Here is a 121828-nt window from a genome sequence, read left to right on the forward strand (position 1 = left end):
TGTCTTCTTCCTGAAGACAAGCCAAACTACTGAGCTTTTCCTAAATGGCAGGATAACCCAGGATTTGGGTGGGCAAAGCACATTTCATGCTCAGGAGCAGCAACTTCAATCTATTCTTTATGCTAAGCTTGAGGTTGTTCTGGCAGTGGCACAGACAGCCAGCGTTTTCCCAAGACTTTTCCTATCCAAAGAATATCATCAGATGTTTTCTAGGTAAACAATATAAATTTTATTAGGATTTGGATTCCTGTCACTTCTGACATTTCCAGCTGCGTTTTGTAAGCAATGTGTAAGAATTGATACACTCTTAACTTCCTTGTAAAGTCAGCATTACCGCACTGTTTAAACAGTTATGTATTTCCTCGGCTTTTGTATGCCACTGCTGCTTTTTGGGTAACAGTTAGAACTCATAGCGCGTGTGCCACCTTGTGCCGGATGGTAGCATGGGCAGTCGTTCCCCCTTCAGTTGGTTGGCTTAAGGATTGCATCAAAGTGTTCCATCAAAAACTACTTATCTGCAAAAGTAAGTAAATAAATAGATAAATAAATCAGGTTTTCAGATGAATGATTTCCACAGAACAAGCAAAGAGAGGTGGAGGGGAGTGCTTTCCAAAAGAAAGAGATGAAATTAAATTATTTGGTCTGAAAACATAGCTGTTTAATTTACAGACCTTGAAATCTTCTGGGAATGCTGCCATTCTCTACTTATTTTCCATATAAGACTGACTTTCTCCTTCCAACACAAAGTTTTATTTTTCTCATGCTTCAGTAGACCACCCTCCACCCACAAATTCAGGCTCTTTTTCCTCCAAGAAAGCTGTGATTGCCATCAACACAATTCAGACATAATCCAGCCAGGAGAACACCTAATTTCTCAATCCAGCTGGGCTGCTTGGTGGGACAAGAACAGTCCCAGTCTCCTTTCTTCCCTCCAAGCAAGTTGCGTAAAAGGGAGGTGAGTCTCTGAGATGTTGCAGTGCTTCTCTCATAGAATCATAGCATTATCCAGGTTGGAAAAGACCTTCAGGACCACCAAGTCCAACCCTCAGTCTAAGTTACTGAGCCCCATCACCAAACAATGTCCTGAAGTGCCACATTGTCAAGTCTCTTATACACCTCTATGGATGAGGAGTGCACCACTGCTGTGGGCAGCCCATTCCAATGCCTGACCACCCTTTCTATGAAGAAATTCTTCTTCTTGTCTAATTAAAACCTCTGCTGGCCCAGTGTGAGACCATTTTCTTGCATCTCATCACTGAATAACTGGGAGAAGAAACCAACAGCTCCTGCTGCATTCTCCACAAGCACTGATGCAGGTGTTACTAGCTCTGGGGATTTCCATTTACTGTGATCTGCAAGTGCCATTTCTCAGTGGCAGCTCCCAAAGACTCCTGGCACCACTGCATAGGAATTTGTTTCCTGGAGCAGTCAAGTGCCCTGAGATGACCTTCTGCCCCAGCCACAAGGTTTTAGCAGCCCTTGGCAGGTATGGAGGGTCTGTAGTGATAATGAGGAACACAGCCAGTAGCTCTATGCAGTAATGGTTGGATGAAAGGAATGAACACAGCCCTGCCAAAAATGGTCTGGGGTTACTGATGGCTGGTAACTGGTTATGAGTCAGTAACGTGCCTTCACAGCCTAGAAAGCCATCTGTATCCTGAGGCACATCAGAAGTGTGGCCAGAAGGATGAGGGAGGTGATCCTGCCCCTCTGCTCTGTGCTGTGAGACCTCACCTGGAGTACTGCATCCAGATGTGGAGTCCTCATTGCAGGAGTGATGTGGACCTGTTGGAGCACATCCAGAGGAGGGCCACAAAAATGAGCCAAGGTGTGGAACACCTCCCCTATGAGGACGGACCGAGAGAGCTGGGACTGGTCTCTGGGAGAAGAGAAGGCTCTGGGGAGACCTGAGAACGGCCTCTCAGTATGTGAAGTGGGGCTGTAAGAAGGAAGGTGACAGATTTTTTAGTAGGGTCTGCTGCAATCGGACAAGACGAAATGGGCCGCGGTGCGGGGGCTCGGCTCGGGGCTGCTCCGGTGCAGGGCCCGCGGGATGCCGGGTGCCGGCCCGCCGCTGCCGGCGGCGCGGGGCGGGTGCGGGGCGGGCCAGGCGGGGCGGGGGCGGCCGCGGGTGATGTCAGGGCTGATGCTGGCGGTGCGGCGCGCGGTGCATTGTGGGCGAATCCCGCCGCCCGCCGCGGCTCCGAGGGGGAGGATGCGCCCTGGGCCGGCCCGCCCCCGCCCCGCAGCCGCAGCGCCCGGCGCCGGCGGCACCGAGCCCGGAGAGCCGCTCTGAGGACGCGAGGCATGCGCCGGCCGCGCCGGCCGCAGAAAGAGGCGGTGGGGCCAGGTGAGCCGAGCCGGGCCGGGCCGGGCCGGGCCTCGGCGGCCTTCACGGCCGTCGTGCGGGGAGGGGGCGCCCCTCCGGCGCTGAGGGAGATGCGGGGTACGGGTCGCACCGGGCCGGGCCGCTCCGGGGCTGCGCGCGGGGCGTTGTGGGAACTGTAGTCCGTCCCTCCTCCCGGTGCCGCCTGCCGACGGGGAGCGGGCCCAAGCGGAAAACTCGGCTTCCCGGCGTGCTCCGGGCGGTGGGCGGGCCCGACGAGGAATGACGGCGAAGCGCAGCCAATGAGAAGGCGGGATGGGGTGGGGCGAACCATCTGCCGAGAGGGGCGGGGGAGGGAGGGTGCAGCGTGCCGACAGCTGCAGTGCAGAGGCGGACGCGGCCATCTCCTCAGCGGGGGAGGCGGGGCGGCCCCAGGTGAGGGGCCGGGCCGGGGCGCGGGGTGGCGGCGGAAGAGGCTCCGCGGGTCCGGAGCCCGGCGGCAGAGCCCGTCTCGGGCGAGCAGGTGCCTGCGCTTAGGGCGAGGCGCGGGAGGGGCCGTCGGGGAGGGGCAGGGCGGGAGGCGGCTGCGGCGCCCGGCGGGGCCACGGGCGTCGTGCGGAGCCGTGCGGGGGGCGGAGGGGAGCCGGGCCCTGAGCCGGCTGCGGGAAGCGCGGCTCGAAACCACGGTGCTGCGCCTCGGTGATGGGCGGCCGCGCGGTGCCCGCCTTCGCGGCTGGCGGAACGCCGCACGAGCAGCACCGTTGCGCCGGGGTTTTTCGTCGGGGAGAGTTCGCATTGTGTTTGAAGTCTTTGGAGCTCGGGTGGGCGCTGAGAGTTTCTCAGAGAGATTTCAGCGCTCGGGTCTTCTGCAGCCTTTCGGCACGGAGTCTCTGTGCCCTTACTGCTTGCGGTTCCCAAGTTGGTGCCGGTGCCCGCCTGCCAGGCGGCCCTTCCCCATCCCCTGCGCGCTGAGAGCCGCCCTGCCGCCCGGCTCTGACCCGCCGGCAGCAGCGTGGCAGCACCGTGACCTTGAGCTCATCGGGCGCCCGGCAGGGCTCTGTGAGCCGTGGCCCCCGGCGGGACTGCTGCTGCTCTTGGGGTGTTGGCGGGAGCAGCCCAGTGCTGCTCCCCAGCAGCCACAACCTACCCTGTGCCACGATTTCTTCTGCGTTCCCGAATTTCTGTTGGCTTGCGAAGAAGAGGTCGTTTGACTGGTGGAAAGAAGGGTCTCCTAGTTTTATCGCAGCTTGTCAATTCCTTTATGCTTCTGGTACTGTCGATGGAAATGCTACCTTTAGCCACAAACTTCTCCGTGAATCACAAGAGAGGTTTCTCAGCATACTGTTTTTTTCATCGTGTGAGTTTAACCCCCTGTTGTGTGTGCCTCAGTGCTCCAGCTAATGGGTACTGTGCCCTCATAGGTGCCATGACTAAAGTACTGAGTACTGACTCAGTAGTATGACCACGTTTCACTCCACTAACTTCTCTTGAGACTGTTTCTCAGCACAGTGAGTGCAGGTTAGGAATTCGTAGAATTGTAAAATGAGCTAGGTTGGAAGGGACCTTAAAGATTGAGTTCCAACCCCTGTTACCCATGGATTTTTTTCTTCACGTGCATGTGATCATCCAAGTTGTAGCAAACATTTTCATGCTGTTGCACTTGAGATTAGAAACTTTTGAGATTCTCATTGGGTATATGTGTCCATTTCTGCAACTTCTGTGTTCTTTGTGCTTTTGCAGGCTTTATTATAATATTCCTTCAAGAGAGGGCTTCATCTCTGGTGAAGGAAAACACTGGAGTTACCATTTCCTTGTAGATCAGTTTTTGTAAGAATTGGTCTCAAGGATACCCACTTCTTTTTTTTTATTTTTTATCTTCTTGAAATAGTGAGAGTCAGGTCAGATCCCCATCAGTGTTCTTGGCCTTGCAGAAAGGAGTGCCTCTGGTGTAGAAAATCTAAAGACAGGCAATGAAGCTGATGAGGGATCTGGAGCACAAGTCTTATAAAGAGCATCTGAGGGAACTGAGATTGTTCAGTCCAGGAAAGAGGAGGTTCAGGGGAGACATTACTGCTCTCTACAACTGCCTGAAGGGAGGTTGTGGTGAGGTGGGGGTCGACCTCTTCCCTCATATACCTGTGATAGGATGAGAGGGAATGGCCTCAAGTTACACCATGAGGTGTTCAGGTTGGATATTAGGAAGAAAAAAAGTTCTCAGCAAGAGTGGTGAGTTATTGGAACAGGCTGCCTAGGAATGTGGTGGAGTCACCGACCGTGGAGGTGTTCAAGAACAGTGGAGATGTGGCACTGACGGACATGGTTAGCGGGCACGGGGGGATGGGTTGACAGTTGGACTGGATGATCTTAGAAATCTTTTCCAGCCTTAATGATTCTATTATTCTACTTTGACATCTCCTAGGTTCATGCTAATGAAGTGGTCCCCACCCTTGCCCATGTATTGATTTCCTTCCCCTTCCTCTTCATCCCAACCCCAATGTTAGGTGCTGAAGGGATGAAGCCAAGAGTAGCTCTACACTGTAACAAGCAAAATGAAGCCATTCTTTAATAGAAGCTTGGTACTTGATGTTTTTCTGAGCAAGAGTGATCAGACAGATCTTGAGAGAGCTGATTCCCTCTTTCCTCTCTAAGTGCTGTGATACCTTTTGTGCTGTTCTTTGCCTTCTGTTACAGAGAGATTGCCACATCACTTTATAGCCTGTTAGTCCAGTGCTCTCTGGTGAATCTTGCTCTGTGTTCACTTCTTCAGTTGTGACTTGTTGGTTTTCTGTGTTGATCTTATTTAGTGTACAGTTTCTGGATGAACTCTGCAGGAATTTCTCCCATTCCTGGGAAAGTCCTGGATTAAAATCACTTGCCAGAGCTCCCTGATGACCTTCCAATAACATTGGCTCACTTTGAAAACAATGAACAGAGCAGAAGACAGAAAATAGGATCTTGTAGAGCATTATGTCTTTACAGAGTCCCTAGGGGCTTTGTAAACTGTTCCTTCATTTTCAGCTACTTGTTGAGATCTCCTTCTTTGGACATTGAAAGGCATACCTGAGATTTGCTGGTGTGATTGTGGAAGCACATGTCAATGTTCAAGTTCTGCTTTTTTGCTGAAGAAGACAAAGAATGGGTACAAGTAGTACTTCCCTCCCTTCCTTCTTCACACACACAAAAAAAACAAAAAACAAAACAAACACCCCACTGACAACAAAAAAAAAAACCCAGGAAGTTTGTATTCCCCATAGACATGCAGAAATCCCCTGAAATATCATTTTGAGACACTGTTCAGTTGGAATGAATGTTAAGATTTTTGTCTCCCAAAGCAAATAGAAAGGCCAGCTATGAGACCTCCCCTCCCTAAGGTGGAAGAAGATTTGGGGAATCTGTTGGACGTCCATTTAGGTATTAGGAAGAAGAGGTGAGCAAGATGATGTAGTTTATGCAGTTGTGTGTCTGAATTTTGTTGAGGCTACCTCAGCTGTATGAGCATCACCAGATACAAACTGAGAGTTGGCGATACCCCTTCGCATCCCGCAGGAACAGTTCTGGGCCTTTTCCATAATGGTGGCCACAAACAGCATATGATACAGATGAGACCTAAAAAATATGGGAAATAATGTAGCAACAGCAATACCATTTGGAACTTGATGTGTCTTAAAAGCTATTTCATGTGAACTTCTCCATTTTTGGAGAAGAGCAGATACATCAATATGTTGAGCTTGATGGGGGGGGGAGGTTAACTTACCAGAGTAGCTTTTTCATCAGACCCATAATTCCTTTTGTTTTTTTCTTGGTTCCACACTGTTTTTCATGAAGTCTTCATTACTCAGGAACTGTTTACATGGGAAAGGGTCCTTTTTGTAGTTTTGAGTACGAAGATGTTGACAGTGTGATGGACTGAAGATGTAATCAGATGAGATGTGCTTGGAAAGCCTTTCGTTTTGGTGTCAAGGCATGTCATCTTTAATTTGGTGAACAATCTGAAAGAAGCAGACTGCAGATCATGGGCTGACTCCAGCCATGTACTACGGAAAGCAGAATTAGTTTTTGTGGGCACAAGTCTCCTTTTCTCCAGAGAAATGGGGCAGCTTAGCCTACAGAAAGAACTTTAGTGTCAGCTGTGACAGATGGAAGTGAATTCTTTGCTATTCGTGTGGTAGGATATGCTACAAGGCTCACCATCAGCCCAGAGGCTGTGTGCAGAAAGCTTTGATTTCATACGGCTCATATAAAGAGACTGCAAAGCAGATAAGGGGAAGCTGATCTCTAGTGAAAAGGTTTTGATTGTAGGATTATAAACCTGACTGGTCAGGCCAATGTCCCGTATTGCTCCAATCCTTTTTCTAACAGCGATCAAGAGATTATACTTAAGGAAAGGCCAAGACGACACATGATCCAGCCTTCTTTCTATGCACCTTGAATGCTGGGGTGTTGGAGAATGCCATCCTTTTAGCAGCTTCCTAGAAGTTCTTCCTTGAATTCATACACTGTAATTCTCCAGCTTATTTCTGAACCTATTTCATCTGTTTCACTCCAAAAGATCCCACTTAAATATCACATACCACTGAAAGTGCTCTTTGTTTTTGTCTTCTTCCCAGTTTTTTTCCTTTACTGTTACACAATTGGATAGTTCCCCCAGGTTGCTGTTCTTGGCCTTCATACACTGGACGAGACCATGCTTGCCAGCTTCTTACTGGTACGGTGCAGGATGGCTGCAGTGGATTAGAGCACCCAGTGTCACCCTGTGATTGTGCCCACGGCTGAACACCCAGGGAGGAGCTGGAGGCTGCAGCCAGTGGGCAGTGCCATTTTCCTGGAGGGCTCCCTCAGCTCTCAGTCATTTGCTGCTCTTGCGCTTGGTGACTGGTAGGTTACCATGCTGTCCTTTCACCTCACTAGCTCAGCTGTGTGCACAGAGCTGTCTCTGCAGCCTTTCTTTTCCTCTCTTCTGAATAGGTGATCCTGATGGCATCCTATCAGTGAGCAGGTTTCACCAGTTAGGTCGTTGCTAGTCAGCATAAAGGCCTATTGCCACAAGATGTTTTTCTCTCCTTGGCACCACTGATAGCTGGAATGTAGTCTGAAAGTATGAATGTATCTGAAATTCCTTCTTTCCTCTCCACAAACCTAAACTTAAGACATTCTTTTTATGTATTCTCGCTCAAACATGGGAGAACTGTATTGTTCTCCCTTCATACGGGCATTAGCACAGTGCTCTTTTTGATTGGATGCTCCGTTAAACTGTGTGCTTTTCTTTCATTTTATGCAGAAGAGAAAGTTGTTCATCGTGCCGTGACATACCTCAGTCAGAGAACAGAAGTTGCCTTTGCAGTGGTGTTACGTTATGAGGTTCAGAGCTTTGTGTTTTAATTACATCTCAAATTATTTAAACAGAATCTAGATGGTTTGGACTCTAAAATGTGTTAACTTAGGGATGATGCAACAAAGTTATTAAAACTAAGTGATTTCTTTAAATCTTGCTTTCCTTGGGAAAAAAAAACACTGGCTTCAGGCAGATTTGCTTGGCTACTTCTAAGCAGAGGTGGCTGAGCCCTGTGCTTTCATGGAAGGCTGAGAACTTTTGCTTTCAAGGCAGTCATGGAGAGCAGCTTGGCTGAAGCTGAAATGGATCTGAGATACCTTTCCTTCATTGTGCTGGAGTTTGCGTTTGGCTAAGCCTACATTCAACCACTTCAAGTAGCTCTAAACTACTTGCCTTCATTTATTAGGATGAATAATAGTTTTTCCTGCTGATACAAGTCATTGAACTGGCCCATGGTGGGCAGAAGTTCAAAGCTGACGGGGGTGAAGGTGCTGCTTTTCTTCATTGAAGGTAGCAAAGCAGGAACCTGAAGTTGTGGATCCAGGATCAGCGTGTTTGTAGATTATGGAGGAGGGACTGTAGGTAATGCAGTATAACCAACACAGAGCTTCCATTGATTCTCGACTTTCTTCAATAGTGCCTAAGCATCCAAAGACATGTTTTGTCTTTAGTAAAATGTGCAGTAGCTAAAGCATGCTTTTTGAAAGGTATCTGTCCAGCCTTGGTTTGAAAAGAGCAAGAGATCTGAAATCTGCCATCTCCCATGTTCCAGGTGCTGGTACTTTCCTTAAGAAAAAGAACTCCCATGAAAAACAATAATTTTCAGTCATAAAACCTCAGCTTCTAGCAGAAGATGACCAGGCAGGGAAAGCCATTCAGTTTTGCAAATTTTCTTTGTAGTAACATGCTTCTGTACTAAATTAATTTGCCTTTCAGTTGCCTTTTGGATAAGATGCACGTATTTTAATGGAGTTTAGACTTCGAGTGATCAGGGTGGCATCCTGCAGCCTTATTTTAGCTCCAGGATTTTAGTGACCAGGAGGTGTGGATGCTGACCTATTGGTGACTCTCATGTCTCTCTTCCAGTTGTAGGCAAAGCCTACAACTTTTTTTCTGTTGTGCTCTGCAGGCACAGAAATATGCATTATTCCTAAATGTCTGAACCTGAGCTTGATTATCTATGAAGTATTTTATGTGAAATGCACTTTCCTTCTGCTTTTCTTGACACTTTCACCTCTGTGTCTAGAAAGAATGAGGAGTGGTTACTCATCAAGCAAAAGTGAGGCTGATGAGACTTTGCACATTAAGCAGGAGGGAAAACAAAAAGGAAAAATGAGAAAAAACAAGAGGAAAAGGTAGTCAAATGTTTTAGCCTTTTCCCTTTCTTCTGAATATTTTTTCTCACTCTCACGATGGTGTGATGGAAATGGCAGAATGCGTTTGGGTTCTGGGCCTTCAGACTAGCTGGTTACTTAGGTCTGCAACCTATTCCAAATGTGACAGCAACTCAAAGGTAGGTCTTTTTAGTATGGTTGCTTTTCTTTTCTTTTCTTTTTTTTTTTTTTTTCCCAAGTGGATTTTATTTAACCTTGCTGTCTGTTTTTCTGGTTGTGGTAAAATTGTTGTTTATTTTTTCTTTGCTGGACTGGAAGCAGTAATTGTGGCTGTGAAGTATTATTAGAAGTGTTTCTCTGGTAGCCAGCTTATTCTGGCACATTGAACACAGAATGCATAATTACACATTTCAGATTGAGATCTGTTTGAAAAATTGTTGTGAGCTTTTGCCAGCTCAGGTATAAATTTCTCATGCCATTTCTTTAATACAATTATGAACGGGACTTCAATTATTTTTACATTAAAATAAGACTTACAACCCTATGTGTTCTGTAATAAGAAATTCTCAGGATCCGGTTAGCTGGCAAAGCATTGGCAAATTGAGGATCAAAGTATAAGTATGGATTATTGCAACAAATCTGCCCCGAGGAACAGATTTTGAAGTGTTGTTTTTCTTTTTTTTTTTTTCAAGAATGACATTCAAGAAATTCTTCTGGCAGGCACGGTGATGTGGTGTAATGTTTTGAGAGATCTGTAGCAGAATGAGAAGACACATACCCAAGTCGTAGAGCTGTTAAACTTGACAGATAAGGAAACTTATTCTCATGGTTTATGGATGAGAAATGATAATTTGCATGGGCTGGGAGAATGGAAGAGCGTGGTGACAGTTGTGGAGTAGATGGCATTGTTGGCACATGTGGAAACGTCTTACCCAAAGGCAACCAGGACAAACTTGTAATAAGAACTCTTCCATGAACTTGGTAAAACAATTCCTCCTTGGAAACTGGATCTCGCAGCAATGCAAGAGTTAAACAGATCATACTTGCATCTACAAGAATTTTCATCAACTTTTCTAGGATGTTCAGATACAGAGGGAAATTAGTGTGGGCCACAACTGCTACTGGCATTGATGGTATTGTTTCCTTCATTAATATTGTCTTTAGATCAGCTACATGGGAAACAAATTCCTCTGGAATTGTAGATTGTTCAGATAACAATGAAATCTGAGCTTCCAATGTAAAAATGAGTTTTACACCCCTGGGCACTTTTGTCTTTGAGGGGGAAAAAAAAACGCTAGGAGAACTGCTGAATATGGCTGAGAATGTACTGGGATTTCCCAGGGGTAGGAGAAAAAGTGGGTCAGCCATGAGGACATCACCTTTGGGCAATTCACCAGCTGTCTGCAAACTAAAAAAACTGTAAGGCTGCAGTTCAGAGAATGTTACTGTAGATTTGCTTAAAACAGGAGGTAGAGGAAGGTTAAACATGCTCCATTGAGTGTGCTCCAACTAAGGGAGAAATTTTTTTTTTGGTCTGAAACATGGTAGAAATGGTTGCAGGAGGGCTGCAGAGAGATGGTTGAAATAACTAACAGCTGGCATGATAAAAATGTTTCCATCAGTGTCAGGAAATCTCTTTGTATAATTACAAACGATCTCTGCTGTGATCAGCAGTGAGCTTGAAAAACAGGAAAAAATGTCCCACTTAGGCTCATTTAGTCTGGTATGATGTAACAGTGCAGCAAGTGGCACTTGCCTCACTCTAATTTTTGTTAGACTTCAGAAGGCTCTTGGCAGCACAAAGTCTTAGTGTCGTGTCTGCAAATATGTGTTTGTTTTCTTTAAAGAAAGATAGAAGCATTTGGGTTAGAAAAGACATTTATACGATCATCTAGTCCAGCCATCAGACCATCACCACCATGCTGACTAAGCCACATCCCTAAGTGCCATCTCGACACATTTCTTGCAGAATTATAAACACAATATGCAGAGCTGGAGGAGGGCATCCGAGGAGAGGCTCCTGTTGTGTACAGTGCCATGAGCAGTGATCCTTGGGCTGGAGGCTTGTTTTCCAGCGCATCAGAATCCAGATGTTAGATGTGGACACTCACAGTCTGCAGCAAGTGCTCAAAATGACCCTGAACTTCACTAGTTTTAGTTTATATACAGTTTTGACAGTTCTTGTAAAGTTTGTGGTATTTTATCCAAAGGTTACATGTAACTTCAATGGAATCCCTCAGTCTGACTTCTTTAGGATATATTCTTTTTGTACAAACTGAGGTGATCCCAGCTAGGAAAATGCTGGGTGCAGTCCCTTCTTCATCCTTCTCTGTCTTCCAGAAGTTGAGTCCATATATGAAGTACAGTGTTCTCTGCTTAGGCACTTATTGTATGCTCTTAACCTCTGAATCCGCTTGCCCCATCCCTGGAAGCATTTAAGGCCAGGCTGGATGTGGCTCGGGGCAGTCTGGTCTGCTGGTTGGCAACCCTGCTCATAGCAGCGGGGTTGAAACTAGGTGATCATTGTGGTCCTTTTCAACGTAGTCCATTCTATGAATAGCTTTTTGAGGAGTTCTTGATATTTGCAGCGACTTCATCTAAGGTATGATTTGAAGCTGAGTATTATTTTTGCTGGAATGCAAGTTTAAAATGATTGGTCTCAAGCTGTAGGCCTTTTGGTCACTCTGCATTAGGTTATATTTGGGACCATTAAACAGCTTGTTCCCAGTTTGCTGTACAGCTGAGCCAGCTGCTCAAGGTGAAATGCTCTCTGAGACAAGGCTCCAGGCAGAGACTGCCGGGCAGAGCTCTGAAGAGAGGCTTGGAGTGGTCTCATGGAGGATGGTGAGTAATAAGCTCCCCACAAAAGCCCTCTGCAGGAAGGAAGCAGAGGAATTGCCTTAGAGAGATGCTCTACTGTTCAAAATGGTTGATTAAACAAACTAATCCAGGTGCAGCTGCTGAGAACATATGCAGTCGTGAAGAAAAGACCTCCAAGAGCATCATGTCCAACTGCTGACCCACCCCCACTGTGCCCTCTAACCGTGTCCCTCAGTGCCACGTCTCACTGTTCTTGAACACTTCCAGGGACAGTGACCACCAGCCTCCGCAGCCTGTTCCAATCTCTGCGTGATGTTTAAAGGTGTTGGGTGCAGGCTGAGGTTGACCCTAGAACCACAGAATCATAGACTGGCTCTGATTGGAAGGGACCTTAAAGGGATTCCAGCCTCCAAGATGTATAACTTCTGGTAGCTCTTGCTTTTGTTCAGATATATTTGTTCTGGCTACCAGCGTACTACTCAAGCTTTGCAAATAGCAATCAATACTGGCTCTGCAGGTAGTAGATAAGCTTAAACTCCAGTTAGTGCTCATTTTAAGCAGACTGTGATATTTGTTATATTAAAAGAGGCTAAGTTGATTGTGTTGCAGGAGGGACTTCTTGGTTTCCATTTATTTAATTTTCTGCTTGGTTCAAAAATTGGAGCAATTTGGTTCAAGGAGATTGGAAGAAAGTAACAGACTAATTCTCCTTTAGATAGCTGGTTTTGGCACAGAAGTAACTGCTGTATCTGACTGCTTTGTAATGTATGCTAATTCAGTCTCTGAAAGAATGCATTAATGCCTTAATGTCCAACCTTTTGGCTTGCTTGGGACACATTGAGTGAAAAGGAATTGTCTTGGGCCACTGCTCTGAAAGTAATGCCTCCTAATTATTTCCATGGAAAATACAACCCATACAGAAACACTGTTTAATGGAGCGAATTCTTAGCTATAAAACACTTCTTTTTCTTCACAGCCACCACCATTAGTTATGCATTTGGACCAGCAATGAACAAGAGCCTGCATGCCATATTCATAACAATCTGCACCAGTGGGGGTGACCAACTGTTTCTGTTGCCACTGCTGAAATGTACCACCCACCACCTCACTGTGTGCCATCCACTGTTTGGGCTCCACAAACATTCAGGAAGCACCAGTGAATATCAGTGGCTGCCATTGTTTGGGGCTTTGCTTTCCTTAGGTCATATGCTGATACTTGTAAGTGACTGTGCAGACCGCAGTACCTTCACTTGGCTGTGTAAGCAGGTAAGCAGTAAGAGCTGTCAGGGGATGTCTGCTGTCACATTTATTACACTCTATTTAGTGCAGCCCGGGGTTAGCAGTGAGTCTGGAGCTGCCTCTTTTGATTGCAGCATTTCAGATTGTTTTTCAGTCAAATTTACATCACTCCTTTATGGTCATAAAACAGAAGCTTTTCAAAGGTGAAAAATAGTCCCAACACCTCGCAACCTTGCCTTTAGATCTTTATTTATTTATTTTTACAGAAATGACATGCTATGAGTAGCAAATCCAGAATTTCTAAGGCTGATGTCCTTGCATGCCTATGAGAGGAGCATGTCACAGAGGAGACAATAAGCCACAACTGCTAGGAGTTGAGCCTGCTCTCTGAGCAGGATTCAGTACAGCAGAGGCAGGAAGATGTGTCTGCAAGGAACAATTCAGAACCCTTTGAGCTCCTGCTGTCAGACTTACCCTAACATATGACTTGTTTCAAATTGCTGTTTCAAATTCAGCAGGAGGTATGGTGTGTTCCAGGGCTGAAGCACTGTTAGTGCAGTGCAATGTATTTTCTTCTAATCAATTCTCTTATATTGTCACATGCATTTCTATTCTAATAATAGAATGCTGGTACATAGTGCAGCTTAGTTATACAAAGATTTAAGGATACTTATTTTTGTTGTTTTAATACACGGTGTTTCATTTTTATAATTGGTATTGTGTGCTGGAAACAGATGAAGTTTGTAGAACAGTGAGAGGATGAGTGCCTGCTCTTAATCCTGCTGTTGACTGAGCCCAACTTCTGCTGCTCAGTTGCACTTGGAAACTTTGCTGCTGTTTTCTTACTTCTAAGCACTCGTAATCCTTCTTTTATATTCTCATTCTCTGCTGCATTGGTTTCATTTTGACCTAATGCTGGTAAACCTTTGTCTTAGTGGGATCTTTTAAACCAGTATTCATGGTGGGAACAGTTAAGTTATGCTTAAGTTCTACTTAAAACATTTTTTTTTTTTCTTCCTCTCATTCACATATTGGAAAGAGAGATTGAACTGACTTCCAGGTTGCACTTTACTGGGGTTGCTGCCTTTGTTTTTCAGATGTCTGGCCTTATCTCGCCTAAAAAACCTTAGTTCACATCAACTTCTTAAAATGCCGTTGGGATCTGCAGTTAAGGTGGATCCCTTGTTCAGGATGGGTGACGATGCTTTGATCAAGTGATGAGGGTTCTGGGCTACAGCAGTCTAAATAATCTACACTTGTTCTGATTGTTTTAATTTGTAGGCTTCCAGTGGTGAGGATGTGTCCTGAAATAGAGTGACATGTTGCGATTCCTCAACAGTGAGATAAAGACTCTTAAGACTGTCCCAGGACCTTTAGTAAGATGGTGAGAGACAGACCTCCAGAGCTTTGTTCTGCTGTTTAATAACCACTCCGACTCTGATGACTTTTCAACTTGGCTGTATTTTGAATGCTACTAACAAAGCATACCAAGACTGAAATGAACTAATATAGGAAAGATGTCATACAATTAGTAGAGCTTTCTTCAAGGAAGATAGCCAAGAGGATATCAGGGGTTGAGAATAAGAGCAGGGAAAGCATATAGACTGTCTTACCAGAACGCTTATACTGCCTTCAGCAGTCTGTGAACTGACGGCTTCTTAAACTAAAGGTGAAATGTTTGTATGCATCTCTTTAATGGATTTCTAATTGTTATTTATTTTAATGAATTTGTCAAGTCAGTTTATGAATCTCTGCAAGCATCTGCAGTGAAGAGTTCTTCAGCTCGCAGCTTCTGTGAAGTTCCTTTTGTGTACGTGAGTTGATTTCTTGAAGAACACAGATGTGAACCAGGGAGATGGATTTGATGTAAGGCTCTGCCTGACTGATAGGTTACAACATTGGGCACTGCACTGAAATAATTCTCATGCAGACTTTCCTCCTAATTTTACTACTGTTGCCTGCCACAGTCACGGTTTTCTGTTGGTCTATGTGTTCATGTCAGTTCAATAATTGCTGCTATGTTACATCAGTTTTCTTGCAAGCTGCCTTAAAATTAAAGAGACCATTTAACCACGTGTGCTATTCACTGGAGCTGTCTAGATGCCAAACAGAACAAACATACAGCAGAGCAGTGTGTCAGAATGGATTTTTTTTTATTTTTTTTATTTTTTTTTAAGGACCAAGACTAAATTTATAGAACACTACAGATTCTCCAGTATGGGCTGGAAGAGACAGCAGTATGCAAGAGCTGATTTCACACTTCTGGATGCTGAAGTTGGCCAAGAAACAGTTCTGTTATTGTCGCTGTTTCTTTCTCACACCTGCTTTCATTCTGCTTCATATGCTATTTGTAGGAAGCCAGTTTCACAGTGTTTTAGGCTTCCTCAGCACTCTTCCTTCCCTTCTTGGGATATGGATACAATTGTTTCCTGGAAAGAAGTACATTTCCTATAGGAAGAAGACAATCTGAAAGTTTTTTATCTTCCCAGTTACTGTCTTCCAAGTTATGTGCCTTTGCATTCTGCAATCTCTGTATCTTAAATCTGAACATGACAAAGATGTTTCAGAGTTCACATACCTTGTTACCACTGGAATCAGAAACATCCATACGGGAGTTTAAGAGAGCTATTATCCTTCCATCTCTGCTCCAGGACCCCTTGACACCACTTATTTAACTTACAGAGGCGGTGCTCTGTGCTGTATGTTGGGTAGAGCCCACTGGCCATCTTTCACAACCTCACTTCTGTAGCTACAACAGCAAATTCAGGCCTAGCAGGGGGCTGGCAACAGGCTTAGATACTGGACAAGCAATATTTACACTGTATTTAATTGTTTTTTTGGGTGGAATTAAAGTACTGCATAACACATATGCACTTACCTTTGCATAGAAAACATAACTTCCGCCCTTTCTCTGGGATGCTTCTGGAGATCTTGATCAACGTGTGTTGTATTTTTCTCATGGCTGTAGGCAGTGCTTCAATGTTATTCTGATAAACTCTCAGTCAATATGCCTGCAGTGTTAATGCTGCCTCAGGATCAGATTTTTGTTGTGTTATTGCCATTTTGTGCTTCTTCTCCCATCTAAAACAGTTTGAAATTTGTCTCAAGCTATAATTAAATTGTCTTTTTGTTTGGCTGCACCACTGTGGCTGTACCAAAGCATATCAATAAACTTTGTTATGTAATTCTTTATCACCAAATGGCTGCTATTCATGGTAGTGCCTCAGGAGGATTTTATTCTATTTCAAAGCCACTAAAGCTTTCTGGGATTCCTTGAATGACAAACATACTGTTGGATTTTTTTTTTGTGCACTTAGTATAACATTGATAAAGAAAAATGGTATGTTCAGTACTACAGCAAGCAGTTCTGTCTTGCCTAGCAATGGATACCATCTCTCTTTTTAAAATTATTCTTTCACATTACTTTCTACCACTGCTTACTAGACCAAAAGCTTCTCATGCGCATGTGGCATCAGTGCATACATCATGCCCCATGTTTTTAGGTATATTGCTTCCAACAAGTGAAAAATAATGTATAACTGGGTAAAACTCCCAAATTCCTTTCTGTCTATCTTCGTTGCTACTGCCAACCCCCCCATTGTGGTGCTCCAGCTGACTCTGTACTGTCTACGTGCCAGAGCTGCACTGTGCTGTGCTTGCCCTCATTAAGGGATGCTGAGAGACTTTCATGTACCTGCATCTCTGTACACCTATGTTAATGCATTTTTGTATTCTTGTAACACTAAGGGTTAGGACAGCCTGTAATTAAATGTCTTTTATTTAAGTAATAGAGAACAGCCAGCCCCAGGAAGGATTTTGGGGAGATTCTCTGTCCTGTACAGCCTGCAGTGAGGTATTGTGCTCCTGCCTCCCAGCACATGCAGAGCTCACAGGGATCGTGGGTTGGATCACTTCAACTGTTCTGGCTTGGGAATGGCATTAGAATTGCTCGTTAGGAGTAAGAAGAAAAAATGTTCTGCTGCCAAACACAGTGTGTATTTTTTTCAATGGAGACTTTTCCAGTTTCTTACTGCCCTCAATAGCTGAAGGCTGAAAGAGCTGCTGCCCCATACAGATACAGGACTCTATGGGAATTCAAAGTGTTTCACAGCATCTTTTCTTCTGAAATTTCTTTATAATTCAGTTTCCTTCCTATTTCTCTTTTACCATTTTGATTGCACTCGTATCAGATGTTGGATTGCATGAACACTTCACAAAAGCCCTCTTACTGCATTATATTCTGCTGCTTGGTTCTTCCACAATTATATTCTATTTCTAGAACAGCATCTTCTTTTGAGGTGTTGCGTATATTTTCATGTTTGATCATCCTCTGTGTCTTGAACTTTGTGACATACTTCTGTCTGCCTCTTCCTTGTGCACACTGGTCACTTCCTGTCCTTCCTTCTTGGTCCTTTTATTGCTGGGGAATTTTCTGTACTTGAGCTCATAGTTTAATGGGGACTTTCTTTTTTTTCTTTTGGCCTGAAGTAGTGTGGTAGTCTTTCATTCTCGTTCGGTATTTATGATGTCGAACTTATTTAACTCGGCAGTCAGAGTGCTGCAGTAGCTCTCATTTTTAGGAAGGGAAATATGGAGTATCTTTAGGGAAGAAAGGTAGAACAGCAAAGAAAGCTTCATAAAAGATCCGTGCAGCCTGGCCTACTTCTAAAGCAAGCAAAGAATCTTAGAGGAAAAGGCAAAATGCATTAGGAAGATCTTCTATTTGTCCTGTTTCAAATTAATTTTCTTCTAGGGCAGAGGAGCTAATGTGTATCTGGAAATCAATTTTATAGAAGAATTGTAATAAAAAAATGAAACAAAATTAATTTTGGTGTAGGCTATCTGGAGATCCTGTAAAAGCAGGGAAAAGAGGCATGAGGTAGAATGTAAACACTATAGCAATAAGATATTTTTCTGTATCTTTGATAATTTTTAGCAGTGCATATGCTGTGAGGAGGACTAATTTATAGATGGCTGAAGCCTTTTCTAACCATCCCCATCTTCTTTGCTTGGCTGTTCATCACAGTGTTTTAATCCTGGCTCTCTAAAGGCCCTTCAACCCTATTCAGATGCTTTTAGGCTTATTGAATGCAATTCCTGGCAAACCCCTCTGATTTGTGTTGAATGTCATCCAATGAAAACCATAAAAACTGCCCGTGTTGCAGCTGCTCTCTTAAAACAAGACCTTTTTGCCGGGTAACTGTAACAGCTCTTGCAGCATTTGGCATTAGATTCTTCTTGACTTTTTGGCTGTCGGGCACAAGAGCACTGGACTCCTGCATGGTATAGCTGGTATCTGTCACCTTTTTAGTTTGTGCTGCTGACCTGAAGCATGGTTGCGTCTGCCAAAGGTATGCATGGATTGAGCTCAGGTATCTGTGAGGTGAGTTAGCCTTCTTACCTAGGAGTCTGGTTCTGAATTAGTTGTAAGCAAAACCTGTGAAAATGTAGCATGTACTTCTGCCATAACCTGTATTAATTCTACCATTCCTTACCTCCACCCCTTTTTTCCTCAGATAAATGGCTCATTCAAATTGGGAGCTACTAAAATACTCTCTGGCTGGCAAATGCAGTGCCTAGCAGCAGTCATCAAGGACGAACCAAACATGAGTGGAGGAGGGGAGCAGGTCGACATCCTTCCGGCCAATTATGTGGTCAAAGATCGCTGGAAAGTGGTGAGTAGCTCTGCCTTTGTGCTTCCTTTGGTGGCCCCAGAAGACCACCTCCTGCTGTAGTAGTATAGAAACTTGCTTGGTTAGTCCTGGGCTCCAACAAGCAACCGTGGAATGGTATGGTTTAATGTTTTAGTGAGATACTGAAAGAAGATAGTCAATATTGCTCTGGTGTTTAGAATGTCTGGTATTTTTAGAAGACTAAAGCTGCCAGAGGTTTTTAGTTAGGATTGAACTGTTGCAGCTGTCTGAGTCATCTTTTAATAAGAAATTTGGATTTCGAGTTATTCTGGCAAAGAATACTAGAAAAGTGCCTATAAATAAATTACATTACAAAAAGATAATTCAGAAGCAAATGCTTGAGGTTATAATGTAATCTACTTCAAAAGTCAGAAATTCCATAATTAGCTTGTTGGTAAACTTTGATGTTAATTTATTCTAGCACTTTTAAAATTACTTCCTCACATATTAAGAGTTCTAGGTCTTTGTAAGTCAGCTGTCTTCTCTAGTGTGCAAGCTGAATGGAGTAGCCATTCAGTAGCCATTTCATCTTGTGTGTACGTTGTGTGGCTGCAGATCTTAATATCCATGGCATGACTGCCATTTAAACTCACCTTTTTGTGTTCCTTACTGCTGTTGTATCTGTGTTCAGGAATGTTTTACTGAGTGATGTAAGAGGATGTACTTCCTTTTACACATAAGGCTTTCTATTGCTGTAGTGAGGTCCCTAGGAGTGAATGGGGGGAAGTAGCATTATATCATCACCTCAGACAAAGAAAGGAGAATATAACGTTATTAAATGTTAATTAAAATCACATCTGTGCTATTGTGTCCATTTCTGACTTGAATTACTGACAGTGTTTGAATCATTAAACTCACTGCACAAAACTCTCTAGTTTGACCTGCAGATGATTTGTAGTAGTAGCACTGAGGAGTTTCTCTGTGCTGACCAGATGTGGCACAGCTGCCTCCTGAGTTTTGCAGTGAGTTGTGAATAGCAGAGGGCTAAAGAAACTCTGAACTCGGCTTCAGTTCCATGTTGAGGATAGGTTATTTTCAACAGCCCACTGCAGACAAGATATCATCCTTTGTTAGTGTTACATCCTGCCTGTCTCTCTTTGTTGCTCTGAAGAAGTTACACTTTGCTTTGTTCCTGTTACTACCTCTCTTCATCCTAGCATTTTGCTTCTGGTTTCTCCACAGCCTTCACCTTCCTGTCTGCCTTATCCCCTAACAGCCTATTTATTTTTAAGCAATTCAAACTGCTCCTCAATCTCCATGCTTCCAGAGAGCAGATGGAGGATCTCAATTTTCTTTGCAATTAGATATCAAAATAGAGACATCCCCCACCCCTTCCCAAAGCTTTCCGGTACAAATACAGGGAAGCCTTGCTGTGCTCTTGCAGCTTTTGGCTGGAGCACGTACATTTGTTTTGGAATGCTGATGCATGTGCAGGCCAACTGACGTATAGGATCTGAAACTTGTTCTGTGCTTATGGACTTCTCAGGAAATGCTGTTTGCAGCTTTTAGCCAACGGTCCCTGCACAAACTGAGATTTCATCAGACCTTACAATTCGATCCGTTGGTACATGTTCTTTGCAAAGCTGACATTAGATGCAGTTCTGATGCTAGCTGTTGCTTTGAGTATATTGATGCAGATACTCTTGCCCTTTCCTCTGGACACTAGCTAGTTTGGGCTTGTGCCATTGCTACAGTTCATCAAGCCTCAAGGTTCTATTTCTTGGCTGGGAGTGCTAAAATGTCTTCCGCAAATTATTATATTTTTGTGTGTGTGTGTGTTTGTTTTTCTTTCACAGTCCAAGCCAAGTAACTTTGTTCATGGATGCTGCAGGACTCTTTAGAAGCCTAAAATATATCCAGTTATGCTCCTAGAGAAACATTTCAAGCTGATTTTAGATTTGTGTTGACACTAAGCACGGGATTCAATGGCTTTATTATTATTGTGTGAGCCTGGGGACAGCTAGAAACTCTACCAACTGTTCTACCTCAGAAAATACAGAAACATGCAGGTGTACTGCCAGCAACAACTAACTCTAAGTGGAGTAACTGCCCTTCATGTTTTGTAGTGTTAGCTCACACTGTTCTTAAATAGTGCAATGGGATCATTACTCTGCTTGAAGTCTCTGAGAAATTGCATCATTTGCTTAAGGCCAGAAATAGCACTGAGAAATTCTGATTCACCCATGATATTTTGCTTTGTGTTAACTCAGTTGTGTTGTGAGCCCTCACTGCATGGTCATTGCTGGTCCCCTCAAGAGTATATGCCCATTAGGCAGGTCTTTTGTGCTGTCCCCTTGGGGTGCCAGGTGTCAGTGTGTGATCAGACAGAACAGGGAGCTGCATGGGACTCAGAGTAGTCTGGCAGAAATATACCTCTGTTGGCCCAAGGGGTTGGGTACCATAGGAGCAAGTTATAGATAAAAAGGGGGGGTGCTCCTTAAGTGCGTGTAGTTTATTGGTAGCTTTTTTTTTCTTTTTTTTTTTTTTTTTGTCATAGGCATTTCTGAATTTAACACATAGCATGCAACCTGGACAGGCAGAGCTTTGCTGTGAGTAGTGGATCCTACTCAAGCAGGTGTGTGGCATATTTATGTGGCACTGGGGCTGAGATGCCAGAAGGCTTTTTGTGTAGTTTGTTCTCCCATTGTGACTATCTCTGGCTGGGCATCTGCTTGAACCTTGTACTTCTTAGCGCAGGCATACTTCCAGTATCGAGCCAAGTTCTTATTTTAGATCAGTTTAATGTATTCCTTGAATTCCTTTCGTCCTCTCTTCCTATATGCTTGGTGACAACTTTTGACAAATGAAGATGTTAGTTCTCTGCAGTTAGCTTGGCAGTAGTTCATTTTCCTGTTGCTCCAAGTGAGTAAAACTTGGCTTTCTGACAATGATGTGTTGTTATTTTAGGAGGAAGGAATGGACAGGGAGTACTTGTGCCTTTCATCAAAACTTAGGGACTTGAAGAAGTAGTCTTTTGAGTCATCATTCTTTACCTGCAGATGTTTTAACTAGATGAAATTTGGATGTTACTAGAACCATGCAACTCTTGCTGAGGCCCCGCAGGATGACTTGATCCACATGTGCTCTTTCTAATGTGTGCTGCTACACTCAAGGATGGGAACTAAAACATGGCCTGTATATGCTTCAAACTAGGTCTGGGTGTCTAGATGGCTTCTCAGTTTGTGCATGTTCTATCTGAGTTAGTTACCCCTTGAGATCAGTGCAACTCCTAGGTGAGTAGACGCTGAGAGTTTGGTGAATATCAATCTATTCTTTCTTACCTCTTGTTAAGCCAGATGAAGCCTGCTTGACATTTCTGGATGAGCTGGCCTGTTGAGATGGGCTGTAAGAGTTGCAGACTTGACTACAGAAGTTCTCCTAACAGTTGCAGTAGTTACTGTTTGCCCTTGGCAGCATTTGAAGCATATGGGTGACAGTCTTGTCCCTGGCTGAGTTCGCTGGCCTTCAGTTTGGTCCTTCGCTCTGCCTTAAGAGCTCGTGTTCTGCTTCCTGACCTTGCCACTGACACTGGGACCGAACATCTCTTTTCCTGGGAAGATCTTATCCGTATATAATATCCTTGGAAGGCAGACTTTGATTAGAAGAGTGATGTCTTATTCACTTGCTAAATAAAAGATCAAATTTGTAATTAAAGGCTATTTTTGGTTGCTGGGAGGGGATGGGGGGATGGGGAGTTGGGGTGGAGTTGGAGGATTGCCTTGTTATTCTGACCTGTCCCTCTGAAACAGTGCGGTTTTCCATTTTCCCAGTGGGCCTGTACTTTTTTCCTGCCAGAGTACTTTTTCTGCTTAGTAGGAAGGCTTTCTTTTTTTTTTTTTCTTTTTTTTTTCTTTTTTTTCCTTTTTTTTTTCTTGTTTTTTCTTTTTTTTTTCCCCCTAGGTTCTGAAGGATTTTGTTGCAAGTATCTTTTCTGGATAAATCCAAAATGTTAAGGATATATAAAGGAGACTTCGAAGAGAGTTGTTTGTGTTTTGTATAACTGCTGATATGTCCAGAGGGGTTTAGGTATTGGCTTGCCCCATTGGGATGTAGAAGTTTTGTGTTGGTTGTCCTGAGGGAAAGCCCAGTCTGGGAACCCCCTCATCAGAGCTTGCTACACCAAGGAGTCCAGTAGAATAGCTTTTTGGTAACAGCTTACCAAAGGGCTTGATGTGTCATGAAGACTAGAAAATGGAAGAAGTGCTGCAATGTTCTATGTGGTGGTGTGGTCACTGGAGGCATACTGAAAGGACTGTAAGCATGTCTGAAATGCAGCTGACTTAGCTTTAGCTGTCTATATATGAGTGTCATGGGAGTGTCAAAATAGATACCTGTATTTGATCAGATGAATTGTTCACTCAAGTCCTCAAACATGGATACATAGCTTCCATATGGGCTCTTGCATTTCAGAAGAAATAATCCTGCTACTGACCTCAGCCTAAAGAGTAGATGGTCTGATGAAAGGTAGAAGAAGAATGAGATGAAACTATTCCCTGGGAAGTAAGGCATGGGCTGGGTGATTCGTGATTACCTATTATGTGATTTCATTAGACGTTCCCTTCTCTTTCTTGACTTTGCATTTAACAGTTTCCCTATTTATTTTCTTGGATGCTATATGGCCATCTCTCATTTGTGTCCAGCAGAAAGCTGTATAGAATTCACCTTCGGACAGTGAACTTACATTGAGTATCCAAGCAACAAGCAGGTGCCTATATGGAAGCTCCTGACCTCAGCTAAGGCCTTCAGTTGCAGTATAACAACTTGCTCACTAACAGAGAAAAGGAAATGGCTGCTGATTGCCTCTGGATGTTGCTGAAAGACCAAGGAGGTTGGCAGTACTGGTAATGATGAGCAGGACCATCTGGTGTGCTGGGAAAAGTACGCTAGAGGATAATTTCCATAAGAGAGTGACTAGAATGTATGTATAAAATCAGTTTTCTGATTCAGAAGAAACTCTGTCTTAATCTTATGTCATCTTGCATTTGTTGCTCTATAGACTTACATGCATCTTTTAATTCAGTTGTTTTCCCATGTGAGCAGTCTTAATACCTGAACCTTTCTTCCTGAATCTGCTTTTCTGATACATACTTTCTTTTATTTCTTCTGAGGTAGCAGTCCTAGGTTGTCTAGTTTGTCCATCCTTAGTTTTCCAGCTCGTAGTTATTCTCTTAGTCTTGAAGTGAACCACTTCTACCTCTTTAATAGCCTCTAACAGCAAAGTGCTCAGTAATGTGTATTGTACACAAGACCTTCCTACAGATTCTTACAGTGTTGCTATCCTAACTGTATAACTGTGCTGTTCCAATCACACTGTAGTGTGTAGCTTTGCTTTTTGACAACTTTGTTGGACATGGGAATTGTCCACACTGAGGCCAGTGAATGGAAAAGGATCTTTGTGCACTGGCACAGGAGTATTTCTTCTAAGATCAATTTATTGAATTTGCAACCATTTGCAAGACATTTGGGTAGCCTATGTCTCTTGTTCAATCCTGCTGTGTTATATTTATTACCGATGACTTTTGTTTATGATGATGTGCATTTTCCCACTGAGACTTCTTCCATCTTCCTTCAAGGTCCTCCCAGGTCCAAATAAACTCTTTGCTACCTTCAGCTTTTGCTATCCCTTTCTTCATCTTCTTTGTCATTAATATGCCAAGGAACAGAAGATCCCATGTACTGAATACTGAGATATTAGCTGGTGTGTTACTGTGCTGAATGTAGCATTGTTTTAATTGAAAGATTTTTAATAGCCAGCTCACTTTGTATGAATTTCCAAGTAGAAGTAGAGCTGCACTATAATAATTTATGAATATGTGCTGACCTAGTTATTGGGATGTTTATTGTTTGAATATGCCTGTGTAGCTCAGCAGAATGTTGTGAGGAAAAATAACAAGAGAAAAGAGAAGAAGAATGGCTCTGGATAGCTTCTCTCAAAAGGTTATTCAGAAATAACTTCAGAGACAATACTTGGGGTGTTAATCCTGAAAGTACTAAAATCTCTTGTGCCAGCTACCATGCAGAAGTGTTTTTCTTGACCTGGGGGGCAGGAAAGCAAATATTTTTGGTCACCTTATGAAGAAAAAGCCTGCCCTTGAGAGTCTGGAACTTCTGTTTATCAAACGGAACAGATGCACAGTACAGGCTATGTGATGCAGAAAACATTCAAAAACGTCATTTAAACTTCATCAAACACTGTGTAAGATACATGTTTGAGAGTCTGGCTGATTTAAGCTGCCTTTTCTCTTCAAATGTTAGAGTTGCTTTTGGAAATGAGCAGTCCTCAGGGCTTCCAGAGCAGCTGCGAACACAGTGCATGCGGAATGCTGAAGTAAAGGGCTGCAGTTAGGTTCAGTGAATAAGTGCTAAGTGGATCAAAGGAGCTCTGGTCTAGCTGTGCTGTAAACCTGAAGTTGTTCCTGTGCAACATAGCATGCTTTAAACATTTAAGAGAAACAGAATTAAAAAAAAAAAAAAAGTAAAGGAATTGTCCTGGCAAAGACATTGACATTTTCAACACTTGAGGAGTCTGTCTTACATACATATGTATATCTATATGTACATATGCTTTGAAGTCTCTGCAGAAGGAAAATCAAGGAATCACTTTCCAGGAAAAGCTCAGCTTGTGCTCTGAGTGGATGACTGCTCTAGAACAAGCAAATAACTTACATAAAGTAGGTGCAGATCAGATATGCTGAAATCTGGGCATCTTTAGCTTTCAGTTTGTTTTAGCTTCCAGGTAAGGAGATGGCAGTATTGTGATGCAGTGCCTAATTTTGCTTAGAGGCACAAAGAGCTTCATTTGATGCAGTTTAAAAAATAATAACTAGAGATTGAGAATCAGAATGGAGAAGTACCTGTGGCTTGTGCAAAACTGCTTTGAGTTAGCGCAGTTGTCAGTTCTCAGAAACATGACACTGAAGTAGCCTCACTAACAGAGCAGGTCAAACATTTGAAAACTTCCAGTGGAATTTAGTTCTGTATTTAAAATCTTGTGAATGAGGTTCAAACTTCATTTTATTTATTACTTGCAAACATTAATTCCAGCCACTGTAGTTGTGTTTTACTGCAGAGATCTGTGTGCAGGAGATGAATGATGGTTTTTATCTTTCACACTCTACATAATCATTCTGCTATCTCCTTAAAGGGTCTTTCCTTTGATTTTTGGCATGAACATTATTGGCAGGATAGGCGTTATCATTTGCTTTTGTATGTATCACGTGTCATCACTTGCAGAGCTTGTTTTTTGTTGTGCAGCAAAGAATTTATACATAGCACAGTCAAGTGGGCAGCTGGACTTCTGCCTAACTGTGCGCTGAAGGGATTCAGGCACAGCACAGAATGGGAGCTGAATTTGTTCCTGCCCGTGCATTAAAGAAGCTAGTGCCTGGCTCCATGAGAGACAATTTGTTGCCATCTCTTTTGTGCATTGTACCAAATCTCCATGTACTTTTCTAGTTGAAGAAGATCGGTGGTGGAGGCTTTGGGGAGATTTATGAGGCAATGGATCTGCTTACCCGGGAGAACGTGGCCTTGAAGGTGGAGTCAGCTCAGCAGCCCAAGCAAGTTCTCAAGATGGAAGTGGCTGTGCTGAAGAAGCTGCAAGGTAAGGCAAGAAAGCTCTCTGAACTCAAAAGTAGAGGTCACTGTGCATGTTAACTATTATAATCCAAACTTGCAGATGTTTTTCTTAAGTTTCTCTTCATCTACCTTATATGGGAACCATTAGGTCATGGCTTGAACCAATGATTGAGCATGTGGTGAGGGAGTTTGGCCAGCCCTGGGAGCACAGGTGTGAGCAATTCACCTGTGTGACCAGAAGGAGTGAACCCTGGGTTCACCTCATGCTAACCTCTTTTAAAGGCTGGCAGCCAAAAAGGAAGCATCTCTACTTAGAGATCGCCTCCTTTGGGAGTTTTCTAGTGAGCACTTATTCTCAGAAAGAGGTAAGCTATTCCTCCTTTACTACCAGACTGTGACCAATGCCTTTCTTGGGTAACCTGAAAACTAGTCAGTGGTAGCTATATCCTCTGCCTTATACGATACAAACCTGCAATGTTATGTTAAAAAATTCAACTCGGAAAATTACTGCATTCTGCAAAGCATCCTATTCAAATGGGTTCCAACTATAGGAGCTGTTTTTGTTCACTAAGTTAAAATAATAATGGGGAGACTAAAATTGAGTTATTGATACACTAGTCTGTTTTGTTTAGTGGTACTGATTAGATAATACTGATTAGATAATACTGATTTAAGCAAATGATGTCTGACTAAGAAATAAGGCTAGATGGCTGCTCCTAAAGGACTGGAACAGTGGTTGTGTCTAAAACACTGTGAGCGTGAAGGAGTCTGCGTGTAAAGTGGTTCAATAGTAGATAAGTGCAACAAGTGCAGCAGTTGCTCGTGATTTTGAGGATAAAGAGAGGGCTCTTCTGCTAGAAATTGACAGCTGGAGGAGGATGGAAACAATTTCCAAATCTGCCCTTGAGGAGCTGAGAACTCCTGTTTGCAGAAGTGCAGTTGTACTTATTCCTTGGTGAAGGCAAAGACAGCTACTGGCAGATACGGTTTCTATGAAAGGATGTTTTCTCTGGCAGGATTTGCACTTGAGCCGGAGAAATGTCTTCTCATAAGACAGTGAGCTGTGTACTTATCACTAAGTCTCATGCTTCAGAGGTATTGTGGCCCTATGACAGTGCTTATACCTTTGCCCCTGTACAAAATCTCCAGAGTTGATTGGATTAGAGGGTGAAATTTTTACAGGTCTTATCAAATATGGGTTAATGTCTGTGTCATACTGACTCTGTAGTGACTTGCATTAGTTTTGCATAGTTGAGCTTTTATAGGATGAGGACTGATAGAAGCCTTTTTGGAATAAGCTGTGTTATAATGGATACTTCTGTGCTTGGGAAAGTGAATGAAAGTAAAGAAGAAATCAACCCAGATCATTAAGAGATTATTGCTGGTGATATGTGGAAGCTCTGGATATGCAGAGGCTCTTAGAGAGCAGCAGAGCAGGTGTCTGAGTTCTGAAAGCAATGTAATGAGAACCTGCAAAGCAGAGATTTAGATTTTTGCATTTGGTTGTATGCTTGGAACTGCTCTGAAGTGAGTGAGTGGTGTGACCGTGTAGAACGGCTTGCTATTGGAATAATGAGAGAGGATGCTATTATGCTGGCTAATGTCAATGCATACTATATCCAGAGCAGGGAATGCTTGAAAAGCATGACCTGAAAATACCAAATCAGAGCTAACATCATAAAATGTTCAGGGAATTGACTCGCACATTTACTTTTCCATCAGCATTTGTTGTTGAAAATAGCAAGTGCTTGAAAAGCAGCCAGAAAATTGTATGCAGCATGATCTTGGTAATTTAGGGGTGGGAACAGAAAACTAGGAAAGTTCACTGGCAAAGCAATTAGCAAGTATTAAGGAACAAAAAAACCAGAAGCAGCACAACGGGCTATGCATCAGCTATCCGGCATTTAAGAATGACAAATTACTTCAGCCATGTTTGTACAAATCAAACTGCTCTGTGAAGGATATAGCTTTTTTTGGTTCGAGGTTAATCCCCAAATGCTTTACTGAAATAAATTATAAAGTTAAAATAAGAAATAAGGTTGAGAGATTTGGGAATCGTGCATTGTGTATGTTTTCATAGCGAGCTGTTAAGGAGAGGTGTGAAGTCTTTCAGAAAAAGGAGACACTGACTTCAGGCAAACAATTGGTGGAAGAGAGTAAGATGGTGATTCTACTGCAGATGTTTGTCAGTTTGTGTTTTTCCAGATGAAAAGCAATGGGAAAGCCCAGTTGAGTCATTCTGTTCTGATCTTAATTGATTCAATTTTTTTAGCTGCATAAGACTTTTTCTTTATTTGTTTAGATACAACGTCTTTGCCAAAGATAAAATCCGTTCTGGCTTTTGTTATTACTTGCAAGGATTCTGGATCACCCTTGCTTTCCCAGTCTTCGTACTGTCTGGGAGGTACCAGCAACAGTACCCTTTTAGGCTTTGGATGAAACATGATTAAAAAACTATCTGAATCCTCACTGCAGGGCGGTATTCCAGCAGTCATAGCTAATTGCAGAATCAGTGGCCACAAAACTAAAACACTGGACTTCTTGTTACTCGGATTGGCAGTGTGTTTACACTCTGTCTGCTGTAGGTAAAGTTCTTTGCTGTTAATCTGCACCCGGTCTGAGCGCAGGAGTCACTTGTTGTTTCTGTTGGGCTTAATTATCTCTGGCTGGTCTATCTCTTCCATGGTTGAAGGAGTAAGCAGGACTAAGCTTATCCATAGGATCAAAAAACTTCTCTTGAAGAAGGCTGTCATGCAGTTCTGAACTAGTGAGTGTTATGGAGAGTCAGGAGCCACATCAGCAATGGAAGATTTTTGCAGTAATAGACTTTTATGGTGTAAAGCAATAAGAAAATAATATTTAGTTTCTAAGTGTAGAGATAATAAAGTAATAGTTTAAAAAAAAAATGCAAAAAGATCTTATTTTTCTTAAGACAGTTAATAGGGAATTATCTTGTTAGTGGTGAAAATCTTGCCTGTAACAAATTGAGCTGTTTCAGGAACTGTTTGGCACGTCTGCAAAGGGAATTTCTGCACAAATGCAGCTTCTCCATCAGCAGAGTACTATTTTAGTGCCAAGCCCTTCTTTTATTACTTTAATCACTGTTGTTAAATTATTTTCAAGTGAGATAATTATATACAATTGTACCACTTGCAAATGGCTTTAACCTCAGTTAGGCTTTTGTCTACTTTGCAATCAAGTATTTTGAAACCAAGTCTGAACTGTATTGTCAAAGTACTTCTCGCAGATAGAGCTTGCATCCAGTATAGATCCAGTTGATCTAGATACATCTCAAAGTGTTTGGCTGTGTAGGTAAGGCTTTAGATCATATGTGTTCGAGAGGAATAGAAATAAGATCTGTGTGGCTAAGTGAACTCAAAGTTGCTTGTCCAGAGAGCAAGGGCTTCTGCAGGATTGTCTGTGTCTACATTAGTGAGCAGTATAACATGAGCAGATCAGCAAGTTATAGTAGTTGCTGAGAGCTTATGCATCTTCGCTGTGTATGACTTCAGGATTTTTACACATAAATAGCATGTGGTTTGGGAACTTTGCTTTGGGCTAACTTTAACCAGTCCCTTGGTATGAAAAGTTCTTTTCATCCCCCCCATAAAGAGACAATTTGGTGCTATCTGAGGTGCCAGTTGTTGATGTGGACTCTGTTTTCTTCACAATTTGGGAACTACTTGGTATGCATCTGGGATGGAGCTTCTAGATACTTTTGTTCAAAAATAAATTTACATCACACTCTTTGAACTGATGCAGTTGCAATGATTTGAGGCCTTGTGGGAGTTTGCTTTAAAAAGCCCTTACTGCTGCAAACCAGGATTCTGAGACTCTTGTTCTTTGGAATTATGAAGGAGGAAAAAATGGGATTGCTTTGTTACTTAGCACTTAGAAGTGACAGAACTCCTCCTTCCAGAAGAGAAGTTTTTCCATATCTTCCATACTTTTTAACCCTTTGGGATGTAGGTGAAGGGTCGTGAAGGAGATCAGAGGGCTGGAGCACCTCTGCTATGAAGAAAGGCTGTGGGAGCTGAGCTTGTTCAGCCTGGAAAGGAGAAGGCTTTGGGAAGACCTCATTGCAGCCTTTCAGTACTTTAAAGGAGCTTATAAGCAGGAGGGAGGTGGTTTTTGCGTGTTTTTCATGGCCTGATAGTGTTAGGACGAGAGTGAATGTTTGTTTTTTATTTAATGTTTTTTTTAATTTTTTTTTTTTTTTTTTTTTTAAGTGGGATCTGTTAGGGAAGAATTACTTATTCAGAGAATAGTGAGACCCTGGCACTGCTCTCCACTGCTGTGAGTGCCCCATCCTTGGAGGTGCTCCAGGCCGGGTTGGATGGGGCCCTGGGCAGCCTGAGTGAGTGGCAGGCAGCCCTGTCTATGGCTGGGGGCTGGGGGCTGGGGCAGGGAGGGCTTTAAGGTCCCTTCCAACCCACACCATTCTTTGATAGACAGAAACTGGTTTGCTCTCTCTATGATATTTTTCCCCCATTGGATCTTTGTTGTGGAGCAACATTAAACTAGTAAAGGGGCATCTTTGAAATACTGACCTGACTCTTTGGAGTTAATCAGAATGTAATGGCTGTGTTAAAAGAGATGTAGCACAGTTTTTGAGGTTCCAGGCCCAGGCTATCTCACTGTCAGACTGGCTTTCCTAAGCACTATTTCTGTTCACTCACCACAGGACTTTTTTTTCCTAGTGTGAGAGCTATGTATGCTTGCCTTTGACCTCCCTTGTCAGCCAGATATTTCTAAGCTCTGCTCAGTGTGACATGTTCTTTGTAAAACCCTTCTTCTCAGTGTAACCAATCTCATTGCGTAGGACTCTGATTAATTTTATTCTGCAGTGCAGAGATCTTCTGCATATTGAATAGCTGTGCAGAATGCAGCCTGGTCACAGGCATTGTAATTTTTGAGTGCTTGATTTTTATTACAGAAGACAGTGAAGCAATTTTGTGTTGCTTGTTCCCAATTTACTGCCAGGGATTGGACAGGTAAGAATTCAGTAATAATAATAATAATAATAATAATAATAATAAAAAAGGAACAAAAAGGATCTCACTTTTTTTTTTGTGTGTTGGCCAGTCCTAATCCCTTCTTTTTCTATGTGTGATTTGCTCTTGTTAAAACAGTGTCTTTACTCCCTGCAATTCAGTTTGTTACTTTCATAGTCACTTTTCATGTTTCTAGAGCATTTTGCTAGCTGATGTACCCATGCTATCTGTAAAGGCAGGAAAGCAAGGTAAGTACCCTTGGAAGCTGTTAACCTAACCTAGGGAGGCAGATTCATATACCTGAAGTATCTCTAACCTCTCTGGCAAGCACATTTTGCCAAGTGAGGAAGTCCTATGGGTGTTTGAACTGGCATTTGGATCTCATGTTTCTCTTGGCATCACAGGAGTGGGGAGTGCTATAGACAGGATCGCCTCCCTCTAGACCAGGTTGCTCACAGCCCCATCCAGCCTGGCCTTGAATGCCTCCAAAGAGGGGCATCCACAGCCTCTGGGCATCCAGTGCCGGTGTCTTACCACCCTCACAGTAAAGGATTTCTTCCTAGCATCTAGTCTAAATCTACCCTCTTCCAGTTTAAAGCTATTTCTTCTTGTTCTGTTGCTACCTGCCCTTATAAAAGTCCTTCCCCAGCTTTCCTGTAGACTTCTTCGGGTACTGGAAGGCCACTATAAGATATCCCCATAGCCTTCCTTCTCCAGACAGAAGAGCCCCAGCTCTCAGCCTGTCCTCATAGCGGAGGTGTTCCAGCCCTTTGATCATCTTCCAGTCCCTCCTCTGGACCCACTCCAACAACTCCATGTCCTTCTTGTTTTGGGGCCCCAGAACTGGACACAGTACTCCAGGTGGGGTCTCACAAGAGCAGAGTAGAGGGACAGAATCACCTCCCTCAACCTGCAGTTGAAAATACGGGGAATAGCGTGACTGTTACTACACCAAACAAACAAACAAACAAAAAAAACAACCTTCAAATTGCAACTGTAATGTTGTATATTTTTACTTTTTTTCTTAATATTTTTTTTTATCAGTTTAATTGCTGTCTTGAAAATACACTAGGAATATTTAAATATTTAAATTAGTAGATTCAAATACTGGTTTCTAGTATCCTGAAACTCATATTTTTCCATGCATATGCTCAAAAAAGATGATCATTTAGTTTAAGTGCTGTGTAATGAATGTTTATCATGAAACTGAAAAGTTTCAATATTAACCTTTCTTATTTTGAGTATCTACAATGTGATATATGTATATATATCCTATGGTGGAAGGGCTTTCCTCTTGTCATTATTTTTATACATTAAGACATGGTTATTGAGTATCATTTTTGAGTTCCTTCAGAACAGGGATGGCGAAGGCCATTTCAGTGTCTGAAATATTTGTATTTCTTACCCCGCAGTGTATAAGTGTATGTGTATGTTCACTTTAATTTAAAAGCAATAGCAGGGAAAAAACCAAACATTTCTTTATGGATGAACATTAAAGCACTTCATTAACTAAATGCTTAGAGGAAATGAATGCATGTTTTTATCTGGCAGATAGTGCAGTAAAATGAGTGCAAGGATACTTGTACTAAATGGAGCTTATACTTTTTTTTGTCTTTTCTGAGTGAAAGTGTGCTTTGCTGTTCTCTGTGCTATGATCTTCATGCTTGTGGAGGGCATGTGTGAGGGAAGAAGGCTGTTTCCTTTTGCCTTAAAGGAAAATATAACAGCTCCATCATCTTGATTGCTCAGTAGGGTTTTAACATGATTGGCTTTGTGTGCTGCATAATTTTGATCAACTGTAGGACTGATCTGCAGGAATCCCGAAGTCATAGCTGACTCTCATCTTCCATCTGCTACTTCAGCATGGCATGGACTCCTCTGAGAGAGCAAACAGTTGTATCCTAGTGTCTTCTCCAGCTGGAAAATGAGTAAAGGCATCCGAAACCCAAAGGGGTTTATGCTGTAAGCATTTATCCCATCTATGTGACCAGCTGGCTGTATATATGCTGCCTCTAAATGTGGCCTGCTTTCTCTACACTCTTATGTTCCTTTTGTTTCATGCAGGAATTGGCACAGAAATGTATAGATATGCATATAGTTCTCAGTGATACACAATTACAAATGCCAATATGTATTCTGTAGAATTTTGTGATCCAGAAAATAATGATATTATGAAGCAAACAGATTTGTAAGAAAGAGATGCTCAGGAATATAGCTGAAATTTGAAGCAGCTTTAGGGAATTAGCAGAGATGTATCTTAAGTCACAGTCAAATGTATCAAACAGTAGCATTCTGTTCTCTGAAATAACTGATTTGAGTGGCTAAGTTCTCACTGTTAGAGGATTGTTTTTTAATGTCCTCATCTGTAGTTTTAGAGCAATAAAAAGTACCTAGTGCACTTGCTGGGAGTGCTACACAATCATTTAAAACAATAAAAACAAGTTAAAATTGTAGCCATTTACTCTTTTTACCACACAGTAGCTCTCATTGCCAGCAAAATAGTCATTGTTTTGGTTCTTACTTCAGTATCCATCTTACTGTGCTCTAAAAGGCAAACCAAAGCAAAGTATGACTTGCAGTGTGTAAATGTACTGAATTTTGCTAGTCTGGGCTGGGGAGTCAGTGCTGTGGTGGTGGGGAGCCTGTGCTGGGAGTGCTCATCATTGTATTGTGCGTCTTCCTTAATTCTGTTTATTAGTAGTCAGCTTTTAAAAGAATATATGTACATCATTACATATACATTGCCTGAACCTAGCGTGATTCAACAAGGCCAGGTGCATTGTCCTGCACTTGGGTCAGTGCAATCCCAAATATGAAGAACTCATCAAGAGCAGTCCTGCAGAAAAGATCTTATGGTTCTGGTGGATGAAAAGCTGGGCATGAGCCAGCAATGTGTGCTTGCAGCCCAAAAAGCCAACAGTAATGTGGGCTGCATTAAAAGAGGGATGGCAGCAGGGAGAGGGAGGGAATTGTCCCCCTCTGCTCTGCTCTCATGAAGCCCCATCTGGAGTACTGCATCCAGGTCCGAGCCCCTCAGCACAAGGAAGAAGTGGAGCTGTCGGATCCAGAGAAGGGCCACAAAGATGCTTGGAGGGCTGGAGCATCTCTTCTGTGAAGACAAGATGAGGAAGTTGGACTTGGTCAGCCTGGAGAAGAGAAGTGGAGACATCATTGCATCCTTCCAGTATTTGAAGGGAGCTTTATAAGAAAGAGGGGGACTGACTTTTTACATGGTCTTTCTTCTGACAGGACAAGAGGCAATGGCTTTTAAATAGAAGAGGGGAGATCTAGATTAGATGTGAGGAGAATTTTTTTTTTTTTTTATATTCAGAGGGTGGTGAGGCCCTGCCTGGAGAAGTTGTGGGTGCCCCATCCCTGGAGGTGATCCAGATTGGGTTGGATGGGGCCGTGGGCAGCCTGAGCTGGTAGGGGGCAGCCCTGCTCATGACATAGGGTTGGAACTAGATGACTTTTATATCTCTTCTAACCCAAGCCATTATATGATCATACTTCCCTTCTGCTAATACGGAAAGCATGTCGTCTCAAATCCATTATGGGACATGATCTGAAACCACAACTTCCACTCTGTTGGGAATACACTGTTTTTTGAATATGGGTCCTGTCTGGTGTCACTTGATTAAAAAGTAAATGCTGCAGCAGCACTTCTGTGCCACAGGGAATGAACTTCAGAGGTCTAACTAGTATTGTGTGGTGGCTGGTTTGTTTTGATTTTGCCTGAGTAGAGAGATTTGTAATTTAACTGTATGCCAGAACATGACATGTATTTCTTCTCTTTTTTTATTATAAAATTGCCTTTAACAACTTCTATGTTTTAATAGTTTTTCACATGCATTTTTCTTTTTCAAGAGTTTCTGACAAATAAAATTAGGGTTTGTTTATGTGTTGAAGTAGTATTAGTTTAGCTGTTCCATGGAAAACAATCTAATAGGGCAAGTATAGTAACAGTTGTGTATAAGTCAGTATTTACTGAGTGAAGTTGGTGTAACAAGCTTAAGCACTGTCAGTGAACCTGTGAAACACACAGTTGCATGTGCTACTTATGTCTTAGTTCAAAGGCTGTGGTGTTACATGCGTATGGTGTTGGTATGAACTGCAGTTAGGCACACTCTCAGCTGTGCCCTGCAGCATCAGTTTGAGGATTCAGTGATCCGTGGCACTGGTTTCCACTTGTCACAGTTTACCTGCACAGTGTCAGTACTTTCTTGAGATATGGGACTGGGAAGTAGAAACAAAATTAATCTGTTCTGCAGAACTCCCTGCCCGATGCCACTTCAGGTTACCATACTTGTTAGAAACCATTTGCCTAAAATTGATCATGTGGTTATTGTCTCATGTTCTACTCTGTATGCTTGTTTCTTTGCAGGGAAGGATCATGTTTGCAGATTTATCGGCTGTGGAAGAAATGAAAAATTTAATTATGTGGTCATGCAACTTCAGGTGAGTTCTGTGCTTCTTCTCTATTTCTTCTGTCCCACAGAGGTGGCATCACAGGGAAGGATTTACAGTGAGAGGATAAAGCCAAGCACTGGTAGAAAGCGCATGGAGCAGGAGATGGTGTGAAAGGGTGTCTTGCTGTGATATCCCTTGAGAGATCTCCAGTTGTCAAGATGCGCTGAGATATTTCATAAGTCCACTTCTCTGTCTAATATGGCTTTGTGTCTATTTTCTGAGGAAAGCACCCAATTCAGAATGTTTACTGGAGCTACCTGCAGAATCTTGCAACAGTAGCAGCTGTTTGAAATATATCCTGCTGAGCTGTGATAGAAAATTCAAACTATGTTTTGTACTGGAGCTCAAGTGTGATCTCATACCAGTAGCTCAATCTTCCCATTGAAAGAATGATCTCTCTCCCATTTCTACCAACATCAGCAGTAGCTTGGCTTGTGCTGTGGAAGTATTTTCTCCTGTTTGAGCAATATTCATACTGAGTCAACCTGTGTGGTAAATATTATCACCATGCTGCTAGACACCCAGTTACTTCTTTTGGAGGTAGCCAGCTACAGTTTACATAGGTCTGTCTAAAGAAACTGTGATAAAAGCAGGAGCTGAAGGGATTCTTCCAGGGCTTGTACAGGAAAATTTACTAAATAAACATACACATCTTCATAGCCAAAATATGGTGGTACTGTCACAAAGGCAGCTTTCTTTTTCAGCGTACAGTCACAGGAGAAAGAGGGGAATGAGTGGGAAGATATATCTGAATCAAAAACACGTGAGAAAGGTCTTTCAAAGGAGAGAGATTGTCCCTCGTTCAAAGGGAATGCTTTCAAACTAAAGCTCCCTTTTTTTTTTTCTTTTTTTCTTTTTTTTTGACACAGTTGCCTTGGAAACTATCCGATTTCAGCACCTGACATAAGATTTGGCAGGGAACTTGTCCTAACTCTCTTGTAGTTTGTATGTCCAGGGTTTTGCTATACAAAGCACTGTATGGTTATACATTGAAGCCCACCTGTCACTTGAAGAGCTTTCAGACCCTGCTGTGTTTCTTTATGTATTATTTGGGTGATGGCACATGCTGAAATGAGAAAGGTGAATTAGTAACAAAAAGTAAGTTGCTGCATAACCTGGAAGGTTATTTTTACTTAGTGTCTAAGAAACTTGACAGAGAAAAGAAAGACCTGATGTCGGTTCAGAAACTCAGACCTTTCAGGATAATGACAAATCTGTGCTGCTTCTAATGAACTACTACAGAAATTATACAAAAAAAAAAAAAAGGCTAGGCTACTACTTTAGTGATTTCTTTTTTTGTCATTCACACTAAGGAGCAAACATGGACCAGTTGCTTGGCTGTATATATTTTAGTTGGTCTTTGTCAAGAGTGACTGGTCGTGGGACTGGACACTTGGAAGCAAGATGGATTAAACCAATTTGAAAGACTGAATCTTAAGATGAAGAGCCAGTTGCAGTTGACTCCTTCATATCTCTTGAGCTTATTTACTTGGGAATTGCAGATGGGTGGATGAATAGATGTCATTCCACTGGTTTGGAGAAGAATCTACTTTCTCATCAATGTTTGTTGTCTTATGTTCTGTTGTGGATTTTGTTAGAATACATCTGGACTTACAGTGTAAGCATGTCTTTACAGAAATGGAATCAACTGGCTCTATACTACAGTGGTATTGACTGTGTCCTTATGACTTATTCTTGATACGTGCTTTCCAAAATAGCAGATGTTTATTCCCAGTGGCTTTGAGCTGTTGATACCTGTATTAGGTCTGTGGATTACAGGGGTATTCTGTCACAGAAGATACTCATTTTAAAACCTTCTTTCTTTTTGTAAACCAGAAGTATAAGCAAAACTGATATGACAGGCATCAAAGTACCTGTTATTCTGGTGTTTAGACTGTCCTATTTTTTTTTCTAAATTGTCTTTATTTTCATGCTGTGCTGGTAGATTTTTTTTTTTTTTTTCCCCAGAAGTTTAATTAATTGAAGGTTCAGATGAAAATCATATAATTTTCAAGTATTTTTTTAGTCAGTGGATCCCTCCCTGGTTTGAAGCACAATTATTTTGATAGACAGCGCTTCCCACTGCGGCATTGCCACAACAATGCTGACTTGAACTTGAGCCAGCCAGTTAGTGCTGGGGAATTTGTGATGAAACCACTTCTCCAAGTTGTTACGGATAGCTTCATGGCCTGTTTATCGTACTTGTATTACTTTCATCTTTATCTGACTCAGAAAAAAAGTCCAAGATTGTTCTTAATTCAACTTCCGTGTAGCCTGCTCTTAACAGTAAGGGATTCTGGGCTTATACAGTCTGAGGCAGTGCTGTCCCTGCCCTGTACTTCTGAAATAACGGATCAGCTGACTTCCCAGATACTGATTTGGTATCTTCTTGTCAGCAAATATATCACTTAAGTTAAAATGAAGTACTTGAAGACCACATTGAGGAAAATAAAGGAGGCATGAGGTGAACATTTGTCTGGTTAGCATTTCTGCTTTTGGGGGATGCATGTTAGACCTTGCAGCTGTGCGATGCTATGTTTTATTGTGATAGTTTAAACATTAAATGTTGTATTGATTGTTTCAGGGTCGAAATCTTGCAGATCTCAGAAGAAGTCAGCCTCGAGGGACCTTTACACTGAGCACAACGCTACGATTAGGCAAACAGATTCTGGAGTCAATAGAAGCCATTCATTCTGTGGGATTCCTGCATCGTGACATCAAACCTGTACGTTATTTTGAAAATTTGTCTTCTGCTGATAAGTCTGTCTGTTATGCTTGAGTCAATAAAGGCAGCCTAATGGACTGAACGTGGTCGTATTTCAGTGGAGGCAATTAGATCTCCTTCCACACTAACACTGTCTAACATGCAGACTATTTTCCATAAGTACAAAATGACAATTATATTATTCTTTTAAGTGCATAGCAAACTAGTTTTTTATTGGCAAAGGCCAATCCATGGTGGATTAGTAGCTGTTGATCTTACTTTTTCCAGTCAGGATCATCCAAAGAAGCAATCCAATGTTGAACAGTCGTCTTGGAGTCCAACCAATTACTACTACAAAAGAATTTCAGAAAGGATATTTTGTACTATGACCCGTAACTCAAACAAATGCAATTTCATTGACTAAGTAATCCTTGTAATCTTTGGAAGTGCAGCTGTAGTGTTGGTCATCCAGGTGCCTAGGTGAGGCACAATAATTCCAAGCCAGTCTTTTTCTTTGATCTCATAAACACTTGAGCAGAACACTTTTTGATATATCACCTGTGTGACAATCTTTCTTGTTCAGTTTGCTGCTTTGAAAACTGGTTTTGGCTGATCTGATTCATCTGAAGTTAGCTGACTAGTTGCTAGTGACTGGCCAGAAGTACTTTAGCAGCTCTCGACTGTGGTTAAGAACATAACTTTATGATGAGAGTAACTGCTCGACTTTCCTATTGTAAATTTGTTTACTAAGAGCCAAACCTAGTGTTTCTCAGATGTCTGAATATTCAGATGAATTTAAATATGTGATAAAGTGGATTGGGAGTTTTGTAGTTGGAGCAGGAGAATGCACACTAGTACCTGAGCTATGAAGACAAGTTAAGCATTTCTCTACAATAGCTCTAGCCTGTTATGCAAATGATGGAGCTCTCACTGCAGAACTATAGGTGCTAAATCTAGCTCTTTTCTCACAGCAGCTGTAATTTTGCTAAGCTAATGAGATTTTTAGTTATTTTGAGATTCCATAGTCGCTTAGCTGCAAAGTGAACTTACTAAATGGCAGTGGTTCTCCAGTCATATTTAAGATGTATCATGAGATGTATTTTAAAATTCCTCTCTTCTGGTTCCATCTAAAGTGTCTGGGGCTATGTGACAAAATTTTGTCAACAAATGGCTACTCTTAGCCATGTTGCTGTTACCAAACTGATTTTGTTTTTAAACTTTCTTTTTGTCTAGTCCAATTTTGCCATGGGCCGGTTACCTTCAACGTACAGGAAATGCTACATGTTAGACTTCGGCCTGGCCCGTCAGTATACCAATACCACTGGTGAAGTCAGGCCAGTAAGTACATTTCAAGCAATTTTTTCCATTTCTGCTATTGTTTAGGCAGGGAAAAACTTTTGTTGGTCTGTTGGTTTTGTTGTTAGTATACTTCAATGTTATACATATTGGAACATATTGGACTTCATTTCCTACAAGGTGAGAAGCAACATGCAACTTCAAATGAGTTAGCAGTTGAAGAAGGGGTATTTGCTATTGTCTCACAAGATGCATGGCTTTTTATTATTTATTTATTTTCCTTCAGGTTAAGTGTGTATTCCACAGGCTAAGAATAGTTACTGACCAAGCAAAGAGGGTGAGCCCAATGACGGCCATGTAACTTCTGTAGCATCAGAGGTCTGGCCTGCTTTAGGTCTCTAGGGATGTGATGTGGGGAACAAGGTTGGTGGATTCATAAAGCTTTTTACTGAGGGGAAAAAAAGGGCTGGTGTGATCTCTGAGGCTGAGCTTCCTATAGACTGTGATGCTGATGGCACACTTGTCTGGCTCTGGTTTTGTGTCTGTTGCCCTTTGACCAGATTTCTGAGCAGCAATATTTCAGCATGCTTGACTGAAGAGGAGGTAACAGCAGAGAACATAACTTGCACTACTTAGTGTGCGTGTTACCTTTGATCCTTTTAAAAGCACTGTAATATCTGTGCTCACTCACAAGTGTGCAGTAAGCTTCAGATGCTCTAGTTACCCCCAACAAGTAGCAATCAGCATTCCTAGACTTATTTTGAAACACAGTGCAAGCTTGGAAAGTTCAGACAATCGCCCTGTTTATCATCATAGGCTGATGCCTTTTGGTCTCCTTGTCTTTTCCATGTATATTAGTTGTTCTGGAAACTGTTAACAATGTGAGAGTTAAATTTGGAGACTCTGTAATGCAGGATGGCTGGGGACTGTGAAGAAAGGAAAGACAGAGATCGTACCCAGAGTGGTGGTCAGTGGCTCAGTGTCTGGATGGATATCAGTAGCTAGTGGCATCCATTAGGGGTCAGTACTGGAACTTGTGCATTTCTATCAATGATACTGACAGTGGGATTGAATGCACACTAAGCAAGTTTTCAGATGGTACCATGCTGCATGGTGTAGCTGATGAGACCAAGAGATGGGATGCCATTCAGAGAGACCTTGACAGGTTCCAGAAGTGGGCTGCTGGTGAACTTCATGAGGTTCAACAAATTCAGATGCAAGGTCTTGCTGTCAGTGCAAACTAGGGAATGACTTAGGATTGCTGATGTAAGCTGGATGTGAGCCAGCAAGGCACGCTTGCAGCTCACGAAGCCAACTATATCCTGGGCTGCTTCAAAAGAAATATGGTCAGCAGGTCAGGGGAGGTGATCCTGTCCCTCTGCTGTGTGCTGCTGACACCTCACCTGGAATACTGTGTCCAGATGTGGAGTCATCAGTACAGGAGAGACATGAACCTGCTGGAGCATGTCCAGAAGAGGGGCACAGAAATGATCCAAGGGATGGAACACATCTCCTTTGAGGACAGGCTGAGAGAGCTGGGGCTGTTCAGCCTGGAGAGGAGAAGGCCTCAGGGAGACCTGAGCAGCCTTTCAGTATCTAAATGGGGGCTATAAGGAGAAAGGGAACAGACTCTTAAGCAGGGGCTGCTGTGATAGGACAAGGAGAAATTATTTCAAACTAGAAGAGGGGAGATTTAGATTGCACATAAAGAAGTTTTTGTTTCTTTTTTTGTTTTGTTTTTTACAATAAAGATGGTTGAGGCACTGGTGCAGGTTGCCCAGAGAGGTGGTGGGTGCCCCATCCCTGGAGGCCTTCGAGATCTTTATTAATTGTTGGTTTTTTTTCCTGCTCAGGTAGTTTTCATGCTGTTCCCCAAAGTTTTAAGAATTATCTTTTTTTTTTTTTTTTTTTTTGATAGTACCTTAAAAATTGTTTGCTGTTTTTACATCCTCTGAAATTCATAACATCAGTCTTCTTGCTTGTCAGAAAGACTGACAGAAAGACTCTGAATGTCTTGCTAGTAATATAAATGATGGACTTGGCTGTTAGGACACTGTGGTTTTGATTTTGTTGTTGTGTTTCGGTTTAGTTTTTTGTTTTTATATCTTTGGCCTTACTATTTTTGGTCAGTTTCCTATTTTAAAAACACACTTGACTTTGAGGAAGGGAAAAGCCAGCAATTCCAAGGAGCAAAATCCACTGGAAAGTTGTATTGGCACTGTTTTGTTTTGTTGTTTGTTTGTTTTTTTTTAATTTTGTATGTGCAATTTACTGCTCGCCAAACACTATGACTTTTTTTTTTTTAGTATCAAAAGGCAAGGAGCCCCACAGTAGGCAGATAAGATAGGCTGTTGCTAAAAATGTCTGGTTCTGATTTTTGGGAGATTAGTTGAAATTTTGAGGTAGGATCATTTGTGTTCTCCATAATCTTCAGTGAGTGTTAGTTCCTCCATCCTCTAGCTTTTTAGACCCTCTGATGCCTTATGTGGAATACTAATTTTAGCACAGTCTCTACTCATTGCATGGATTTGCTTTTATCGGAACAGTCTCAAACCTCTATCAGTTGTCTCTTGTCAGATCTTGCAAAATCTACAGTACAAAGTCTGCAAGAACTTGCATTATATTATAGACAACAAAAGGTTGGAGCCAGGAGGTGTGTAAGGAAGCATCAGCAACATTTTTTTTTCCCTGTTAGCAATTAGAGGAATTCAGTTGTTCTCAGCAGCCACATTGCTTAATATTTCTCTAAGGGTTGTAGAAGTCATTGCTTGATGGTTACTGCTTTGGACAGGTAGAGCAGATGTGCATCAGCCATTTGTTATCCACTGTGTGCTGAGAACTTCTTAGGGCCTGTCTGGAGGCTGTTTCTTTGGCTGCCATCAGCATTTCTGGCATCTGTATCACAGTCATCAGCCTGGTTAGCAGGAGGGACTCTGGCTATTATGATAAGCAGGACAGACTGCCAGTCGAAAAAATAAAATCTTCTGGAGGGTTTTGTTTTTCAAATTCTTGTGAGGATGGAAGAATGAAGGATAAGAGGGACAGCTGACAAATCTGCTTGAGAAGATCCTGACTTCTTTTCTATTCCAGCCCTAACAGCCATTCTCTCCTGTATGAAAGGTGACAAATGCTGATTAAAATCTAAACATTTAAAAACATCTAAACATCTAATTTGAAAAATTGAGATTAAAAAAAAAAAAAGCAAAAACATTGCTGCCTTCTGTAGTGACAATATTCCTACAAAACCTCTACACCCCATTTTTGCCTACTAGAAAAGGAAAATTGGGAAATATAAGTAACTAAGGACAGTGTCATCTTGGGCCAGTCAGAACTTAATCCAGACTGCTGATACATGAAGTACTTTTTTCTTCCCTTAATATTTAAAGTAATGCTGTTACCTCATTCAAGACCACTGCCCTTTCTTTTCAAACTCATACTCTTTAGCCTCCCCCAGTACCTACTTTTTCCACAGGATCTGTAGATTTGTTACCAGCTTGAAGGTTCCTAACCAGGTGGGATGGAACGGTTTGAATTGGGCAGAACCTGTTTGTTTCTCAGTTGTGAAAGGCTTGGAAGTCTGCTTTAAAAGAGATGGTTTATGGAAGGAATCTGTTACGTCAGCACCAGCTAATAACTGCTTTCAGATACAGAGGATACTCTTTGGAGAAACAAATCCAGTTTTTTCTTTGTGATTTTTTTTTTTTTTTTTCTTCACTCTCCCATAAAAATGTGCATTTTGGGATGAATCCCAAGAGTGTCCGTAACAAATTTGACATTACAGGATACTGAGACCTTTTATATGAGTCTAACCATTGTTTCCTCTAAACACAGCCTTCTGCCATGGTTGAGACAGACACAAGAGCAGCCTTATTTACTGCAGTGCCCCATTTGTACAACTGACCTTTGCCATGAGGCAGTGAACTGTAAGCACTTAGTGCTGATGCACAGCTTAGGACATCCAAGCTAAGCAGCTAGAGAGTGGATTGAAAGGTTGCTTTTTTCCTTATGCTTCTGCCAAAAGTGTACAAGGAAAAAAAATCTTGCCTTCATTTTTATAGCAGAATGTATCTGATATAGAGAAATAGGACTGAGTATTAACCTGGAGAGTTATAAAAATGAATGCTGTTATGCAGATGATGTGATGACCAGCATATGCTTGTATAGTGGAGGTGTGCAGAGTCACGAGGGACTTCTGTGCTAATGTAGGTCAGTTTATGGACAGTAACTTCTTGATCATTACTGGTCATTGTACAGATCTGTTTGGTTTGTCCCTAAGTGCTGTGTGGACAGTATTTTAGTTTTCCTCTATCTGTGACACCCTGCCTTCAGAAACACATAACCTGTGGTGCCACAGACATTAATTGAAAGCAGTGGAGGTTTTAGCAACTTGATCTTCATTATTTATTTGAAAATACAGGAGAGGAGATGCTGTGTTGTTTTTCTCTAGGAGCCTCTCTCCTGTTTGCAGGATCTGACATTGGGTTGCTATGCTCAGCAAGCAGATTTTTTTTAGCTTAGTCAGCTGCAGCCCATTGATTAGATCTCTTTCTCCTCATGGCTCAGACTGCACTGCAGCAGTTTGCAGTGCCTTGCCGAAAATACCATGTGTGTGAGGGTGGCTCTGTGATTCAGTGGGCAGAGAGAAGAGATGGTAGGCAGGACAATGCGGAGCCTGTTTATATGAGCATGATGAAGGCTGCAGAAATGTGTCCACTAATTAAGAATATTTCCAAATATCTATGCAGTGTTAAAAATGAACTTCACTGCAGTGAACAAGGTTTTAGAAGATGAGATTATGGCACTTTTTTTCTAATGAGTAGTTTCTAGAAAATCAGTTATTTTAAAACACAAAAGAGATTAACTCCTACATCCTAACCCCAAATATTCCAACATAAAAGCCCAGTAAATTTCATACTTAATTTTTCTTGAAACATGTAAGATGTAATGTTAGTGGTAAGATTAGCATTTTTGCAGTAGAATAAAACAGATTTCTGGAACTGTAGTACTCAAGAGCACTGCATTAGCCTAGGAAGAGAGAAAATTTCTCTTCATTTTTGTATTGTAAAAAAGATAATTGCAGAAAAGACTAACCAGCACTGTCACATTAATTCATATAGGGATGGAAGGAAGGAGAAGAGTGGACCTATGTCTAAAAATATTGCACATTTAATGTATTATGAACATTAGAGCTAAAGAACATTTCAGATAATTATGTAAAGGTTCTTGTTACTCTTGTTGTTGGAGTACCAAAGTTAGAGTTCAGAAGGGAGATTGTGTTGTTTTAAATCATTATAACTAAAGAAAATCAGTGTGGTTTAAATGTATCGGAAGCAGACTAGCTGATAGATTTCCAGGTGGATTAGCATGCAGATACTCTTGTACCTTGTCCATTGTAACTGGCTGTTTCTTTGCTTTCTTCACCTGGAAGCCCTGGTGTAGGAAGTATAACTTCAGATCACCTGTATCAGGATGCTGATGATTTTTTTTCCTCATGTAGCAGCTCTCTAGTTAGAACTCTTGTGGTACAGGGCTGGGGGGAAGGAAATACAACTCAGGCTCAAATCTCATATATGCCTGAAGGGAGCTATGATCCCATTTTCTATTTCCCAGTGCCTGTACTGCTAAGCTGCCAGGGAGCTGTGGTACCTTTGAATGTGTCATTTCTTCTCATTGGTGCTGTCCCACCTGAAGTTCTGAACATTCTTTCCACTGGTCTACAGAAAGAGGAATGGGAAGCTATTACTGTGTTCAGTGTCAGGGAACAGGGGCAAGTAAATGCTGAGTTGGGTTTACAAGTCAAGTCTTTTCTACATCAGGTAAGTGCGTTTGCTGCCAGGTAGAAGAGTGCCTGTCAAACACTCTCTGTGATAAAATATTAGTCTGTGCAAAATGGATCCTTTCCAACATAGATGTTGTTAGTCCTGCATATTAAGCGCCCTGTAGCTTAGGGGTACGAGGGGTGTGCTCTGCAAGGAGGGAGGTTTTCATGTTGGTCTGGAGGTAGGGGAGGGGGTTGAACTCTGTTCTCCTGCATAAGAAACGAGTGTAGCAATTAAATGCTTCGAGGCTAAAGTTGTCCTGTTCAAGAATCGAGTGATAAATAAATAAGATTACAGCTGAAGTAAGCTTTTGATTAAAAAAATGAATAAAAGTTGGTCACTCTTACCCCACTTTCTAATGTGAGGAAAGGCATTGTCATCCTCATCTCCTGCACAAATTCTAGTGTAGGAATTTTATATGCTTAGCCCATTGACACATTATTTGAAAAGACAAAGTGATCGCTTTGCTTTTTTTTTATGTTAAAATCCACTGAAACTTTCAAGTTTACCAAGAATAAAGAATGAAAGAATGTTGTCTTTCTAACTCAACTCTTCGTGTATTTTGGTTTGGAAATAATACTACAAGAAACTCTGTTGGGTTGTTGGCTTTTGATTAATTGCTTTCTGTTGGAATATGCAACTCTCAGCCAAGGTTTTTCTTCACTTTACTGAGTTGTGTTTTAATATACTGTTAGCTCTTGCCTCTGATCAGAGTGGTCCTTGCATTTTTATACTATGCAAATCAGACCTTAAGATAAAGTGTTTGCTCACATGGCCTAAAAGCAATACTGACATTCATTCTGCCCTCTCACAAACCACTGTTCTGCTTCTCATCACAGCCAGCAGACATCTAGCATTCTAGATGGGGTGCTGTAGCAAGCCTGGGGAAGGGGAAGTTGCCTCAAGTTGACAGCTTTGAAACCTGTAATGTTGGCAAAGCAGTGATAGTAAGAACATTGGTGAGGGAAGGAAAAAAAAGTAAGGTGGTGGTTGTAGAAATAACTAGAAAGTTTGGGTGGAAACTCATAAATAATCAGGCAAGGGGATGTTTCTTCATTTATAGAAAATTAGACACTAATATTAGAACTTGCACTGGGTGAAAAGGATAGGAGATGCATTAAGAGCAAATGTCCATGCTGGCTACTATGTCAGTTGGATTGTAGGAGGAGTGGAGGTTTAGGTTGTCAGATAATTTTAGGAAGGAAAATCGCAGTAAGACCATATGACTGGCCTGTGGTTAGGCTGTATGCATCTCTGCTCTTGAATTTGTATTTTATACTTATGATCAGGAATAATAAGGAAGAAGTCCCTCTCTAGAGGGACCCCTCTCACCACTTACAGAGCTCTCTTAAACCACACTCTGTGTCTAACTGGAACCACATACGCCATGGAGGCAGCAGTCATGAAAGGATACTGGGGGATGACAACAGCTAAACAGGATGCCCAGGTTTCTGAATGGATGCAATATTTAATTGTTTTTTAATTTGTTTTTTCCTCATTTTGTTGTTTTTTTTATCATGTTTTTCTTTGGGTTTCTCTCTGTTTTACAGTTCTTTTGAGCTCTTCTTTTGAGGCTGTGTTTGATGCGTTGGCTTCCCATCCGCTGCTCGTAACCATCTCTGCTATGAGTTGTGAGTGAGCCATCATCATGCTTCTGGGTTTTCATTTTGTTTTGCTCTTTTGTTGTATATGGAAGTCTGAATTACACCTGGTTTTATTTTTTTCCCCTCATGATATGTTTGCTTTTCAGCAGGATCATGACAGTTATCTAAATGTGCTGCAGAGACCTAGAGCACTTGGGGTTTTGCTTAAGGGGTTGGCAGATGGGTGGTGCCAGAGACCGTGGTTTCACCACTCTTGTGGTTTCAGAGGCGAAGGGAGGGGAGTTCTCTCATCTGACACTTGACTCCAGATTTTTCTGTTTATTTATTTCTAACTCCCTGTTGGGACGAACTATGCTGCTGTCATTAATGATTCTACAGTGTACTACTGTTTAAATTATTATCTCAAAATGTATGCAAAAGATACAGAATTTGACTCCACAGTAGATGTGGAGGTTCAAATCCTCGTGTCTCCTTTTAGGCCTAACCGATGGAAGCAGAAAATCCCTTGTACTCACCAGGATGCTGGCTTTTTGTTTATATAAGGTTTCCTCTTTTTCTTTTTACTCCAACTTTTCCAACAAGTTATTTTAATCCAAGATACATCTCCAAGTGCTTCCTGTGAGCTGTGACACTTCCTTCCTCCCCTTAGCCTCTTCTCTTTGGTCTGCGCTAGCTTTCCTTTCATTTTCTGACTGCTGGAAATCCCTTTCCTATTTCCATGACTGATTAACTGATCCTAGATGACAGCAGTCCTGCCAGAGGCAAAGGTGGTGGGTCTCATGAGATGTTTGCACAGGTTGGGGAGGAATCAGTAGTCATGTTCTATTAGAATACCAGAGGAGTAAGAAACAGCAGGAGGAAAATACTGGCATCCAAATGTAAGTTATTAGGAATGGAGATGGAGATCAGGGCCTTCAAAGTTAGCAATCTAGAGAACAATGAGATGAGAGAAGAAGTTTTAATGTGTAGGAAGAAAGGTAGTGTAAGAAGCAAAGATTCTGGTTCATGATGAAATAGGGAACGTTCCTGAATTAAAGGGAGCATATACGAGAAATGTAAATTTAATTTGAATCATAAGGGAGACAGTATTGGCCCTTATAATACAGGTGATCAGAAGTGTTTAAAATGCAGAATGAGGAAATGTTCATGGGTGCAAAGCAGGACACAATTTGGGAAAATGTACCCACTTTGTACATAGGTTACTCTGAAAGTAATGTCTCCTATTTATTTCCATGGAAACTACAACAGATACAAAGGAAAATATAACGCAAACTTTCAGCTACAAAACTTTTTTTTTTTCACCATGGTCACCACCTACGTACCTTTGCAAGTGAACAAGTGCCTGCAATTCATGCTCATAAAAATCTGCACCAACGGAGGTGACCCACTGTTTCACAACTGTTATGACAATCTCATTGGTAGGAAAATGTTGTCCATGCAGTTAATCTTTAATTAACCAGAACAGATGGGAGTCAGAAGGCACCAAATCCTGTGGTAGGATAGTCCAGCCAAGATGTTCTCCATTGTCTTCAGATTGGCATGGGGCCTGACATTATTGTGCTGCAAGAGAAAGGTTGTCTTCTTTTCTGGCCTGACCCTGGAAGTTCAAGCCTTCAGCTTAATCAGCATCACAACTTGATAGTTTGTCAAGGTTCCAGGAAACTCAGGAGGATCGTCACTTTCTATCACAAAAGACACTGCACATGACCTTAGCTGCTGGGTCTGTGTCTTGAACTTTTTCTTCGATGGGGAGTTTACATGTTGCCACTCTGTGGACTGCTGTTTTGACTCTGGTTCATAGTGGTGACACCATGTGTCACCACGCTAATGATATGATTCAAAAAACTGTCCCTTTCAGCCTCATTGTTTCAGTAAGTTCTGACAGACATATACACAGTGTTGTTTCTGTTCCTGTGTGAGTATTCATCGTGCCCACCTGGTGCAAACTCTATGATATTCCTATGTTGCCACCATCATTTCTAGTGCGTTGAAGCTGATATTCAGTTCCATATGCAGTTCCCTGTTGTAATCCATCAATTCACATGAATGAACTGATCAAGACCTTCTTCGTTTTGTTGTGTGACAGCTGGGCATGGTCATCCAAAAAGTGGTTTATTTTTCAAATCACTGTTGTCATTGCTTAAACGCACCACTCACCACCTGACTGTGCTTACATCCACTGTTTGGTCTCTTTAAATGTTAAGCAAGCATCAATTGAATGTGGGTGCCATTTTTTCCACATGGGGGGATTCAGTTCCGCCCCTTTGCTTCATACGCACTTCCATGTCAGACACAATCTGTCCCATGGCAACAAAATGAAGTGGGATATTGGTGGGAACATTCAACCTCTACTGCCATACCAGCAACATTTGCCTCTGGTGTCATGGGACAATGTAATAAAATAGGAGCCATTACTTTTAGAGCAGCCCTCATACATGATGCAGTCAGTTGTCTGTGTTGTAGTACATTGCCAATATATTGAAAGGAACACAGTGTAATTTTTTTCCTTGTGGAACTAGTCTAATATATTATCCCAAGCTAAAACTCATTTTAAACCTAACTTCTGAGACAATGCAATGTACTTCATATCTCTGTCATCTCCCTGACAGCTCTGTGTAATGAATTACTTTTGTGTACAATCTGAATTCAGGGGACATGCTTTATCATGAATAATGTTTTTCATAGTAATACTGATGTGGAAAAAAAATTTTAAAAATCATCAGCTTGTTAGCTTTTTATTTTCCTATTATTTGGGGGATTTTTATCAGTTATGCTATACACGATTCCATAGTCTGTCAGAACTTGTAGAATTTCAGTTCTGTGTCTGGTGTGGACAGCTCTGGACAGCAAGGATGCTTTATCCAGGCCATTCTTCACTGCTGGGCAATGCGGTGGTGAGATGTATTATTTTTTTTTAAACAGGAAGAAGTGAGGTATGTAAAGAGATCAGAAGAATTAATATTGATGAATTCAGAAGATAAGTCAGCAGTTGAGTAGGCAGGAGCACTTACTGTTTGGATGGAAAATAAGCTATCTCCTGCTTTCCCCAGTCATGGAAACATTTGATTGCAGTGTTTAGTGACGCAGTTGAAAGACAAAACTAATTGTCTCGTGACTGGTAGGGTTAAATGTGGAGGGAAAGCCTTTAGGAGGAAAAAGCTGTTAACATACGTAACATTTATCTATTTTGCTTAAAGTTCTGAACGCCCTGTCAAAACAATTGCGAAGTCTTGCAGTGATCTCCTGCAGGCAGCAAATCAGAGTGGACTGGGGAGAGAGCTTATTGGATTCAGCTGCAGATCTGGCTTGTGAACTATTTCATAGTGGTTACTGGGCAGAAGCTTGGTTAAATTATGGGTGAACATTTGTTTCCATGCTGAAAGAAAAGGAGAACAAACCTGCAAACTGCCTAGGATCTGGTTTTGGAATAGATATAATTAAAGACAGTACTCTGTTACCAACAGTAAGTATTGATCTAAGAAATATTTTCAGGGATATTGCCAGCCATACTGAAATCAGCACGTGATACTTGGCTCCATGCATATAGATCTACATTTGATATCTGAGGACATCTAAGTAGGGATAGAACATAAAAGGCAATCTCCCCTGTGCTACAGAGATTGAACAATATTTGTTCTGAAAGCATTACAGTCTGTACACTGGAATTGTTCATAATATACTGTTATTTTATGGCTCGTGAAAAATTTCCACTCACAATGGCAAAGAGGAATGAATGTCCTCTTGAGGACAGCTGTCCTGTAGAGATCAACTATGGTAAAGAGTGATTCCAACATATTGTTCAGTGGCAAGCATTCTGCTTTTCAGAAACCTCTATTGGTGAATTCGGTGTATACTGAAAAGTATTTTGCAATAATTTGTCAGTAGGCATCCTAAATGTATGCTCTGGGAGGAAACAGATATATGGTCATGAAAATAATATCTTGAATATTACCAATGCTAAATAAGTAGTTTATAGCTCAAGCTGTTGAACTGCAAGATTATATGCTGTGTTAAGTGTGTGGCACACGTGTATGGGTTCTGCTTGTGAAATGTGACTTTTTGTTGGGAGTCACTGTAACTGCAGAGCTGCATTATGCATGCTGTTCAGGTGCATGTTAGCAGCATGGTGCTGATGATCTTGTTTAAAACATGCTCCAATTTTTACTCTTTGTGAGAGTATTGGAGTGTAGAGCTTCCCTCTGTCCAGAAGGAAGTAACTGAGTAGTATTCACTTAAACAGACATAAGTGTCCTAAATAAAAGTACAGTTTTAGGCTTCACTCTGAAAGCATAGGCACAGGTGAAAAACAAACAGAAATCAACTGACCTAAATGGGACAGCTCATCTGAACAGAGTGGTTATTGGTGTGCTCAGATTTCTGCAAGAATAGCATCTCATTTTAGCATCATTTTCAACGCTTAGTGCTTTGCCTAGGCTTAGCTTTAAGGTGCCTGAACCTGGTTTTGCCACGTGAATTTGGAAAGCTCTGCTGCTAACTCTGGTCCTTCTAGCTGAGCTGAAAGAATTTGCCAGATGTCATTATTTAAATGCAGTTTTTTCAGAATAAAGGAAGTCACACTGTGAAAGGTAATGTCCTTGTAGAGACAGCATTGGAAAGAGTTGGGGGTGTTGCTCAGCCCCTCCAGCTCCGAATAAAAGTCAGAGGAGGGCTGCCTTTTTCCCAGAGCACCTTTATCAAGCCTTCACCTCCCAGAGGACATGAAAATCAAGAAATCAGAGCAAGAAAGACTAAATGTACTGGGGAGAAACTGGTGAGGAGTTTAAAAAAAAAAAATCATTTTGACAAACAGTGTCAACAAAGTTGTGCACACGTCAGGGGATTCTTGTTCTTGTCCTGAGCAGGCTGCCCTCAAACTTTGCTTTGCTGTTGTTATTCTGACTCAGTTTTGCACTAGCATTTCTGTACTAGCTTTTTCCTTCTCCTGGGGTTTAAAAGGGAAGTTACGATCCCGGAAAATATTCTTATCTCTTTCTAGACTACTGCTGTTCTAACCTATCCCTGTTATAACTTTTCCTTCTGTTTATATATAAATAAGCTTTTATGGAAATGCAGAATTTGAGAATGCTACACAGTTGGCCGCTAGAGCAGATGAGAGCTTTGTATCCCTGGGGTCTGCAAGATGAATATATAAGTTCTCAGCAGTTAGCTGCATGTAGGATTTAGTAATCTGCCCTTTCTGAAATGTTTCTGTTGTCTCCCTTCAGCCTCGCAATGTTGCTGGTTTTCGAGGAACGGTCCGTTACGCTTCAGTGAATGCACATAAAAACCGAGTGAGTATTTCTGGGTTATAAAGGGTTAAACAAGTTTATTTCTCCCCAGGAACTTGTTCTCAGGAGCAGAGGCTTGAAAGCTGTGAGTTCTGCTTTGTAGCCTATGTAAGTAAATCATCTGAATTCCATTAGGATGTCAAGGCTGTTTTCTGTAAAATCAAAACTATGATTCAGTTATTGAATCCTCTCAAGTTGGTAAACTTCATAATTTTCATTATTGCATCATTGGACACTGATTAAGAGGAAAAAACTCCCACTAATGCAGTTATCATTACAGCCTGCTCACTAATTTCCAGCACAGCTTGAGTGTGAGACAACGAGTGCCAGGTCCTCACATCCATTTTCCCCTTGGAATTTTGGATTTTAGCAGCATGCCCTCAGGTGAAAAGTTACTTAGTGGAACTCAAGCTTACTTTTTTTTTTTTTTCTTGAAGATAGCCATTATTTCCAGAGGATCTGGCATGTTTCATTCTGAACACTTCCAGAAGTCTCATCCAGCATTTTTCTCAAAACACTCTTGTCCTATGTCAGTAATGCTTCCTTTGTAGACAGTGAACTGTAAGTCCTCTGGTCCTGATGCAAAGTGCTTGCCAGATGAGAATTATCAGCCCTCCTGTCTAATCTCCAGGTTTCCAGCATCCTAACTGCCGTTGCCTTTTGAGACAGTGTGTTTGTAAATGTAAATTGGTATTGAATACATTAATATTCAGTGTTGATAGTTATAATCATTGCAGTATTCTATACATGGCGGAAGTCATCTTGGAGTTTTTGCTTGCAGTCTCGATTTAACAGACTGAATTGATGGCTCAGCCATTTGCAGACCTATAATAAATAGGTCTAGCAGGATACCTGTTACCTAAAGAAAGAATGCTTTTATTCACCTCATCCTCTGCCCTTGTCATGAGCACCATATTCCCATACTTCTTCCCATAGTGATCCTGGCACTTGAACTTTCATCTGAAAGAGTATTTGCTATACACAGCATATATACATACATATGTGTGTATGTGTTTTACATATACATGTACCAGCACACAGGTATATATATAAAAGCATAGAAGTTGGAGAAAAAAAAAACAACCACCTGCTTTAGTTTTCTGCTTGCAAAGGGGTCCTACAAGTGCCTGAGCTGGTGCAAACTAAGATATATTGTCTTTGTGGTATATAATCTTTCCTGATTCTCATTTTTCTAGTATGTGCTGGAAAGTATTTGTGATACAGGGCCATACAGAAAGCAAAGCTCCCCATAACTAGGAAATAATTAAAGATGAAGCTTTTTCCAAATAGTTTTCTCTGGGCTTCTGGGGGACGTAGTTCTTCAGATTCCTTTCTATTCTATTCTACTCCTATTCTATTCTACTCCTATTCTATTCCTACTTACAAAGTACTTCTGTAATTAGCGTGGCCCAGAGCTCACTCTTCTTAGAGACTCTTTGTAGCTACCTGTAGATTCCTTAAGTTTGAAAATGAGGAGGAGGAATCTGCTACCTGCTGAACTTTCAGAAAAGCTTTAAGAAAAACAGTTGTTTTTTTTCTGAGAACAGGACTTAAAAATTCAAAATACATTACTTCTGAAACACCATCTTTCTGTAGGGAACAAAGGTCTGAGTTGTGTTAATTCAGGTTGGTGTTAATTATGCTTTCTTCTGTCCCTTAGCAGTTGTCTGAATGTGGCTCTATTAAAAATAAATATGTAGGATATCTCATTAAAAATGAGACATATGAGGAAGATTCAGGTTGTTTTATGAAAGGAGGTTACAGGCTATAAGACGTCATTCTTTGCCAGAGGTGGAAAGTGTGATACAGAGTGGGCAGCTGAATGCCATAATGAAGTCCTTCTGTTTTCTGATGGATAGTGATAAAACTGAAGTATAATTTTTGGAATTTTCAGCTGTAGCTGGCATCAGTTGAAGTTATATTTAGACACAAAAATTGCTGCTTAATGCATGCTATTCTGAGAAGTCATAGTCTGGATATTGTATGTTGAGTGCCAAAAACAAATTCATATGCTTTATGTTTCAATTTCCCATTTGCTAGGCCAGGAGGAGGATGGTATGGGGAGAATCTGGAAATTATTGTGGTGCTTGACTATGTGAGTTTAAAAAAAAAGCCCTCAAGTAAATGCTGTCTTGTGAAAAGAGTTGGAATGGTGCTTTACTTAAAAACAATGATAAAGAAGACTTTCTCTACGCTGTTTTTTTTTTTTTTTTCTTTATCTAGTTTGTTCTATATCCTGTTAATAAATATTCTGTATGCTAAGTGAAGGAGAGTCCTATGGAAAACTGTTCCCCAGTGTATTCAAAAGTTAAACAAATGAAGTTATTCAGGTAACTGTGTTGACATTGCCCAGTTTAGTAAATGCTTCATTTTGCATCATAAATATTTAATCTGGCTTCTTTAATCCTGTAATGGGAAGTATGACTTCTTTCCCTGCTTTTTAAAATGAGGTAGCTCATCTGGAGAGCACATCTGGACCACTGAGCAGCATGGAACTTTGCTCCTCAGTCTTCGTCTCTCTTTTCTCCAGGAGATGGGTAGGCATGATGATCTGTGGTCCCTCTTCTACATGTTGGTGGAGTTTGCAGTCGGTCAGCTTCCATGGAGAAAGATCAAAGATAAGGTAAGAAACTTAGCATCTATGCTTGAGACAGGGTGCTACCTTTTTGTTAAAATCACTCTTATTATTCCTGTTTTTCATCAGATCTTGCTGCTGGATGCTAACCTGATTTTGTGTTCTGTCACACACCAGTGTGGAGTTTGCCTTATTTGGGATGCACGTTGTTAATCATATTGGATCAAGCTATTTTGATCTTGCAAAGCAAATAACAAAAGTGAAAAGGCTGAATATGAGCTGTTCTTTTTACAAAAAAAGAAGAGCCTTTAGAAAGAAGTAAGGATGACACTGGCATGGAATGCAAGCAAAATGAGAATTGCAACTGGAAAATTGAGTAACTGTTCATGTTACAGTGAAAATAATTCATGCTTGAGAACCAAGTCCCTGGGAAGAAATATGTTACCTGTGCAGAAGATTCTGCTAAAGGGACTGCTTCTGAAGAGTGTTTCTGACTTAGGGTTCTCCTTTGGCCTTTTCCTGCAGTGATCTACCTTGCTGTGCTAGGGACATCAAAACAGAAGTGTCTAGCCAAAATGCTTCTTCTATGAATCAGCTGTGTTCTGGGAGTGACAAGACTGAATAGTGTTTCAGGAATTATTAGACAGAGGAAGTATGAATGTGATGCAATGATTCGTGGCTCTGAGATATTTTATGTTTTCCAGGAGCAAGTTGGCATGATAAAAGAAAAGTATGAACATCGAATGCTGTTAAAACATATGCCTTCAGAGTTCCACCTTTTTCTGGATCATATTGCAAGCTTAGACTACTTCACCAAGCCAGACTATCAGGTAGGAGCCTGTCTTTGCTACCACACTAATGCATGACACAAGGGATCGGTATTTGCTTTTTCTAATTTTTCCACATACATGTTTTATATCTGACTGATGAACACCTTTCCTAGAACCAGGAGGACAGGATTCTTGCATTCTGTACCATTCTTCAGCATCTCAAAAGTTTCTTCTCCTTCTTGCCCGCTCAGCCCAAAATAATCCCTTTACTCCAGAACAGAAAGCTTTTCCTAAACCAGCAGTTTGCATTAAAACACAAACGTTGTGAGATACTCCAAGCATGGCAAAATTTTAGTGCAGCTTGCCAAACTCTGCAAAGAGCCTGTGCCACCAGCTGAATGGTGCACACCGACCCTTTTAGTTTCTTGCAGATCCATGTGGGCCTTAACTCTAAGGATCTTTCTTTAATATTCATCTTAACGTTTTTTTCTCTTGTGCAGTGTTTGCTATTAGCTTGTATGTGATCAATTACAGTAGCTAACTAACGCAATGTAACTGAAGCAGCTTGACTCTGTTTCCCTTTTTTATCACAATGCTTTGCTTTCCACATTAAAGCCAAAGCGATGAAAACAATATTTTATTAGCAAACTTGTGCAGTCTTATGTGAGTGACTGCTCCTGTTGACAGTGCCTGAGATGAGTGGGAAGATGTGTTTTTGTATGTTAGCTATGTACTTGTTCAGCATAGCAATCACAACTCTTTTCTTTTAGGTTTATTTGGGAATAAAAAACAGACACCTTCTGGATAGTACAGTGGAAGTGTAACATTCGCAACTGAGGTGGGGAGCTGGAAAGCAGTGATGGTTGACTGAGAAGAGGCTGAGGAAGCTGGATTTCTTTAGATCTTTAGAAAGAAGAGATCTAATTGCTATTTTCCACTATTGTCGAAGGCTGCAGGGAGAAGAGAGGTAGAGAAGGCAGACTTTTCTCAGAGGCATGCAGTGAGAGGCAGCAAGCGCAAGTTACATCTAGGGATATTGGGGTTAGTTCTAGGGGAAAAATCAGAATGAGGGTTGTTATGTATGGATCAGATACCTAGACAATCTCCATCCTTAGAGATTTCCAAAAGTCAACTGAACCAAGACCCTGAGGCACCAGATCTGACTTTGTAATTAGCCCTGGTTTGAGCAGATGGCTGGATTAGTGATCTTCAAAGCTCCTTTTGAATCTCTATCCTCCTATCGTTCTATTCCAGTGTAAAATAATTGTACTGCACTGAAAAGCCATCCTTGAGATGGAAGTGAAAGGGGATTTTTCCAGACAATTTTAGTGCACTCCAAATCATGAACAGCTTTTTCTCAGCTGGGGATTTGTCTTGAAGCTGTGAATTGCCTCTTTGCCCTCAGCTCCTTGCAGGCGCAGGTCTAGGAGGAAGCCTACACAAAGAACTCTCCACAAAAATCTGGCACCTGCAGCTCAGCACTGAACAATGATTCTTCTAGCTTGACTGGAGGCATAATCCAGCCAGCAAATTCTCCAAACATCTCAGCTCCAGAGATGTCCTTTACGTTCTTTTATCTGGTTTTATTACTGAGAAAAATTTAAAGTGTATCAGATGGCATCTGAGTTTGATACCAGGAGCAGGCTTAGGAACTGAGTTTAGGAAGTTTAGGAACTGAGGCAAAGATGTCTATTCAGATGTGAAGTTGTGGTTTATTTACAATGTGGAATGATCAGAAATAAGGAAACAGAATAAAATATGTATGAATATAATTTAAAGTTACTGTTTCTCTCCTTAACTTTTGAATATATTTCAATTTAAGATATACATACTAATCACCAGGTAAGGATCAGGATTCTGAAGGCTGTCGTATAGCTGGACAGGTTTAGTTTTGTAGTTGTTCAGTTCTGGTCAGTCTACAAGTTAGTCTCTGAGAGAAATTTCTGTGAAAGTCCAGTTGCTTTGATTGGAGATGATGTTTTTCTGGCTTTGTAGCATGTCTCTAATAGTACTGGGTGTTGGAAGATAATAAAAGAATGAACACTGAGTGATGTGTTTTTCAGAAAACTCTCCAAGCTTGAAAATCAGGGACCTTTGAGGCTTAAGAGTCACCCCGTCCAAATATATCTGTTTCTTGTAGTCCTCAATGAATCTGTGTTTCATCAACTCGTCCTGTCTCATCCTGAACCCTTTAGCATTCACCATGTTGTGTGACAGAAAGGATCCACAGCTTAAGTGCTTACTGCATGAAGGACTACTTCCTTCTGCGTGTTCTAAACTTGCCACCTGCTATTTGCAAGTGCCTTTTTTAAGAGACTTTACATCGTGGACAGAACTGTGAGCACTGGATCCCTGCCTCCTCTCCCCTAGTCTTGTAGACTTCCAGCTTTGCAATTCAAAACTATTTAGTTGCACAGAAGGAAACCTTTCCACACCTTTGATCCTTCTCCAAACCCTTCCTAATTGTACTTTTTTTGAGGTGGGAAATTGCCAGCATTGCATGTTCAAGATGTTCATAGCCCACACAGTGATAAACTGAGTTATGATGTTCTATTCCATTCCTAAGCCTTTCTTACATTCTGTCTGTTTGATCCAGTGTTGATGCAGTTTTGATGTCTCCCATCTCCTGTACCAAGTAAAACTTTTGCAGTAGCATGAAGTTCTGGTAGAATCCTTCCTCTCACTTCCATCATTTTGAAGTGGGGAATGATGCATAAACTCTGCGTGTGAGCCTCCAATTACTAGATCATACTGATCATACTGTCTGCTTCCTTCTCCTTCACTGTCTGAAAGCTGATGTATTGTCTCTTTGTCTTCTCCTGATGTATGTCTTCTGGCTTTACAGAATGCTGCTTTTGGCTTTATTAAGAGGCCAAGCCAAACATGGATGTAAGAAGAGCCATATTGGGTCAGTCCCTCTTTTCTTGATCCTCTGCAACTGAAGAGAAATGCATGGGGCTTGACTGCTACTGTGTGCTCCTTGCTCTCAGTTATCCACTCCATGAAGTCTACAGTCTTTATCTTCAGCTTAGCTGCTCTCAGCATCTGGAATTGTCTATGTAGGCAAATGCCAGCAGGAAGGAGAGGGTGATAAAATACACCTGTAGCCCTCACCACCATCCTGCAGCACACATGAAAGGAAAAGCAACTGCATCTGCTATTTTGGGTGATTTTTATTATCATCCCAGGAATGATGTTTTAGGAGTAGAAGGCTATGCGGATACTTCATATCAGTGATCCTTGCCTTTTTTTTCCCTATACCATCCCTTCTCCATATTGTTGGGTTTTTATTGGGTTAGGAAAAAAAAAAGAGAAACTTATACTACTTACCTCACAGCTGTACTTCTCTCCCTCCAACTACCCCTTAACCTAACTTGTGGCTTTTTGTCTGCATGAATTCTTCCAGTTCTTTAATTTTTCTCCCTATTCCTTTGTCCTTATGTGATTTTTTTTTTTCTCTGTGTGTTAGCCAACGTTTGTCTCCCTTTGCCTTAACCACACTTCTGTCTTTCCCCTCCAAGCTCTGAGTGCTGTCTGCACCTCCAGACCGTGCACTTAGGCAACTGCTCCCACACAAAGATCGAAATCCTCTTTTTATGCACACAGCATTACTAAACAGTTCTTACCTCTTCCTATTTCAGCACCTAGCCAGGCAACCTTTCTCACCTTGAAGGGAAATGTTGTCATCTGAGTTTTTCTGGGGAAGTTCTGCCCTCCTTTAGCTGGGCCTGGCTGAAGATGGAGCCTCAGGATAGAGAGCTCTGTCATCTGAGGTAGGCAGAGAGCATCAGAGTGCCCTCTTCCACTGTCCATGTTTCTCATATAGCCTGGCAGAGTGCTAGATCCAACTGAGAAAATGGACTCTACCTCCAAGGACAGCATCTGCAGGGGCCGTCAGGTAGGAAACAACTTCTGTAGTCATTGAGAGGACCAGTCTCAAATGGAGACTGCTGCTCTCTCCTTCTGTCCTTCCATTATACACAGTCTGTTGTGTCTGTATGATAAATACAGATTGCAGGCTGAGATATATACATCTGTTCAAAAGGGAAATATTTATCTAAACACTGGAGAAAGGTATAATTAAATTTGCAATTGCCTCAATAAGAACATCCAAGATGGGGTGAAAGTCTGATAACAAAGGTGGAGGTAGTCAGGAAAAGCAGCTTTCTTTGTTGACTTCTCTCTGATCTTACTTTGAAACTGGATCTGATTTCAAGGTTAGCAATGCTTTGAATAGGGATTGGACTGTCTGAAATCCCTTGCAAATCAAATCTGTTGAATTTCAGCCTTCTGTATATGTAGCATCTGCTGCTTGAGGCTCTCGCTGCGCCCCTTATCTGAAATCCAGCATAACTGAGGGATCACTTGTCATCTTCCTTCTGGTTAGCAGAAAGAAAATCAGTGTGGGAGGCAGAGTTACCCTAGGTGTAGTAATTCTTTGCATGACTTCTGAAAGCAATGGTTAGAAGTGAATTGGAAAAGGACCGACACAGATCATAAAGTCAAATTGCTTTGGATAACTTCAGAGCTATCCAAAAGTTAACGTACTAGTAAGAGCATATCCATAAGCCTCTTGATCACTGTCTGGGGCATCAACCATTGAGGCTGATACGGTGTCTGACCACTCTCATGATGGTCATGAAATGTTTCCTGTTGCCCAGTCTGATTCGTCCTGGTGCAGCTCTGTGCTGTTCCTGTTCTGTCATTGGTTCCCAGGAGCAGAGCCTGGCATCTCCCTCTGCTTCCCCTTCTCAGGGAGCTGCAGGGAGCAGTGAGGCCACCTCTTTGCCTCCTCTTCCACAGACTGGGCAACCCGAATGTCCTCAGCCTCTCTTCATAGGGTATGCCTTCCCATTCTGTTAGCAGCTTTCTTGCCCTCCACTGAGCTCTTTCAAGGACCTTAACATCCTTTTCATATTGTGGAGCCCAGAACTGCACACAGTATTTAAAGTGGAGCCCAACCAATCCTAAATAGTGGGAGAATCACCTCTGTTGAGGATGGTGTTGAAACTGTGCTGTGCCCTCCGCTTTCCTGCTTATAAAGCTTTGAACTTTCTTCAGGAATAGAAAAGGTTTAGAGAAAGCTGAGAGTGATCAGCATGACCATGGAATAGCTTTAGAACAATGACAGCTAAGGAAACCAGTATTGGGAAAAAAAACATCAACAAAACCATTGGGAGTACAGTAGATGCCTGTAAAATCCCAAATAGCCTGCAAAGTTATTTGCAACTTTTAGCAGAAGAGGCTATAGCAGAAAGTAACAAAAATTGTTTTGGCTCAGTTGGGGCCTTGAAGATGTGAGGAAATGATAAGAATTAACTCCTGCTTTTGAAAGTGATTTCTTACTTCAGACTGCTTCAGTATCAAATCAGTAGAAGGTGAGAAAAGTGGTACCAGTTTTTAATCGGCTTCAAAAAATGCCTGTCCCTGGCACTGACATGTACATCACAAATAGTCAGGAATGTAATGAAGACCCCAGGGTTAGAGGACAAATGAGCGAGAGTAATCTAATGCTAGTTAGTATGGCTTTTATAAGGGCAGTCTGTCTGCTAACGTGTAGAGGTCTTGGAAGGAGTTTTTGAGCCTGTGGGCAAAGGCTCTATAAATCATGTTTTAATAGTAATTTATTAAATTTAAAAATTACTATTTTTAAAAGACTTCGGGCAGACCTTGCTAGGTTTCTAGTCAAACTAAGCTCACTGGGAATAGCAGGGAAGCTTCTCAGATGAATAAGTAGATAGTTAACACATGAGAAGTGAAAAGCTATTTAAAGGAGGGTACTGGTGTAATTAACAGAGCCCTGGGTTTGAACCAGGTTCTTCCAAATGGTCAGAAAATCATTTGGAAAAGAGAGTAAATACCGAAGTGATGAGTGTCACTTATGCGTACCAGTAAGTTGAGCTAAATAACAAAGAAAAACTGTTGACTTGATAGAAATGAGTGGGTAAGAAAATAGCAGATGAAATTCAATGTAGGTAAATGTCTCATATTGTGTATGTAGAAAAGGAATGTGAATCTAAACTCTGTGACGGGCTTCATCTTGGCATTAGAATAGCTTGTTCTGGGAGAGCTTATATTCAGTGCTCAGTAACACTCAGAAAGCAAACAAAACCATAAGGATAATTTCAAGTTCTATTAGAAGATAAAGATGTGAATCTGTGTGATGCATATTTCTTAAGTACTGTTTATACTTCCATACCTGAATCATAACAAGGATAAATTTAAATCAGGGAAAGTGTAGGGGAAGGGGGGCAACAAGGAAGCTACAGATATATCGACTTCTAGATACAGAAAGATTAAGTAGACTAGGACAGCACATTCTGCAAATGAGAGGACTGACATGTATATGGCATCTTTAAAATCAAAAGTAGAACTGCAAAAAATTGTTTTCTGCTTTTTCTAACATGAAAATGAGAAATTGCCATAAGAAGTTAGCAGATGGCAAATTTAAATGAGCAAAACAAAAAGTTCACGTCATTGGTGAATTCTTTGCCATAAGATATGTTTAGTTCAGAAGCTTATGTATTCAATAAGTAATGGGGCAGATTCATGAGAAGATGTCCAAGGTTACTAAATACCAGGAATGCATTTACTAAACAGCAAGAATGACTTTATTTGCTCAAACATTCAGTTTTGAGCTAGTTCCATGTCAATAGTAGCAGCACAAGTCCCGTTTCTATCAAAGGTGAAAGGAAGTATCATGAGATGAGACTAACAGAAATGCAATCCTATCATATTTAACTGTCACAACATTAAAATCCTTTTCAGAGCAAAGGAGCTCCTACATCTGCCATGTCACATCCAGTCTGTCTCTAGAGAGAAGAGATGTGTTACCTTTCCCTTGGTCTGACAGCTCTGAGAATTCTCTTTCTCAAAATGCGGTGCCACTGCAGGAGTGCACAGTGATCGTTTGCTTCTGGGCCACAAAGGAAAAAGATGACTTAACTGAAAGTTGCAGATAGGATTTTTTTTTTTTGCAGTGAGCCAAAGGTAGTAGGAAATGGCAAATTCTCATTGCCTTCATGCAGAATGTTTTCTGATCATGCTGCTAAAAACAACTGGAATTGAAATGTGAAGAAATAGGTATTTAATCTATGGTAATGTTTATTCGTGTCCTAGCGTTGACATCATATTTCCCTGGGTAATGCATTGCTGCACAGAACACTTTGCCTGTAGCTTCATTTTTCTCCTGAAGAAATCGGTTCTCAGAAGTAAACAAGCATAAACCTTGTGAGCATGTGCATGTGTACCTGCAGTCTTTTAAAGAAAATAATTTAGTCACTTTCACAGTTCGTTTGTTTTCTACAGCCCAGTGTGGCTGTCACCACTGTGCATAAGCATATCACTGAGCTCCTGCCTAAGCTGTATTTCAGCCAGACATTACAGCAAGTCTGCATTCTGGAACTGGAGCTTTGCTGTTGTGTCCATGTCTTCTGGTGGGCCTTGAACTCTGTGTAACATAAGTACCATTTTTCCTATGTCTAGTCTACAGGAACACCGAGCTGAAATTAAGGCTTTATATTTAGAGTAACCAATCAACAAGGTTTAGCCAGATCAGTGTCAAAATTACATGTGCCACTGTGGTAGATTTAAAGAAATTTCAGTTACCAAGCCAAAAACAGCCTAGGAAACGGCTAGTGTGATTTTTTGACATATGCTTTTCATTTCGTGGTACCTTCTACAGGCAAGATGGAGACTCAAGATGCACTTGATCCTCATCATCATAGTTCGTTATCTTTTTTTGTATGAAAGCTTCTCTCAGCCAACTTATTCTTAGAATAAATTGTTTTTGTAAATTTATTCCAGCTAATCATGTCCGTGTTTGAGAACAGTATGAAAGAAAGAGGCATCACTGAAAATGAAGCTTTTGACTGGGAGAAGGCTGGTACAGATATCTTGTTGTCCACTAGCACTTCTACTCCACCACAGCAAAACACCAGGCAAACAGCAGCCATGTTTGGGTGAGTACTGCAGTCATGCCAGCCAGACCATGGGCGTGCTCACTAACAAGTTAATTACTGAAAGATTCAAAGGCTGTTGTGATCCTGGAAGGTAGGAACTACGTGACATGTTTTGACTTCAGGCATATTAGTAGAAAACACATTTTCTACTTTGGGTGAGTCTGTCAGTTTAAGTTACATTAAGGAATGCCTTTGACTGGGATTAATGGAACCTGTATGCCATATTGTATGACACACATGCAGCTGGAGCTTCTCTAACAGTGCTTACAGAAAGGCAGTTGCCCTGCTATGGAATGGGTTTCTGGTGTAGAGCTGAACTCATCAGTGTCCATACTGCCTGTGCCTACTTCGTGGTTCCCCAACCCTCACAGGGTTTTTCATTTGCTGGTGCAGCAGTATATGAAACTTGTTTCTCAGAGTTGTAAGTCAGTCCAGATGGTGAGCTGTGGTCTGTTCTGGTGCTTTTGAAGGAGTAAGAATCCATAATAATATTACTGAGGATAGAAACTATAACGTCTATCAAGCCTCACCATCTCATGGAAAGATGGGTGGTTTTTAAGCTAAATACTGTGTAATGTGCACTCCTGAACTTCTGAAGAAGTTTGCAGCCTGGGAATTGAATGTCCCCAAATGCTTTCACACATCCGTTCCATCTTTGTGACTGTATACTAGGTGGAATGTTCTCATCTGTTTCATGTAATAATATCTGGGTGTTTTTTTTTTCAACCAGAAATACATTAAAAACTGCTAAGGAATTTCTTTGGAGCAGTGTGATAAACCACGTTCTTTAATTACTATTATAATACCTTTCTTGTTTTTTCCGTAGGGTGGTTAATGTCACTCCAGTACCAGGAGATTTGCTTCGTGAGAACACTGAGGATGTCCTTCAGGGTGAACATCTGAGTGATCAAGAGAATGCTCCTCCCATCCTGTCGGGCCGGCCAGCAGAAGGTCTTGGCCAGACACCAAACACTGCTTTCAATGAGGCTGAAGTTTGGGAAGAGACAGATGTGAATCGCAACAAACTCAGGATCAGCATCAGCAAAGTAAAGAGCATATGTTTATTTCTTGTGGCTTCTGATCTCAGGGCAATGAATTTGCAGACTGCTATAAGCAACTTGGATCCACTGCCGTAACATCCTACGTGGTACAGAACAAACAGCACCAGGAATTTCTCTGTGGAAATGGGGAATAGCAGTTTTTTCAGAGTGAAAGCCATTGGGATTAATTTGGATCTTTATGCAAAATACGTTGTGAACCCAATAATGCTAGAGTGAATCATTCATGTAACCGCTACATTGTGATGTAGCATCTTGGTACTTCAAGCAGTGGTGTTCTAGTCCTTGAGTAGCTGATACAGTATCAGAAATGTCCCAGTTTTGGAAATTATAAGCCAAAATTTTACTGCATCCCAATCTCTAGAGCAAATAAATTCGATCTGAGGTGCCTTATTTTCGTGGATCTTAATTCATCACTGGTTGAGTTTGTCTTCCAGTTGTTTAACTGTCCTTTCTAAGGGGTAGCACAGTCTATGAATGGCATATTGGTTCGTGGTTGTTAAGAGAAAGTAGACTCATTACTTAATATTTTTGTATTTTTGCCCTCCAAGGTCGTATTAGGCTTTGTAGCCTACATTACATCTACATTGCAGTTGGTTTTCCTTATAATCCTTAAGCTATTTTTTCAATTCTTTCTTGTAGAAGTGACTGGATGATGAATTCATTGTAAATGTTATTTGAGGGTTTACCAGTTCATTTATTTATTAGATCAGTTTACATATTGTAAGTAAACTAGTGTTTGTTGTGTTGATCTCAATTCTGATTTCAAAATCAGAATATCACATGGAATGACACCAAATACAAACAAAATCTGTCACCAGAGAAACCTGCATTGGCAGGCAAACTGTCAGGTAGCAGACAGATATTGGTAGACTAGCATTAATTACATGGTAAAGCTACCAGCCTGCTGGGTCTGACCAGAATTTACTTCAGTCTATACACAGACACAAAGTTAGTCCTTTCTTCAGTTCTTCCCACGGATATCTATGCTATCCTGAATCTTATCAGGAAAGATTATTTTAAGACCAGAAGGCCTCTCACCTAACTTACTTAATGTTCTCCAGTGTGTCCAGTTTGGATCAACATGTTATCAGTATGAAACATTACCTGAAGAGTTCCTCAATACTGAGAATTATAAATTAAGTTCAAATCACTTCTTCATCTGTCTCTGGTAAGTTGTGTGTGTGTATTTGCAGAAGTTCTCATCTGAAGGCACATGGAATAAGAAAAGCTTGATAGAGCAAGGCCTTTCTTTTTCCACAAGTTACAAAAACAAAAAAAAATTATTTTACAGAAATCCTGATAATTCCTGTTTATTCTTTTGTTTCGTAGAGCCACCAGGTGCCTTCATGTTCTTCAGTCAGACCAAGATGCATGCAGGGGAGTCCTAACTGTCCTTTCCTCATGCTAGTTGTATGTTACGTCTAGCTACTCAGTGCTATCATTCACAAGGCTGTCATAACAGCAGCTAGAGGCAGGAGAGATTTTTACAAGATCCACAGCATGACCAGGTGACTCTCCTGCTAAGGGCTGTGCTATTTCTTATCGGTTTACTGGCAGAGCAATTCAGAGGAGTCAGCATGGCAATGAGTGCTTCAGTTCTGACAAGCTTAGTGGATACACAGCAGTCAGTAAAACACAGCTGAGGACATTACGCTTTCCAAAGCAGAAGTCTGGCCTTTCTGTCAGCAAGGGTTATCTTTAGTCTGACTCTTGCCTGTCCTTTCTCTCTGCTAGGGCTGTTCTCTTTGCTTTGATTGTTCTCTGATAAGGAGTCAGTTTTCATTGAAGTCACAACCACCACAAGGAGAAATAAAAGAAGCTGCAGATTTGATCTGTAGGGCTGGAGCTTCACCTCTCCTTGCAGTCTCAGACATACTGTGTGTCTTTCAGAATAACATAGGCAGCTGGTTGGTAAAACACCTTTCTATTTCCAGCTTCAACATCTTTGTTTTCCAGTTTTGTGGAACTAGAATTAGCTCTCACTGTCCCTGTCCGGCTCTTTGTTTTTAGGCAATGAATAAATCTTGCTATCTTTTGTTCTTCCCAGTACTTTCCCAGGATGTACTAAGGAGAATCATTTTTCTATGTTCACATGGTTCAAATCTTGTTCTGTCCCATTTTTCTCATTTCTCTGCTAAGGGTAGTTTCCTTGCTCATTGTCACAGAGAAAGGTTCTTCTTTCACTGTTGGATCAAGGTTCTCATTCTTTGTTGTTTGTTTTTTTTTTTTCTTTCTGTCTTTCTGTCTTTCTGTCTTTCTGTCTTTCTTTCCCTCTTGCACTGTCTTCCAGTTCTCTGCTCTTGGATCTTGCAAAGTTGCTTGTTTTCCCACAAGTACAACATCAGTATTTTGTTCCCCCCCCAAAGATATTTGTCACCATCCTTGAAATTGACCTAGTCATATCACGTCCATCCAAAGTAGAAGTATATACATTCAATATAATGCATGATGTAAGCAAAAATGTAGATTTCGTACACGTTTGCTTTGGCTCTTGGACACCATAGATAAACAAAATTTATGTTTGCAGTAGTTTAGTCCATGATAATTTCAGAGTAATTGAAAGGCAAAGGCCATCTTGTAGAGGTGTTTAAATATTTGAATTGATTTGAAATCCATTCCTTGTTTTAATATTGGATAATTGCCGGGGCGTGTGGGCCCTTGTATTACCTCATAGATTGTTTCTGTAGCTGAAACTGTGCCCTGGAAGAATGCACAGACAACAGTGAAGGATGGGAAATCAAAGTCTGTGATTGGTTTTCAACATTCTCCGTGTTTATTTCCTGCAGACTCAGTGCATGGTGGAAGAAGACCAGAGAAATGGGGTCTGTCCCAGCTCCCCTGTCCGAGTGCCTCCAGAGTCCCCTACCGCACAAGCGCGCTCCCTACGATATCGCCGTGTGAACAGCCCTGAGTCAGAACGCCTCTCTACAGCTGATGGCAAAGCAGATCTACATGAAAGAAGGTTTGCTTACCCTCTGTAACCTCCTGCTACTTGTAGCAGTGCCTCGATTGACTGTTGAGGCCAACCTGATCTTTAGATAAATGGGCACTGAAAGGAGGAGTCAGTGCCTGTGGGCTTTGTGACCTTTGTGATGGGATGTTCTTGTCTGTTAATAAGGCCTGTTAGTGGGAAGGGTTCCTGGGTGGGAATAATTCCACAGGTAAAGAGTGGGACATTTGTTGGAGAAAAAGCGAAGTATTAGATCAGAGATGAAGTTAATAGTCCTGAAGCTTTTTGCTGACCCTAGATGGGAGGGATGAATGGATCTAGTTAGGATACATACGGAGATGCGTGTATTTTAAGAGCTAGCTGACAGATTCTCATCTGGTGAGTTTCATTATTTCATTTGCCAGACTTGTGGTGGAAGCCCCATCCCTGGAGAATCCAAAGTCAGGCTGGATGGGGCTCTGAGCACCTGATGGAGCTGTAGGTGTCCCTGTTCATTGCAGGGGAGCTGGACTAGATGGCCTTCAAGGATCCCTTCCAACTCAAATGATTCTATGAGGATAATTTTTCAATAATAATAGTCATCATCCTCATCATTTTCAGCATATAATGTTGCATTTGTTTGCTTTTGCAAGGTATGCATTGCATCCAGAACACAGAGCATGATTTTGATGCTTATAGGAGTACTTATCTCAGATCCACAGTAAAGAAATGTCCAAGAAGAATAATAAATATACAGAATACAGAATAATAAAAATAATTAAAATAAGGAGTTTAAAGTATTGTGTGCTGAGAAATGCAAGTTATGAGATAAAGACCTCTGATGCTAATAACGCTCTTCATACTCTTCATTAATCCCTCTTCCTCTTACAATTGAAAGTCAGGACATGGACTGTGGTTACAGATCTTACTGACAAAATGACCCCTATAAAACTGTTAGGGAAGAGACAAGCCGCCTTCTTTGTCAGAGGAAATCTAGCAGAGTTCAGCTAGGAAGGAGAGTCACAGGGAGGCACAGGCTGGAAATGAGGAAGGACCTGAAAGAACTAGAGAGAGGGTGAGCCTCTAATATTACCTCCAGTTTGTTAGGTACTGGTTTATTCTGCATGGATGGAGGAAACTGTAATACTTGTCTGTATTTCGGAAATGACTGTGTGTGTTACTATTAATAATTTGGAGATTGAAAAGCAAAACTTGGTTCTGGTTAACTTCTTTCTTTTCTTGTCCTCTTTAAAATAAGAAGGGAAAAAAAAAACATTGATAGTGGTGAGCAGCACTACTCTTGTACATTCACTGAAAGGTTAACTCCTTCCTTCCTCTATTTCTCCTGTTCTTCCCTATCTTTTCAGCATCATGCTGTCTTAATGTAGGAAAGGCATCCCTTTCTGCTGTCCTCTTTCCTCAGCCCATATTTTTAAAACAAAAATCTTTTTGTCATCTTCCAAGTAGCTTCCCTCAGCATGGTACAAGTATTGCCCCTTTCTGCCACAGAGTCTTTTATTTATTCTTCTCCCTCCTTTTCACAGTAGAGACATGACTCACAGCACTTCCTCTGGATTCCTGGAGTAAATTCTTCCACTCTAGGAGTCTCTCTTCTGCTGGGGAAAGGAGAGAGACATTGATTAAATCCCATCAGCTTCTTTTTTTTTTTTTTTTTTTAATAAGAGCTCATTAATATGCAATTTTTGACGCACATGCAGTGTGAGAGGGCTACTGTTCAGTCTTACCTTTCTAAGTCTTCCCTGTTCACAGTAATATACTTTGTTTTAAGTATTTAACAAAAGCACCCTTACTTCTTTCAGGTCCATCAGGAGGTGCTGAGGTCTTTGTTTTCACATACTTCATTCTCTATATCAGCCCTTGATTGACCACCTTCCCTGATTCCTCTTTATTCATCAAAAATTGCTCATTTTGACTTGTAATTCCTTCTGTCTCATCTCTGACCTTCATTGTGCCAAAGACACCCAGCTCTGCTTAGTAACCCTCACCCTGTGGTCAGTCATCTTTGTGTTTTCCCTTGAAGATTTTTCCCCAGAAGAGCAAACAAGGCTTCTGTATGGTCCTTGTTGAAATCGCTTTGTAAAAAAACACTGCAAGTGTCTTTTTCTGGGCATCAGACATTGTGACTGTGCAACAAACTGCCAGCCTCTGCAGTAGTCAGAACTGAATAGGGAGGGAAAGGAAGCAGCAGGTGCACGCCAAATGAGAAGCATGGACCATAACACTGTGGAACAGAAAGACAGAAGTGCCTATGGCTTTTCCAGCTGAGATGATGCCAAGGCTGTCGGGGCACAGGGAGCTTCCAGGGCTTGTTTGAAAGGTATTTCTGCATGGCTGCATAAGTTGATGCTATTTAGATTGTGAGTCACTGAACATTATACTGCCCTTTGTCAATGCATATGTGACATGTTTCCTTCCTGCTCCTCCAAATTATTTTGAGGTCACCTATGCCTTGTAACATTTCAGTGAGATTTTCCTGCTGTCTTCAAAGAGCTCACATAGCCACCACAGAGACCTCAGTGGCCACCTTAGAGAGCACAGTGCAACTGAAGGGGTATAGGAGCCCAGCAATGACATTAAGTCAGACAGTAGATTTAAGTTGTTTTGTTTTGTTTTGTTTTTCACAAACCAGTAGGAATTCCCAATGGGGATGGAGTATTTTGGTGTTGTGGAAGAAAACTGGTTGGAATCTTGTCAGCTATAAGGAAGAGAGTTGATGAAATTGGTGGCTATCATACAGAATTACTTTAGGAGGAGTGTCTCTCTGCTACTGTAGGTTCTAAATAAATGTTTTTGTCTAAGCCCATCTTTCTAAAGTACGCTAAGAAAGGAGTGAGAGCTATAGAGTTTTTTTCTCAGCTCATATGCTATCTAACTTTAACCACAAACATGATGTATTTTTAATGGCTTCATGTTCTGTTTTCAGATCACGAATGGATTTGCCTGGCTCTCCATCACGGCTTGTGTGCTCCTCCCAGCCAGCTCAGATGCTGTCCATTGACACTGGCCAGGCTGACCGGCAGGCAAGCGGTCGGATGGATGTATCTGCTTCAGTGGAACATGAAGCCCTCAGCAATGCTTTCCGCTCAGTGCCGCTTGCGGAGGAGGAGGACTTTGATAGCAAGGAGTGGGTTATCATTGATAAGGAGACGGAGCTGAAGGACTTTCATCCAGGTGCTGAGCCAAGCACCTCTGGTACCACAGATGAGGAGCCTGAGGAGCTAAGACCTATTGAAGACGGTGAGGAGAGAAGGCGCTTGGGCGCAGACGCTGCAGTCAGGCCGAAGACTCATGATGGGCGAAGTCGGGGTATGCAGCCTGTGACTGAGGAGGACAGTTCCCACAGACATGAAGGACCTTCTCAAACAGTATCTGACAGTAAACATGAACAGCAGACAGGAAGTCCAGCCCACTCCCCCCTACACTCAGCACCAGCTATCCGACAAAGGAGACGAGAATCTGAACCTACTGGTCCTCACAGACAGGTAAGATCCTTACTCTGGTCTGTATCTCATTGCCTAGCATAGCAAAATCATCGTCTTGGGAAGCCTCAGCTTTGCTGGAGAAATCTGAGGTTCCAGACATGGATGCTCTTGTGAAACTTTCTGACAGTACTTGCAAATGTTGTGAGCACCTTCGAGGTGCTCCCTGTAGCTGGTAGTGTTGTCCACTTCTAAGGGCACATTGTTGTCAAGATGTTTTAGCAATTTTGGCACAGATGCAAGAGGTGAGCAAATTTCTGGTTGTGGGTATCTTTAATAAGTCCTCTTATTTTTATCTCTCAGTGATTTGTTAATAACTGCTTAGTTGTGTGGAGGTGTTACTAGCACATCTCCTCACAGTTTCTCAACAGCAGCAACAGCAGCAGCAGCAATACGTTACAAGATAATGCTGCCTAATGTAATCATACATCATGAATAAGCCTGCAGCAATGCATAGCGTAAAGTAACTCCCTAAAATTAAACTTTCTTTTGAATACCTAAAAAAATCTCAGAGTAACCAGCACGTATCCACCTCAATCTTACTTCAGTGATCAGTATTGTTATCAGGCTTTTAACTCACAGAAATGTCATTAGCTACTGTGTTTTTTTTCCAAACAGTTGTAGAGGGCTTCATTCATTTGTGGCTTTTTTTTTTCCCTATGGTCCTCTGAAGACATGAAGAAGTTCAGTTTTTAGTAAGAAGTAATATCTTTTATTAGATTACCTGGAGAAACATGATATACTGTTAGCTCAGATTACCTATGTCATATCTAGTCTTCATTTCTCAGACATTCAGAGGAAGGCTGTAGAGTATTAATAGCAAAAAAAAAAAAAAAAGCAACCAATAAAATTGCTCTCCTGTGAGCTGAAATTTGTATGCTAGTGAAGATCTATCATGCACATGCAATCCATAAGTGAAGGAAACAAAAGGCGAGTCTTGGACTATGTGCAGAAGTACGCTCTCGTGGTAGGTGCCTTTGCATTGTCTTGTTTGCCTCTGGAAGATGGTAGCTCCATTTTCCATTCCTTCTTGGCCTTGGTCTCTAAGAAAGTGTTCACAGGATTGGATCCTTCTGCACAGGCCCTGCCCAGATTCTGTTCTTCTCTGGATCCCAGAAGTAATTAGAAAAAAAAAGAAAAAAAGGCATAGGTATTCACTGTAAAAAGCCAATATTTGGAATGACCTAGATGTCTGGAGATTGCATAGGCTGGACCAGCAGGTTGAAAGAGCTTCTGTGTGAATTTGTTCTGTACCCTTATTAAACTGATCAGTGTAAGATGCTCATAATGCAGTGAGTGTGGCACAAACCAGCTGGTAAGAACCAGCAGGGATGCTTCACTGGCATATTTTACATAGCTAAAAAAGGCTGGAGCAAGGATAGTAAGTGCTGCGTGAAATGACTGGGGGAGTTGGGTATGATGCAGCATGAAGGCTGCTTAGCATAGCATAATGATGCTTTAAAAAAGATCACCTTAGCAGGCAAAAAAAGAAAATTCACTTCCTTTCATTAAATAAAGATAATGTGGTTGTGGGTGGTCACTTAACATATCAGACACCCTTGGTTCTCCAGCAGTCTGTGCCTTTCTTTGTTCTTCAGTTCTGAAATACTCCCTGGTTACTACTGAGCCTGGCTTTTTATGTAGTTGGTCCAACGCTGGACTTGTTTGAGTGCCTGGCGTTTACTTACGCTTCCTTTGATGTGTGGATCCTTCAGTTGCCTCTACATACACAGCTTCAAAATTACTCAAATTTTTCAATTTCGTTACAAAACCAACTGCTAATGCTCTAAGGAAAAATAACTTGGTGCATGGAGGAAAGAAAGAGCCTCTTCTTTGGTACTGCAAAGCTGAAGACACAAATGTTGAGAGCTGTAAACAGTTGCCCAAGGGCTTTGTTTATGAAAATGCTGAGGGCCTCGCTGTCAGTGTTTCCCGCAGCTCAGACTTGGGCTTCTTCTAGGCTTGTATGAAACTGTGCTTTGATAATGTATTCCTGATTTAATGCTTTCTTCTGTTCCTCCCGTATATACCATTACTGGCAAAAAGACAATAACCTCTTGATTATCACAGAATCATAGGACACTTGAAGTTGGACCATCCAGTCCCATCTGCTGCTCTAGGACGAGTCAACTAGAGCAGGTTGCTCAGGGCTGTGTCCAGTCCAGAATATCTGTGGATGGAGGCATCACAGCCTCTCTGGGCAATATGTTCCAGTGTTAAGTCCTCCATACTGGTAAAAAAACAAACAAAAAAGAACAAGCCTCTTTTTCTTAAACTGAATTTTCTGTATTTCGTTTTCTGTCTATTTCCTCTTGTTCTTTCACTGGAAATCACTGAGAAGAGTCTGGCTGCATCTTCTTTCTCTTGTCAGCTGTTTACATACATTGATAAGGTCCTCCCTGAGCCTCATCTTCTTCAGCCTCAGCTCTCTCAATTTTTTTTGCTCCAGTGAGAGTGCTCCAGCCCCTTCGTCATTCACTGGACTATCTTTAATAGCTCTATGTGTCTCTCATATGGGAAGCTTAGAATTGGACCCAGTGCTCTAGGTGTGGCCCCACCAGCACTGAGAAGAGGGCAATGGTCATCACCCTCCACCTGAACGGAACATTCCTAATGCAGGTTAGGAGGCAGTTAGCCTTTTCTGCAGCAAGAGCACATTGATGGCTTGTGTTCAATTTGGTGTCCATCATCATCCCCAGGTATTTCTCTACCAAACCGCTATCAACTGAGGGTGCGATCTGTCCAATCATTTTGGTCACTAATGAAGTGATCCTAATATCATCCCCTGGGCTGCGTCACCAGTGACTGGAAGTTCAGGCAGTTTTCAGTCCAGCTCAGTATCCATTTATCTCGCCTATATTTCATCATTTTGTCTGTGAGGATGTTTTGGAGACGATGTGAAAAATCTTGCTGAAGTTGAGATAAGCAACCTTTCCCTTTTTCTCCTCACCCAGTGAGCCGGTGATCTCATCACAGAAATTTATCAGATTTGTGAGGAAGGATTCAGCCTTCATATACCTGTGCTGATGTATCCCAGTTACCTTTTTCTTAATTTATGTGGAAATAGCTTCCTGGAAGATTTGCTCCATGACCTTTCCAAGCTGACTAGAGTGTTGTTTCCCAAGTTGTCCTCATCTACAGCTCACATGTTTGTTCAAATGTTTGAATCTGTTGTAAGAAATACTTCAAGTGTGAGGGAAGGTGGTGTCCTTAAGAAACTGTGGTGTGTGAGGGAGCATGATATGAATGAATGGTGCTGTGGGCAAAATGAAGTATAGAAAAGGCTTTTAATAGCCTGGGAGAATTTCTGGCTGAGGAGGTATGTAAGAGATGTGTGGATGTGGCATTAAGGGACATGGTGTAATGGTGGGACAACCACCAAATAGTGTTTGACAACCAAGATGATTCTGTAATTCTCTGTTCTCATGTATTAGATATCTTCTATTTTCAAATGATAATGAGACAGCCACAACAGAGCATAGACTCAAGGGAAGTGCTGATACAGAAGCAGAACAGGATTGTCATGAAACCATATCCAGTTCAATCTTTGTGCCACAAAGATACAACAAGCGTACAACATGCTACTTAACAGAGCATTTAGGTTTATTAATATACGAATTTTAATAACTATGTAACAGATCTTTGCTTATGTCTGCACGATAAAATGCAACTGTAGAAATAGCTAAAAATTCTGGTGCAAGATTTCTGTTATTTTTTATAAATGTTTTTGTCCACTCTTAGCAATATCATTTAAAAATTTGTCAAGTTCTTAAATATGCTGACTAAATTCACTGATACTTGATAAAGATGGCAAGTTACTTCTGCCTTCTGCATTGGGAAGAAATACAAACATTCATGCATTTAAAAGTTTTAGCCATTGCTTCTGTCTGTAAGTCTGCACACATGAGTATTTCTTTACTCTGAATCTCGTTTGCTGCTTGAGCAACTGGTGTTCTAGAAAATGTTTTGAGACTTCTTTACCTAAAACATTCCTGCCTAGGTGATGTTCTATCTAAGAAGTACAAAAGTGTGAAGCAACACTGGGAGATTCAATTAACTTTTCCTTACCTATTCTTGGATATATTCTGCAAAGTTCACAGGGTACCTTGCTTACACTGTGTCTTGCAGTCCCATCTTCTGGAGCCAGGAGTTTATCCTTTAGTTAAGATCTCAAAGTAAGAGCCACTGATATATTTCCTCACAAGCTTAGCCATGTTGTTAGAATTATTCTTTGTTAGGTCCCTTTTCTTTTGCAGCCAACCTCCCACAGCCAGGAGAATACCACATATGGACTTTCTTAAAGTTGTCTGTATCTTGACCCTAAGAAATCAGTGGTTGTGAAACTTAGAAACTCTTCTCAATCATATCCCACCCTTGGCATCTTTGCTGAGAGATCTCACAAGTGTGCTCAACATGAAGACCTATGTTGGCTAAAACATGAGTAAGACAGGAAGCAATTAGAACACATTGGGCTGCCTGGGCTAGCTTCACCTGGGAGTTGTCTGTTGTCACTGACTTTATTCTGTAAAAATCTCTGTCAAAACCCTCACTGAGCCAAGAAAATTCTCTATTCTGGTATTGAGTCCAATGCCCTCACGCTCTTGAACCTCATCATCACCTTGTTTGAGGGATGCAGTAGTTGTGATATTGCCTGGTGTCCATGGAAGCAGCCTGTCCTTGCTGGTGACCCCTGTGTGCTGCTGCTCTCCTTCATTGATCTGAGGTCGTGGCAGTTATTCTTCAGAAAAAGGCACAGAGACATGGGAGATGGCTGTCTCACAAAATAGGGATCATGTGTTGGTCATGAATCATGTGTTGTAGTGTCCTGGTTTGCCCCTGGATCTGTTACCTGAAGTTTCATTTGATTTGCACTGGGGACTGAAAGCCGAGCAGGACGTTTTCTGGATTACATTTTGAGCTCTTTGACCACAGACCCTGGAGCAGTGATGAGGGAAATCCTTAGCACTCCCAGAGTACAGGAGGCAGCAGAAGGAGATGACAGAAACTACCACTTCGCTGGCTCTGAGACAAAGAGCTAGGTTGAAAGAGCCAAGCAATGAGCTGAAGCTGAACAGCAGCAGGTTGTCAGATTCACAGCACTGAGCAGAGGAGGTAGGCCAAGGGAAGAAAGCAGCAAGGAAATGAGGTATGAATAGGTGCTGTGTATCTTGCTTTGCTTTCCTTTTCATTCAACAGCAATATCTGTGGGCTACCCTGTGGGACCGTTTCTCAGTAGTGAGCAATGGGCATTTGCAGAAAATTGCTAATTATGTTTAATGTATTACTCTAAGTCTGTTGAGCTCTGTCAACACAAGAGATGTCACACTGCTCCTGTCCAAACAGAACAGGATAGGGTTGATGGAGGGTGGTCCAACCTGACTGCTGCCAGGGGCAAAGAAATGAAGAGAGGCAGCACCTTCAGCTTTGACTGTGTAAATCAAGCGTTAGGACATCCATTGATGTAAGTGGCATGTTTGTAACCTCAGCTTCTGCCAGGAGGCAGCAATATCTGAGTGTGCTAGAAATTTACCCCTTTGTGGCCTGGGCCTTGGTTCTGTGCTGCAAAGGAAGTCCATCGAGATAGTTAGATCCTTTTTTTAGCTTTTAGAAGGCTTCACCATGTTGGTATGATACATACAGTGAAAATCATACTATATGCTTAGCATAGAGCAGATAATAATTATAAGAATTCCGTGTACATATTTGTGCAGCTTACAAACAGTATACCCAGGACTGAATTTATATGCCATCTGCAAAGAAGAGATGATTGTCTTTTTCCGAAATTAGAGTTGTTGTCTAGAATTTGTCTCAGATACTGAGTGACGGCATTATACATTATTATTATCTGAGAGTCTGATCTGCGCAGTGACATGCAATACATTTAGGACTGTGAATAATTGCTTTTCGCATTTAATGCCCACCACAAGCTAAGTAGTTTTCATATTCTTATGAAGATAAGGTATCAGCCTCAAAACGCTGCAAAGATATTGAAGGTGATAGAAAAGATATGAGACTGGATGAAGTTCAGTTCTTCTTCTCATATAATTTGCAAGGGCAATATCTCTAGTCAGCTGAGGAGAATAGTGTTGGCTTATGAAAATAAAATATTGCCTTTTCACATTTCCTGGTTGTACTTTGAAACCTGCAGAGATTTCTTGAAAATAAATGAAGTACGAGGAAGGGAATGAATTTGAAAGGAATCGTGTAATTCCAGGAAAAATTGTTTGTTTTGGAAATGTAGGTTTGGACACCCCTGTGAAAGCACTGGTTTTGTTGCACAGGTAGAAAGGAGAGAAAGAGCTTTTTCAGGGTGAAGTCTGAAATCACTCCCATACTGCCTCTCTCTCCTGTTCGGTGCTTAGAGGGAAGGTAGGGACTGCGATCTCATCGTGATGCACAGATGCTGCCCTCTGTGAGTATACCTTTCTTCCTTCCCTGGCCATCCGTGGATCACAGAAGCAGAAAAGGGACCTAAGAGTACATCTCCTCTTCCTCTCCTGTGGCTCTATGTTTTCAGTTTCTTACTGAATGATAATTACACACTGCCTTGCCTTTCCAGCTGCTGCCTCTGCTTAACAAAACTGGAAGCATTAATGCTCCCCCTGCAGGTACTGAGTAGAAGGCAGGAATGTCAGCATGAGGAAAGGGAACTCTACTAACAGCCTTCAGAGCGGCCTTTGCAAATCCCTGGAGTGAGTTTTAATAAGATGCACTGAAGGAGTCCTTGAGAATCTCTCACTATTAAATACCTATAATTATTTGAGCACTGAGTGTTTCACCTTTTCTTTCATACACATGGTTTCCAAGCGTGTTCAGAGTTTTGCCTGTTGTCTATATGCAGGATGTATGACTAGTCTAATGACCTATCAGATAGGTGATGCCAGAGTGGTGAGGCGTGTGGCCTGAAGAGACATTTCCAGTAGCCAGAGGAGGGGACAGATACAGCAAGGCTGACACTGCTGGTGTCATCACTCGCGGTCGCATGTGGCTGGGGAGAGCATGCCAGGCCCCCATAATTGCAGACTCCCGTGGTGCCCATGGGATCCCTAGGAATTTGTAGGCACAGAGCAGTAAGTTAGCCCAATTTAGAGCAAAAGCATTTTTCGTCCGCCAGCGAAGATATCTGCAGCATGCGCATCACAAACCAGGGGCGAGTCAAGTCTTTGCCTGACACCTTTTCCTCCACTCTTCTTGGTCTTTTTCAGTTGGAGGAGGACAGGCCTTCTCAGCACTCCCTCCCGAGGTACAGCCCCCTGAGAAGACTGGCGTCCTCCGTTTTCTCCTCCTCAACCCTGGAGACAGAACACTACCCTCACGTTGGTGGCACTTTCATACAGCGCAGCCGTTCAGCGGAGAGCAGCCCCGTGCGCATGCCCCACCGCAGGCACATGCCCCCCACGGCAGGAAACCACAGACTCATGCCTTCCGTCCTCCGCATTTCCAGGTCCCAGCTCCAGCAGGTGTGGGCCCGCTTCACACACAAAACATAGCCCGTTCAGGGAAGCAGCAGCCTCCATAATGCAATAATAGATCCCACCTGCCCACAATGTGTCACCACTTAATGCAATATTGAATCCCAGACAACACTGGCCTAAGGTACTGTAACTTCCAAAGCCCCCGCAACCAGACCCCACAGAGACTGAAAACATCCGCCTTTCTAAACCTCCCAGCAACCTGGGCAAGGGGCTGCAGCACGGCTGAAGATGCGAACGCGCATGGTGAACGTGTGATGTGTTAAAGAAGTGGATGCCAGGGCTCATCTCAGAGACTCACTTGTGTGTCCTGCAGCGGGGTAGGAAGTGCAGGGCTGCCTCACTGAACACGCGCAATCAAGCCACAAACATTGTCCAATTATGACTGGAGCGAAGAGACCGTGGAGGTATCAGCAAGCGTTGCCTTCCTCATCTGCTCAAGCATCTTTGTTGGTATCTTACACCGGGCCACATCTGTAGGCAGTTTTACTCCATCTAGGCGTAGGTAGACTCCCACTGGAAGCTCACCTGAGGCAGGACCTCGGGATTTGTCCCTCTTGTGGAGTTATGATAATGTATCTCTTCGTTGCTTTGCCTTTGGAAATCCCCATGCTTTTCTTGTGATTTTGTTTCCATACAGACACTGCATTTTTCTGTCTCTCTGACTTTGCCTCTGTTATGTGTCAGCGGATCTGTGTGTCTGCTCTCCACTCCTAAGCTGCTCCAAATCCAGCTGCCTTCCCCCAAAGGCATTGACTGTCAAGAGCTGGATGGCAGGGCTATTCTTACTGATCCAGCTGTATATTATGCTATTTCTAAATTTCAGAAACTTTAGGCACCTGCAGCTTTTCAGTGGCAGAGCAGCCTTGCTCCTTGGCCATGCTTGGAAATGCCTATGGTAATAGATCTCACTTTAGAAACCAACTGGCCTCAGCATTGGTACACAGAGCCCCTGTAGCCGTTGCCTAAACTTGAATCTCAAAGGCAAAGGAAGATCAAAATTGTTCTAAGTCTTTATTTCCCAAGTTTTTTGCGGGGATATTGTGTCCTCAGTACAGTTGCAGTGTGTAGGCTGTATGAAGACCTTCTGTAATGAAGTGAATGTTGTAACTGTTTGCCATTGAGCCGAGCGTTTGGTCTGGTATCCTGGGAGAAGAGGCAGTATGGATGTGAATATTAAGGAGGGGGATTGTTGGTGGTGCTCAGGACTTTAGGAAAAATGTGAGTCCAAAAGAAAATGCTCTGCAGAAAATACGTAAGCCCAGGATGCAGACAAGAAGACACTGGGAAATCTCAACTGTGAAAATGGTGTGAGATAGATAGGGCTGTTGAAAGAAAGCTGATGATTTGTAACACAAAGGTATAAGCATGTAGGTAGGATGTTTCCAGCTGAGTTACAATGAACAGTTCCTTCCAAATACCATTTTCCATGGGCATATCTGCCCTGCCTGAGGTTCCTTTAACAGCAGATTCATCCCTCTATTAGCCAGTTTGACAGTGTAACCTCAGACAGGGTGGAATGGTACTTTCTGAGCTCCTAGGACCTGGTCCCATGGCTCAGTGTGGCTCAGGACCTGCTTAAGGCAAGCTGGGCATTCAGTGCCTCCTGCCTGCCTGTACAGCATCCCCGTGCTGGGGGATGGAGATGGTGGAAGCAACGCTCTCTGCTTGTTGGCATAACCAATCTCTTCCCACAGTCATTTGTGAGTCAGTGACAATAATTTATTTTGATTTGCACCATGAATGTGAGTGAGCAGGATGCTTTACTGCCCCGCCAAATTTGTTATCTGCAATTTGCCAATCGGTTTTATTATTAAAAAAAAAAAAAAAAAAGGCACTGGCCATTCCCAGAAATGCTTACACTGGATTATGCTGTAGCCTAATCCTATTTGGCTGTTCTTTTCTTGCAAAGCACAGAAACAACAGAGGGCAAGGCTTCGCTTTTCTCAAAGTGACATGAGAGGTGATGATTTCCTGAACCAGACTCTTCTCTGATTTTATTTTTTTCCATGTTCAGTAAAGATGACTTTACTAGAACAGCAGGTTTCAGAGAAAACAGAGCTTATGAAAGAACAGCTCAGTAGCTCTTAATAATTTTTAGTTTATAGTTTCCAAAAAGCTGATGTTCACTCTTAAGGTCCAATTATAGGAACAAAACTAGAAACTGAACACATTTTACTTTTACTGGTGAAAAGGGGGAGCAAACAATAGCTGGGATTTCATGAACTCGGACCTACCAGTTTCAGTCAAAATAATGGTTAGCCATTGAATAGCTCTGTACCTAAAATTTAGCAGGCATTAATCTATCTAATGTTACTTATCATGGCTGTAGAACTGTTAAGCTCCCAAATTTGATTGAAAAAGATAGGTGATTTATACAAACTTCAATAAAATTTTTCTACTTAAAATTATGAATAAATTTTAAGCCGATGAACCAAAAGAAATATGTTTCTATACTGGTATCTCTTACTAGCAAGGATGTTTCTCATTAGCACTTCTGAGGTTCTGACCTTAGTTCAGCACCTCCGTGCCTTCAAGTGGCTATCAAGGGGAAAAAACAAAATCACTGGACGGAAGGTTTGCAGTGGCAGGAAAATGGATGGCTTGGTAATTCAGTACTGGCAGGCCAGCTCTGCAGTAGGATCAGGACTGCCTCATAAGTTGCTTGCATTCAGACTCATTATTGCATCCAGCCAGGGTTGTGCTTCAGAGTGTGAAGAATATGGGTCATGTGCACAGAGCAGGGGAAGCTGTGCCTTCGGAGGTGCTGTCTCCCAAAATGATGAGGGATTTGGCTGGAATAATTAGCTGCATGTGAGTTCTCAGTATGCTGTTGTGGGGGTGGTGGCGGCGGCGAAGCACTTCTTTGGTGATTCAGCAGGAAAAGGCAGATGTGAGCAGAGGAGAGATCAGTGGCAGACATGGAACCCAAGTCTTGTATGGAATATTTTTTTAATAAGATTTTTGAAACCTGAGAAGGGAGAAGTAATACAAGAGTTACTTGGTTCTGTAAAACCTGCCTGGTAGAATGAGTTTGAAGACATGCAGTCTGCCATTAAAGACTAAACTAGAACATGGTGTGGTCACTGTCAGGAGTACCTATCTGAAGAGAGCAAGATGGGTTTTTAAGCTGCCAGGCAAAGGTATGGATGGACCTGGTTGAAAATGAAGTAAGAAAAGTCGAAATAGAAGTAAGATGCTCATTTGAAAATAAAGTCCATTGGTGACAAATCACTGGTGCATATTATTAAAAGACAAACCAAATTCCCCCTGTTCAAATTCTCTAAGATGGGCTGTTTATGTCTAAACCAATCCTGTACAACCATCACTGGGGCGTTATGGTAGAATCGTTGGACGAGTTGCTGCGGCCTGGGTGTTATGGAAAGCTTTATTTCATGCTCAGTGCTCCATATGGCTTTTAAAATTTAATTCTAAATAAATTAATTGGTGCTAATGAGTGAGATCCTGATGTTATAGTAGTATGAAAAGAATATTTAAAATAATCCATTTGCTTATTTTTTTAACATCTTCATCTAATGCTGTAATAATTACTGTGGAATCCACATATTATCGAGGAACAGTTGGCAAATTAAAGAAATGTGAAAATAGCTCTGATTTTATATTTATGGAACTGTAATAAATTAATACTGGAATACTAAAGAACGTTACAGTGCGATTCTAAAAACCCTCTTCAGATTACATTTCTATCGCATTTTGTTTGTTGTATTACATTTATAATGATTGCAATTATAAATGTAAATATATCCAAAAATCAGTTGCCAAAAGGAAAACAACACAAAACCAACAAGTGGATAGTGCAGTGGAAGTGGCAAGCAACCATTTTCCGTTAAGTCTGCGCTTTTGTGGTCAAGTTAAGGGAAGAGAGGTGCCAGTTCTCTAAGAGGTACCCTCCTACCCCCACTCCATCCCTTTCAGACCTTTCCCCCATCTGGCTGCATGAACCTACACGGTGAGAAGGAAAGGTTTGGGGTTAGTTTTGGGTGGGTTTTTTTTAGCTAAGTTCATTGCTGTTCTGACTCCCTGTCCATTTGAGCAGCTTGTAGCAGTGGCAAGCCAAGGGCAGCAGAGATGAATGTGATTATGGGACTACGGGCTGAAAAGTTTGTTACCATAGTTATTTTCCTTTTCCTTTTGTTCATGCCCAAAAATAGGGTTTCCTTCCTGAAAGAAATGTTCTTGGTTTTGCTTCCACTTGTATGTAGTACTTGTTCTCCTCAGAATCCAAAATGAGGATTAAAGTGAGCATTTGCCACTTGCTTGCCATACAGGAGTTCACTAGCATCAGGACAGGTTGCTAGGATCTCCTGCTCCACTTCAGTGAGCAAATGCACATCAGTCTCGTATACTTGCAAAAGCCATCATTTTATGTCTTGGTCCTTTCACTTTCTATGCAGAATGGGAGATGTTTCCAATTTTTCACTCTCTTCCCAGCCTGCTTCCCACAGGAAGGAGCTAATGAGAAGCGATCCTTGTGCAAATACTGTGAATGCTTGCGTTAAGCTCGGAGGAATTGGCAGTGAACTCCTGGGTGGTACCTGCAACAGTCTCATTCCTTCCTTGGTTGGTCCCTGAGTTGTTGAGTCACTTCTCTGCGTTTCTCCTGGCACAGCAAACGTGCAGCTGAAGAGCTGCTGGGAGAAAGCGTGCTGTGTCCTGCAGCTCACAGCCAGGCAGAGCAGGCAGAAGGCTGGGGACTAATGTGTTTGGGAGATTTATCTTTGGTGGCACTTATGTGACGAGGGATTGAATGAATGCCAATGGTTGAGCTTAAAATGGCAAAAAAGCAAGCTTTCTGTAATGCTGCAGGATTGCTTCGCCAGCAGTTATGGCAGTCATTGGAGTGAAGAGCTTTGATTCCTGACTTGGAACAAATGTAGTTCTGCCACCACAAATTCATATCCAATGGAAAATGTTTTGGTGGAAGCATCTTGGTTGAAAATAAACCATACTAACAAAGGTGCATTTTTGCTGCTGTGTCTGCATTTAGGAGTATCCTTTTCATATACCCACATTGACTTTGCCATTCCCATGCTTTCTTGCCAGTGCTGAGGAGCAAGTGAAAGATTTGCATTGCATCACCTCTTTCACAGCGTGAGGTCCCTTCTATTACAGTGATGATAGAATGCATGGTAGAAAAGTCCTGTAAGACAGCCATATGGGTGATGTAATCCCATCCCTATGCTACCTCTTGTGATCAAAAGTATCTCTTTTTTGCTCTTCCACTGCTTCTCTTTGAGGTGGATCTGAACCTAGTGGTGAAGGCTGCTGCAAGATTGTTGCTCTGCAAGGGACGAACTGGCCCCAAAGTTGTCTTTGTTGGGCTCTGTGTCCCTGCAGTCCCTGGGGCCTCCCAGCTAGGACTGCTCCTTTCCTTTCCGCATCACAGGTGTAGACTCCAAGGGAAGATCTTTCCTTCAGTCCTTTTCCTTTACTTGGTGTGCTGACTCCTTTTCTTGTCCATTGCTGCTGCTGGCCTGCCAACAAATTAGGCTTCTGTTCAATGGTGAATCTGGATGCAGGAAAAGTAGCATTCAGTGGTAGCCCTGAGCTGCCAGCGGACTTCATGCATAGCGACAGGCAGAGCCTCTTCATCTTTACTAAGAGAAACTCTCTTAGATTCAGCTGCCTCTTTGTTTTCCATTGCTTATCCTATTTATTCTTCACATGGCAAAGCTGTTTTTTACCTTCCAGTGTCAAGTGCATGTCACGCTATACATGCTTATCAGCTCCCTTCATTGCCATTCCCAGTATTTTATCCCTCATTCTTTCATTAGATCTCTGGGTCTCTCCACTATTTTCTATCTTTACTCTTCACAAGAGCTGGAAAGCAGGAATTTTTCTTGCCTGCAGTTTCCTACTGATTTCATGCTGGACTATGCTTTAATACATCAGTCAGCCTCTTGTATTCCTTCTCTCTGATTTCCTTGGAGGAAAGAGTGAAAAATGGCACATTTTGGCAGTTGGAGCTGTTGCAGCTTTACCTGGAGGAACACCCATCGTGTTAGTAGAAGGCAGCCTGATTTCAGAGATAGTAATGATAGATACCTTTCATTTGCAGGATGGAATTTCACAAGTTTCAAATTTTGAAATTCTTAGGATTTAGCAAACACCCCCAAATCATTATGTATGTGAGCAGCTAAATTTAGAAAGCTCTTTCCCTGAACAGCTGCCATCTGAGATTGCAAACCATATAAACAGATGATGAAGAACCAATTTTATTGTTGTTACTTTCTATGTTTTATTTAAATATGTGCCAGGTGTGTGAGAAAATGTCTCAATTCCAATTGCAAATTCATTGTAGGGCAAACTCTTGCAACTGGATGTTTTCTGAGCTGGCAAAAAAGGCTGCTCCCATTCTCTGCCCTGAAACTGGGGCAGCAATCCAAACAGAAGTAGAAGTAAATAGGATATTTCAAACAGCCACGACGGGGAGAATGTAGGTGCAACAGAGCTGACGTGGTTCATCAGTTCTAGATGTGAACTCGCTGGTGTTTCCCCTCAATGCTTGTCTCATCTGGAAGTACCACAGAGTGGTAGATTTTTTCTGTGAGAACCAGTATTCCTCAGTTTGGTACACATAGTGACATTTCTTCCCTTACCTGGACTGTGCCACTGGCATTAGGCATCTAAGTATCTTGTTGCTGCAGACAAGCTCCAGGTTGATTCTGTGATCCTGTTTGGCATCTCACTCTCACTGATAGCTTCTGTAGCAGCCAGACTGAGGGCTAGATGACAAGGCTTCCATGAGCCAGTCATCAACCTTCTTTCTTTTCTGAGGTGAAAACCCTTTGTTTTAGGTGTATTTTTTGCATACAGCACTCCTGGAAGGAGGCATACTGTTTCAAACGGATTGTCAAAAGCTCTCAGCAGCTTCCCCAACCTGTTTGAGTGGCTCTTCAGGAGTTGGATGGCATTGCATTTCCAAAGAGGACTCCAAAGCCAACTAGCATACTCTTTCTGTTATAGCTTCTCTGGGTTTTGAGCAGTTTGAAATGAAAAATGAAACAAATGCTATTTGGGAAATTTCTCTGCCCTGTGCTTCAAGCCTTTCTTCCAAAGAGTTTGCTTTGGAGTGTTGAACTACCTCATTTGTCTTTTGTTTCATAACATTGCCAGGCCTTGGTATCACTTTGTCACTAACTACACTGCCCAAAGTGCACAGCTTCTTATTCTATGTTTACTTACTTATTTATTTTGCAGTAGATGCATTCTACAATCAGATATAAAGCCAGGACAAACACCTCACTTTAGCTGCAATACTCATACCTTCCTATGGCCTCTTAACCCAAAAGATGCCAAGTGCTTTATTACTGCTGTAAGTCACTTCTCCGCTGCTTGACATGCTGGAGGAAGCGTGCAGGACATAAAGCCTTTATTGAACATGTCAGGATGAAGTCAGACATGAGGGTTTGATTTCACAGGGAGAATTTCAGGAGACAGAATATTATTTCACAATCTGGAAATTGTCAGGACAGTGGGACCCTGCATATAATCAATACAATTGAGGCATTTCTTTGATTGATTGCACATCACCAGAAACTTCACTTGTTCTCTAGAGTTAAAATGCACTATTTCAGTCTGGTACTGTGATTCTAATTAAATAAAAATAATAAAATATAACCATTGGTAGTTTGGGTTTGTATTGCCAGATAGCTCAACAATAGAATGTGAGTCAGAAGATCAGAAAGCATGGAAAGATACTGGTCTTTTTCTTGTTTTCTAATGTCCTTCCTCCTCACACCTCCATCAGATAATCTTGCATCATATTTCAGTGTGGGATTCAAGTGCTTGGTAGTGGCACAAGATTGTTTTTGAAAACATGAGGAGATTTTATATTGCTCACTTGGAGGGGTTGGTGAAAGATAGACACCAAGCTGTCCAGCGGGTCTAGCATCTCATCCTTTAGGTTAGAGAACCTCCTTTGTGTCCAGTCACAGCTACATAATGCTGCATCAATAGCCTAATTTATTTTTATTATAAATAAACTGCTGGATTAGATGGATGAGACATTTTTATTAGTGGGTGGCAGTGGAGATATAGTCGCACCACTCTCAGAACTTTACCTGGAGCTGAGGTCGTTTTGATGCTCTCACATTAAATAAAAAAGGGTTCTTTTATGCAAATGTCTTCAAGGCAGAGCCTGATATTTGTATTTTCTCTTTTTCCTTTGATGACAAATGGGAAAGGACTGCTGGGAGATAGCTATCATGCATTTGTCTAGCTCTGCTCTGAAGTGGTGGATGAACTACAGGGGACTAGCTGAAGAAAATAAAATTGGGTTTCCTAGCAGACAAGGTCTGAAGCCTTCAAAATCAGAATGATCTGCAAACCCCTCAACTCCTGTTGCAGTTTATAGTAAATAAATTGCCCTATTTCTCAGCTTGAGAATATGGGCCGTCTTTCTTCTTGACCGGTTTCCATTGTAGTTGCCAGCCCTCCCCAAAGGGATTGGAAGAGATGAGTTTGTGGAGAGGCTGACCAAAGCAAGCCGGATGTGCTTCCTGATTTCACTCCTGTCCCCAGAGTGGTGTTGGGATGCTTTTTGCTGGAGCTTCCACTTCTGATTGTATGTATGTTCTGTGTGTGTTCATGACCCGCCCGTGGAGTGCGAATGGCCATGCGTGGTCATGCCTTACTGCAGCGTTTCTGTGCTGGTAACGGATCACTTTGCACACAACCAAGTGCTTAAAAGACTGCTGCAAAGAAAGAATCTCAGTCAGTTAAAGGAAGTGTCTTCATGGTGTCTGGTTCAAATGGCGCAACTGGTCTCCTTTGCATGTTGCAGATGTGAGCAAATGCTTTCAGCAACATGGCTCAGCCCAGTTTTGTTCATTCAGTGTCTTGTGGCGTTCGTATCCCTCTCTTCACCATTAGATGGTGGCAACGTTCGGGTGATAAGAACGGTGCTGCCACTTGGGTCATAACGTATTAGTATGCAAACACTCATTTTGGGTAGTGTTAAAACATGAAATAAAATATGTGAAGGCTGATCACTGCAGCACTACCTTCTGTTCCATTGCATTTCTATACCATGCGTTTTGTGTTCGGGTCACTGTAACATACAGATCACAACTGCTGTTTCATGAGACATCACAAAGAATCATTTATGGGAAATGTTTCTAAGTATTATTTGATGTATTGCAACTCATTTGTATTATGCATACAGCGGAGGAAATAATATTACAATGAATGTACATTTTTAATAAGCTGCTAACCGTGTAACCTGGGGACTGGAAACGATCCCCATTTTACATTCACTTGCATGTCTTTCAGTGTTGAAAAAGAAAATTGCTTTATGTTTGGAGGTCTTATTTTTTTCATATGCAAGAAGTGTTTCAGGTTGGTTACCTCATCTAGTGCACTTGCCTCATAAGAATCCCCAGGGCTTCCTCCAACTCCAAGTTTCTCAGTTTGATTATGAGTGCAATTAATCAATCTGGCAATGTGAAACACAGTAATGGCAACTTTCCTCTGAGCTACAAGTCAAATGAGGAGTATTTCTGTGGAACTTTTTGCCCCTCAGCTGAAAAGAGCCAGACCAGGTTCTTTTTCAGCACTGCCGACTTACGGTTATTTTTATGACTAAGAAAGATGTTTAGCTCTCAGAATTTCCTTCTTCTTCTTTCTTGCTGCTATTAAGTTGCCTTTATAATTAGGGACTAGAAAAATGTTTGGATTAGCATTTCCTTCCACTTTGCTCGCCATTTCCCGAGTCTCTTCTGAGTGATACAAATGAGGTGGTCCACGTGTCTGCTCAGACAGAGAGCTCTGCACCGACCCTTGCTGGAGGCACTGGTGGGTACAAGCTAAGTGGCAGGTGTGCAACCTTTATAGAGCTATTGCTTCCATCCACAATGCTAGGAAGACTGACACAAACCTAACAACATCTGAAAGCACAAACAGGGAGGAGCAGAGCACTTACCAGCATAGGACTGCACTGTCCTATTCACTTTGTTAAAATAAAAAAAATGGCTGCGGAGCATTTGATGGTAAGACGCTGGAAAGAATATCTCTCTGACGATTATGGTGCTGACTCTTGGAACACAGACATCCTGCAAGCAAGCATGGCAGCTCTAAGACCCCTGCTATTTTTACCTCATGTGTTGCTGGTTGGAAGAAAAAGCTGCTTCAGAAACTCAGATTCTAGTTTTTCCACTCATTATCGTATATTCCATCAGGTCTCTCAGTCCCAAACAAGTTTAGACTGTATTGGCAGAGGATAATGTCACTTCCAGGATATGCTACGTTCCTGATAGTATCCAAATCAAAGCTGTTAAGGGGAAGATTGGACTATAGCTGTTGCTGTCTGTGTGCCATTTGCATCTCTCAGGACTAAGGCCTCTTCCCATTCCCAACGGAACAGTTGACGTCATGTTGGGAATTTGATTTCTGCTTCTTGGACTTCTCAGCTCGCATGAAGAATCTCAGGGACCAGCATATCCTTCCTTTGCATTACCTTGTGTCACCTGTTAGACTTCTGTTGCTGCTAAGCAGGAGAGAATCCAAACCACATTTAACCGTTGATTTTCAGTTAGGAGGTGAATGTGGGTTTCTGTAGTCATTTCTCTTGAGAGTAGGCAAAATCCGTAGGTAACCTGTTGTATTTCCTGGTTTGTTTGAGAAACTTCATCTGCTGGGACTTGAGTTTGCTCGAAACAGTGGATCTCAGGAAAGTCCTCTTTGTGCTGGACTCCAGCATCAGGAGCCCTGCAGAAAGGGCTTCCTCGAGCTGCCAGAAGCCCTCACCAACTGCTAGGGAGAAGGTGTGAAGAAGCTGTGGAAGCTCATCTCAGGGGGAGGGCAGCAGGGAGATGGAGAGGAAGCAACTGCTGTAGCTTTAAAGGTGGTACTGAGTAGAGATCAAGTGAAGGATGTAGTTGACTAAAGGGATCCAAAGCTTGTTTTCCCTGAGTCTTTTTATTCGTTCTGTATTTAATTCCTTTAGAGCCTAATGTCAACCCCTTTTTGTACTGCAATAACTCTGTAATATATGCTTGCACTAATTCTTCTGGCACACCAAGCATGCAAGACCAATTTAAAGCTTTTTTCAGAAGAAAAGCACTGTATTATTGTGTATATAGACATACTGAGAGAGAATTTGAATTCTGTCTCCTGTATAAAAGCATGCATTGATTACCTGTATGTAGACCATGCTGTAAATGCTGCAGAGTACTGTAAAATCCTACACTTGAAACTACAACAAACAGGCAATGACATCAAAAAAACAAACAAAACAGAAAGCTGTGCAATGGATTTTGTGCCTTTTTTAAATCCATGTATGTTAATCCAGACAATCGGAAAAAAAGAGCTTGTACACTACCAAAACCTTATTAAAGAATCAAAGGCAGCACCTTGGTGATGGCTGGGTTTTTTGTTTGCTTTCTTGCTTTGTTTTTCTACTCCCTGTGCTTTCCAGCTATGGGAGGGTGTCCTCTACTCATCCTTGGGTAGGTACATGGGAGCACAGGGCTGGGAGTAGAGGAGCTCTGGTAGAACTTACGGTCATTTGCTAATGTGATCACCGAAAACTTGCAGTGAGGTTGGATCTGGGAAGAAAAACAAGGTCTCGTGACTGCTGAGGATGGTTTTCATGAACTTTGGGAAGGCCACATTGTGAATTGCATTTATATAAGTTTAGGCCAGAACCAATTTCACTGTTTTACATCCGGTCATATCACAGAATAGGTTGCATCTGGCCCCGTTTTGTTGTGTTTAGAGCTCTGGCCTGATGTTAACCAGCATCTGCACTGGCAAGGCTTAAGCGTGTACAATTTGACATCTACAAAACCAGCAGAAAGAGTTTTTTACATGGCTCTCAGCTTTAACACTGGGCATTTCTCTCCAGCTATGCATATGCATATGCACTGTGCAGTATGCAGTATGAGTAAGCCTCTCTACTCCTGATCTTCCACTATCTTCCCACACATTCTTCCCATTGGTACAACAGAGCAGAGAAGTTCTTCTCCAGCCTCTGAGGGACAGTGCTAGAGAAAGTGAGCGTGCTGTAGTACAAAAGACACGTGGTATGTAACAGAGAACACTTTGAGGGCTTCAGAGTAGGAGCAGCATGTTCAACAGCATGGCCATTGGTAGATAGCTGCTGATCACATCAATTCAACAGTGAAGACAATCTCAGACTGATGCTTTAGGACTGTCTTCCTTCTTAACAGCTTCAAATGATGATAGTAGTTAAGGTAAGAAAATATGTGTTAAACTAATATTTGACCCAAGGCTCATTTCAGCAAAATTTCTTTTACTTACGCTTGTGCATAACTTTTGTCTTTCATTTTTGGCATATTTACACTCTTTGGATTTGCTCCACAATGGGCTTGCAGTGACAAAATAACCACAGTCTCAGGCTTCTTTGAGGAATGAGTTCTGCCAGTCTTGGGGTAGGGTGTTGTTAGCCATAGGTTGAACAGCCCAAGTCTCCCAGAGGTAGGTAGAAGCCAAACAATCACTGTTGCATCATGGCAATATCTGGGCAGGGAAATAGAAATACACAGAGAAACTGAAATGGCAGAAAGACAGTCCACGTGCTAAATACCACAATGAATTTCTCCAGGCAGAGGTGGAGGTTATTATCTGCAGCATGACTCACCAATAGCAAAAGATAATCAGAGCAGAAGAGAGAACTGTAATTTATATTATAGCAATGTCACTGTTATACCTTACGGATTAGCAGTGAAACAAATACATGTATATACTATATGTATATATATGCCTAAAACAATCATCTCAAAAAAAACTAACCCTGCTGTCTTGCAATAGAAAGAACAGTTGAAGCAAGAAGCATTGCATAAAACAGTACACCAACTGTGTGCACACTAGATATGCTAATATTCCTGCAGAGCTGCTGAGATAATAGGTACAAGCAAAGGATGAGATGAATCTCGAAAGCTCTTAGGATGACTGAGATTGAAAAAGTGGCAGTAGAGTACAGGATATCTCACTGGTAAGAAATGATAGCCAGAAGGGGACAGAGGTGTGTGATGAGCCACAGAGATCACTGGGCCACCAGACAAGATGACAATAACTCCCAAGAGAGGACATTTGAAGTTTTACATATGCAAAGAGATACCAGTGACCCTGTAACTGTACCATCAACCAGAGCAGGGTGAGATAGAGCAGTGAGTAACCTGTGCAAGGCAAGACGTTGAGCAGGGCTGCTATGTTAAGAGCCAGTCCCAAGGCTGGGGAAGTATGCCTGCTTGATCAGGACTTCAGGAATGAGGAGATTTCTACTATGTATGTATTTCTTGGGAAGACCAAATCCAGCCAGCAGGACTGTTTTCCAGAAGGTTTTTCAGCGAAAAAGAGGGAGGAAGCCAAGTGGGTAATTTCCTTTGAAAAAGGTAGTAGGTCCATCTTAACAATCGAAGCTTTGCATCTGTCAGCCTGATACATGAAGTAGCACTCCACAGTGAAAGCCCAAGCCTGGTTGTTACAAGGCCATCCTCAGGGCCAGACTCCTGCTTTAGGAAGAGATGAGAATAAACTTTGGACGCCAAAGGCATTGTTGGAGCCAGCCTGTGTTTTAATTTATAAGAAAGAAATATGAAGATAGTAGCAGGCAGACTTTGTCAATAGGAAATGAGAAATGAGGACCAAACAAGTTTCACTGGGACCAAACAACCAAAACACAATTGAACCCAGCAGTACTGAAGAATGAGTGCCATCTTCATCTCTGGAAAACAACCTACCACCATGTGTAATTGCTCAGAGCTACCCACGATTCTATTTGAAATGTCCCTGTTGCATGTGAGCATAAGGATCTTATATCTTTCACACACCTTTGCCCATAGCTGAATGTGCTAGCCGCTGGCAGCTGTGTATCCCACATAGTTAAATGGGTGCTTGCTCAGTTGTGTAGCCTAAACATCTTCTGATTCTCTCAAATGCCACTTGAAAAAGCAGATGTTTGCAGCCTTCCTGTTTGTGGTTAGGACTTTCCAAATGTAATGCGTTGTGTTATTGTCTGCTTGAGTTCATGGAGTGGCTTCAGTTTCCCAGCCCTCTTACCTGAATGGTGACACATGTATCTTATAAAAAATCCATTCTGCGGAGTGTTACTCCTGTGGTTTTCACTTACAACCAATTGCTGATAGAACTAAACTTTGATAGGCATTTCTTATTTATTTTGCCTCTTCTTGCCTGTTCAGCCAAGTGTGTGTGTGTGTGTGTGTGTGTATGTGTGTGTGTGAAGCACTGCTTTTCTGCTGGCTTTATTTTCAGTCATTTCACAGACTGCTTCTTGTAGCCTTATGGGCAGCCTCACCTCAACAGACTGCAGCTTGAGAAATGCTGTCTCAACCAACAGTTCCGTCCTCCCCGTGCTTTTAATGATTGGATACACCAGAGTCTAATAGCGATACTGTACATATCAGCATTCATGACTTACTTGCTGATCATTCCAGTGGAAGCAGAAGACTGTAGAAAACAGAATTAGAAGTTGCTGGAAATACAATCAAAGCAGAAGAAAGTGGTGAATAATACAGCAAGGGAGCACTGAAGAGCTATAAAGGTTTTTGCTGTGGGACAAAGTTGGATGGTGCTCTGAAGTGATAAGGAAATTGTCTACCTCAGAAGGGGCCTGTAAGTGCTCTGTGGCTTGGGCATAAAAGAGAGTTGCTGAATGGTTCTAGTGAGGAAGGTATGAATATATAAATATGCAGGTACTGACATAAATAGGTAATACTGAAGAAGACTAGGAGACATGAAAAAAATCCTCAAGAACTGCTTGCTAAAGGGGATTATTTCAAATACAGGTTAATAAATGCTAACAAAGAAACTCCTTCACCAAAATTTTTGCCTTTGTTGATATGTGTCTGTATGATTCTCCCTTTTCTAAGGTTGGTACTAATCTAATGGTTGATTCTAGTGTGTATTTTCGAATCACGATGGTTTAGATTCTTTCCACTGATGTTTCCCACTGCTGTTGATGCCAATGACTTTTGTGTCAGCACCATGTCTGAATACTAACCTTCTCCTTTTGTCTCATTTGTCTTCTGGCAGGCATATACACTGAAGTCGTTTGAAATGAATGGTCTGCCCAAGGCGGTGCCTTTAAGTTTGCCTTATCAAGACTTCCGAAAAGACATGTTAGAGTACTGGGAAAAGGCTAAATTATCCCAGCGGATAAAGAGAGTTGATTTCTCAAATGTTGTCTTGACTGCTCCGTGCAAACCCCTGGAACCTTACCTGGAAATGAATGGCAAAGAGGAGGAGGAAGAAGACGAGGAAGAAGATGAAGATGAGGAAGAAGTTGAAGAGGACGTGGAGGAGGAAGGGGATGAAATTGACATGCACAGTGGTTCCAGCAGTGATTTGAGTCAAAAAAGCACAGAGCGCAGCCAGGAGTGCGCACCATCCACTCTCCTGGCTGATGACCAGAAGGGATCCAAGGGTCGAGCTTCCATGGCTGATGGGGACTTGGAACTGGAGGAAGGCTCAAAAACACTGGTGCTGTTTTCACCGGGTGATCTGAAAAAATCTCCAGTGACCACAGACTTGCCTCCAGAAGTTGATCTGGGGACTCTTGCTGCACTGACACCTCAGAGCGAACGGCCGCAGCCAATGGGTAGCCAACTAGATGTGTCTGAGCCAGGGACCCTGTCCTCAGTCCTTAAATCTGAACCAAAGCCTCCCGTGGCAGTGGCTACAGCTTCCTCCCCATTTACCAAAGTTGAGCGCACATTTGTTCATATAGCAGAAAAGACCCACCTAAATGTCATGTCTTCCAGCGGCCAGCTGATGAGGCATGAGGAATACTGCCCTCCGGGACAGTTTGAAGAGGTCATTGAAGAGGAGCTGGAAGACAATCTGGTGTTGGTAGAGAATGGAAGCATCCATTCGGGATTAGAAGGGGCAGAGACAGAGAGCTGTGCACTTTCTGCTAATCCCATTGAAACCACCTCAGAAACAGTGGGGGAGCAGCTGTCAGTCCCCAATGTAGCAAAGCCTCCTGAGGATAAGGCAGAGTCCTCTGACATTGTGGCACTCTCGCTGGATTTGGAAGAGTCTGCCAAGGTGGTCACAAGAGAGCCTGACCTTGAGAAGCCAGCATCGGTAGCAGAACACCTGAAGCCAGCAGAGACCCTCCCTGATGCTCCACAGCAGGGCCTCAGGAGACCTCTGGGCTCCAGGTATAGAAGTCGGATCCCCATTTTATTCTCTGAGGAGGACACTGGCTCAGATCTTTCAACTTCACTCTCAGCCAAAGAGAGGCTTTATAAGAGAGCAAAGCAACCTGATCTGGCTCGTTTAGTGATGGAGAAGAGACAAAACTGCCTCTTTAGGCTGGCTTCGGGGGCATCCTCCTCAGCATCCTCCAGTGACGAGAGGCGGCGAGCCTCAGAAACCCTGTCAGCCACTGGTTCTGAGGAGGACACCCATGACTCTGATGACTCCATCCCAAGAAAGGCAGGGAAGAAAGCTGCCCTCCTGGGGAGAGAAGAGAAGCTCATAAGCACAAAGAGCAGAATTCCTCGGCCCATCACACCTGTGAAAACACCGCTAGAGACAATGAAGTCCGAGAGCTCCACAGCCGCTGTGATGGCAGTGCTATCCCCGCAGGATGCAGCTGTTGCCTACAGGTAAGCCCAGAACGCTGAGCAATGCAAAATGTTGGACCTGTTAAGGAATCGCAGTGGGAGCTGTGCTCACCTCGCACTCCTTTACTCTTGACTTGAATGTGTGGTCCATTCCCCTTTCTTATATTCACTTCAGATCACTTGTGTATAAAATTCCCACCTCTTTTGTGCTCTTTGGCTCAGTCTGGTCAAAAGGCCAACTCCTTTTTCATGTGCCCTGGCATTGAGACCTTCTTCCCTTCCATGAACTCTTTCATTTGGTCTGATGCCGCTAATTGCAGATCCCTGGGCTCTCAACTCAGCAGCATATTCACCAAGTCCTTGACTCTAAAGGGCCTAGCAATTGCAATTAGGCCTGCAAGGGCTGAGGCATCACAAGTTGTGACGGCATCAGCAGAAGAATTGGAGAGAGGGATGTGCATACATACAGGCAATGTCAGTGATCTGGAGGAGTTTGAGCCACTTCCACACAGTCTAAATTCCTTACTTATTCCTGTGCTTTTTCAGATTCAGGTGAAGGGCTGTGATCCCTGTGAGCTGGTTTATCTTCCAGCAAAGTTATTCAGAGCCTAAGTGATGCTCTCATAATTGGACTGTGTTGCCTACCTTAAAAGAGGTTGCTGCATTCACACTGCATGTTAAGAAGATTCCAAAGGAGTGCGCCCTGCTAAACCATGCCTGAATGTTGTCCCAGAGGGTACTGGTGAATCAGGGAACACACTTACTGTTTAACAGCATTGTTATGGGATGATGCTGAGGCCACTACCCCGGCTTATTCAAAGCATCACTCCTGTCACCGTGATGCTGGAGATTCCTTGTAATTGTCCCAGCAGCCAAAGCTGCCAGGAGCTCAGAGTCCCCTGCAGTAATTCCTCTTCATCCACCCTCTTTTCTTTCCCTGTAGGCTCCAGGCGCAGAGACCAGCTGGAAATGTCCCAAACGACTACCGAACAATACAGATACAAAGCCGGCTTCCTCCTTCACCAAGTTCCACATCTCTTTCTCCACGGAGCAGCACGCAGAGGTCCAGCTACGCATCCCCTCGGAGCCCTGTCCTTCCTTCCAAAACCCCCAGTGCTTCCCCAAGAAGCCAGTTGCTGCCTCGGAGGGGAAGCCCTTCTCCGTGCAGGCAGCATAAGCCAGGGACTGCTCTCCAGCGAGTTCCACCTTCCCCCCGACCTCAGCCCCAGGCTCAGGCCCTGGGGCCAACAGGAGACTCCCTGCCCTCTCCTGGCACGGCCAAAAAACGGCAAAGAGGAAAAACCCAGACTCAGAGTCCAGCAACCAAAGGAAAGCAGGTGTCCCTGGAAAGTAAGGCAGCTGCCAGATAATGATCTTCTGCCAACCCAACAGACTGGGTAACTTCTGCATATAGTATACACTTGAGATGCTGCAGCACAGCCTTCCATGCCGGAACCACGAGTGTATAGCAGTAGCTGTACTTCAATGCTTCACTCACTCTCACCCCACACAGTTGCGATCAGCTCCCACAGGCCTGAGAGCCTCTGAGCCACAGAGCCCTCTTTGAGGGAAACATCCAGTCCGCAGCTCACGCTTGCTAATGCACAGCGACCCTGGCAGCCTGCCTAGTGCCTGACCCCCCTACTCCCCAGGCAATCCCCTCTCTCTGTTGGCAATACCTGTCGCCAGTAGTGACCCTGGCTTTGGAAAGAGGAGTGGAAGTGATGAGAGCCTGCTGGGGAGGAAGGCTCCTGTCCTGCAGGCAGCCCTTGCTCTCTCTTTGCTGGGAAACCACCAGCCCTGGCTGCCAACAGCCGAGTGTTGGCTCCTCTCCTGCAACTTGTGTTAGTGAGGGCTTGTCACCAGCCCAGCTCAGAGTGATGGGTGTGTTGTCATGTGCTGAGAGAAGGGCAGGAGAGGGCTGGAGGAGCTATGCTCTCCTTTTTCCACAAGGGCCTCTGCAGGCAGGAGTGGGGCACAGGCAGCCCTTGTAGATGCTCCTGCCTGTTCCAGGGTGTCCTGCAGAGCTGTTTCAGCAGCTGCTTGTGGGGCAGGTATTGAGTTGAAAGTAGGGATGTATGGGCAGCTTGCTGGGAAATCCAGAGCACTAGCATGTGATGTGGAAGGGAGCACTCTGTCTCAGATACTGAACTGTGACCTGTGGAGACCACATCATCTGACATGGGTGATTCCTCTCAGCCTGAGTGTGGTTGGTGCCACGGTTCTGTAGGCCACCCAAACACAGCTCCATCCTGAAGATGTGAATAGTCACTGGATGCCTTCAGCTCGGGTGCCTCTTGCACCTAAATTCCTTGTGCTTTATTGTCATGCTCTTGGTGTTTGTGAATTTTGGCACTGTTGTTGAAGGTTCCCTTACACAGCAGGGCGGGAAGTAATTATCCTGTAGTATACTCTAAAGCTGCTGCTTTGCAAGGAGAGCTTTGCTGGTACGCCGTGGGTATCCTGTGCATTTCTCATCGGGATATTGGGTTTATGTCCTCGTGCTCAGCTCTTCCACACATTGCCTAACAACCAACAATGTGAACACAAAAGCAAGGGCTGTGCTCTTAAATAATATTACCAAAACGTAAGCGTAGCTCTCACTTAGCACGCCAACTTTTTTGCTCCCTGACTAATTAGGGTGGTTTGAAAATTCAAGCCAGGAGGACTGATAACTGCCAGAGCCTGATAAGAGCTTGAAATGGTCACAAATTCTTCCCTGCATTGCATAGGGGGAAACAATGTAGACCCAAATCCTTGGGGCTTCATGCCACTGTCACACCTAAAAGAAGTTTTGCATAAGGCAGAACAAAACAATGGCTGCTCTGCCCACCAACTCCTGCAGCTGCAACTAGCAGCTTCAGAAAAGATTTGCAGACAAAAAAGCTTGATGGAAGAATTCTATGGTAGTAACTGACTCATTTGAATGTATTTACAGTCACATTCATGGTCATCCAGTCCAAGGAATCCCAAGGTTCTGTTTCAGAGTGGTTCTACAGGAACATGCATGGATCATGAGAGCTGTGACAGAGTGGCAGGGAGAACAGCCTGGGACATCAGAATAGGGAAATGTCTGGAAACAAGTGATGGGAATTACCTCTCTACACAACAGTTCCAATGTTGACAATGCTAGGAACTTATTTCAAGTTCCTAGCATATAGTTCAAAATGATTGGTGTTTTCTTTAAAAGTCATTCACCCTTGTAGAGTAAGAAGCAGAGCTTCTCATCCGAGAACAAATCCCAGCTCTCATATTTGCAGAGATGCGCTGGGAATTCCACGCTCAGGCTGTGGTTTGAGGGACTGAGATGACTTAGCCGATAATGGCAGGGGTCCCTCCAAGTTGCAGTCCCCTCCCTTACCCTAGGGCAACTGTTCAGTGAGGTGGCTGGAGATAGGGATCCAGTGTGACAACAAGTGCTCTGGTTTGCTGGGTTAGTTTTCATCTGTTCATCCATCAGGTTCAGCATTTGGTCACACAAATGTGTCTGCCAAAAGTGGAGGAAAGAGTAGATAGTGAATTCTGCCACTTCTTCTTTGGGCACGATGACTTCATGTGAGTTTGGAGTCTGGTCCAACTGCAGCCTAAATATGTCCTGAGAGTTTTGAAACTAGAAAACAAAATAAACCCAAATACCCAGATTATTTCTGGAAATATAAATGGTAATGGCACTCCTATTAATTTGTCAGCAGACTATTCATTTTAGAGTGCTTAGATAATAAGATTTTGACAGTGTAGCCATTACCAGATACTCTATCAAGGTCTGACATGCACATGCCGAAAAGGCATCAAAGGAGCAGGAAAGGAGTGCTACAGGGCTATTGACAGGATTAGCAAACCCATTTTGTCATGGGAGGCCAGTGAAGCACAATTACTGTATTTGTTCAAGAGAAAGTTTAGATTAGAATTGTCCATGGCCCAGCTGTACCATGTCAAGAAGGAAGTTGAAAGAAGAATGCCAGTGAATGATTTCCAGCATGGGAGACAGCAGCCTCTCTCCATGTTGTGTGATAGAGCTGGGCTGATGCTGCAGCTGGATCTGTAGTACTGTCATGCACTGTCTATCCTGAGTCATCAGATCCAGTGGCATTGAGAGCTGTCTGGCTGCAGCAGGGTTGAAAGCCAGAGCAGGAGCTGCTGGCTGCTGCCAGTGATGGGCTCCCAAGGTTGTTCCTGCATGGTCTGGCTGTCCCCATGTGTCCCACAGGCTTGGAGCTCCAGACTTGTTCCCTTTCCCAGTGGCAAGTGATGCTGTGATGTTACAGGTAAAATGCTTCACGTTGCCTCTTACAGTCTTTCACTATATTATTTTTTACTGAGATTATTTTTTACAGGAGCTCAGTGCTGGGTTTTTTCAGTCAAGTGATTAAAATAATTTGCTCATTTGCTGAATTTGGCAGTGCAAAGAGTCAGGCTTCATGCAAGCACTGCTCAGCAGCCACTAAATGTCAGTACGTTATCAACATTATTCTCAACCAAATCCAAAACACACCACCACACCAGCCACTACAAAGGGAGCTAACTGTACCCCAGCCGAAACCAGGACACTTGTTTCCTGTTCCAGGTGATGGCAGGGACACTCAGGAAAGCCTCTGCCGTGCAAAAGCTGCTCTGGGTCTGTTCACTCTGATTTTCAAAGTTGCGCCCTTCAGAGGTGAGCATGACCCCAGGGACTGCTGCCACTTGGGGCTGCTTGGTTCTCTGGAGAGGAGGATTTTCTGGTGAGCAGGTGGACTGGCAATATTTCCTGTGAAAAGAGTCCTACAAAAGGGGCTGGGAACTGTGGGTCTCTCATCCTGTTCTCTGCCCCACAAACCAGGAGGGCACCTGCCGTAGTCGGGTCGAATGCAGCAGATCATGTTTGAGGGGTTGTTCTGTTAGGGCAGATGGCTGATACAAGATGATGTGGCAAGGGGTGGATCTGAAGGACAGTTCTCAGCACCGAGCTAGTATGACAGTGGATTGTATGAGCAAAAAGAGCACTGGGGCAGCCAAGATAGTTCATGGGATGGCACAGACATGTGGCTGGAGACACTAAGCGGCTTTGGTTGGCAGCACAGACACTGGCTTGTCTTGGTGCAAAAGGTGTTTCAGTTACAGACATTTCTGTATGTCGTGCTTGGGGTTTGCAAGAGGCAGGACACTTGGCTTGTCCTTTCTAAGTAGAGAGTATTACTATATATATATATATATATAAAATTATAAGAATATAATATAAGTAGCGCCCATTATATATTGTGGCTAAAGGTTGAAAAGGATCCTGCAGCCTTCGGAGAGGCACTGTGTGTCCCCGCTGTGTGCAGGGCTGTCCCTGTGCTGTGGGTGCAGATGGAGGAGCAGGGTACCACCACTGAAGCACATGGGAACTGTGAGGCTCTGCTCACCAGGGGCCAACACACAGTGGTGTGGATGGCCATCCGAACTGTCATAACCATCTTTGTGTGGCGTTGATCTGGGTCTGGAGACTGAGTGGTGGCCCTTCACTAACACAAGCGTGGTTTACCTGGGGTAACAATGTCTTTGGTGTTACTCCTTTCCAACACAGAGCTATTTTCTCAGTGTAAATCTCTGTAATAAGATGGCTCCACATCTGCTTACTGAGCCTGAGCAACTCCAGCAGTAGCTCGATGGCCCCCTAGCACACTTCTTTCTTCCCTGTACAGTTTACTGTCTCATGGCATGATCCCACCTCTATCCCACGTGCAAAGACTTGGATGTCCACCCGAGGCCTTGCTCCACGCATCCACAAACTGCAGTCAAATGAATCTTGCAAACACAATAAAAGTCCCTTTGTGGATCTGATGAGTTTGGTTTCCAACGAGCTTCTTCTGGCTTAACTGAAGTGTGCCCATGCTTGATCTCCTGCATTCACAAAGCATGTGGAAATCACCTGGGCACCTGTGATCACATCTGTTTCCCAGCAGTTGCACACAAGGGGAGAGCTTGGGTTCCTGCTCAGGTCCTTCTCTCTTCTGTGTGCTGTGTCACCAACAGCAGGGTGGGTGCCCACGTGCTGCCTGCTTCCTGGCTCCAGGGTCCTCTGCAGAACCCCGAACGGCTTTTTGCTCTCCCTCAGCCTCTTGCTGACCACTAAAGGGCTGGGACTGCACTAGCAGGAAAGCAGAACCAGCTGACATTCAGATAAGTTGGCAGCGTCTCTATGAGCTTTGGGTCTTGCATCTTTGTGAGGCTAGAAAATAGCCCTGGTTGCAGGCTGCATTGATCCATGGTCCCAGGCACAGCCAGGACTCTACGAAATGGCAGCAATTTGCACAGTACAGCTCTCCCATCCTCTCATTTGTAACTTCCCTTCTCTAGTAAACCTGGTCTGCAGTCACTCTTTGACCCCTGCAGATCAGTCCCTCCCCGTCTGGGTATTCATAGCCCTCCTGGATGTCTGGACAACTCAAGGAATACCTGGCCCCTTTGCAGGCTGCTGCTCTGGGATATGAGGAGCATTTGCCCTTCTATTTCTGGAGCTGCAAACGTCTGCAGAGCAGGTTTAAGGCAGACATTGATGCCTTATGTGCTAAAAGGAAGAAGGGAGCTACCACAGCAGATCCACTGGGTTCCTGGCAGGGACCGAGGTGTGAGCACATCCTCCCTTTAGCTCCTGAACCAGAATGAGCAGAAGGGCTGAGATTTCAGCTTGCCTCACCTCTGCCCCAGCTGCAAGGAGGAGGCAGGAGCTGGTGGCACTCAGGGACATGGCTGCCAAGGCAGAGGCTCCCAGACTGGCATCTGCAGGTGGTGTGAAGAGCTCTGCAGGACATGGGGTTAGGCAAGGAGTCCGCATTTTAAACCAGCCCATGCATGAGAACCGGTGTCAGGGACACTGCTGTCCTGTGCAACCTGGGCTGCTGCTTCTCCAGACAGGAATTGGAGCTGAAAACGCAGATAATTTTGTAAATCTCCTTTTAACACATTAGCATGGGACTCTACACTCAGACATCACAGCTGGCGCACTGGCGTTGATTTCCTTCACCTCCAACACAGTCCGACGAAGCCTTTTGGCCCGGAGACAGGACTCTTGCTCCTTGGTACTGTCTGGGAACGTGACTGGGTCCCAAGGCTGAATCTCTCTACATATCTCCTTCGCATTCTTTAGGAAAGCAGCTCGAGAATGTTTACACACTGCAAACAGAATGTACAACTCCGACCAGGAACCACAATCCGGTTCAACTGCATGGCAAATTTCTTGGCCATCGAATCTGGCATGCATCACAGAGGCCCCGTCTGTGTACAGATCCACCTGGCATTGCTCATACCTTCAGATCACGTCTTAAAAAGAATATACGATGATGCCATTTCTTGTTCATACCAGACACAGTTGTCATTAGATTTGTTATTAACGGGGGGATTCTTGATCATGCCATTAAAAGCCTGTCTACCTTTTCACTGGTGTCTTCTCCCATTTATTGGTGTTGCAGAGAGAAGCAGAAAAATCTCACCTGAATTTTTGCTCCCCCTCAGCTCAGGCTGCCCAGGACCCCATCCAGCCTGGCCTGGAGCACCTCCAGGGATGGGGCACCACAACTTCTCTGGGCAGCTGTGCCGGGACCTCATTGCCCTCTGAGTAAAGAATGTCCTCCTCACAACTGACCTACACTTCCCCTCTTTGTGACTGTGACTAGTGCTGAAATACCTCACTGAAACATGTGAGTACATGGTAAAATTTCCCAGCTGGTGTAACATACTGAGTGTTTGCTTGGAGGCTTCAGATGACAACAAAACTACAGGATAAGAATGTAATTTGTAGCAGTCACTGTGACTTTATGGAACTTGACTTTGTTAGGCAAATGTGGTAGCACTTTCTTTTATATATCACCTGTCTAATCTTACATATCATTTGACTAAATATCTCCAACAGCCTCTTTTCCCTCTGATTCTTTACACTGAGCTGCACCTCTCACAGATAGGAGCTACCAGTCCCAGAAGGGCCCCAGCACACAGCTGGGATAAAGCAGCCCCTCATAACCCAATTAAGGAGCAGTGAGGAGCAGGAGCTTGGCCTCCTTTGAATAGGCTGAGTTTTCTGACAGGAGAACACCTGCAGCTCTTCTCAGCTTTAAAGAACTGTGAAAAATCAGTGAGAGTACAGAAAAGAAGAAAAGTGCTCCCTTGGAAAGATGATCTTATGATGACAGGTTTTAATCTTTCTCCCATAGCCCAGAAAGCACAGTTAGTTGGCTGTGGTGCCGAATCTAAATCCACAGAAAGAAGCACTGGGCTCTACAAAGCCCATGTCAGGAACAGGCAGATGAAATCTGAGCAGTCTCCAGAGAAATGCTGAAGTGATTGTCATCTGCATGGTTCTGGCTGATGGAGGAAGAGGTAGGAGGCAGCAGTTAGGCTGGTAGGAGGTTTAAAGAGCAGCATTCCAACAGCCACATTCCCTGATGTACTCTGAAGGCCACAGGCAGGACAGATGGATGGGCAGCCCAACACAGGGTGCAAAGTTGTGAAGACTGTCTGAGAAGACTAGGTGTGAAGAAGTTGAAATGAATGACTGAGAAGGCTTTGAGGTAAGGACCAGCTGGGAATGGCCTAGGAAGAGAGGGGAAGGCTGAGCAGAGATGTGGAGTTATTGGGATGCAGTGAGCCATGTGGGCAGGGAAACTCCCCAGACTGGGTGTCAGACCTCGCTTTGCTTGCTCTGTCATCTCGTACAAATCACTCTTGGCAGCCACTCAGCCTAGCTCCTGCTTCAGTGGAAGAAAGTGTGTGACTATGTACTTTCACACCCACACCTTTACTGTCTGCACAGGGTTTCCAAAAATAACTTTCTAACCAGCACTAAATCCTGCCCTAAGCTCCCTCAACAGCATTACATGACTGTTTGAGGTAAAATCCTGCTGTTAATTTCAGTTGCAATATATTAGGGACACTAAAGTGTCTTCACTGCCCTGCACAGCCTCACCTGCCACCCATTCCTCCTGTGCCCAGGAGCCCACTAAAGACCTGAGTCCTCTGTCTCCAGCCCCTTCTGCTCCAGACTGGGCTCTCTGGTTGGTCCCATGTCCCAGCTCATCCCCTGGCTGTGTCTGGGGTTGCTGATGGACCTGGCTCCCAGTTCAGCTCCTCTGGCTGTTCTGAGAGCCTATGGGACCACACTCTGTTGGCCGTTGAAGAATATTTCCTCTCCACCTGTAGCTGGCCTTCTGAAACAGAGAAGAAAGATTGCTGAAGAAAATGGAATGGATGTGAAGCTTCTGTTTTCATACGTGAGCAGTCAGCGTGATCTCGCTGCTACCAGGCAGGTCCAAGCCACATGAGACAGGTCCAGGGTCTAGAGCCAAGTCGTAGGGCAGAGTCACAGCAGTTGTACGTGCCGTGTTCACTAACTACATGTAGTGACCCGCTACGAGAACATGTTTGGGTTAGAGAAATACAGCAGTCAAGTAATATGTTCTTAGCAATTGTGGTGTGAAGAGGAGAGCTCCAGGGGTTGCAGAGCAATAGACTGTAACCTCATTCTGATGGGGAGGCTGGATTTGCTCTGCAGTTTAAATACGCAACAGCATATCAATGAGAATCCCTGTTCCTTGCTCTTAGAAAACCAGTGGTGAAGAAAAACGATTTGCCCTTTAGTTCAACTTGAGCTTAAACAGTAACCCTGGAGCGATGGTGCTGTCGGGTGACCCTGTTCCACTCCCACCTAATTTCCCTGCTCCCACCCAAAGATGAGCACTGATACACTCGGTAGTGCAGACTGGGGCAGCATGTTAGTTAAACATGGATGACCAGGAATGCTGCTGAGACAAGCAAAGATCTCCTGAGGCCACACACAGCATGCCATCCTTTGTCTTATAAGCCTGAACCTGAGCATTCAGCCACAACCAGAGAGGTCCTAAGAAGAACTGCTTCAGCCCTTCTTACCTCTACCTGCTGCTCTGCAGCCCTTTGTTCTCTGGCCCACTACAGCCTCAGGGCAGGTGCCTGCCTGCATCAGCACCCCTGAACACTCAAGACCACAGGATTGCTGTAGGAGGGAGGATCATCCAGCAATCCTCCAGCTGGGTCTCTACTGGACAGGGAAAAGGGTGGGCAGCTCCTGACTGACCTGAAGTACCTAGAGCTGCTAGACTTCTTTGTCCCTGTCATGGAGTAGGAATTGTCCTTTGAACCACGCTGTTGTGTGACCCAAGCTGCACCAGCTCTGTTGCTGCATCAAGGCTTTTGCCCAGCAGCTGTGCAATATGCAACTCATAAAGTTATATGTGGTACATACTCTTTGTCAACTTTGACCTTTGTTGACATGTTTCTCCAACTAACTTTCAGCTTCTCATGTGCATGGTTTGTTCTTGTTCTGTAGTGACTCTGGCTGAATAAAGAGCCCATGGTCCTGGCTAAGAGCACACATAGAAATGCAAATTAAAGACCCATCTCTTCCAGGAGTTCTTTCTGGTGGCGGTGGGAGAGCCGTGGTATGAAGCCCCAGTGGCAGCAGTACCTCTGACCCTGCTGAGGGCTGTAGGTCCCTCACTGGGTTGTTGTATTGATCCCCAACCAATTGGTCTCTGTTCAGAGACACATTTCTCATTTCTTCTGGGTGCCCTGTCCTCTGCATACCCCTTACTCCCAGGTCATGACTTGAGACAAGCCATACTAAGAACACAACTGATGCACAGCAATCATGCTTTGGTGCTCACAGGCATCCTCCATGCTGGGGGGCACCACTGCACTCCTGGGGGTACGTTTTCTGTCCAGTTGTGCAGGCTGGTGATCAGCTCACACAACACAGAGCGTGTTGCTGTGCCTGAGAAAGCAGAGTGTGATGTCCCCGCACCAGAAACGACGGTGCTCTTCCCACAGCTTTTCCCAATGTGGCTCTCCTCCCTCAAAAACCACCACAGGAGGAAAGGACTTAAAAAAAAAAAAAAAGAAAAAAAAAAAAAGGTGCTTTGTACTGGATCTGCTTGAAATAGATGTGTATGCACACGGAATGACTTGGAATGATTTCTTTGGCTCTACCCCAAATTGAGAGTTTCACTGTGACTTTTGAAAGCCTTGCTGTGAGATCTCAAAGTCCAAGGAAGTGGCTGTATGAAAAGCCATGGGAAGCTGAGCTCCAAGGACAGAGACAACTTCTCAAGCTCATGTTGCTGCTCCTTGGTACATAGCTGCTCTGAATGAGCAAACTCTGTAGAAAAGATGAAATTTGAAGATCTCTTACTGGAAACTGGTGGCTTTGGCAGATTTCAGATTTTGATTTTGTTAATCCTCTGCCTCCCAAGAATCAACCTTCCCATGCATTTCCTATTGCACAACTTTCTTGCTGCTACTCCCTCTCACCATTGTGCAATTCCGCATCAGGAAGAATTTGTGAACCTCACCACGGAGGAAATTCTGCTCATCAGCATCCCCCGGGAGCCAGATGGCACCTTCAGGTCCTGTGAGATGTTCTCACAGCCTCAGTTTCACCTACTTCTCAATTCCTCTCTGCAACCAGACAACGACTCCATCACCCAGGACTGCCAGTACGGGTGGGTCTACGACCACTCACAGTTCACCTCCACCATCTCCACTGAGGTAACCCCTGGCCTGTGATTTAGCTGAAAATGAAATTAGCTCAGTGTTTTGAGGAGATGAAGAGGTGTTCACAGGGTGCACAGAATCGAAGGGGAATCTTTGCATTTTAACCAGTGGAAAGTACTTGCTTAGAGAAGATGGCTTGGGATGGGGAAGTTCTCTTGAGCTCAGAGGTAGATACCAACATTTCTCATAATGAGCACCTCCAGGTGATTGAGAGACTGGGGGTGTGGGGAGGAGAGACTACTATGGGATTTTCTTTGCTTGGGCCATGTGGCATTGGCACAGGATCACAGCCTGTAAGGATGTCGTCTGACTGTGGCTTTCTTGATTTTCCAAGCACTTTGTTACTTCCCTTGTCTGCCTCTCCTCTCTGGTCTCCTGCTCCCTTGCTTCTCCCCAAGATCAAGCAGCCTTTCTCAATTTCCCTGCTTGTTCTATTCCTGCCCTTCAATATATCTTTGGTGTTTTACATTTGTTGACTATGTGACTTGATGGGAAGCAGACCTCAGCAAAGCTGTTGACTCACAGTGACTTTATCCTTCTAGAAGACAATTCTCAGATTTAGGAGTCCATCAGTCCAGTTGTCACCAGAGTGCCCACGAAATGTGCTCTTGGAGGGCTCCTGGTGAGGTGCAGCACTCTGGTCAGCCACAACCTTGAGCCTGCCCAAGGTCCCTGCCCATCAAACATTAACCACCAACCTTCTGAAATGCTTCGTTAGGGCTAACAGTGATACCTCTGGGTGTTAAAGCTTTACCTGCAAGCTGTAGCTTTTCCTCTTGGAAAGGCAGCCCAAAGCACAGTAGGTCTTAGGGAAGGGAACACTTTGGTCAGACAAAAGGGAAATGGTTGGTTCAGAAACAACATCAGCTGGCCATGCTTTCACTGAGACAAGTCTTATCCTAGAGCCAATACCTCCTCCCCACCGCTCAACCTCTAGTTTTGGCAAGCATAGAGATGGATGTTGGGAGTGCACCAGGTCTGCACCTGATTTCCACACTGTAAAGCACTCTTGGAGAAAAAGGCAGAATAAATGCTCTGCTTCAGAGGCACTCAGGACTCAGAGCCTTATGACAGTGCACTCAGGGTGCCGTGGCTTCAGGCTGTGTTCATGAGACCATGGACTTTCTGTGGAGTCTTTCTGTCTTGCAGCCAAAAAGGTTGTTCAAGGTCTGGCTGGCCTTGTCAGAGAGGCTGCAAGGCTGGGTTGATGATTAAGTTAAGTTTTGTCAAGTTACACACATATGAAAAATTAACTCTGCAGCTTGGTCAGAGCATTCTCTAATGATCAGCAACATTTGCACCTCCAAGGAAGAAAAATGATGCTAATTAACTCAATTAAGAAGAGTGCCTAGACCACTCTCTCCATAGAAATAAGTAAGTTATAAGCATCAGGAGTGAGTCTGACTCCCCTCTGTCTTCCTTTCTCCCTGCACAGACTACTTGGAGGAAATTGGTCAGGGCAACAGTAACTGGATATCAAGATGTCATTCTATAATGAACACTGTAGCACAAAGAATCAGAGAATTGTTTAGGTTGCAAAAAGAACCTGAAGATCACTAAGCCCAAACATCACCCTGACCTACCCAGTCCCAACACTAAATCATGTCCCTCAGTGCCACATCCACATGTCTGTTGATTAACCCCATCACTGCCCTGGGCAGTCCATTCCACTGCCTGACCACCCTCTCTGAGAAGAAATTTTTCCTGATATCCCAACTAAACTGCATCTGGTTCAACTTGGGAAGGGGTTTGAAGGGGGACAGAGGCTGAACTGGGCACTCAGTGTCACTTTGGCCTTGTGTTTCAGTGGGACCTCGTGTGTGAGCAGCGTGGACTGAACCAGGCGACCGCGACCTTCTTCTTCGTTGGCGTCACGATGGGGGCTGTGGTCTTTGGATACCTTTCGGACAGGTTTGACCCTCTCAGGCTGTCCAACAAGGCTGAAGTTTCCTGGCAAGGCCTTCACACACATGTGACTTGCAAAAGCAATGAGAGGGGCAGAAAAAGGAGAAAACACAGTCGTAAAGGGAGAACTCAGTCTTCGATATCCAAACTGGATTAAAGTCATACTGAGAAGCAATGCAAGGGCTAAATGCTGAGTTAGAGTTGTGGATTGCTTCATGGGGCACTCAGTTAGGAGCCCACATGAGAAGCTGCTCTGGCCATGGTGAGGATAAGGTGCATTGCAACAATGACAGTAGCACTGGGGTCAGAATTGCTGCATCCACTGTCTGCAAGATATTTCAGGAAAGGTAACTGCTTGAAAAGGAGAAAGATGATTAAAACAAAGCTGAAACAAGCAGCTGAGAGTTAAATCCTGACAAACTATCTGGAAATTATCTAAGGATACACAAGTGAGGGGCTCAAAGCAAATACATGTCAAGTCCAAAAAAGGTCTCAAGACAGAAAAACTGTCATTACTAGAGAAGCAGGTTAAAGCAGGGAGGCACTCCTCAAGGAAGAGCTAAGACCTTGGCGTGATAAGGAAAATAGGAGCAAATCTTTTCTCCCTGGTTAGAATGTAAGGGGGAATGTAAAGGGGAAAAAAAGTCTGAGTAACAACCTAGAATGGGCATCAATTAAGAAATCAAATATTTTTGCAAATAGCAGAACCTACCACCGAATATGCAGAGCAAGCATGCAATCAGGATGTGCTGTTCTCTCTACACTATTCAATATTTAATGGCTGTGTTTCCTGTGCAGGAAACTATTTGATTCCCTCCTGATTTCCTTTCTCTGGGACCAAAGGAACATTAGGGCGAGGCAGGCTGCAAAATCACTTCACAGCAGAAGGGAAACTAGGTGCACCATACAAAGTGGCCATCACTTCTGTATCTTTTCTTCTATCTGTTTCAAATCAGTTTTTATACAGGTCCCCAAGAAAGACCTTGGGAACTGCCAGCCAGGCAGCCTGGCATCTAGCTCTTACGAGTGAATTGGTAGAAACAGTTCTGAAGGGCTGAGCCAGTGGCCATAGGACTTCTATTTCTCTTTTGCATAAGATTCATACCGTACAAACAGATTGGATTTCTTTGAAGATGTTCACAGGTGTGTGAACAGAGGAGATATCATCTATAAGAGGTTTCCTTTCAAAAGGCTTCAAAAGAAACTGAGCAAGACAGGATGTTCCTGCTTGGCTAAATAATTGATCAAAAGCAGGGAAGGAACAGGGAGGCGTAAGCATTGAGTTGTTACAGTGAAGGGACATCTCTGGGGACCTGTTAATTGGATGTGTGCTCTTCAGCATATTCATAAAGGAATGGAGTGGGGAGGGGGTGCTGAGTGACCGGGCTGGTAGAGACAAAATCTGAGTGTGAAGAACTACAGAAGGATGATACAGAGCTCTGTGACTGGGTGTAAGCATTAAAAGACACGATTTCAGGGTAGGTTAATGTAAAACAAAGAAAGAAATGCATCCAGCTTCACATGTAAAATAGAGCTGTCCATAGTGGCACAGGAATAAGACCGAGAAGTTACAATAAAAAGCTCCTGGAAAGTATCTTATAGTCTTAGTATCACCAAGACTGGAAAAGACCTCCTGGATCATCCAGTCCAACCATACACCTACCACCAATATTTCCTCACTAAACCATGTTCCTCAGTACAACATTTAAATGTTTCTTGAACGCCGCCAGGGACAATGACTCTGCCACCTCCCCTGGCAGCCTGTGCCAGTGCCTCACCACTTTTATGGAGAAGAAATTGTTCCTAATATCCAACTTGAACCTCCCTTGGCACAACTTGAGGCCCTCTAGTCCTATCTTCTCAGTGATGAGTAGCAGCTGGGGAAGCAAACACATAATTCAGAATTGTTAGGAAAGGAAACATAAAACTAAAGTGAACATAACCATGCAGAAACATATATATATGTGATGGCCCCACATCTTGAATACCGTGTGCAGTTTTGTTTTCTCTTCAATCTCTTCCCCACCTATACCTACTCTAACCTCCCCAAGGTTATAGCAAAAGGGAAGAAAATGTGACGACAGAAAAGACTAAGTTAAGGATTGACTGCTGAGTAGACAAACCAGGACCTTCAGTTTGCTAAAGAGGAAGATGAAGAGGGTTTGGCAGCCAGCCATGCCTTCGTCAGCAGCCTGACTGCATTGCCATTCTGGGCCATGCTGTAAACCACAGCGAGCGGATCAAGCAGCTTGTGTTGGGTGCCTACAAAACTCCAGATATGGCAATAGGTCTTCCATCTTCTTGGGGTGCTCAGAACTTTATAGTGCATGTTCAGTCCCATTTCTATCATTCCACCTCTCTGCTCTTCATGGTTTCCTCATCTGCAAGATGACATTTCTTTGGCTTCATTCTCATCTCAGCCTCCTCCAGCTGTACCCATCTGAAGTGGAAAGCCAGAAATGCTTAGGGGATTTTTCAGCTCAAGAAGTGACCATTTACTCCTGCCATCTGGCTATTAATGTATTGTTTACCCATGCAAAGGCTTCCTCTCCTCTCCTGTAACAGCTTAGTTTCTATAAGAACCTCTGGTTGGAGGGTGGTTACGGCTGCTTTGAGAAATCCAAGCATTCTAAATCAATCAGAACTTTCTCATTACATTTGACTTCTCCTGCAGTGAACTTCAACAGATAATGAACATTTTCTTTACAAAAGTCATGCTGATACCTGCAGCATTTGCTTATCTGTGTCAACGAATTCTAGTCTTTAACATTATCTTTACCCACTTAATCAGTATCAATACTAGATCTGTTAAACCTCAGATTCATGCCCTCACATCTCTCCTCAGAACACTGTAAAAGCAGCCTTTCTCTTCTCTAATAGAGAAGAGGTCCAACTCCCCTGTGCAAATTGTAAATCACGTACTGCACCTCTAGTGCTTCAGGCTGAGAGACATCTGGTCCTGCCATTTTGCTACAGCTCAGGTTCGTTCTAATCCAAGCTTCCACAGACTGCTCTTGAGAACACTTCTGCTGACAAATCTTACCCCACAAGACCCTCCAACCCTTTACTGAGAACATATCTATGCCAAAGAGCAGAAATCTGGAAAAAAAAACAAAATTCTGTTATTACCTGTTCTTGTTCAGATTCTCCTTTTGTACCTTTGTTATTGTATCTCATTGGCTGCATCACGCTCTGGCAGACTCCCAGATTGGGATATTTATGAAAATTGCTTTTTTATTCATTTTTATCCTTGCACAGTTTGCTCTTTTTATTATATTTTCCACATATAAACATTCAGAGGTTGGGCTTTTCCATTTCTCTCTCTCTTTGAAGGCAGTTTTAACCGCATTACTTCTGGCAGCCTCCTTGTAGCAGTTCGATCCTGTCAGCTTCTCTCTGGTTCCGTTAGCAGGTGGTGTGCATTTGCTGCGAGAGTCTACTAATGGGTCCATAAATAGCAGCCTTGTGCTCTGCAGGGAATTTTATATTTTGATATGTTCCTTACTGTATTTTTGAACCATATCTTAATTTCAAAAATTTATTTTTGTTAGCACTTACAATTTTGGAAATGGGATCCAGCACTGGTGAGTTACTGGATGCTTGCTGCACTGACCCAGGTGCATCTGTATAAATTTTACAGTAGATCCAGAAAACTGCCTAGGCTATCACAAAGAGTTGATTCTTCTCCAGCAGACGTGTTAACTAGCTGCTGCATGAAGTTACCTGTGACTGTTCTTAAGAATGTTATGGTGTTACTATGTCCCAGCACATCATTTCACCCCCTGGTGTAAAGGTCCTTGCCACCATCCCTATCAGGTGGCCACTGGGAGAATGCCAGAATCAGTCCCTACAGACTGAATGTGACCTGTTGACAGATTTAATTACTAGGCCAGTTTCAAACCATCACATGCGGGGCTGATATTTGCTGGAAGGTCCTCTCTGCTTTTGGATTTGTCAAAATTTTCATTGAAATCCCAACCTTATGCTCCATGTTGAATTTTACATTTCCACAGTTTGTGTAGAAACACATATGCACATTGTTGGCGTGAGAGTGAATGCCTAAGCACATCTACATGTATCTGAATTCCTATATTTCTCTACACTCTCCCCACAGGACTCTGCACAGGGTCAGGTCATACAACTTCCAAAATCCTTGAGGAGCAACCTCAGCATGCATGTTCAAGCTGACATCACTTATTATCATAGTGGCATTGAATGGGGAGCCCAGTATATCATTCTTTTTTATCATTGCTTCTCTTTCCATTGGAGAGACTCATGCCCAGTGATCATGAGGCTTCCTGACCCTTTTAATGGGATCACATCGCTGCAGCACTGGCAATATCCAGCAAATCCCTCCACTCTGGGGTACCACATAATCTTTGCAGTGCAGACTATGTATCAACCTCCTTAAGTCTCTGCTTTGCCTCATTTCAAACCCTATTCCTGGGACACATTTTCAGCCTGTAAATAACCCTCTCTGTGCTTTGATAGGTTCGGCCGGAAATCTATCCTCATGCTGTCACTTGTGATCTCTGTCATATTTGGGATGCTGAGTGCCTGCTCCGTCTCCTACAGCATGCTGGCTGTCACAAGAACCCTCACCGGGGTGGCCCTCAGTGGTGTGTCCCTGATCATCTTGCCTCTGGGTAAGTATGGTGAGGCTGTGGGTGTACAGGGTGCCTACTTCTTCAAAAGAGCAGTTGGGCAGTGGCACAGGCTGCCAGGGAGGTGGTGGAGTCACCATCCCTGGAGGTGTTCAAGAACCACAGAGACGTGGCACTGATGGATGTGATCAGTGGGCATGGTGGGGATGAACAGTGACAGTTGGACATGATGATCTTAGAGGTCTTTTCCAACCTTTATGATTCTATGATTCTGGCCAGTAGTTCCTGTTAATCACCATTCTTAATGCTTTAAAATCTATAGATGAAGTATCCGTCCTTTTCCTCTGATACTGGGTTCTCGTGTTTCACATGCAATTAAAGAAATTCACTGGTTGAGCAGGAGCAGGACGTTGGGTCATTCATAGCATGCTTCTTCCTCTCCAGTCTTAACTTTGCAGCAATTGTTTCCATCATATTCCTTATCTATATTCTTAGAAAGGCTGGAAAGGGAAAGAACATGAAAATAAAATCTCTCAAAGTGAGGCAAACTTGAAGCTAAGAAATTTAAGTAATGACATAATTAAAACAAGCTCCAAACTTCAAGCTACCCAACAGAGCATCAGATGATTTCATAGGTATGTTTAGGATGCCCTGGGCAAGAATCACAATACCTTAGAGAACATTACATGTGCAGCAGAAGTTTCCAGAATTTCTGCAGATACACCCAAAAACAAGCTAAAAATGCTTCAGGAAAGGACAAATACACACAAAGTATTACATGTCCCAAGGCCTATGATGGCACAGTCTGATTGTAAAGGTGATGCCTACAAAACAAAGAAGAGATTGGGAAGGACATTTCTCATTGCTAGATGCTATAGCATGATGTCAAGATCTCTGGAGGAAAATTGACTTAGTTCTCAAATAGAAGCAAGGGAATCTCCCTTTGTTCTGGATTTACATGTGCATTAATATCTATTCCACTAAGGCCAGTTCAGCTTAATTTATGTATACCATATTAATGTTATATTTCTTGAATTTGGAATGATGCATAGGCAGAGAAATTGGAAAGGCAAGATACAACTGCAGAGTTAGATTAAAGATTAGTTTGATGAAGATGACCATTGGATGCTATTGAACAAGATAAAAACATATAATCTAGGGTGTTTCTGGCACCATTGTTGGTATATGTCCAGAATTTCTTCCTTTAAAGCTTCATTTTAGATGTTTTCAGCTTTGTCAGGAGTTGTGGATGAACATTTAAAAAGGGCAAATGTCAGTGGAACTCTCCTGGAGGAAAAGACCAGGGATGTTGCCTCACTTTGCCCTTCTCACAAAGACCTGCAGACCCTCTCCTGGAGAAGCCCTGTGTGACCCAGCTGAACGCTGCCTCCCTCTTACAGGGATGGAGTGGGTGGACACAGAGCACCGCACCTTCTCTGGGGTCCTGACCAGCATCTCCTGGAGCGTAGGAAACATGCTGCTGGGCTTGACAGCATACCTGGTGAGGGAATGGCACTGGCTCTTGGTTGCCGTGACGGGACCTTGTCTTCTGAGCATCGTCTGCCTGTGGTGAGTGCAGCAACCTGTGGCCTGCTGCTGCTGAAACAGGAGCAGGATGCCATTTGTCTTTCTGCCCCATGTATACGGCCAATATTCTAGTATTCATCCTGGAATTGGATCTGGCAACCCTGAAAACCTTCAGAAATGGTGGCCTGGCCTTCCTCAACCTCAGGGTCATTGTTTCGTTCATCTTGGACATCAGTGTGGATCCGGACCCACATTGCAAAAATCTCCCAGGGTAATGGGGAGCTATAGCTGGAAGCCACACAAAATAATCTGACTGATATACACGCAGACCCTAAAATTACATGCATAACTGATAAGCAGAAAAGGTATAAAAATGCAAATGTGACTTTCAGCTGCCTAGAAAGGCATCTACGGGTGATGGTTTACTTGCTTACTATGTCTGTCCATCAGCACGAAGCAGCAGATGAAATAGCTGCACCAACCAAATAGCTACCAACAAAATCTCAAATCATATCTGTGAAAAATGGGATGCATACTGATGCTGTTGTTAAACAATGGCTCAGAAGTAGACGTATCCTTTCAACAGTGATGAATGGTTTCTGGCAGAAAGTAACATCTGATATTTTGCTGATCAGATTCAAGACAATTAAATTTTATGTTCTGCTGACTTTCTGGTTTGAGGTTTTGCTCTTTTTGTAGGACACCTAGTTGTAGAGATTGAATCCTGGGAAATGTTGAAATTCATAGATATATTTGGATCCACCCTTTGAAAAATAGCTATATTTCTTTCCAGTTTGTTAATGCCTTTTATGGTAATGAGTTCTCAAAAAAATTACGCTGTCTGATCAAAATTCAAGCAACCAAGAGGTCAGTGATTGTTGGATAATTAAGTCCCTGAAGAACAGAATAAAACTTAATTTAACACATTCATTATATATTGTTGACACAATACCTGTACTCAGCTGAGACATTAACAGCCAAAAGACATAACATGACTCTGGAGATGGTGGCAAGGAGTGCAAAATGCCACCTTTAATTCTTTATATTTGCCAAAGTATTAACAACTTCTGGGAGGGAGTTGAAAACTTTCCATAGTCCAGTTCTGCAAATGATTTTGCTCTACAGACCCTTTTCAGCTCCAGATTGAATAGATTGAATAGTTCATTGATTTTACAGCAACCTGACTTAGGGCACACAAATCACTAACAGCTTATAAGGAACTCAGTGGGAGAAACTCAGTGAGAGACCTCAGTGAAAGATTTTGACAAACTCATGAGCTCAGTTGATCTTTTACTCAAATATTCCTTCAAGCTTCTAACTGTACTTCAGTTGGGCTATGTTGGAATTTTTGCATATAGTTGGAATGGATCTGACTGTGAAGCATTTCCAGTGTCTCCTGGACACTGACCACAATGCAGCCCCAAAGGGGCCAGCAGGGCTGCACTGTGGCCTGGGGAGATCCAAGGCTGATAGTGCCATGTAGCTCACATGAATTGCAACCAGATGAAAGATCACAGAGAGGAACAAGGAGTTACAGATGCCAGTTTATGACGAGTGGTGGATCTTTTACTGGGACAGATAGAAAAATAAGAGTCACGGGACCCCCACTCAAGGTACATCTGCTAAGTAAACCTCTCCAAGTTGCTAATTAGCTTTGCAGCATTACAGCATCCCTTGTCACTCACTGACTAGCATGGCTTCTTCGCTGGAGGCCGCAGCCACAATGATTTAGACTCCAGTGGATTATCTTTTGCAGAAGGCTTTGACTGTTGTGAACAACAAATAATTTAGCAATTAACAAAGGAAGTAAGAGGTATAATCTCAGTGGGCCCACCAAATCCTTTCTACATAGTAATTTTTAATATTCTAAAATATCAGCATTTAAAGAATCTCAAAAATCATGAATATAAATCTAAATAAATCTATACATCTGAATAAATCTAAATCTAGTGTCTAAATATAAACATTCTGGGGCCAATTTTATTTGTTAAGAGCTTGAAACTTCAACCAGCTCAGAAAATTCAAGCTTTGATCAAAAATCACATTATAAAAATTTTGGCTAGACATATTTCATTTAAGAGACGAGTTCTTAAAGGGTAGAATAGCATGTATGTGTAAAGAGGGTGTCCTACTTGTCTTAATCTCATGCACCACAGTTGTTATTCTCAGTAGAGGGTGAAGTCTGATAGAGAAGATCCCCTCTCTTTGGTCAGGACCATGTATGTGGGGTGGAAAACATGGGGTGCCAAAAGGAATGCTGTCTTCTCTCCTCGCACCAGGTGGGTCCCAGAGTCTGCCCGGTGGCTCATAGCCAACGGCAAAGTGAAACAAGCTCACAAGCATCTGCTTAGATGTGCAAGAATGAATGGAAGGAAAGACTTCACTGTCTCACCGGAGGTGAGAAACTGAAGATCCGGACACATTCTTCCTCCCACATTTTCTCTTTCTCTCTGTTTTGCTTCTACTTTATATCTGAAGTGATGCTTAGTCTGCAGTGAGATCTGTGGGGCACTATGGTCCACAGGATGCCTTAGGCCATTTTGTTTTAGAAAGCATTTACATTCACTGCTAAGGAGACACTCAGCTCATGTAAGACCAGAAACCAACTTCAGTAGGTGGGGAGTCTTTCCATTCATCACTGTCATGGCAAGATGCCTCACTGCACTGGACACTGGACACTGGACTGAGTATGTAGTGAAAGAAGTATAGCTTGAAAAATAAGGAACTGGCACTGGCCAATGCTGACTTTGCTAGGACTCTTTCTGCAACGTGGGATATGTGAGTAAGAGAGGAAAAGGGGCCATGGATGAAAAAAGAGCTCTAAAATGTTAGATAATCTATTAAATGATGTAGGAAGACAAGCTTCTGATAACGAATGCCCAGCAAATTGTTCTGCAATAAGAATATATGGGAAACTGAATGGTTGATAAAATTAGGAAAGGCAACAGACCCCAGTCTGTCTAGGATTTCATGTCTGGATGCTAAATGTACAGCAGCTGAGCTTTTTCCTTCTCGCATCTCCCAGGCTCTTAGAGGAATGACTACAGAGAAAAAGCCAAGAGAGAGTTTCTCCTACATCAGCTTGTTCAGGACACCAGTCCTGCGGAAGATCTCTCTGTGTTCTGGCACAGTGTGGTAAGCAGTGTTACTTTGCACAAGGGATTCATCTGCAATGCCCAGCTGATTTTCCCCTATTTCAATCTCCATACGTTCCTTGCAGGTTTGGTGTTGCCTTCTCTTATTATGGCATGAGTATGAACCTAACTGGCTTTGGGCTGAGCATGTATCTCTCCCAGTTTGTCTTTGGCATCATTGAGATTCCAGCCAAGATCCTCATGTACGTGCTGGTGAATCGAATTGGACGGCGGCACAGCCAGGCGTGGTCACTCATCCTGACTGGACTATGCATAGGAGCCAATATCATCATTCCTAAACGTGAGATGCTCTTCTGCTATATGCTAAAGGGGAGGTATCCATTCTGTGCTGTGCTAGAGAAGGAGAAACATAGATCTTGCCCTATATAGAGACATCTTCCACCTGCAAGGGCATAGTGGGACAAGGCTGCTGATGTGGGTCAGCCCTACTATCTGGAGGCAGCAAATCTTCTCTAGTCACTGTGAAGCACTATAAGGCTAGTGATAACAAGAGGAAGTGCCCATTCTTATTATAGATATTTTCCAATGGGAAATACTGAGACTTAGCCTTCCATCCGTTCAACTTCCACTCAAAATAGCAGACACCAAATTTTCAAACTGATTCAGACTGATTCAGATCTTGGATGCAGCAGCTACAGGGCTCTGAAGCTTCCAGTTCTGTCTCTCAGAGCCTTCTGGCACCTGTAACCACAAGAAACTTCTTCACATTTTTCTTTGACTATTGTTATAAATGTCTTTTCTTTCCTCCCAGCTTTCACTGCTCTACGCTCTGTGATAGCCATTATGGGCAAAGGTTGCTCAGAAGCTGCGTTCACCACTGTCTACCTGTACACCTCTGAGCTCTACCCCACCGTCCTGAGGTAAGAGACAGTGTTGCCTGAGGGCACCGCCAGATCCTTAGTGGAATGTCACCATCTGGTCTTGGCCACTGACACAGCAGGAGGTGCCGTTGGCTAGACTGCAGGACTGATCCCTTGCCTCTAAAAGTAGCAGGTTCTGAGGATTACATCCACCCACAAGAAATGGGCAGAAAGCTATTATTTGCTGATCTGCGATATGGGGGTAGGGGAATGTGTTGAATGGTGAGGAGTATTCTGTGGGACGCAGACTGCCACACAAGATTGACAGCCCTCTGGACATCAGATGATATTAAAGCAAGGATTAAGTAGCCTTTTAGGAGAAAAAAGAGTTCATTTATCTAGTATATCAAATATCTAGTTAATAATGATGTAAAATCACAGACAGGTCCTGGGATCCCTGTTTTACACATGAAATGCCATTCACCCCCTGAAAATTATTAAGTGGAATAAATCCCAGGTCCTGTTTTTGGCCACATCTCCAGACTTTCCTAACTATAGAAGGACCAAAGGTGCTCACAGGAATCTCTAGTGCTCACAGGAATCTCCAGTGCTTGGCATCTGCCTAGAACTACCTGGGAGAGCAGGGACTTAAATTAATCTCAGCAGATAAGAGGACATACTAGAGGGATGTGTAAAAAATGCACTCAGTTTTAGACTTTCAAAGAGAAAACATCTTTAGAGCAGATATTTAGGAACTATTGTCATTATATGAAGACATGGAGAAAAATAAAAAAAATTTTTAAAAAGGTAAAAAAAGTCTGGTAGAGGAAAAATCTAGGGGTGAGAAATCCCAAGATTTTCTCAGCTAGAGATGAGAAATCTCTAGATTCCCCCAAAAATAGGAGAGGGAAGAGGGATTCCATTTTTTATTTTTTTATTTTTTGCAAGGTCTGATATGAAAGAAGTACCCATGTCTTTCTTGAGACTACCACGGTCTCCTACCTTTTCAGGCAGAATGGAATGGGATACACCTCCTTCACGGCACGCCTCGGTGGGTCTTTGGCCCCACTTGTGTTCCTGCTGGATGGTGTGTGGAGGTCTCTGCCTGAAGTGACGTACAGTGGTGTAGCAGTGTTCTGTGGCTCAGTGGCCTTCTTGCTCCCAGAGACACTCAATGTGCGCCTGCCTGAAGGCATTGAGGACATTGAGAAGACACAGTGAGTAAGCTCCATCCTGTTCTGCACAAAGAGTCTGCCAAAAGAGGCAGGGAAATGTCCCGTCTGCCATCTGTAATTCCATATCCATGCGCAGCAGCAGATCAAGTGACACTCCAGCAGGGATTGGGACTGCTAGGCCCTTTGCTCTTCTATCCACCAGCCTAAAAAGCATCTGGGGGTGTCAGCTGGCTGCTGGCTGAACATGAGCCAGCAGTGTGCCCAGGTGGCCAAGAAGGCGAACAGTATCCTGGCTTGTATCAGTAGGAGCTGAGTGGTAAGATGTGACACTGAGGGACACAGTTAACGGGAATGATGGAGGTGGGATGGTGGTTGAACATGATGATCTTAGAGGTCTTTTCCAACCTTGATTCTATGACTCCATGATAGATTCTTTCCTTCCAGAGTGAAAGGACCACTACAAAGCAGTGCTCCTGAGGGCTTGCCATTACAGTCTCTTCTGAAGTGAAGGACTCCATGGAACAGCCATAGACACTGTGAAGGACTGCAAAACTGAGCCGTTATCTGGCCTGCCATTGGATTCTCCTCCTGGTCTCTCTCTGCAGGGAAGTGGGGCTGAGGACATATGTGGAAGGAGGTGGATCATAAAACCAGCTGGAGGGAACCAACCCTGCTCTGTAGAGTGGTCAGGATAAAAAGTGCTCAGGTCTAACAGGATCTGGAAATAAAAGGACTCTAAGTTTGGCTCTTCCAATCTTGGTGGACCAGCAGCACCTTTCAGATCACTGCACAACCTTCCAGAAACTATAGCCCATTTGTTGACAAACCACAAGAAATGTAAAAGAGCAATAAAAACCACTAAGCGTGAATTGTACAAAAACGAATCTTCTTAAATAAATCTAGCTGGATGGGTGAACCATAAATTGTAGCTACAAATACTTCTTGAATGTGGAAGTGGTCTGGAGATTTTCCACACTGAGACTCACAGCTTGCGAAAAGTAAATGCAGTGATTTCACTGAGAATGGGATAACTGTAAGCATTTGCCCCAAATACAAAAAGATATGTATTTTTTGCAGATAGTAGATATCTAGTGCATGTAGTTAAAGGCACTCACGAATGTAATGTTGACAAATTCAGTACTGGACTTCATTCTGCTTACTGGTCTAGCACATCACTCTGAGATTTTGGGAATGCCTTGGCATCTTGCACTTCTGCAGATCACAGAGATGAGGCGCCAGCTATCAATAAACCTGGAATCCTGGCGAAGAGTAATACTCTAAACTAGGAGAAAGCGTGGCCTCAGCATCTGAGTCCCAGACACTCCGCGTTTTAAGGTAAGCCATGCCCAGGTCCATCAGCGCGCACAAAGACGGCTCTGGAAGCAGATGAGGCAGCCCATCAGATCCTAGGTCCAAGAGCGCCTCCTGGTAGAAATACGCTGCATAGCAAAATTTCGGTTGCCACATTTCTGCTTTCAGGTAACAAAAGGAAAGCGAGCTCCTCGGAATCAGCCCGAGACCGAGACGGGAAAAAGAGCGGTTCTCTGTGAGGAGCTGCAGCCGCCACGAGGCCTCCCTCGGCTCCTCTGCTCTGCGCTGAGCAAACCCAGCGGCTTCAGCCGCTTTTTTGGGGCCTTTTCAGGACACAGCAAACAGGCGATGGAGAGACACCAGGGTGCTTTTACGGCGAGGGGACGTGCAATTTGACAGAAGCGTGTTTTCTGGTAGACTTCGGACTATCTGAAGGAAAATGCTCTCGATTTGCTGGAAAGGAGTTGTGATTTC

General features: G+C 42.9%; 2 protein-coding genes across 9 annotated transcripts; both read left to right on the top strand.

Annotated features, from left to right (window-relative positions):
- Positions 1–2219: 2219 nt before the first annotated feature.
- On the top strand, positions 2220–102737 carry TTBK1 (tau tubulin kinase 1). 7 transcript variants are annotated; one of them, XM_085219053.1, is made up of 17 exons: positions 2749–2849; positions 14333–14435; positions 18568–18726; positions 26200–26347; positions 35701–35774; positions 38371–38511; positions 39724–39828; positions 52435–52500; positions 55028–55120; positions 55777–55902; positions 63649–63803; positions 64630–64849; positions 67651–67826; positions 70738–71296; positions 78499–78753; positions 93802–95381; positions 96283–102737. In XM_085219053.1, the coding sequence occupies exons 2-17, from the start codon at positions 14433–14435 to the stop codon at positions 96707–96709; spliced, it is 4287 nt and encodes a 1428-aa protein (XP_085075179.1). In that variant the 5' UTR covers positions 2749–2849; positions 14333–14432; the 3' UTR covers positions 96710–102737. The 7 variants fall into 7 exon arrangements, with proteins under 7 accessions (XP_085075177.1, XP_085075176.1, XP_085075174.1 ...); XM_085219048.1 differs by lacking the exon at positions 78499–78753 and having other exon boundaries at positions 2681–2761; XM_085219047.1 differs by lacking the exon at positions 78499–78753.
- A 3401-nt stretch (positions 102738–106138) lies between these two features.
- On the top strand, positions 106139–120611 carry SLC22A7 (solute carrier family 22 member 7). Of its 2 annotated transcripts, none has more exons than XM_003203777.5 (10): positions 106139–106871; positions 108685–108788; positions 113274–113428; positions 114787–114955; positions 117193–117310; positions 117939–118048; positions 118134–118348; positions 118820–118928; positions 119879–120085; positions 120488–120611. In XM_003203777.5, the coding sequence occupies exons 1-10, from the start codon at positions 106494–106496 to the stop codon at positions 120549–120551; spliced, it is 1629 nt and encodes a 542-aa protein (XP_003203825.1). In that variant the 5' UTR covers positions 106139–106493; the 3' UTR covers positions 120552–120611. The 2 variants fall into 2 exon arrangements, with proteins under 2 accessions (XP_003203825.1, XP_085075188.1); XM_085219062.1 differs by having other exon boundaries at positions 120473–120551.
- Positions 120612–121828: the final 1217 nt, after the last annotated feature.

This window comes from Meleagris gallopavo, chromosome 2 (assembly GCF_905368555.1).
Source record: "Meleagris gallopavo chromosome 2, MGAL_WU_HG_1.1, whole genome shotgun sequence".
In the NCBI taxonomy this organism is placed as follows: domain Eukaryota; kingdom Metazoa; phylum Chordata; class Aves; order Galliformes; family Phasianidae; genus Meleagris; species Meleagris gallopavo.

What these genes read in the sequence shown, in the direction of transcription:
- TTBK1 (XM_085219053.1), top strand. An exon ending in CAAACAGCAGCCATGTTTGG is followed by an intron (nt 63,804 to 64,629) that starts GTGAGTACTGCA and finishes TTTTTTCCGTAG; the next exon opens with GGTGGTTAATGTCACTCCAG. An exon ending in GCAGATCTACATGAAAGAAG is followed by an intron (nt 67,827 to 70,737) that starts GTTTGCTTACCC and finishes TTCTGTTTTCAG; the next exon opens with ATCACGAATGGATTTGCCTG.
- SLC22A7 (XM_085219062.1), top strand. Translation starts at nt 106,494, where the DNA reads ATGAAATTTGAAGATCTCTTACTGGAAACTGGTGGCTTTGGCAGATTT. An exon ending in CCTCCACCATCTCCACTGAG is followed by an intron (nt 106,872 to 108,684) that starts GTAACCCCTGGC and finishes CTTGTGTTTCAG; the next exon opens with TGGGACCTCGTGTGTGAGCA. An exon ending in CAATATCATCATTCCTAAAC is followed by an intron (nt 118,349 to 118,819) that starts GTGAGATGCTCT and finishes CTTTCCTCCCAG; the next exon opens with CTTTCACTGCTCTACGCTCT.